Here is a 144,179-nt window from a genome sequence, read left to right on the forward strand (position 1 = left end):
GCTAGGCCTACCCACACAAATGATGTACCATTTTCATCAAGAAACTTGGGGGAACGCTGGGTGGAAGGAAATTTGTGGCTCGTCTCAGATTCCAGAACTTTCTGTCACCGAAATGAGAGGAAAAAGTGTTTTTTTGGCCAAATTTTGAGGTTGCAAAGGATTCTGGGTAACAGAACCTGATCAGTCACCCCATCTTGGATTCCCCTAGGTGTCTAGTTTTCAAAGCTGTGCAGGTTTGCTCGGTTTCCCCAGGTGCCGGCTGAGCTAGAGGCCAAAATCCACATGTAGACACTTTGTAAAAAACACCTCTGTTTTCTGTGAAAAAATGTGATGTGTCCACATTGTGTTTTGGGCAATTTCCTTTCGTGGGCGCTAGGGCTACCCACACAAGTGAGGTACCATTTATATTGGGAGACTTAGGGGAATGCTGGGTGGAAGGAAATTTGTGGCTCCTTTCAGATTCCAGAACTTTCTGTCACCGAAATGAGAGGAAAAAGTGTTTTTTTGAACAAATTTTGAGTTTTGCACAGGATTCTGGGTAATAGAACCTGGTCAGAGCCCCACAAGTCACCCCATCTTGGATTCACCTAGGTGTCTAGTTTTCAAAAATGGACTGGTTTGCTAGGTTTCCCAAGGTGCCGGCTGAGCTAGAGGCCAAAATCCACATATAGGCACTTTGTAAAAAACACCTCTGTTTTCTGTGAAAAAATTTGATGTGTCCACGTTGTGTTTTGGGCCATTTCCTTTCGTGGGCGCTAGGCCTACCCACACAAATGACGTACCATTTTTATCAAGAGACTTGGGGGAACGCTGGGTGGAAGGAAATTTGTGGCTCGTCTCAGATTCCAGAACTTTCTGTCACCGAAATGAGAGGAAAAAGTGTTTTTTTGGCCAAACTTTGAGGTTTGCAAAGGATTCTGTATAACAGAACCTGGTCAGTCATCCCATCTTGGATTCCCCTGGGTGTCTAGTTTTCAAAACTGCGCAGGTTTGCTAGGTTTCCCCAGGTGCCGGCTGAGCTAGAGGCCAAAATCCACAGGTAGGCACTTTGTAAAAAACACCTCTGTTTTCTGTGAAAAAATGTGATGTGTCCACGTTGTGTTTTGGGCCATTTCCTTTCGTGGACACTAGGCCTACCCACACAAGTGAGGTACCATTTTTACTGGGAGACTTGGGGGAATACTGGATGGGAGGAAATTTGTGGCTCCTCTCTGATGCCAGAACTTTCAGTCACCGAAATGAGAGGAAAAAGTGTTTTTTGGGCCAAATTTTGAGGTTTGCAAAGGATTCTGGGTAACAGAACCTGGTCAGAGCCCCACAAGTCACCCCATCTTGGATTCCCCTAGGTGTCTAGTTTTCAAAAATGGACTGGTTTGCTAGGTTTCCCCAGGTGCCGGCTGAGCTAGAGGCCAAAATCCACAGGTAGGCACTTTGTAAAAAACACCTCTGTTTTCTGTGAAAAAATGTGATGTGTCCAAGTTGTGTTGTGGGCGATTTCCTTTCGTGGGTGTTAGGCCTACCCACACAAATGAGGTACCATTTTTATCGAGAGACTTGGGGGAATACTGGGTGGGTGGAAATATGTGGCTCCTCTCAGATGCCACAACTTTCTGTCACCGAAATGAGAGGAAAAAGTGTTTTTTTGGCCAAACTTTGAGGTTTGCAAAGGATTCTGTGTAACAGAACCTGGTCAGTCATCCCATCTTGGATTCCCCTGGGTGCCTAGTTTTCAAAACTGTACAGGTTTGCTAGGTTTTCCCAGGTGCCGGCTGAGCTAGAGGCCAAAATCCACAGGTAGGCACTTTGTAAAAAACACCTCTGTTTTCTGTGAAAAAATGTGATGTGTGCACGTTGTGTTTTGGGCCATTTCCTTTCGTGGGCGCTAGGCCTACCCACACAAGTAAGGTACCATTTTTATTGGGGGACTTGGGGGAATACTGGGTGGGTGGAAATATGTGGCTCCTCTCAGATGCCACAACTTTCTGTCACTGAAATGAGAGGAAAAAGTGTTTTTTTGGCCAAACTTTGAGGTTTGCAAAGGATTCTGTGTAACAGAACCTGGTCAGTCATCCCATCTTGGATTCCCCTGGGTGTCTAGTTTTCAAAACTGCGCAGGTTTGCTAGGTTTCCCCAGGTGCCGGCTGAGCTAGAGGCCAAAATACACAGGTAGGCACTTTGTAAAAAACACCTCTGTTTTCTGTGAAAAAATGTGATGTGTCCACGTTGTGTTTTGGGCCATTTCCTTTCGTGGGCGCTAGGCCTACCCACACAAGTGAGGTTCCATTTTCATTGGGAGATTTGGGGGAACACTGGGTGGGAGGAAATTTGTGGCTCCTATCAGATTCCAGAACTTTCTGTCACCGAAATGAGAGGAAAAAGTATTTGTTTGGCCAAATTTTGAGGTTTGCACAGGATTCTGGGTAACAGAACATAGTCAGAGCCCCACAAGTCAGCCATCTTGGATTCCCCTAGGTGTCTAGTTTTCAAAACTGCGCAGGTTTGCTAGGTTTTCCCAGGTGCCAGTCGAGCTAGAGGCCAAAATCAACAGGTAGGCACTTTTTAAAAAACACCTCTGTTTTCTGTGAAAAAATGTGATGTGTGCACGTTATGTTTTGGGCCATTTCCTTTCGTGGGTGTTAGGCCTGGCCACACAAATGAGGTACCATTTTTATCGAGAGACTTGGGGGAACGCTGGGTGGAAGGAAATTTGTGGTTCGTCTCAGATTCCAGAACTTTCTGTCACCGAAATGAGAGGAAAAAGTGTTTTTTTGTGCCAAATTTTAAGGTTGCAAAGGATTCTGGGTAACAGAACCTGATCAGTCACCCCATCTTGGATTCCCCTACGTGTCCAGTTTTCAAAGCTGTGCAGGTTTGCTCGGTTTCCCCAGGTGCCAGCTGAGCTTGAGGACAAAATCCACATGTATACACTTTGTAAATAACACCTCTGTTTTCTGTGAAAAAATGTGATGTGTCCACGTTGTGTTTTGTGCAATTTCCTTTTGTGGGCGCTAGGGCTACGCACACAAGTGAGGTACCATTTATATTGGGAGACTTGGGGGAATGCTGGGTGGAAGGAAATTTGTGGCTCCTCTCAGATTCCAGAACTTTCTGTCACCGAAATGAGAGGAAAAAGTGTTTATTTGGCCAAATTTTGAGTTTTGCACAGGATTCTGGGTAATAGAACATGATCAGAGCCCCACAAGTCACCCCATCTTGGATTCACCTAGGTGTCTAGTTTTCGAAAATGGACTGGTTTGCTAGGTTTCCCCAGGTGCCGGCTGAGCTAGAGGCCAAAATCCACATGTAGGCACTTTGTAAAAAACACCTCTGTTTTCTGTGAAAAAAGTGATGTGTCCACGTTGTGTTTTGGGCCATTTCCTTTCGTGGGCGCTAGGCCTACCCAAACAAATGAGGTACCATTTTTATCAAGAGACTTGGGGGAAGGCTGGGTGGAAGGAATTTTGTGGCTCGTCTCAGATTCCAGAACTTTCTGTCACCGAAATGAGAGGAAAAACTGTTTTTTTGGTCAGATTTTGAGGTTTGCAAAGGATTCTGGGTAACAGAACCTGGTCAGTCACCCCATCTTGGATTCCCCTAGGTGTCTAGTTTAAAAAACTGCACAGGTTTGCTAAGTTTCCCCAGATGCCGGCTGAGCTAGAGGGCAAAATCTACAGGTAGGCACTTTGTAAAAAACACCTCTGTGTTCTGTGAAAAAATGTGATGTGTCCACGTTGTGTTTTGGGCCATTTCCTTTCCTGGGCGCTAGGCCTACCTACACAAGTGAGGTACCATTTTCATTGGGAGACTTGGGGGAACACTGGGTGGGAGGAAATTTGTGGCTCCTCTCAGATTCCAGAACTTTCTGTCTCCAAAATGAGAGGAAAAAGTATTTGTTTGGCCAACTTTTGAGGTTTGCAATGGATTCTGGGTAACAGAACCTGGTCAGAGCCCCACAAGTCACCCGATCTTGGATTCCCCTAGGTGTCTAATTTTCAAAACTGCACAGGTTTGCTAGGTTGTCCCAGGTGCCGGCCGAGCAAGAGGCCAAAATCCACAGGTAGGCACTTTTTAAAAAACACCTCTGTTTTCTGTGAAAAAATGTGATGTGTCCTCGTTGTGTTTTGGTCCATTTCCTTTCGTGGGTGTTAGGCCTACCCACACAAATGACATACCATTTTTATCGAGAGACATGGGGGAACGCTGGGTGGGAGGAAATGTGTGGCTCCTCTCAGATTCCAGAACTTTCTGTCACCGAAATGAGAGGAAAAAGTGTTTTTTTGGCCACATTTTGAGGTTGCAAAGGATTCTGGGTAACAGAACCTGATCAGTCACCCCATCTTGGATTCCCCTAGGTGTCTAGTTTTCAAAACTGTGCAGGTTTGCTAGGTTTCCCCAGGTGCCGGCTGAGCTAGAGGCCAAAATCCACAGGTAGGCACTTTGTAAAAAACACCTCTGTTTTCTGTGAAAAAATGTGATGTGTCCACGTTGTGTTTTGGGCCATTTCCTTTCCTGGGCGCTAGGCCTACCTACACAAGTGAGGTACCATTTTTATTGGGAGACTTGGGGGAACACTGGGTGGGAGGAAATGTGTGGCTCCTCTCAGATTCCAGAACTTTCTGTATCCAAAATGAGAGGAAAAAGTATTTGTTTGGCCAAATTTTGAGGTTTGCAAAGGATTCTGGGTAACAGAACCTGGTCAGAGCCCCACAAGTCACCCGATCTTGTATTTCCTTAGGTGTCTAATTTTCAAAACTGTGCAGGTTTGCTAGGTTTCCCCTGGTCCCGGCTGAGCGAGAGGCCAAAATCCACAGGTAGGCACTTTTTAAATACACCTCTGTTTTCTGTGAAAAAATTTGATGTGTCCACGTTGTGTTTTGGGTAATTTCCTTTCATGGGCGCTAGGCCTACCCACACAAATGAGGTACCATTTTTATCGAGAGACTTGGGGTGATGCTGGGTGGAAGGAAATTTGTGGCTAGTCTCAGATTCCAGAACTTTCTGTCACTGAAATGAGAGGAAAAAGTGTTTTTTTGGCCAAATTTTGAGGTTTGCAAAAGGATTCTGGGTAACAGAACCTGGTCAGTCACCCCATCTTGGATTCCCCTAGGTGTCTAATTTCAAAACTGTGCAGGTTTGCTAGGTTTCCCCAGGTGCCGGCTGAGCTAGAGGCCAAAATCCACAGGTAGGCACTTTGTGAAAAACACCTCTGTTTTCTGTGAAAACATGTGATGTGTCCACGTTGTGTTTTGGGCCATTTCCTTTCCTGGGCGCTAGGCCTACCCACACAAGTGAGGTACCATTTTCATTGGGAGACTTGGGGGAACACTGGGTGGGAGGAAATTTGTGGCTCCTCTCAGATTCCAGAACTTTCTGTCTCCGAAATGAGAGGAAAAAGTATTTGTTTGGCCAAATTTTGAGTTTTGCACAGGATTCTGGGTAATAGAACCTGGTCAGAGCCCCACAAGTCACCCCATCCTGGATTCACCTAGGTGTCTAGTTTTCGAAAATGCACTGGTTTGCTAAGCTTCCCCTGGTCCCGGCTGAGCGAGAGGCCAAAATCCACAGGTAGGCACTTTTTAAATACACCTCTGTTTTCTGTGAAAAAATGTGATGTGTCCAAGTTGTGTTTTGGGCCATTTCCTTTTGTGGGCGCTAGGCCTACCCACACAAATGAGGTACTATTTTCATCGAGAGACTTGGGGGAATGCTGGGTGGAAGGAAATTTGTGGCTCGTCTCTGATTCCAGAACTTTCTGTCACTGAAATGAGAGGAAAAAGTGTTTTTTTGGCCAAATTTTGAGGTTTGCAAAGGATTCTGGGTAACAGAACCTGGTCAATCACCCCATCTTGGATTCCCATAGGTGTCTAATTTCAAAACTGTGCAGGTTTGCTAGGTTTCCCCAGGTGCCGGCTGAGCTTAAGGCCAAAATCCACAGGTAGGCACTTTGTAAAAAACACCTCTGTTTTCTGTGAAAAAAAGGGATGTGTCCACGTTGTGTTTTGGGCCATTTCCCTTCGTGGGCGCTAGGCCTACCCACACAAGTGAGATGGCATTTTTATCGGGAGACGAGGAGGAACTCTGGGTGGAAGGAAATTTGTGGCTTCTCTCAGATTCCAGAACTTTTTGTCACCGAAATGAGATTAAAAAGTGTTTTTTGGCCAAATTTGGACTTTTGCACAGGATTCTGGGTAATAGAACCTGGTCAGAGCCCCACAAGTCACCCCATCTTGGATTCACCTAGGTGTCTAGTTTTCGAAAATGGACTGGTTTGCTAGGTTTCCCCAGGTGCCGGCTGAGCTAGAGGCCAAAATCTACAGTTAGGCACTTTGTAAAAAACACCTCTGTGTTCTGTGAAAAAATGTGATGTGTCCACGTTGTGTTTTGGGCCATTTCCTTTCCTGGGCGCTAGGCCTACCTACACAAGTGAGGTACCGTTTTCATAGGGAGACTTGGGGGAACACTAGGTGGGAGGAAATTTGTGGCTCCGCTCAGATTCCAGAACTTTCTGTCTCCAAAATGAGAGGAAAAAGTATTTGTTTGGCCAAATTTTGAGGTTTGCAAAGGATTCTGGGTAACAGAACCTGGTCAGAGCCCCACAAGTCACCCGATCTTGGATTCCCCTAGGTGTCTAATTTTCAAAACTGCGCAGGTTTGCCAGGTTGTCCCAGGTGACGGCCGAGCTAGAGGCCAAAATCCACAGGTAGGCACTTTTTAAAAAACACCTCTGTTTTCTGTGAAAAAATGTGATGTGTGCACGTTATGTTTTGGGCCATTTCCTTTCGTGGGTGTTAGGCCTGGCCACACAAATGAGGTACCATTTTTATCGAGAGACTTGGGGGAACGCTGGGTGGAAGGAAATTTGTGGTTCGTCTCAGATTCCAGAACTTTCTGTCACCGAAATGAGAGGAAAAAGTGTTTTTTTGTGCCAAATTTTAAGGTTGCAAAGGATTCTGGGTAACAGAACCTGATCAGTCACCCCATCTTGGATTCCCCTACGTGTCCAGTTTTCAAAGCTGTGCAGGTTTGCTCGGTTTCCCCAGGTGCCAGCTGAGCTTGAGGACAAAATCCACATGTATACACTTTGTAAATAACACCTCTGTTTTCTGTGAAAAAATGTGATGTGTCCACGTTGTGTTTTGTGCAATTTCCTTTTGTGGGCGCTAGGGCTACGCACACAAGTGAGGTACCATTTATATTGGGAGACTTGGGGGAATGCTGGGTGGAAGGAAATTTGTGGCTCCTCTCAGATTCCAGAACTTTCTGTCACCGAAATGAGAGGAAAAAGTGTTTATTTGGCCAAATTTTGAGTTTTGCACAGGATTCTGGGTAATAGAACATGATCAGAGCCCCACAAGTCACCCCATCTTGGATTCACCTAGGTGTCTAGTTTTCGAAAATGGACTGGTTTGCTAGGTTTCCCCAGGTGCCGGCTGAGCTAGAGGCCAAAATCCACATGTAGGCACTTTGTAAAAAACACCTCTGTTTTCTGTGAAAAAAGTGATGTGTCCACGTTGTGTTTTGGGCCATTTCCTTTCGTGGGCGCTAGGCCTACCCAAACAAATGAGGTACCATTTTTATCAAGAGACTTGGGGGAAGGCTGGGTGGAAGGAATTTTGTGGCTCGTCTCAGATTCCAGAACTTTCTGTCACCGAAATGAGAGGAAAAACTGTTTTTTTGGTCAGATTTTGAGGTTTGCAAAGGATTCTGGGTAACAGAACCTGGTCAGTCACCCCATCTTGGATTCCCCTAGGTGTCTAGTTTAAAAAACTGCACAGGTTTGCTAAGTTTCCCCAGATGCCGGCTGAGCTAGAGGGCAAAATCTACAGGTAGGCACTTTGTAAAAAACACCTCTGTGTTCTGTGAAAAAATGTGATGTGTCCACGTTGTGTTTTGGGCCATTTCCTTTCCTGGGCGCTAGGCCTACCTACACAAGTGAGGTACCATTTTCATTGGGAGACTTGGGGGAACACTGGGTGGGAGGAAATTTGTGGCTCCTCTCAGATTCCAGAACTTTCTGTCTCCAAAATGAGAGGAAAAAGTATTTGTTTGGCCAAATTTTGAGGTTTGCAATGGATTCTGGGTAACAGAACCTGGTCAGAGCCCCACAAGTCACCCGATCTTGGATTCCCCTAGGTGTCTAATTTTCAAAACTGCACAGGTTTGCTAGGTTGTCCCAGGTGCCGGCCGAGCAAGAGGCCAAAATCCACAGGTAGGCACTTTTTAAAAAACACCTCTGTTTTCTGTGAAAAAATGTGATGTGTCCTCGTTGTGTTTTGGTCCATTTCCTTTCGTGGGTGTTAGGCCTACCCACACAAATGACGTACCATTTTTATCGAGAGACATGGGGGAACGCTGGGTGGGACGAAATGTGTGGCTCCTCTCAGATTCCAGAACTTTCTGTCACCGAAATGAGAGGAAAAAGTGTTTTTTTGGCCACATTTTGAGGTTGCAAAGGATTCTGGGTAACAGAACCTGATCAGTCACCCCATCTTGGATTCCCCTAGGTGTCTAGTTTTCAAAACTGTGCAGGTTTGCTAGGTTTCCCCAGGTGCCGGCTGAGCTAGAGGCCAAAATCCACAGGTAGGCACTTTGTAAAAAACACCTCTGTTTTCTGTGAAAAAATGTGATGTGTCCACGTTGTGTTTTGGGCCATTTCCTTTCCTGGGCGCTAGGCCTACCTACACAAGTGAGGTACCATTTTTATTGGGAGACTTGGGGGAACACTGGGTGGGAGGAAATGTGTGGCTCCTCTCAGATTCCAGAACTTTCTGTATCCAAAATGAGAGGAAAAAGTATTTGTTTGGCCAAATTTTGAGGTTTGCAAAGGATTCTGGGTAACAGAACCTGGTCAGAGCCCCACAAGTCACCCGATCTTGGATTTCCTTAGGTGTCTAATTTTCAAAACTGTGCAGGTTTGCTAGGTTTCCCCTGGTCCCGGCTGAGCGAGAGGCCAAAATCCACAGGTAGGCACTTTTTAAATACACCTCTGTTTTCTGTGAAAAAATGTGATGTGTCCACGTTGTGTTTTGGGTAATTTCCTTTCATGGGCGCTAGGCCTACCCACACAAATGAGGTACCATTTTTATCGAGAGACTTGGGGTGATGCTGGGTGGAAGGAAATTTGTGGCTAGTCTCAGATTCCAGAACTTTCTGTCACTGAAATGAGAGGAAAAAGTGTTTTTTTGGCCAAATTTTGAGGTTTGCAAAAGGATTCTGGGTAACAGAACCTGGTCAGTCACCCCATCTTGGATTCCCCTAGGTGTCTAATTTCAAAACTGTGCAGGTTTGCTAGGTTTCCCCAGGTGCCGGCTGAGCTAGAGGCCAAAATCCACAGGTAGGCACTTTGTGAAAAACACCTCTGTTTTCTGTGAAAACATGTGATGTGTCCACGTTGTGTTTTGGGCCATTTCCTTTCCTGGGCGCTAGGCCTACCCACACAAGTGAGGTACCATTTTCATTGGGAGACTTGGGGGAACACTGGGTGGGAGGAAATTTGTGGCTCCTCTCAGATTCCAGAACTTTCTGTCTCCGAAATGAGAGGAAAAAGTATTTGTTTGGCCAAATTTTGAGTTTTGCACAGGATTCTGGGTAATAGAACCTGGTCAGAGCCCCACAAGTCACCCCATCCTGGATTCACCTAGGTGTCTAGTTTTCGAAAATGCACTGGTTTGCTAAGCTTCCCCTGGTCCCGGCTGAGCGAGAGGCCAAAATCCACAGGTAGGCACTTTTTAAATACACCTCTGTTTTCTGTGAAAAAATGTGATGTGTCCAAGTTGTGTTTTGGGCCATTTCCTTTTGTGGGCGCTAGGCCTACCCACACAAATGAGGTACTATTTTCATCGAGAGACTTGGGGGAATGCTGGGTGGAAGGAAATTTGTGGCTCGTCTCTGATTCCAGAACTTTCTGTCACTGAAATGAGAGGAAAAAGTGTTTTTTTGGCCAAATTTTGAGGTTTGCAAAGGATTCTGGGTAACAGAACCTGGTCAATCACCCCATCTTGGATTCCCATAGGTGTCTAATTTCAAAACTGTGCAGGTTTGCTAGGTTTCCCCAGGTGCCGGCTGAGCTTAAGGCCAAAATCCACAGGTAGGCACTTTGTAAAAAACACCTCTGTTTTCTGTGAAAAAAAGGGATGTGTCCACGTTGTGTTTTGGGCCATTTCCCTTCGTGGGCGCTAGGCCTACCCACACAAGTGAGATGGCATTTTTATCGGGAGACGAGGAGGAACTCTGGGTGGAAGGAAATTTGTGGCTTCTCTCAGATTCCAGAACTTTTTGTCACCGAAATGAGATTAAAAAGTGTTTTTAGGCCAAATTTGGACTTTTGCACAGGATTCTGGGTAATAGAACCTGGTCAGAGCCCCACAAGTCACCCCATCTTGGATTCACCTAGGTGTCTAGTTTTCGAAAATTGACTGGTTTGCTAGGTTTCCCCAGGTGCCGGCTGAGCTAGAGGCCAAAATCTACAGTTAGGCACTTTGTAAAAAACACCTCTGTGTTCTGTGAAAAAATGTGATGTGTCCACGTTGTGTTTTGGGCCATTTCCTTTCCTGGGCGCTAGGCCTACCTACACAAGTGAGGTACCGTTTTCATAGGGAGACTTGGGGGAACACTAGGTGGGAGGAAATTTGTGGCTCCGCTCAGATTCCAGAACTTTCTGTCTCCAAAATGAGAGGAAAAAGTATTTGTTTGGCCAAATTTTGAGGTTGCAAAGGATTCTGGGTAACAGAACCTGGTCAGAGCCCCACAAGTCACCCGATCTTGGATTCCCCTAGGTGTCTAATTTTCAAAACTGCGCAGGTTTGCCAGGTTGTCCCAGGTGACGGCCGAGCTAGAGGCCAAAATCCACAGGTAGGAACTTTTTAAAAAACACCTCTGTTTTCTGTGAAAAAATGTGATGTGTCCTTGTTGTGTTTTGGTCCATTTCCTTTCGTGGGTGTTAGGCCTACCCACACAAATGAGGTACCATTTTTATCGAGAGACTTGGGGGAACGCTGGGTGGAAGGAAATGTGTGGCTCGTCTCAGATTCCAGAACTTTCTGTCACCGAAATGAGAGGAAAAAGTGTTTTTTTGGCCAAATTTTGAGGTTGCAAAGGATTCTGGGTAACAGAACCTGATCAGTCACCCCATCTTGGATTCCCCTAGGTGTCTAGTTTTCAAAACTGTGCAGGTTTGCTAGGTTTCCCCAGGTGCCGGCTGAGCTAGAGGCCAAAATCCACAGGTAGGCACTTTGTAAAAAACACCTCTGTTTTCTGTGAAAAAATTTGATGTGTCCACGTTGTGTTTTGGGCCATTTCTTTCCTGGGCGCTAGGCCTACCCACACAAGTGAGGTACCATTTATATTGGGAGACTTGGGGGAATGCTGGGTGGAAGGAAATTTGTGGCTCCTCTCAGATTCCCGAACTTTCTGTCACCGAAATGAGAGGAAAACGTTTTTTTTTGGCCAAATTTTGAGTTTTGCACAGGATTCTGGGTAATAGAACTTGGTCAGAGCCCCACAAGTCACCCCATCTTGGATTCACCTAGGTGTCTATTTTTCGAAAATGGACTGGTTTGCTAGGTTTCCCCAGTTGCCGGCTGAGCTAGACGCCAAAATCCACAGGTAGGCACTTTGTAAAAAACACCTCTGTTTTCTGTGAAAAAAGTGATGTGTCCACGTTGTGTTTTGGGCCATTTCCTTTCGTGGGCGCTAGGCATACCCACACAAATGAGGTAACATTTTTATCAAGAGACTTGGGGGAACACTGGGTGGCAGGAAATTTGTGGCTCGTCTCGGATTCCAGAACTTTCTGTCACCGAAATGAGAGAAAAAAGTGTTTTTTTGGCCAAATTTTGAGGTTTGCAAAGGATTCTGGGTAACAGAACCTGGTCAGTCACCCCATCTTGGATTCCCATAGGTGTCTAATTTCAAAACTGTGCAGGTTTGCTAGGTTTCCCCAGGTGCCGGCTGAGCTAGAGGCCAAAATCCACAGGTAGGCACTTTGTAAAAAACACCTCTGTTTTCTGTGAAATAATGTGATGTGACCACGTTGTGTTTTGGGCCATTTCCTTTCCTGGGCGCTAGGCCTACCCACACAAGTGAGGTACCATTTTCATTGGGAGACTTGGGGGAACACTGGGTGGGAGGAAATTTGTGGCTCCTCTCAGATTCCAGAACTTTCTGTCTCCGAAATGAGAGGGAAAAGTATTTGTTTGGCCAAATTTTGAGTTTTGCACAGGATTCTGGGTAATAGAACCTGGTCAGAGCCCCACAAGTCACCCCATCTTGGATTCACCTAGGTGTCTAGTTTTCGAAAATGCACTGGTTTGCTAGGTTTCCCCTGGTCCCGGCTGAGCGAGAGGCCAAAATCCACAGGTAGGCACATTTTAAATACACCTCTGTTTTCTGTGAAAAAATGTGATGTGTCCACAATGTGTTTTGGGCCATTTCCTTTCGTGGGCGCTAGGCCTACCCACACAAATGAGGTACCATTTTTATCGAGAGACTTGGGGGAATGCTGGGTGGAAGGAAATTGGTGGCTCGTCTCAGATTCCAGAACTTTCTGTCACTGAAATGAGAGGAAAAAGTGTTTTTTTGGCCAAATTTTGAGATTTGCAAAGGATTCTGGGTAACAGAACCTGGTCAGTCACCCCATCTTGGATTCCCCTAGGTGTCTAATTTGAAAACTGTGCAGGTTTGCTAGGTTTCCCCAGGTGCCGGCTGAGCTAGAGGCCAAAATCCACAGGTAGGCACTTTGTAAAAAACACCTCTGTTTTCTGTGAAAAAAAGGGATGTGTCCACGTTGTGTTTTGGGCCATTTCTTTTCGTGGGCGCTAGGCCTACACACACAAGTGAGATGGCATTTTTATCGGGAGACGTGGGGAAACGCTGAGTGGAAGGAAATTTGTGGCTTCTCTCCGATTCCAGAACTTTTTGTCACCGAAATGAGATTAAAAAGTGTTTTTTTGGCCAAATTTGGAGTTTTGCAAAGGATTCTGGGTAATAGAACCTGGTCAGAGCCCCACAAGTCACCCCATCTTGGATTCACCTAGGTGTCTAGTTTTCGAAAATGCACAGGTTTGCTGGGTTTCCCCAGGTGCTGGCAGAGCTAGAGGCCAAAATCCACAGGTAGGCACTTTTGTAAAAAACACCTCTGTTTTCTCTGAATAAATGTGATGTGTCCACGTTGTGTTTTGGGCCATTTCCTTTCGTGGGCGATAGGCCTACCCACACAAATGAGGTACAATTTTTATCGAGAGACTTGGGGGAACGCTGGGTGGAAGGAAATTTGTGGCTCGTCTCAGATTCCAGAACTTTCTGTCACCAAAATGAGAGGAAAAAGTGTTTTTTTGGCCAAATTTTGAGGTTTGCAAAGGATTCTGTGTAACAGAACCTGGTCAGTCATCCCATCTTGGATTCCCCTGGGTGTCTAGTTTTCAAAACTGTACAGGTTTGCTAGGTTTTCCCAGGTGCCGGCTGAGCTAGAGGCCAAAATCCACAGGTAGGCACTTTGGAAAAAACACCTCTGTTTTCTGTGAAAAAATGTGATGTGTCCACGTTGTGTTTTGGGCCATTTCCTTTCCTGGGCGCTAGGCCTACCCACACAAGTGAGGTACCATTTTCATTGGGAGACTTGGGGGAACAATGGGTGGGAGGAAATTTGTGGCTCCTATCAGATTCCAGAACTTTCTGTCACCGAAATGAGAGGAAAAATTATTTGTTTGGCCAAATTTTGAGGTTTGCAAAGGATTCTGGGTAACAGAACCTGGTCAGAGCCCCACCAGTCACCCCATCTTGGATTCCCCTAGGTGTCTAGTTTTCAAAACTGCGCAGGTTTGCTAGGTTTTCCCAGGTGCCAGCCGAGCTAGAGGCCAAAATCCACAGATAGGCACTTTTTAAAAAACACCTCTGTTTCTGTGAAAAAATGTGATGTGTCCACGTTGTGTTTTGGGCCATTTCCTTTCGTGGGTGTTAGGCCTGCCCACACAAATGAGGTACCATTTTTATCGAGAGACTTGGGGGAACGCTGGGTGGAAGGAAATTTGTTGTTCGTCTCAGATTCCAGAACTTTCTGTCACCGAAATGAGAGTAAAAAGTGTTTTTTTGTGCCAAATTTTGAGGTTGCAAAGGATTCTGGGTAACAGAACCTGATCAGTCACCCCAACTTGGATTCCCCTAGGTGTCTAGTTTTCAAAGCTGTGCAGGTTTGCTCGGTTTCCCCAGGTGCCGGCTGAGCTAGAGGCCAAAATCCACATGTAGACACTTTGTAAAAAACACCTCTGTTTTCTGTGAAAAAATGTGATGTGTCCACGTTGTGTTTTGTGCAATTTCCTTTTGTGGGCGCTAGGGCTATGCACACAAGTGAGGTACCATTTATATTGGGACACTTGGGGGAATGCTGGGTGGAAGGAAATTTGTGGCTCCTCTCAGATTCCAGAACTTTCTGTCACCGAAATGAGAGGGAAAAAATGTTTTTTTGGCCAAATTTTGAGGTTGCAAAGGATTCTGGGTAACAGAACCTGATCAGTCACCCCAACTTGGATTCCCCTAGGTGTCTAGTTTTTAAAGCTGTGCAGGTTTGCTCGGTTTCCCCAGGTGCCGGCTGAGCGAGAGGCCAAAATCCACATGTAGACACTTTGTAAAAAACACCTCTGTTTTCTGTGAAAAAATGTGACGTGTCCACGTTGTGTTTTGTGCAATTTCCTTTTGTGGGCGCTAGGGCTACGCACACAAGTGAGGTACCATTTATATTGGGAGACTTGGGGGAATGCTGGGTGGAAGGAAATTTGTGGCTCCTCTCAGATTCCAGAACTTTCTGTCACCGAAATGAGAGGGAAAAAATGTTTTTTTGGCCAAATTTTGAGTTTTGCACAGGATTCTGGGTAATAGAACCTGGTCAGAGCCCCACAAGTCACCCCATCTTGGATTCACCTAGGTATCTAGTTTTCGAAAATGCACTGGTTTGCTAGGTTTCCCCAGGTGCCGGCTGAGCTAGAGGCCAAAATCCACAGGTAGGCACTTTGTAAAAAACACCTCTGTTTTCTGTGAATAAAGTGATGTGTCCACGTTGTGTTTTGGGCCATTTCCTTTCGTGGGCTCTAGGCCTACCCACACAAATGAGGTACCATTTTTATCAATAGACTTGGGGGATGGCTGGGTGGAAGGAAATTTGTGGCTCGTCTCAGATTCCAGAACTTTCTGTCACCGAAATGAGAGGAAAAAGTGTTTTTTTGGCCAAATTTTGAGGTTTGCAAAAGATTCTGGGTCACTGATCCTGGTCAGTCACCCCATCTTGGATTCCCCTAGGTGTCTAGATTTCAAAACTGCACAGGTTTGCTAGGTTTCCCCAGATGCCGGCTGAGCTAGAGGCCAAAATCTACAGGTAGGAACTTTGTAAAAAACACCTCTGTGTTCTGTGAAAAAATGTGATGTGTCCACGTTGTGTTTTGGGCCATTTCCTTTCCTGGGCGCTAGGCCTACCTACACAAGTGAGGTACCATTTTCATTGGGAGACTTTGGGGAACACTGGGTGGGAGGAAATTTGTGGCTCCTCTCAGATTCCAGAACTTTCTGTCTCCAAAATGAGAGGAAAAAGTATTTGTTAGGCCAAATTTTGAGGTTTGCAATGGATTCTGGGTAACAGAACCTGGTCAGAGCCCCACAAGTCACCCGATCTTGGATTCCCCTAGGTGTCTAATTTTCAAAACTGCACAGGTTTGCTAGGTTGTCCCAGGTGCCGGCCGAGCAAGAGGCCAAAATCCACAGGTAGGCACTTTTTAAAAAACACCTCTGTTTTCTGTGAAAAAATGTGATGTGTCCTCGTTGTGTTTTGGTCCATTTCCTTTCGTGGGTGTTAGGCCTACCCACACAAATGAGGTACCATTTTTATCGAGAGACTTGGGGGAGCGCTGGGTGGAAGGAAATTTGTGGCTCGTCTCAGATTCCAGAACTTTCTGTCACTGAAATGAGAGGAAAAAGTGTTTTTTTGGCCAAATTTTGAGGTTGCAAAGGATTCTGGGTAACAGAACCTGATCAGTCACCCCATCTTGGATTCCCCTAGGTGTCTAGTTTTCAAAACTGTGCAGGTTTGCTAGGTTTCCCCAGGTGCCGGCTGAGCTAGAGGCCAAAATCCACAGGTAGGCACTTTGTAAAAAACACCTCTGTTTTCTGTGAAAAAATGTGATGTGTCCACGTTGTGTTTTGGGCCATTTCTTTCCTGGGCGCTAGGCCTACCCACACAAGTGAGGTACCATTTATATTGGGAGACTTGGGGGAATGCTGGGTGGAAGGAAATTTGTGGCTCCTCTCAGATTCCAGAACTTTCTGTCACCGAAATGAGAGGAAAATGTGTTTTTTTGGCCAAATTTTGAGTTTTGCACAGGATTCTGGGTAATAGAACATGGTCAGAGCCCCACAAGTCACCCTATCTTCGATTCACATAGGTGTCTAGTTTTCGAAAATGGACTGGTTAGCTAGGTTTCCCCAGTTGCCGGCTGAGCTAGAGGCCAAAATCCACAGGTAGGCACTTTGTAAAAAACACCTCTGTTTTCTGTGAAAAAAGTGATGTGTCCACGTTGTGTTTTGGGCCATTTCCTTTCGTGGGCGCTAGGCCTACCCACACAAATGAGGTACCATTTTTATCAAGAGACTTGGGGGAACACTGGGTGGAAGGAAATTTGTGGCTCGTCTCGGATTACCAGAACTTTCTGTCACCGAAATGAGAGGAAAAAGTGTTTTTTTGGCCAAATTTTGAGGTTTGCAAAGGATTCTGGGTAACAGAACCTGGTCAGTTACCCCATCTTGGATTCCCCTAGGTGTCTAATTTCATAACTGTGCAGGTTTGCTAGGTTTCCCCAGGTGCCGGCTTAGCTAGAGGCCAAAATCCACAGGTAGGCACTTTGTAAAAAACACCTCTGTTTTCTGTGAAAAAATGTGATGTGTCCACGCTGTATTTTGGGCCATTTCCTTTCCTGGGCGCTAGGCCTACCCACACAAGTGAGGTACCAATTTCATTGGGAGACTTGGGGGAACACTGGGTGGGAGGAAATTTGTGGCTCTTCTCAGATTCCAGAACTTTCTGTCTCCGAAATGAGAGGAAAAAGTATTTGTTTGGCCAAATTTTTAGTTTTGCACATTATTCTGGGTAATAGAACCTGGTCAGAGCCCCACAAGTCATCCCATCTTGGATTCACCTAGGTGTCTAGTTTTCGAAAATGCACTGGTTTGCTAGTCTTCCCCTGGTCCCGGCTGAGCGAGAGACCAAAATCCACAGGTAGGCACTTTTTAAATACACCTCTGTTTTCTGTGAAAAAATGTGATGTGTCCACGTTGTGTTTTGGGCCATTTCCTTTCGTGGGCGCTAGGCCTACCCACACAAATGAGGTACTATTTTTATCGAGAGACTTGGGGGAATGCTGGGTGGAAGGAAATTTGTGGCTCGTCTCAGATTCCAGAACTTTCTGTCACTGAAATGAGAGGAAAAAGTGTTTTTTTGGCCAAATGTTGAGGTTTTCAAAGGATTCTGGGTAACAGAACCTGGTCAGTCACCCCATCTTGGATTCCCCTAGGTGTCTAATTTCAAAACTGTGCAGGTTTGCTAGGTTTCCCCAGGTGCCGGCTGAGCTAGAGGCCAAAATCCACAGGTAGGCACTTTGTAAAAAACACCTCTGTTTTCTGTGAAAAAAAAGGGATGTGTCCACGTTGTGTTTTTGGCCATTTCTTTTCGTGAGCGCTAGGCCTACCCACACAAGTGAGATGGCATTTTTATCGGGAGACGTGGGGGAACTCTGGGTGGAAGGAAATTTGTGGCTTCTCTCAGATTCCAGAACTTTTTGTCACCGAAATGAGATTAAAAAGTGTTTTTTTGGCCAAATTTGGAGTTTTGCAAAGGATTCTGGGTAATAGAACCTGGTCAGAGCCCCACAAGTCACCCCATCTTGGATTCACCTAGGTGTCTAGTTTTAAAAAATGCACAGGTTTGCTGGGTTTCCCCAGGTGCTGGCTGAGCTAGAGGCCAAAATCCACAGGTAGGCACTTTTGTAAAAAACACCTCTGTTTTCTCTGAAAAAATGTGATGTGTCCACGTTGTGTTTTGGGCCATTTCCTTTCGTGGGCGCTAGGCCTACCCACACAAATGAGGTACCATTTTTATCGAGAGACTTGGGGGAACGCTGGGTGGAAGGAAATTTGTGACTCGTCTCAGATTCCAGAACTTTCTGTCACCGAAATAAGAGGAAAAAGTGTTTTTTTTGCCAAATTTTGAGGTTTGCAAAGGATTCTGTGTAACAGAACCTGGTCAGTCATCCCATCTTGGATTCCCCTGGGTGTCTAGTTTTCAAAACCGTACAGGTTTGCTAGGTTTTCCCAGGTGCCGGCTGAGCTAGAGGCCAAAATCCACAGGTAGGCACTTTGTAAAAAACACCTCTGTGTTCTGTGAAAAAATGTGATGTGTCCACGTTGTGTTTTGGGCCATTTCCTTTCCTGGGCGCTAGGCCTACCTACACAAGTGAGGTACCATTTTCATTGGGAGACTTTGGGGAACACTGGGTGGGAGGAAATTTGTGGCTCCTCTCAGATTCCAGAACTTTCTGTCTCCAAAATGAGAGGAAAAAGTATTTGTTTGGCCAAATTTTGAGGTTTGCAATGGATCCTGGGTAACAGAACCTGGTCAGAGCCCCACAAGTCACCCGATCTTGGATTCCCCTGGGTGTCTAATTTTCAAAACTGCACAGGTTTGCTAGGTTGTCCCAGGTGCCGGCCGAGCAAGAGGCCAAAATCCACAGGTAGGCACTTTTTAAAAAACACCTCTGTTTTCTGTGATAAAATGTGATGTGTCCTCGTTGTGTTTTGGTCCATTTCCTTTCGTGGGTGTTAGGCCTACCCACACAAATGAGGTACCATTTTTATCGAGAGACTTGGGGGAACGCTGGGTGGAAGGAAATTTGTGGCTCGTCTCAATTTCCAGAACTTTCTGTCACCGAAATGAGAGGAAAAAGTGTTTTTTTGGCCAAATTTTGAGGTTGCAAAGGATTCTGGGTAACAGAAACTGATCAGTCACCCCATCTTGGATTCCCCTAGGTGTCTAGTTTTCAAAACTGTGCAGGTTTGCTAGGTTTCCCCAGGTGCCGGCTGAGCTAGAGGCCAAAATCCACAGGTAGGCACTTTGTAAAAAACACCTCTGTTTTCTGTGAAAAAATGTGATGTGTCCACGTTGTGTTTTGGGCCATTTCTCTCCTGGGCGCTAGGCCTACCCACACAAGTGAGGTACCATTTATATTGGGAGACTTGGGGGAATGCTGGGTGGAAGGAAATTTGTGGCTCCTCTCAGATTCCAGAACTTTCTGTCACCGAAATGAGAGGAAAAAGTGTTTTTTTGGCCAAATTTTGAGGTTTGCAAAGGATTCTGTGTAACAGAACCTAGTCAGTCATCCCATCTTGGATTCCCCTGGGTGTCTAGTTTTCAAAACTGTACAGGTTTGCTAGGTTTTCCCAGGTGACGGCCGAGCAAGAGGCCAAAATCCACAGGTAGGCACTTTTTAAAAAACACCTCTGTTTTCTGTGATAAAATGTGATGTGTCCTCGTTGTGTTTTGGTCCATTTCCTTTCGTGGGTGTTAGGCCTACCCACACAAATGAGGTACCATTTTTATCGAGAGACTTGGGGGAACGCTGGGTGGAAGTAAATTTGTGGTTCGTCTCAGATTCCAGAACTTTCTGTCACCGAAATGAGAGGAAAAATAATTTGTTTGGCCAAATTTTGAGGTTTGCAAAGGATTCTGGGTAACAGAACCTGGTCAGAGCCCCACAAGTTACCCCATCTTGGATTCCCCTAGGTGTCTAGTTTTCAAAACTGTGCAGGTTTGCTAGGTTTTCTGAGGTGCCGGCCGAACTAAAGGCCAAAATCCACAGGTAGGCACTGTTTAAAAAACACCTCGGTTTTCTGTGAAAAAATGTGATGTGTCCACGTTGTGTTTTGGTCCATTTCATTTCGTGGGTGTTAGGCCTACCCACACAAATGAGGTACCATTTTTATCGAGAGACTTGGGGGAACGCTGGGTGGAAGGAAATTTGTGGCTCCTCTCAGATTCCAGAACTTTCTGTCACCGAAATGAGAGGAAAAAGTGTTTTTTTGGCCAAATTTTGAGTTTTGAACAGGATTCTGGGTAATAGAACCTGGTCAGAGCCCCACAAGTCACCCCATCTTGGATTCACCTAGGTGTCTAGTTTTCCAAAATACACTGGTTTGCTAGGTTTCCCCTGGTCCCGGCTGAGCGAGAGGCCAAAATCCACAGGTAGGCACTTTTTAAATACACCTCTGTTTTCTGTGAAAAAATGTGATGTGTACACGTTGTGTTTTGAGCCATTTCCTTTCGTGGGCGCTAGGCCTACCCACACAAATGAGGTACCATTTTTATCGAGAAACTTGGGGGAATGCTGGGTGGAAGGAAATTTGTGGCTCGTCTCAGATTTCAGAACTTTCTGTCACCGAAATCAGAGGAAAAAGAGTTTTTTTGGCCAAATTTTGAGATTTGCAATGGATTCTGGGTAACAGAACCTGGTCAGTCACCCCATCTTAGATTCCACTAGGTCTCTAGTTTTCAAAACTGCGCAGGTTTGCTAGGTTTCCCCAGGTGCCGGCTGAGCTAGAGGCCAAAATCCACAGGTAGGCACTTTTTCTAAAAAACACCTCTGTTTTCTGTGAAAAAATGTAATGTGTCCACGTTATGTTTTGGGCCATTTCTTTTCGTGGGCGCTAAGCCTACTCACACAAGTGAGGTACCATTCATAATGGGAGACATGGGGGAATGCTGAGTGGAAGGAAATTTGTGGCTCCTCTCAGATTCCAGAACTTTCTGTCTCCGAAATGAGAGGAAAAAGTGTTTTTTTGGCCAAATTTTGAGGTTTGCAAAGGATTCTGGGTAACAGAACCTGGTCAGAGCCCCACAAGTCACCCCATCTTCGATTCCCCTAGGTGTCTAGTTTTCAATAATGCGCTGGTTTGCTAGGTTTCCCCAGGTGCCGGCTGAGCTAGAGGCCAAAATCCACAGATAGGCACTTAGTAAAAATACCTCTGTTTTCTGTGAAAAAAAGTGATGTGTCCATGTTGTGTTTTTAGCCATTTCCTTTCGTGGGCGCTAGGCCTACCCACAGAAATGAGATGCCATTTTTATCGGGAGACGTGGGGGAACGCTGGGTGGAAGGAAATTCGTGGCTTCCCTCAGATTCCAGAACTTTCTGTCACCGAAATGAGAGGAAAAAGTGTTTTTTTGGCCTCATTTTGAGGTTTGCAAAGGATTCTGTGTAACAGAACCTGGTCAGAGCCCCACACGTCACCCCATCTTGGATTCCCCTAGGTGTCTAGTTTTCAAAAATGGACTGGTTTGCTAGGTTTCCCCAGGTGCCGGCTGAGCTAGAGGCCAAAATCCACAGATAGGCACTTAGTAAAAATACCTCTGTTTTCTGTGAAAAAAAGTGATGTGTCCATGTTGTGTTTTGAGCCATTTCCTTTCGTGGGCGCTAGGCCAACCCACAGAACTGAGATGCCATTTTTATCGGGAGACGTGGGGGAACGCTGGGTGGAAGGAAATTTGTGGTTTCCCTGAGATTCCAGAACTTTCTGCCACCGAAATGAGAGGAAAAAGTGTTTTTTGGCCAAATTTTGAGGTTTGCAAAGGATTCTGGGTAACAGAACCTGGTCAGTCACCCCATCTTGGATTCCCCTAGGTGTCTAGTTTTCGAAACTGTGCAGGTTTGCTAGGTTTCCCCAGGTGCCGGCTGAGCTAGAGGCCAAAATCCACATGCAAGCACTTTGTAAAAAACACCTCTGTTTTCTGTGAAAAAATGTGATGTGTCCACATTGTGTTTTGGGCCATTTCCTTTTGTGGGCGCTAGGCCTACCCACACAAATGACGTACAATTTTTATTGAGAGACTGGGGGAACGCTGGGTGGAAGGAAATTTGTGGCTCGTTTCAGATTCCAGAACTTTCTATCACCGAAATGAGAGGAAATTTTTTTTTTGGGCCAAACTTTGAGGTTTGCAAAGGATTCTGGGTAACAGAACCTGGTCAGTCATCCCATCTTGGATTCCCCTGGGTGTCTAGTTTTCAAAACTGTGCAGGTTTGCTAGGTTTCCCCAGGTGCCGGCTGAGCTAGAGGCCAAAATCCACAGGTAGGCATTTTGTAAAAAACACTTCTGTTTTCTGTGAAAAAATGTGATGTGTCCACGTTGTGTTTTGGGCCATTTCCTTTCGTAGGCGCTAGGCCTACCCACACAAGCGAGGTACCATTTTTATTGGGAGACTTGGGGGAATACTGGGTGGGAGGAAATTTGTGGCTCCTCTCAGATGCCAGAACTTTCTGTCACCGAAATGAGAGGAAAAAGGGTTTTTTGGGTCACATTTTGAGGTTTGCAAAGGATTCTGGGTAACAGAACCTGGTCAGAGCCCCACAAGTCACCCCATCTTGGATTCCCCTTGGGTGTCTAGTTTTCAAAAATTGACTGAGTTGCTAGGTTTCCCCATGTGCCGGCTGAGCTAGAGGCCAAAATGCACAGGTAGGCACTTTTTAAAAAACACCTCTGTTTTCTGTGAAAAAAGTGATGTGTCCACGTTGTGTTTTGGGCCATTTCCTTTTGTGGGCGCTAAGCCTACCCACACAAATGAGGTACCATTTTTATCTAGAGATTTGGGGGAACGCTGGGTGGAAGGAAATTTGTGACTCGTCTCAGATTCCAGAACTTTCTGTCACCGAAATGAGAGGAAAACGTGTTTTTTTGGCCAAATTTTGAGTTTTGCAAAGGATTCTGGGTAACAGAACCTGGTCAGTCACCCCATCTTGGATTCCACTAGGTGTCTAGTTTTCAAAACTGTGCAGCTTTGCTAGATTTCCCCAGGTGCCGGCTGAGCTAGAGGCCAAAATCCACAGGTAGGCACTTTGTAAAAAACACCTCTGTTTTCTGTGAAAAAATGTTATGTGTCCACGTTGTGTTTTGGTCCATTTTCTTTCGTGGGTGTTAGGCCTACCCACACAAATGAGGTACCATTTTAATCGAGAGACTTGGGGGAACGCTGGGTGGAAGTAAATTTGTGGTTCGTCTCAGATTCCAGAACTTTCTGTCACCAAAATGAGAGGAAAAATAATTTGTTTGGCCAAATTTTGAGGTTTGCAAAGGATTCTGGGTAACAGAACCTGGTCAGAGCCCCACAAGTTACCCCATCTTGGATTCCCCTAGGTGTCGAAGTTTTCAAAACTGTGCAGGTTTGCTAGGTTTTCTGAGGTGCCGGCCGAACTAAAGGCCAAAATCCACAGGTAGGCACTGTTTAAAAAACACCTCTGTTTTCTGTGAAAAAATGTGATGTGTCCACGTTGTGTTTTGGGCCATTTCTTTCCTGGGCGCTAGGCCTACCCACACAAGTGAGGTACCATTTATATTGGGAGACTTGGGGGAATGCTGGGTGGAAGGAAATTTGTGGCTCCTCTCAGATTCCAGAACTTTCTGTCACCGAAATGAGAGGAAAAAGTGTTTTCTTGGCCAAATTTTGAGTTTTGCACAGGATTCTGGGTAATAGAACCTGGTCAGAGCCCCACAAGTCACCTCATCTTCGATTCACCTAGGTGTCTAGTTTTCGAAAATGGACTGGTTTGCTAGGTTTCCCCAGTTGCCGGCTGAGCTAGAGGCCAAAATCCACAGGTAGGCACTTTGTAAAAAACACCTCTGTTTTCTGTGAAAAAAAGTGATGTGTCCACGTTGAGTTTTGGGCCATTTCCTTTCGTGGGTTTTAGGCCTACCCACACAAATGAGGTACCATTTTTATCGAGAGACTTGGGGGAACGCTGGGTGGAAGGAAATTTGTGACTCGTCTCAGATTCCAGAACTTTCTGTCACCGAAATGAGGGGAAAAAGTGTTTTTTGGGCCAAATTTTGAGGTTGCAAAGGATTCTGGGTAACAGAACCTTATCAGTCACCCCATGTTGGATTCCCCTAGGTGTCTAGTTTTCAAAACTGTATAGGTTTGCTAGGTATTCCCAGGTGCCGGCTGAGCTAGAGGCCAAAATCCACATGTAGGCACTTTGTAAAAAACACCTCTGTTTTCTGTGAAAAAATTTGATGTGTCCACGTTGTGTTTTGGGCCATTTCCTTTCCTGGGCGCTAGGCCTACCCACACAAGTGAGGTACCATTTTCATTGGGAGACTTGGGGGAACACTGGGTGGGAGGAAATTTGTGGCTCCTATCAGATTCCAGAACTTTCTGTCACCGAAATGAGAGGAAAAATAATTTGTTTGGCCAAATTTTGAGGTTTGCAAAGGATTCTGGGTAACAGAACCTGGTCAGAGCCCCACAAGTTACCCCATCTTGGATTCACCTAGGTGTCTAGTTTTCAAAAATGCACTGGTTTGCTAGGTTTACCCAGGTCCCGGCTGAGCGAGAGGCCAAAATCCACAGGTAGGCACTTTGTAAAAAACACCTCTGTTTTCTGTGAAAAAAAGTGATGTGTCCACGTTGAGTTTTGGGCCATTTCCTTTCGTGGGTGTTAGGCCTACCCACACAAATGAGGTACCATTTTTATCGAGAGACTTGGGGGAACGCTGGGTGGAAGGAAATTTGTGACTCGTCTCAGATTCCAGAACTTTCTGTCACCGAAATGAGTGGAAAAAGTGTTTTTTTGGCCAAATTTTGAGGTTGCAAAGGATTCTAGGTAACAGAACCTGGTCAGTCACCCCATCTTGGATTCCCCTGGGTGTCTAGTTTTCAAAACTGTACAGGTTTGCTAGGTTTTCCCAGGTGCCGGCTGAGCTAGAGGCCAAAATCCACAGGTAGGCACTTTGTAAAAAACACCTCTGTTTTCTGTGAAAAAATTTGATGTGTCCACGTTGTGTTTTGGGCCATTTCCTTTCCTGGGCGCTAGGCCTACCCACACAAGTGAGGTACCATTTTCATTGGGAGACTTGGGGGAACACTGGGTGGGAGGAAATTTGTGGCTCCTATCAGATTCCAGAACTTTCTGTCACCGAAATGAGAGGAAAAATAATTTGTTTGGCCAAATTTTGAGGTTTGCAAAGGATTCTGGGTAACAGAACCTGGTCAGAGCCCCACAAGTTACCCCATCTTGGATTCACCTAGGTGTCTAGTTTTCAAAAATGCACTGGTTTGCTAGGTTTACCCAGGTCCCGGCTGAGCGAGAGGCCAAAATCCACAGGTAGGCACTTTGTAAAAAACACCTCTGTTTTCTGTGAAAAAAAGTGATGTGTCCATGTTGAGTTTTGGGCCATTTCCTTTCGTGGGTGTTAGGCCTACCCACACAAATGAGGTACCATTTTTATCGAGAGACTTGGCGGAACGCTGGGTGGAAGGAAATTTGTGACTCGTCTCAGATTCCAGAACTTTCTGTCACCGAAATGAGGGGAAAAAGTGTTTTTTTGGCCAAATTTTGAGTTTTGCAAAGGATTCTGGGTATCAGAACCTGGTCAGTCACCCCATCTTGGATTCCACTAGGTGTCTAGTTTTCAAAACTGTGCAGCTTTGCTAGATTTCCCCAGGTGCCGGCTGAGCTAGAGGCCAAAATCCACAGGTAGGCACTTTGTAAAAAACACCTCTGTTTTCTGTGAAAAAATGTGATGTGTCCACGTTGTGTTTTGGGCCATTTCCTTTCGTGGGCGCTAGGCCTACCCACACAAATGACGTACTATTTTTATCAAGAGACTTGGGGGAACGCTGGGTGGAAGGACATTTTTGGCTCGTCTCAGATTCCAGAACTTTCTGTCACCGAAATGAGAGGAAAAAGAGTTTTTTTGGCCAAATTTTGAGGTTGCAAAGGATTTTGGGTAACAGAACGTGATCAGTCACCCCATCTTGGATTCCCCTAGGTGTCTAGTTTTCAAAGCTGTGCAGGTTTGCAAGGTTTCCCCAGGTGCCGGCTGAGCTAGAGGCCAAAATCCACATGTAGACACTTTGTAAAAAACACCTCTGTTTTCTGTGAAAAAATGTGATGTGTCCACGTTGTGTTTTGGCCAATTTCCTTTCGTGGGCGCTAGGGCTACCCACACAAGTGAGGTACCATTTATATTGGGAGACTTGGGGGAATGCTGGGTGGAAGGAAATTTGTGGCTCCTCTCAGATTCCAGAACTTTCTGTCACCGGAATGAGAGGAAAAAGTGGTTTTTTGGCCAAATTTTGAGTTTTGCACAGGATTCTGTGTAATAGAACCTGGTCAGAGCCCCACAAGTCACCCCATCTTGGATTCACCTAGGTGTCTAGTTTTCGAAAATGGACTGGTTTGCTAGGTTTCCCCAGGTGCCGGCTGAGCTAGAGGCCAAAATCCACAGGTAGGCACTTTGTAAAAAACAACTCTGTTTTCTGTGAAAAAAGTGATGTGTCCAAGTTGTGTTTTGGGCCATTTCCTTTCGTGGGCGCTAGGCCTTCCCACACAAATGAGGTACCATTTTTATCAAGAGACTTGGGGGAATGCTGGGTGGAAGGAAATTTGTGGCTCGTCTCAGATTCCAGAACTTTCTGTCACCGAAATGAGAGGAAAAAGTGTTTTTATGGCCAAATTTTGAGGTTTGCAAAGGATTCTGGGTAACAGAACCTGGTCAGTCACCCCATCTTGGATTCCCCTAGGTGTCTAGTTTTCAAAACTGCACAGGTTTGCTAGGTTTCCCCAGGTGCCGGCTGAGCTAGAGGCCAAAATCCACAGGTAGGCACTTTGTAAAAAACACCTCTGTTTTCTGTGAAAAAATGTGATGTGTCCACGTTGTGTTTTGCGCCATTTCCTTTCGTGGGTGTTAGGCCTACCCACACAAGTGAGGTACCATTTTCATTGGGAGACTTGGGGGAACACTGGGTGGGAGGAAATTTGTGGCTCCTCTCAGATTCCAGAACTTTCTGTCTCCGAAATGAGAGGAAAAAGTATTTGTTTGGCCAAATTTTGAGGTTTGCACAGGATTCTGGGTAACAGAACCTGGTCAGAGCCCCACAAGTCACCCCATCTTGGATTCCCCTAGGTGTCTAGTTTTCAAAACTGTGCAGGTTTGCTAGGTTGTCCCAGGTGCCGGCCGAGCTAGAGGCCAAAATCCACAGGTAGGCACTTTTTAAAAAACACCTCTGTTTTCTGTGAAAAAATGTGATGTGTCCACGTTGTGTTTTGGTCCATTTCATTTCGTGGGTGTTAGGCCTACCCACACAAATGAGGTACCATTTTTATCGAGAGACTTGGGGGAACGCTGGGTGGAAGGACATTTGTGGCTCCTCTCAGATTCCAGAACTTTCTGTCACCGAAATGAGAGGAAAAAGTGTTTTTTTGGCCAAATTTTGAGTTTTGCACAGGATTCTGGGTAATAGAACCTGGTCAGAGCCCCACAAGTCACCCCATCTTGGATTCACCTAGGTGTCTAGTTTTCCAAAATACACTGGTTTGCTAGGTTTCCCCTGGTCCCGGCTGAGCGAGAGGCCAAAATCCACAGGTAGGCACTTTTTAAATACACCTCTGTTTTCTGTGAAAAAATGTGATGTGTCCACGTTGTGTTTTGAGCCATTTCCTTTCGTGGGCGCTAGGCCTACCCACACAAATGAGGTACCATTTTTATTGAGAAACTTGGGGGAATGCTGGGTGGAAGGAAATTTGTGGCTCGTCTCAGATTTCAGAACTTTCTGTCACCGAAATGAGAGGAAAAAGAGTTTTTTTGGCCAAATTTTGAGATTTGCAATGGATTCTGGGTAACAGAACCTGGTCAGTCACCCCATCTTGGATTCCACTAGGTCTCTAGTTTTCAAAACTGCGCAGGTTTGCTAGGTTTCCCCAGGTGCCGGCTGAGCTAGAGGCCAAAATCCACAGGTAGGCACTTTTTCTAAAAAACACCTCTGTTTTCTGTGAAAAAATGTAATGTGTCCACGTTATGTTTTGGGCCATTTCTTTTCGTGGGCGCTAAGCCTACTCACACAAGTGAGGTACCATTCATAATGGGAGACATGGGGGAATGCTGAGTGGAAGGAAATTTGTGGCTCCTCTCAGATTCCAGAACTTTCTGTCTCCGAAATGAGAGGAAAAAGTGTTTTTTTGGCCAAATTTTGAGGTTTGCAAAGGATTCTGGGTAACAGAACCTGGTCAGAGCCCCACAAGTCACCCCATCTTCGATTCCCCTAGGTGTCTAGTTTTCAATAATGCGCTGGTTTGCTAGGTTTCCCCAGGTGCCGTCTGAGCTAGAGGCCAAAATCCACAGATAGGCACTTAGTAAAAATACCTCTGTTTTCTGTGAAAAAAAGTGATGTGTCCATGTTGTGTTTTTAGCCATTTCCTTTCGTGGGCGCTAGGCCTACCCACAGAAATGAGATGCCATTTTTATCGGGAGACGTGGGGGAACGCTGGGTGGAAGGAAATTCGTGGCTTCCCTCAGATTCCAGAACTTTCTGTCACCGAAATGAGAGGAAAAAGTGTTTTTTTGGCCTCATTTTGAGGTTTGCAAAGGATTCTGTGTAACAGAACCTGATCAGAGCCCCACACGTCACCCCATCTTGGATTCCCCTAGGTGTCTAGTTTTCAAAAATGGACTGGTTTGCTAGGTTTCCCCAGGTGCCGGCTGAGCTAGAGGCCAAAATCCACAGATAAGCACTGTTAGACCTGACAGCCTTAGGGTAGTCACCCCTAACTTTTTGCCTGCCTCCCTCCACTTTGTGGATACTGTTTTTGCTGGTTTTTAGACTCTGCGCACTTTACCACTGCTAACCAGTGCTAAAGTGCATATGCTCTCTCTCTGTAAACATGGTAACTTTGGATCATACCTGATTGAACTATTTAATCTACTTATAAGTCCCCAGTAATGTGCACTCCAGGTGCCTAGGGCCTATAGATTAAATGCTACTAGTGGACCTGCAGCACGGATTGTGCCACCCACTTAAGTAGCCCCTTTTCCTTGTCTCAGGCCTACCATTGCTAGGCCTGTGTGGGCAGTTTCACTGCCACCTCGACTTGGCATTTAAAAGTACCTGCCAAGCATAGAGCTCCCCTTTTTCTACATATAAGTCACCCTTAATGTGTGCCCTGGGTATCCCCTAGAGCAGGGTGCTGTGTAGGTAAAAGGCAGGACATGTACCTGTGTAGTTATATGTCCTGGTAGTGTAAAAAACCCTCAATGCGTTTTTGCACTGCTGTGAGACCTGCTCCCTTCATAGGCTAACATTGGGGCTGCCCTCATACACTGTTGAAGTGGCAGCTGCTGATCTGAAAGGAGCAGGGAGGTCATATTTAGTATGGCCAGAATGGTAATACAAAATCCTACTGACTGGTGAAGTCGGATTTAATATTACTATTCTAGAAATGCCACTTTTAGAAAGTGAGCATTTCTTTGCACTTAAATCCTTCTGTGCCTTACAATCCACGTCTGGCTAGGTTTAGTTGACAGCTCCTTGTGCATTCACTCAGACACACCCCAAACACAGGGTACTCAGCCTCACTTGCATACATCTGCATTTTGAATGGGTCTTCCTGGGCTGGGAGGGTGGAGGGCCTACCCTCACACAAAGGACTGCCACACCCCCTACTGGGACCCTGGCAGACAGGATTGAACTGAAAGGGGACCTGGTGCACTTCTTAGCCACTCTTTGAAGTCTCCCCCACTTCAAAGGCACATTTGGGTATAAAACAGGGCCTCTGCCCTACCTCATCAGACACTTGCTGGAAAAGAAACCTGAACCAGAACTACACCCTGCCAAGAAGAACTGCCTGGCTGCTCAAAGGACTCACCTGTCTGCTTTCTACAAAGGACTGCTGCCTTGCTGTTGCCCTGCTGCCTTGCTGAACTCCTCTCTGGCTGTGAAAGTGCTCTCCAAGGGCTTGGATAGAGCTTGCCTCCTGTTCCCTGAAGTCTCAGGACCAAAAAGACTTCCCTCTTTCCTTTGGACGCTCCGTGCGTTGAAAATTTCGACACACAGCTTGTTCGGCGGCAAGAAAAACGCCGCACACCGACGCTGATCAACGCGACGCTCTGGGGAGATCGTAACTTCGACGCGCAGCCCCGCAGATCGACATCCCGAGGAGAAATCGACGCGACGCCTGCCGCGAGATCGTATTTCCGACGCGCAGCCCCGCAGATCGACATCTAGAGGAGAAATCGACGCGACGCCTGCCGCGAGATCGTAATTCCGACGCGCAGCCCCGCAGGTCGACATCCAGAGGAGAAATCGACGCGACGCCTGCCGCGAGATCGTAATTCCGACGCGCAGCCCCGCAGGTCGACATCCAGAGGAGAAATCGACGCGACGCCTGCCGCGAGATCGTAATTCCGACGCCCAGCCCCACAGATCGACGCGCAGCCGGAGAACAAGCAGGAAAATCCACGCACAGACCCGGGACATCTGGTAATCCCCGCGATCCACAAAGAGAGACTCTTCGCGCGCCGGGAAAACGACGCACGACTTCCCCGCGTGGAAAATAACGACCCGAGTCCGTGTGTGCTGAGGAGAAATCGACGCGCACACCCTTTTTCCACGCACTTCTTCTTTTGTGGCCCTCTGAGGAGATTTTTCCACGAGAAACCAGGTACTTGTGCTTGAAAGAGACTTTGTTTATATTCTAAAGACTTAAGACACTTTATATCACTTTTCAGTGATATCTTTACAAATTCATATTGCAACTTTATTCTCTTATGACCTATAAATATCCTGATAAATATTCTATATTTTTCTAAACACTGAGTGGTGTATTTTTGTGGTGCTATATGGTGGTATTGTATAATTTATTGCACAAATACTTTACACATTGCCTTCTAAGTTAAGCCTGACTGCTCGTGCCAAGCTACCAGAGGGTGGGCACAGGATAATCTTGGATTGTGTGTGACTTACCCTGACTAGAGTGAGGGCTTTTGCTTGGACAGGGGGTAACCTGACTGCCAACCAGAAACCCCATTTCTAACAGGCACTTAGTAAAAATACCTCTGTTTTCTGTGAAAAAAAGTGATGTGTCCATGTTGTGTTTTGAGCCATTTCCTTTCGTGGGCGCTAGGCCTACCCACAGAACTGAGATGCCATTTTTATCGGGAGACGTGGGGGAACGCTGGGTGGAAGGAAATTTGTGGCTTCCCTGAGATTCCAGAACTTTCTGTCACCGAAATGAGAGGAAAAAGTGTTTTTTGGCCAAATTTTGAGGTTTGCAAAGGATTCTGGGTAACAGAACCTGGTCAGTCACCCCATCTTGGATTCCCCTGGGTGTCTAGTTTTCAAAACTGCGCAGGTTTGCTAGGTTTCCCCAGGTGCCGGCTGAGCTAGAGGCCAAAATCCACAGATAGGCACTTAGTAAAAACACCTCTGTTTTCTGTGAAAAAATGTGATGTGTCTACGTTGTGTTTTGGGCCATTTCCTTTCGTGGGCGCTAGGCCTACCCACACAAGCGAGGTACCATTTTTATTAGGAGACTTGGGGGAATACTGGGTGGGAGGAAATTTGTGGCTCCTCTCAGATGCCAGAACTTTCTGTCACCGAAATGAGAGGAAAAAGGGTTTTTTGGGCCAAATTTTGAGGTTTGCAAAGGATTCTGGGTAACAGAACCTGGTCAGAGCCCCACAAGTCACCCCATCTTGGATTCCCCTAGGTGTCTAGTTTTCAAAAATGGACTGGTTTGCTAGGTTTCCCCAGGTGCCGGCTGAGCTAGAGGCCAAAATCCACAGGTAGGCACTTTGTAAAAAACACCTCTGTTTTCTGTGAAAAAATGTGATGAGTCCACGTTGTGTTTTGGGCCATTTCCTTTCGTTGGTGCTAGGCCTACCCACACAAATGAGGTACCATTTTCATTGGGAGACTTGGGGGAACACTGGGTGAGAGGAAATTTGTGGCTCCTCTCAGATTCCAGAACTTTCTGTCTCTGAAATGAGTGGAAAAAGTATTTGTTTGGCCAAATTTTGAGGTTTGCAAACGATTATGGTTAACAGAACCCGGTCAGAGCCCCACAAGTCACCCCATCTTGGATTCCCCTAGGTGTCTGGTTTTCAAAACTGTGCAGGTTTGCTAGGTTTTCCCAGGTGCCGGCCGAGTTAGAGGCCAAAATCCACAGGTAGGCACTGTTTAAAAAACACCTCTGTTTTCTGTGAAAAAATGTGATGTGTCCACGTTGTGTTTTGGGCAATTTCCTTTTGTGGGCGCTAGGCCTACCCACACAAGTGAGGTACCATTTATATTGGGAGACTTGGGGGAATGCTGGGTGGAAGGAAATTTGTGGCTCCTCTCAGATTCCAGAACTTTCTGTCACCGAAATGAGAGGAAAAGGTTTTTTTTTGGCCAAATTTTGAGTATTGCTCAGGATTCTGGGTAATAGAACCTGGTCAGAGCCCCACAAGTCACCCCATCTTGGATTCACCTAGGTGTTTAGTTTTCAAAAATGCACTGGTTTGCTAGGTTTCCCCTGGTCCCGGCTGAGCGAGAGGCCAAAATCCACAGGTAGGCACTTTGTAAAAAACACCTCTGTTTTCTGTGAAAAAAAGTGATGTGTCCACGTTGTGTTTTGGGCCATTTCCTTTCGTGGGTGTTAGGCCTACCCACAAAAATGAGGTACCATTTTTATCAAGAGACTTGGGGGAACGCTGGGTGGACTGAAATTTGTGGCTCGTCTCAGATTCCAGAACTTTCCGTCACCGAAATGAGAGGAAAAAGTGTTTTTTTGGCCAAATTTTGAGGTTGCAAAGGATTCTGGGTAACAGAACCTGATCAGTCACCCCATGTTGGATTCCCCTAGGTGTCTAGTTTTCAAAACTGTATAGGTTTTCTAGGTTTTCCCAGGTGCCGGCTGAGCTAGAGGCCAAAATCCACATGTAGGCACTTTGTAAAAAACACCTCTGTTTTCTGTGAAAAAATGTGATGTTTCCATGTTGTGTTTTCGGCCATTTCCTTTCGTGGGCGCTAGGCCTACCCACACAAATGACGTACTATTTTTATCAAGAGACTTGAGGGAACGCTGGGTGGAAGGAAATTTGTGGCTCGTCTCAGATTCCAGAACTTTCTGTCACCAAAATGAGAGGAAAAAGTGTTTTTTTTGGCCAAACTTTGAGGTTTGCAAAGGATTCTGTGTAACAGAACCTGGTCAGTCATCCCATCTTGGATTCCCCTGGGTGTCTAGTTTTCAAAACTGCGCAGGTTTGCTAGGTTTCCCCAGGTGCCAGCTGAGCTAGAGGCCAAAATCCACAGGTAGGAACTTTTTCTAAAAAACACTTCTGTTTTCTGTGAAAAAATGTGATGTGTCCACGTTGTGTTTTGGGCCATTTCCTTTTCGTGGGCGCTAGGCCTACCCACACAAGTGAGGTACCATTTTTATCAGGAGACTTGGGGGAATACTGGGTGGGAGGAAATTTGTGGCTCCTCTCAGATGCCAGAACTTTCTGTCACCGAAATTAGAGGAAAAAGTGTTTTTTGGGCCAAATTTTGAGGTTTGCAAAGGATTCTGGGTAACAGAACCTGGTCAGAGCCCCACAAGTCACCCCATCTTGGATTCCCCTAGGTGTCTAGCTTTCAAAAATGGACTGGTTTGCTAGGTTTCCCCAGGTGCCGGCTGAGCTAGAGGCCAAAATCCACAGATAGGCACTTAGTAAAAATACCTCTGTTTTCTGTGAAAAAAAGTGATGTGTCCATGTTGTGTTTTGAGCCATTTCCTTTCGTGGGCGCTAGGCCTACCCACAGAAATGAGATGCCATTTTTATCGGGAGACGTGGGGGAACGCTGGGTGGAAGGAAATTCGTGGCTTCCCTCAGATTCCAGAACTTTCTGTCACCGAAATGAGAGGAAAAAGTGTTTTTTTGGCCTCATTTTGAGGTTTGCAAAGGATTCTGTGTAACAGAACCTGGTCAGAGCCCCACACGTCACCCCATCTTGGATTCCCCTAGGTGTCTAGTTTTCAAAAATGGACTGGTTTGCTAGGTTTCCCCAGGTGCCGGCTGAGCTAGAGGCCAAAATCCACAGATAGGCACTTAGTAAAAATACCTCTGTTTTCTGTGAAAAAAAGTGATGTGTCCATGTTGTGTTTTGAGCCATTTCCTTTCGTGGGCGCTAGGCCTACCCACAGAACTGAGATGCCATTTTTATCGGGAGACGTGGGGGAACGCTGGGTGGAAGGAAATTTGTGGCTTCCCTGAGATTCCAGAACTTTCTGTCACCGAAATGAGAGGAAAAAGTGTTTTTTGGCCAAATTTTGAGGTTTGCAAAGGATTCTGGGTAACAGAACCTGGTCAGTCACCCCATCTTGGATTCCCCTGGGTGTCTAGTTATCAAAACTGCGCAGGTTTGCTAGGTTTCCCCAGGTGCCGGCTGAGCTAGAGGCCAAAATCCACAGATAGGCACTTAGTAAAAACACCTCTGTTTTCTGTGAAAAAATGTGATGTGTCTACGTTGTGTTTTGGGCCATTTCCTTTCGTGGGCGCTAGGCCTACCCACACAAGCGAGCTACCATTTTTATTAGGAGACTTGGGGGAATACTGGGTGGGAGGAAATTTGTGGCTCCTCTCAGATGCCAGAACTTTCTGTCACCGAAATGAGAGGAAAAAGGGTTTTTTGGGCCAAATTTTGAGGTTTGCAAAGGATTCTGGGTAACAGAACCTGGTCAGAGCCCCACAAGTCACCCCATCTTGGATTCCCCTAGGTGTCTAGTTTTCAAAAATGGACTGGTTTGCTAGGTTTCCCCAGGTGCCGGCTGAGCTAGAGGCCAAAATCCACAGGTAGGCACTTTGTAAAAAACACCTCTGTTTTCTGTGAAAAAATGTGATGAGTCCACGTTGTGTTTTGGGCCATATCCTTTCGTGGGCGCTAGGCCTACCCACACAAATGAGGTACCATTTTTATCGAGAGACTTGGGGGAACGCTGGGTGGAAGGAAATTTGTGGCTCGTCTCAGATTCCAGAACTTTCTGTCACCAAAATGAGAGGAAAAAGTGTTTTTTTGGCCAAACTTTGAGGTTTGCAAAGGATTCTGTGTAACAGAACCTGGTCAGTCATCCCATCTTGGATTTCCCTGGGTGTCTAGTTTTCAAAACTGCGCAGGTTTGCTAGGTTTCCCCAGGTGCCAGCTGAGCTAGAGGCCAAAATCCACAGGTAGGAACTTTTTCTAAAAAACACTTCTGTTTTCTGTGAAAAAATGTGATGTGTCCACGTTGTGTTTTGGGCCATTTCCTTTTCGTGGGCGCTAGGCCTACCCACACAAGTGAGGTACCATTTTTATCAGGAGACTTGGGGGAATACTGGGTGGGAGGAAATTTGTGGCTCCTCTCAGATGCCAGAACTTTCTGTCGCCGAAATTAGAGGAAAAAGTGTTTTTTGGGCCAAATTTTGAGGTTTGCAAAGGATTCTGGGTAACAGAACCTGGTCAGAGCCCCACAAGTCACCCCATCTTGGATTCCCCTAGGTGTCTAGCTTTCAAAAATGGACTGGTTTGCTAGGTTTCCCCAGGTGCCGGCTGAGCTAGAGGCCAAAATCCACAGGTAGGCACTTTGTAAAAAACACCTCTGTTTTCTTTGAAAAAAGTGATGTGTCCACGTTGTGTTTTGGGCCATATCCTTTCGTGGGCGCTAGGCCTACCCACACAAATGAGGTACCATTTTTATCGAGAGACTTGGGGGAACGCTGGGTGGAAGGAAATTTGTGGCTCGTCTCAGATTCCAGAACTTTCTGTCACCGATATGAGAGGAAAAAGTGTTTTTTTGTGCCAAATTTTGAGGTTTGCAAAGGATTCTGGGTAACAGAACCTGGTCAGTCACCCCATTTTGGATTCCCGTAGGTGTCTAGTTTTCAAAACTGCACAGGTTTGCTAGGTTTCCCCAGGTGCCGGCTGAGCTAGAGCCCAAAATCCATAGGTAGGCACTTTGTAAAAAACACCTCTGTTTTCTGTGAAAAAATGTGATGTGTTCACGTTGTGTTTTGGGCCATTTCCTTTCCTGGGCGCTAGGCCTACCCACACAAGTGAGGTCCCATTTTCATTGGGAGACTTGGGGGAACACTGGGTGGGAGGAAATTTGTGGCTCCTCTCAGATTCCAGAACTTTCTGTCACCGAAATGAGAGGAAAAAGTATTTGTTTGGCCAAATTTTGAGGTTTGCAAAGGATTCTGGGTAACAGAACCTGGTCAGAGCCCCACAAGTCACCCCATCTTGGATTCCCCTAGGTGTCTAGTTTTCAAAACTGCACAGGTTTGCTAGGTTTTCCCAGGTGCCGGCCGAGCTAGAGGCCAAAATCTACAGGTAGTCACTTTTTAAAAAACACCTCTGTTTTCTGTGAAAAAATGTGATGTGTTCACGTTGTGTTTTGGTCCATTTCCTTTCGTGGGTGTTAGGCCTACCCACACAAATGAGGTACCATTTTAATCGAGAGACTTGGGGGAACGCTGGGTGGAAGGAAATTTGTGCTTCGTCTCAGATTCCAGAACTTTCTTACACCGAAATGAGAGGAAAAAGTGTTTTTTTGGCCAAATTTTGAGGTTGCAAAGGATTCTGGGTAACAGTACCTGATCAGTCACCCCATCTTGGATTCCCCTAGGTGTCTAGTTTTCAAAGCTGTGCAGGTTTGCAAGGTTTCCCCAGGTGCCGGCTGAGCTAGAGGCCAAAATCCACATGTAGACACTTTGTAAAAAGCACCTCTGTTTTCTGTGAAAAAATGTGATGTGTTCACGTTGTGTTTTGGTCCATTTCCTTTCGTGGGCGCTAGGCCTACCCACACAAATTACATACCATTTTTATTGAGAGACTTGGGGGAACGCTGGGTGGAAGGAAATTTGTGGCTCGTCTCAGATTCCAGAAATTTCTGTCACCGAATTGAGAGGAAAAAGTGTTTTTTTGGCCAAACTTTGAGGTTTGCAAAGGATTCTGGGTAACAGAACCTGGTCAGTCATCCCATCTTGGATTCCCCTAGGTGTCTAGTTTTCGAAACTGTGCAGGTTTGCTAGGTTTCCCCAGGTGCCGGCTGAGCTAGAGGCCAAAATCCACATGCAAGCACTTTGTAAAAAACACCTCTGTTTTCTGTGAAAAAATGTGATGTGTCCACGTTGTGTTTTGGGCCATTTCAGTTCGTGGGCGCTAGGCCTACCCACACAAATTACGTACCATTTTTATCGAGAGGCTTGGGGGAATGCTGGGTGGAAGGAAATTTGTGGCTCGTCTCAGATTCCAGAACTTTCTGTCACCGAAATGAGAGGAAAAAGTGTTTTTTTGGCCAAATTTTGAGGTTTGCAAAGGATTCTGGGTAACAGAACCTGATCAGTCACCCCATCTTGGATTCCCCTAGGTGTCTAGTTTTCGAAACTGTGCAGGTTTGCTAGGTTTCCCCAGATGCCGGCTGAGCTAGAGGCCAAAATCCACATGCAAGCACTTTGTAAAAAACACCTCTGTTTTCTGTGAAAAAATGTGATGTGTCCACATTGTGTTTTGGGCCATTTCCTTTTGTGGGCGCTAGGCCTACCCACACAAATGACGTACAATTTTTATTGAGAGACTGGGGGAACGCTGGGTGGAAGGAAATTTGTGGCTCGTTTCAGATTCCAGAACTTTCTATCACCGAAATGAGAGGAATTTTTTTTTTTTTGGCCAAACTTTGAGGTTTGCAAAGGATTCTGGGTAACAGAACCTGGTCAGTCATCCCATCTTGGATTCCCCTGGGTGTCTAGTTTTCAAAACTGTGCAGGTTTGCTAGGTTTCCCCAGGTGCCGGCTGAGCTAGAGGCCAAAATCCACAGGTAGGCATTTTGTAAAAAACACTTCTGTTTTCTGTGAAAAAATGTGATGTGTCCACGTTGTGTTTTGGGCCATTTCCTTTCGTAGGCGCTAGGCCTACCCACACAAGCGAGGTACCATTTTTATTGGGAGACTTGGGGGAATACTGGGTGGGAGGAAATTTGTGGCTCCTCTCAGATGCCAGAACTTTCTGTCACCGAAATGAGAGGAAAAAGGGTTTTTTGGGTCACATTTTGAGGTTTGCAAAGGATTCTGGGTAACAGAACCTGGTCAGAGCCCCACAAGTCACCCCATCTTGGATTCCCCTTGGGTGTCTAGTTTTCAAAAATGGACTGAGTTGCTTGGTTTCCCCATGTGCCGGCTGAGCTAGAGGCCAAAATGCACAGGTAGGCACTTTTTAAAAAACACCTCTGTTTTCTGTGAAAAAAGTGATGTGTCCACGTTGTGTTTTGGGCCATTTCCTTTTGTGGGCGCTAAGCCTACCCACACAAATGAGGTACCATTTTTATCGAGAGACTTGGGGGAACGCTGGGTGGAAGGAAATTTGTGACTCGTCTCAGATTCCAGAACTTTCTGTCACCGAAATGAGAGGAAAACGTGTTTTTTTGGCCAAATTTTGAGTTTTGCAAAGGATTCTGGGTAACAGAACCTGGTCAGTCACCCCATCTTGGATTCCACTAGGTGTCTAGTTTTCAAAACTGTGCAGCTTTGCTAGATTTCCCCAGGTGCCGGCTGAGCTAGAGGCCAAAATCCACAGGTAGGCACTTTGTAAAAAACACCTCTGTTTTCTGTGAAAAAATGTTATGTGTCCACGTTGTGTTTTGGTCCATTTTCTTTCGTGGGTGTTAGGCCTACCCACACAAATGAGGTACCATTTTAATCGAGAGACTTGGGGGAACGCTGGGTGGAAGTAAATTTGTGGTTCGTCTCAGATTCCAGAACTTTCTGTCACCGAAATGAGAGGAAAAATAATTTGTTTGGCCAAATTTTGAGGTTTGCAAAGGATTCTGGGTAACAGAACCTGGTCAGAGCCCCACAAGTTACCCCATCTTGGATTCCCCTAGGTGTCTAGTTTTCAAAACTGTGCAGGTTTGCTAGGTTTTCTGAGGTGCCGGCCGAACTAAAGGCCAAAATCCACAGGTAGGCACTGTTTAAAAAACACCTCTGTTTTCTGTGAAAAAATGTGATGTGTCCACGTTGTGTTTTGGGCAATTTCATTTTGTGGGCGCTAGGCCTACCCACACAAGTGAGGAACCATTTATATTGGGAGACTTGGGGGAATGCTGGGTGGAAGGAAATTTGTGACTCCTATCAGATTCCAGAACGTTCTGTCACCGAAATGAGAGGAAAAATAATTTGTTTGGCCAAATTTTGAGGTTTGCAAAGGATTCTGGGTAACAGAACCTGGTCAGAGCCCCACAAGTTACCCCATCTTGGATTCACCTAGGTGTCTAGTTTTCAAAAATGCACTGGTTTGCTAGGTTTACCCAGGTCCCGGCTGAGCGAGAGGCCAAAATCCACAGGTAGGCACTTTGTAAAAAACACCTCTGTTTTCTGTGAAAAAAAGTGATGTGTCCACGTTGAGTTTTGGGCCATTTCCTTTCGTGGGTGTTAGGCCTACCCACACAAATGAGGTACCATTTTTATCGAGAGACTTGGGGGAACGCTGGGTGGAAGGAAATTTGTGACTCGTCTCAGATTCCAGAACTTTCTGTCACCGAAATGAGGGGAAAAAGTATTTTTTTGGCCAAATTTTGAGGTTGCAAAGGATTCTGGGTAACAGAACCTTATCAGTCACCCCATGTTGGATTCCCCTAGGTGTCTAGTTTTCAAAACTGTATAGGTTTGCTTGGTATTCCCAGGTGCCGGCTGAGCTAGAGGCCAAAATCCACATCTAGGCACTTTGTAAAAAACACCTCTGTTTTCTGTGAAAAAATGTGATGTGTCCACGTTGTGTTTTGGGCCATTTCCTTTCCTGGGCGCTAGGCCTACCCACACAAGTGAGGTACCATTTTCATTGGGAGACTTGGGGGAACACTGGGTGGGAGGAAATTTGTGGCTCCTATCAGATTCCAGAACTTTCTGTCACCGAAATGAGAGGAAAAATAATTTGTTTGGCCAAATTTTGAGGTTTGCAAAGGATTCTGGGTAACAGAACCTGGTCAGAGCCCCACAAGTTACCCCATCTTGGATTCACCTAGGTGTCTAGTTTTCAAAAATGCACTGGTTTGCTAGGTTTACCCAGGTCCCGGCTGAGCGAGAGGCCAAAATCCACAGGTAGGCACTTTGTAAAAAACACCTCTGTTTTCTGTGAAAAAAAGTGATGTGTCCACGTTGAGTTTTGGGCCATTTCCTTTCGTGGGTGTTAGGCCTACCCACACAAATGAGGTACCATTTTTATCGAGAGACTTGGGGGAACGCTGGGTGGAAGGAAATTTGTGACTCGTCTCAGATTCCAGAACTTTCTGTCACCGAAATGAGGGGAAAAAGTGTTTTTTTGGCCAAATTTTGAGGTTGCAAAGGATTCTGGGTAACACAACCTGGTCAGTCACCCCATCTTGGATTCCCCTGGGTGTCTAGTTTTCAAAACTGTACAGGTTTGCTAGGTTTTCCCAGGTGCCGGCTGAGCTAGAGGCCAAAATCCACAGGTAGGCACTTTGTAAAAAACACCTCTGTTTTCTGTGAAAAAATTTGATGTGTCCACGTTGTGTTTTGGGCCATTTCCATTCCTGGGCGCTAGGCCTACCCACACAAGTGAGGTACCATTTTCATTGGGAGACTTGGGGGAACACTGGGTGGGAGGAAATTTGTGGCTCCTATCAGATTCCAGAACTTTCTGTCACCGAAATGAGAGGAAAAATAATTTGTTTGGCCAAATTTTGAGGTTTGCAAAGGATTCTGGGTAACAGAACCTGGTTAGAGCCCCACAAGTTACCCCATCTTGGATTCACCTAGGTGTCTAGTTTTCAAAAATGCACTGGTTTGCTAGGTTTACCCAGGTCCCGGCTGAGCGAGAGGCCAAAATCCACAGGTAGGCACTTTGTAAAAAACACCTCTGTTTTCTGTGAAAAAAAGTGATGTGTCCATGTTGAGTTTTGGGCCATTTCCTTTCGTGGGTGTTAGGCCTACCCACACAAATGAGGTACCATTTTTATCGAGAGACTTGGGGGAACGCTGGGTGGAAGGAAATTTGTGACTCGTCTCAGATTCCAGAACTTTATGTCACCGAAATGAGGGGAAAAAGTGTTTTTTTGGCCACATTTTGAGTTTTGCAAAGGATTCTGGGTAACAGAACCTGGTCAGTCACGCCATCTTGGATTCCACTAGGTGTCTAGTTTTCAAAACTGTGCAGCTTTGCTAGATTTCCCCAGGTGCCGGCTGAGCTAGAGGCCAAAATCCACAGGTAGGCACTTTGTAAAAAACACCTCTGTTTTCTGTGAAAAAATGTGATGTGTCCACGTTGTGTTTTGGGCCATTTCCTTTCGTGGGCGCTAGGCCTACCCACACAAATGAGGTACTATTTTTATCAAGAGACTTGGGGGAACGCTGGGTGGAAGGAAATTTGTGGCTCGTCTCAGATTCCAGAACTTTCTGTCACCGAAATGAGAGGAAAAATAGTTTTTTTGGCCAAATTTTGAGGTTGCAAAGGATTTTGGGTAACAGAACCTGATCAGTCACCCCATCTTGGATTCCCCTAGGTGTCTAGTTTTCAAAGCTGTGCAGGTTTGCAAGGTTTCCCCAGGTGCCGGCTGAGCTAGAGGCCAAAATCCACATGTAGACACTTTGTAAAAAACACCTCTGTTTTCTGGGAAAAAATGTGATGTGTCCACGTTGTGTTTTGGCCAATTTCCTTTCGTGGGCGCTAGGGCTACCCACACAAGTGAGGTACCATTTATATTGGGAGACTTGGGGGAATGCTGGGTGGAAGGAAATTTGTGGCTCCTCTCAGATTCCAGAACTTTCTGTCACCGGAATGAGAGGAAAAAGTGGTTTTTTGGCCAAATTTTGAGTTTTGCACAGGATTCTGTGTAATAGAACCTGGTCAGAGCCCCACAAGTCACCCCATCTTGGATTCACCTAGGTGTCTAGTTTTCGAAAATGGACTGGTTTGCTAGGTTTCCCCAGGTGCCGGCTGAGCTAGAGGCCAAAATCCACAGGTAGGCACTTTGTAAAAAACAACTCTGTTTTCTGTGAAAAAAGTGATGTGTCCAAGTTGTGTTTTGGGCCATTTCCTTTCGTGGGCGCTAGGCCTTCCCACACAAATGAGGTACCATTTTTATCAAGAGACTTGGGGGAATGCTGGGTGGAAGGAAATTTGTGGCTCGTCTCAGATTCCAGAACTTTCTGTCACCGAAATGAGAGGAAAAAGTGTTTTTATGGCCAAATTTTGAGGTTTGCAAAGGATTCTGGGTAACAGAACCTGGTCAGTCACCCCATCTTGGATTCCCCTAGGTGTCTAGTTTTCAAAACTGCACAGGTTTGCTAGGTTTCCCCAGGTACCGGCTGAGCTAGAGGCCAAAATCCACAGGTAGGCACTTTGTAAAAAACACCTCTGTTTTCTGTGAAAAAATGTGATGTGTCCACGTTGTGTTTTGCGCCATTTCCTTTCGTGGGTGTTAGGCCTACCCACACAAGTGAGGTACCATTTTCATTGGGAGACTTGGGGGAACACTGGGTGGGAGGAAATTTGTGGCTCCTCTCAGATTCCAGAACTTTCTGTCTCCAAAATGAGAGGAAAAAGTATTTGTTTGGCCAAATTTTGAGGTTTGCACAGGATTCTGGGTAACAGAACCTGGTCAGAGCCCCACAAGTCACCCCATCTTGGATTCCCCTAGGTGTCTAGTTTTCAAAACTGTGCAGGTTTGCTAGGTTGTCCCAGGTGCCGGCCGAGCTAGAGGCCAAAATCCACAGGTAGGCACTTTTTAAAAAACACCTCTGTTTTCTGTGAAAAAATGTGATGTGTCCACGTTGTGTTTTGGTCCATTTCATTTCGTGGGTGTTAGGCCTACCCACACAAATGAGGTACCATTTTTATCGAGAGACATGGGGGAACGCTGGGTGGAAGGAAATTTGTGGCTCCTCTCAGATTCCAGAACTTTCTGTCACCGAAATGAGAGGAAAAAGTGTTTTTTTGGCCAAATTTTGAGTTTTGCACAGGATTCTGGGTAATAGAACCTGGTCAGAGCCCCACAAGTCACCCCATCTTGGATTCACCTAGGTGTCTAGTTTTCCAAAATACACTGGTTTGCTAGGTTTCCCCTGGTCCCGGCTGAGCGAGAGGCCAAAATCCACAGGTAGGCACTTTTTAAATACACCTCTGTTTTCTGTGAAAAAATGTGATGTGTACACGTTGTGTTTTGAGCCATTTCCTTTCGTGGGCGCTAGGCCTACCCACACAAATGAGGTACCATTTTTATCGAGAAACTTGGGGGAATGCTGGGTGGAAGGAAATTTGTGGCTCGTCTCAGATTTCAGAACTTTCTGTCACCGAAATGAGAGGAAAAAGAGTTTTTTTGGCCAAATTTTGAGATTTGCAATGGATTCTGGGTAACAGAACCTGGTCAGTCACCCCATCTTAGATTCCACTAGGTCTCTAGTTTTCAAAACTGCGCAGGTTTGCTAGGTTTCCCCAGGTGCCGGCTGAGCTAGAGGCCAAAATCCACAGGTAGGCACTTTTTCTAAAAAACACCTCTGTTTTCTGTGAAAAAATGTAATGTGTCCACGTTATGTTTTGGGCCATTTCTTTTCGTGGGCGCTAAGCCTACTCACACAAGTGAGGTACCATTCATAATGGGAGACATGGGGGAATGCTGAGTGGAAGGAAATTTGTGGCTCCTCTCAGATTCCAGAACTTTCTGTCTCCGAAATGAGAGGAAAAAGTGTTTTTTTGGCCAAATTTTGAGGTTTGCAAAGGATTCTGGGTAACAGAACCTGGTCAGAGCCCCACAAGTCACCCCATCTTCGATTCCCCTAGGTGTCTAGTTTTCAATAATGCGCTGGTTTGCTAGGTTTCCCCAGGTGCCGGCTGAGCTAGAGGCCAAAATCCACAGATAGGCACTTAGTAAAAATACCTCTGTTTTCTGTGAAAAAAAGTGATGTGTCCATGTTGTGTTTTTAGCCATTTCCTTTCGTGGGCGCTAGGCCTACCCACAGAAATGAGATGCCATTTTTATCGGGAGACGTGGGGGAACGCTGGGTGGAAGGAAATTCGTGGCTTCCCTCAGATTCCAGAACTTTCTGTCACCGAAATGAGAGGAAAAAGTGTTTTTTTGGCCTCATTTTGAGGTTTGCAAAGGATTCTGTGTAACAGAACCTGGTCAGAGCCCCACACGTCACCCCATCTTGGATTCCCCTAGGTGTCTAGTTTTCAAAAATGGACTGGTTTGCTAGGTTTCCCCAGGTGCCGGCTGAGCTAGAGGCCAAAATCCACAGATAGGCACTTAGTAAAAATACCTCTGTTTTCTGTGAAAAAAAGTGATGTGTCCATGTTGTGTTTTGAGCCATTTCCTTTCGTGGGCGCTAGGCCTACCCACAGAACTGAGATGCCATTTTTATCGGGAGACGTGGGGGAACGCTGGGTGGAAGGACATTTGTGGCTTCCCTGAGATTCCAGAACTTTCTGTCACCGAAATGAGAGGAAAAAGTGTTTTTTGGCCAAATTTTGAGGTTTGCAAAGGATTCTGGGTAACAGAACCTGGTCAGTCACCCCATCTTGGATTCCCCTAGGTGTCTAGTTTTCGAAACTGTGCAGGTTTGCTAGGTTTCCCCAGGTGCCGGCTGAGCTAGAGGCCAAAATCCACATGCAAGCACTTTGTAAAAAACACCTCTGTTTTCTGTGAAAAAATGTGATGTGTCCACATTGTGTTTTGGGCCATTTCCTTTTGTGGGCGCTAGGCCTACCCACACAAATGACGTACAATTTTTATTGAGAGACTGGGGGAACGCTAGGTGGAAGGAAATTTGTGGCTCGTTTCAGATTCCAGAACTTTCTATCACCGAAATGAGAGGAATTTTTTTTTTTTGGGCCAAACTTTGAGGTTTGCAATTGATTCTGGGTAACAGAACCTGGTCAGTCATCCCATCTTGGATTCCCCTGGGTGTCTAGTTTTCAAAACTGTGCAGGTTTGCTAGATTTCCCCAGGTGCCGGCTGAGCTAGAGGCCAAAATCCACAGGTAGGCATTTTGTAAAAAACACTTCTGTTTTCTGTGAAAAAATGTGATGTGTCCACGTTGTGTTTTGGGCCATTTCCTTTCGTAGGCGCTAGGCCTACCCACACAAGCGAGGTACCATTTTTATTGGGAGACTTGGGGGAATACTGGGTGGGAGGAAATTTGTGGCTCCTCTCAGATGCCAGAACTTTCTGTCACCGAAATGAGAGGAAAAAGGGTTTTTTGGGTCACATTTAGAGGTTTGCAAAGGATTCTGGGTAACAGAACCTGGTCAGAGCCCCACAAGTCACCCCATCTTGGATTCCCCTTGGGTGTCTAGTTTTCAAAAATTGACTGAGTTGCTAGGTTTCCCCATGTGCCGGCTGAGCTAGAGGCCAAAATGCACAGGTAGGCACTTTTTAAAAAACACCTCTGTTTTCTGTGAAAAAAGTGATGTGTCCACGTTGTGTTTTGGGCCATTTCCTTTTGTGGGCGCTAAGCCTACCCACACAAATGAGGTACCATTTTTATCGAGAGACTTGGGGGAACGCTGGGTGGAAGGAAATTTGTGACTCGTCTCAGATTCCAGAACTTTCTGTCACCGAAATGAGAGGAAAACGTGTTTTTTTGGCCAAATTTTGAGTTTTGCAAAGGATTCTGGGTAACAGAACCTGGTCAGTCACCCCATCTTGGATTCCACTAGGTGTCTAGTTTTCAAAACTGTGCAGCTTTGCTAGATTTCCCCAGGTGCCGGCTGAGCTAGAGGCCAAAATCCACAGGTAGGCACTTTGTAAAAAACACCTCTGTTTTCTGTGAAAAAATGTTATGTGTCCACGTTGTGTTTTGGTCCATTTTCTTTCGTGGGTGTTAGGCCTACCCACACAAATGAGGTACCATTTTAATCGAGAGACTTGGGGGAACGCTGGGTGGAAGTAAATTTGTGGTTCGTCTCAGATTCCAGAACTTTCTGTCACCGAAATGAGAGGAAAAATAATTTGTTTGGCCAAATTTTGAGGTTTGCAAAGGATTCTGGGTAACAGAACCTGGTCAGAGCCCCACAAGTTACCCCATCTTGGATTCCCCTAGGTGTCTAGTTTTCAAAACTGTGCAGGTTTGCTAGGTTTTCTGAGGTGCCGGCCGAACTAAAGGCCAAAATCCACAGGTAGGCACTGTTTAAAAAACACCTCGGTTTTCTGTGAAAAAATGTGATGTGTCCACGTTGTGTTTTGGTCCATTTCATTTCGTGGGTGTTAGGCCTACCCACACAAATGAGGTACCATTTTTATCGAGAGACTTGGGGGAACGCTGGGGGGGAAGGAAATTTGTGGCTCCTCTCAGATTCCAGAACTTTCTGTCACCGAAATGAGAGGAAAAAGTGTTTTTTTGGCCAAATTTTGAGTTTTGAACAGGATTCTGGGTAATAGAACCTGGTCAGAGCCCCACAAGTCACCCCATCTTGGATTCACCTAGGTGTCTAGTTTTCCAAAATACACTGGTTTGCTAGGTTTCCCCTGGTCCCGGCTGAGCGAGAGGCCAAAATCCACAGGTAGGCACTTTTTAAATACACCTCTGTTTTCTGTGAAAAAATGTGATGTGTACACGTTGTGTTTTGAGCCATTTCCTTTCGTGGGCGCTAGGCCTACCCACACAAATGAGGTACCATTTTTATCGAGAAACTTGGGGGAATGCTGGGTGGAAGGAAATTTGTGGCTCGTCTCAGATTTCAGAACTTTCTGTCACCGAAATCAGAGGAAAAAGAGTTTTTTTGGCCAAATTTTGAGATTTGCAATGGATTCTGGGTAACAGAACCTGGTCAGTCACCCCATCTTAGATTCCACTAGGTCTCTAGTTTTCAAAACTGCGCAGGTTTGCTAGGTTTCCCCAGGTGCCGGCTGAGCTAGAGGCCAAAATCCACAGGTAGGCACTTTTTCTAAAAAACACCTCTGTTTTCTGTGAAAAAATGTAATGTGTCCACGTTATGTTTTGGGCCATTTCTTTTCGTGGGCGCTAAGCCTACTCACACAAGTGAGGTACCATTCATAATGGGAGACATGGGGGAATGCTGAGTGGAAGGAAATTTGTGGCTCCTCTCAGATTCCAGAACTTTCTGTCTCCGAAATGAGAGGAAAAAGTGTTTTTTTGGCCAAATTTTGAGGTTTGCAAAGGATTCTGGGTAACAGAACCTGGTCAGAGCCCCACAAGTCACCCCATCTTCGATTCCCCTAGGTGTCTAGTTTTCAATAATGCGCTGGTTTGCTAGGTTTCCCCAGGTGCCGGCTGAGCTAGAGGCCAAAATCCACAGATAGGCACTTAGTAAAAATACCTCTGTTTTCTGTGAAAAAAAGTGATGTGTCCATGTTGTGTTTTTAGCCATTTCCTTTCGTGGGCGCTAGGCCTACCCACAGAAATGAGATGCCATTTTTATCGGGAGACGTGGGGGAACGCTGGGTGGAAGGAAATTCGTGGCTTCCCTCAGATTCCAGAACTTTCTGTCACCGAAATGAGAGGAAAAGGTGTTTTTTTGGCCTCATTTTGAGGTTTGCAAAGGATTCTGTGTAACAGAACCTGGTCAGAGCCCCACACGTCACCCCATCTTGGATTCCCCTAGGTGTCTAGTTTTCAAAAATGGACTGGTTTGCTAGGTTTCCCCAGGTGCCGGCTGAGCTAGAGGCCAAAATCCACAGATAGGCACTTAGTAAAAATACCTCTGTTTTCTGTGAAAAAAAGTGATGTGTCCATGTTGTGTTTTGAGCCATTTCCTTTCGTGGGCGCTAGGCCAACCCACAGAACTGAGATGCCATTTTTATCGGGAGACGTGGGGGAACGCTGGGTGGAAGGAAATTTGTGGCTTCCCTGAGATTCCAGAACTTTCTGCCACCGAAATGAGAGGAAAAAGTGTTTTTTGGCCAAATTTTGAGGTTTGCAAAGGATTCTGGGTAACAGAACCTGGTCAGTCACCCCATCTTGGATTCCCCTAGGTGTCTAGTTTTCGAAACTGTGCAGGTTTGCTAGGTTTCCCCAGGTGCCGGCTGAGCTAGAGGCCAAAATCCACATGCAAGCACTTTGTAAAAAACACCTCTGTTTTCTGTGAAAAAATGTGATGTGTCCACATTGTGTTTTGGGCCATTTCCTTTTGTGGGCGCTAGGCCTACCCACACAAATGACGTACAATTTTTATTGAGAGACTGGGGGAACGCTGGGTGGAAGGAAATTTGTGGCTCGATTCAGATTCCAGAACTTTCTATCACCGAAATGAGAGGAAAATTTTTTTTTGGGCCAAACTTTGAGGTTTGCAAAGGATTCTGGGTAACAGAACCTGGTCAGTCATCCCATCTTGGATTCCCCTGGGTGTCTAGTTTTCAAAACTGTGCAGGTTTGCTAGATTTCCCCAGGTGCCGGCTGAGCTAGAGGCCAAAATCCACAGGTAGGCATTTTGTAAAAAACACTTCTGTTTTCTGTGAAAAAATGTGATGTGTCCACGTTGTGTTTTGGGCCATTTCCTTTCGTAGGCGCTAGGCCTACCCACACAAGCGAGGTACCATTTTTATTGGGAGACTTGGGGGAATACTGGGTGGGAGGAAATTTGTGGCTCCTCTCAGATGCCAGAACTTTCTGTCACCGAAATGAGAGGAAAAAGGGTTTTTTGGGTCACATTTTGAGGTTTGCAAAGGATTCTGGGTAACAGAACCTGGTCAGAGCCCCACAAGTCACCCCATCTTGGATTCCCCTTGGGTGTCTAGTTTTCAAAAATTGACTGAGTTGCTAGGTTTCCCCATGTGCCGGCTGAGCTAGAGGCCAAAATGCACAGGTAGGCACTTTTTAAAAAACACCTCTGTTTTCTGTGAAAAAAGTGATGTGTCCACGTTGTGTTTTGGGCCATTTCCTTTTGTGGGCGCTAAGCCTACCCACACAAATGAGGTACCATTTTTATCGAGAGACTTGGGGGAACGCTGGGTGGAAGGAAATTTGTGACTCGTCTCAGATTCCAGAACTTTCTGTCACCGAAATGAGAGGAAAACGTGTTTTTTTGGCCAAATTTTGAGTTTTGCAAAGGATTCTGGGTAACAGAACCTGGTCAGTCACCCCATCTTGGATTCCACTAGGTGTCTAGTTTTCAAAACTGTGCAGCTTTGCTAGATTTCCCCAGGTGCCGGCTGAGCTAGAGGCCAAAATCCACAGGTAGGCACTTTGTAAAAAACACCTCTGTTTTCTGTGAAAAAATGTTATGTGTCCACGTTGTGTTTTGGTCCATTTTCTTTCGTGGGTGTTAGGCCTACCCACACAAATGAGGTACCATTTTAATCGAGAGACTTGGGGGAACGCTGGGTGGAAGTAAATTTGTGGTTCGTCTCAGATTCCAGAACTTTCTGTCACCGAAATGAGAGGAAAAATAATTTGTTTGGCCAAATTTTGAGGTTTGCAAAGGATTCTGGGTAACAGAACCTGGTCAGAGCCCCACAAGTTACCCCATCTTGGATTCCCCTAGGTGTCTAGTTTTCAAAACTGTGCAGGTTTGCTAGGTTTTCTGAGGTGCCGGCCGAACTAAAGGCCAAAATCCACAGGTAGGCACTGTTTAAAAAACACCTCGGTTTTCTGTGAAAAAATGTGATGTGTCCACGTTGTGTTTTGGTCCATTTCATTTCGTGGGTGTTAGGCCTACCCACACAAATGAGGTACCATTTTTATCGAGAGACTTGGGGGAACGCTGGGGGGGAAGGAAATTTGTGGCTCCTCTCAGATTCCAGAACTTTCTGTCACCGAAATGAGAGGAAAAAGTGTTTTTTTGGCCAAATTTTGAGTTTTGAACAGGATTCTGGGTAATAGAACCTGGTCAGAGCCCCACAAGTCACCCCATCTTGGATTCACCTAGGTGTCTAGTTTTCCAAAATACACTGGTTTGCTAGGTTTCCCCTGGTCCCGGCTGAGCGAGAGGCCAAAATCCACAGGTAGGCACTTTTTAAATACACCTCTGTTTTCTGTGAAAAAATGTGATGTGTACACGTTGTGTTTTGAGCCATTTCCTTTCGTGGGCGCTAGGCCTACCCACACAAATGAGGTACCATTTTTATCGAGAAACTTGGGGGAATGCTGGGTGGAAGGAAATTTGTGGCTCGTCTCAGATTTCAGAACTTTCTGTCACCGAAATCAGAGGAAAAAGAGTTTTTTTGGCCAAATTTTGAGATTTGCAATGGATTCTGGGTAACAGAACCTGGTCAGTCACCCCATCTTAGATTCCACTAGGTCTCTAGTTTTCAAAACTGCGCAGGTTTGCTAGGTTTCCCCAGGTGCCGGCTGAGCTAGAGGCCAAAATCCACAGGTAGGCACTTTTTCTAAAAAACACCTCTGTTTTCTGTGAAAAAATGTAATGTGTCCACGTTATGTTTTGGGCCATTTCTTTTCGTGGGCGCTAAGCCTACTCACACAAGTGAGGTACCATTCATAATGGGAGACATGGGGGAATGCTGAGTGGAAGGAAATTTGTGGCTCCTCTCAGATTCCAGAACTTTCTGTCTCCGAAATGAGAGGAAAAAGTGTTTTTTTGGCCAAATTTTGAGGTTTGCAAAGGATTCTGGGTAACAGAACCTGGTCAGAGCCCCACAAGTCACCCCATCTTCGATTCCCCTAGGTGTCTAGTTTTCAATAATGCGCTGGTTTGCTAGGTTTCCCCAGGTGCCGGCTGAGCTAGAGGCCAAAATCCACAGATAGGCACTTAGTAAAAATACCTCTGTTTTCTGTGAAAAAAAGTGATGTGTCCATGTTGTGTTTTTAGCCATTTCCTTTCGTGGGCGCTAGGCCTACCCACAGAAATGAGATGCCATTTTTATCGGGAGACGTGGGGGAACGCTGGGTGGAAGGAAATTCGTGGCTTCCCTCAGATTCCAGAACTTTCTGTCACCGAAATGAGAGGAAAAAGTGTTTTTTTGGCCTCATTTTGAGGTTTGCAAAGGATTCTGTGTAACAGAACCTGGTCAGAGCCCCACACGTCACCCCATCTTGGATTCCCCTAGGTGTCTAGTTTTCAAAAATGGACTGGTTTGCTAGGTTTCCCCAGGTGCCGGCTGAGCTAGAGGCCAAAATCCACAGATAGGCACTTAGTAAAAATACCTCTGTTTTCTGTGAAAAAAAGTGATGTGTCCATGTTGTGTTTTGAGCCATTTCCTTTCGTGGGCGCTAGGCCAACCCACAGAACTGAGATGCCATTTTTATCGGGAGACGTGGGGGAACGCTGGGTGGAAGGAAATTTGTGGCTTCCCTGAGATTCCAGAACTTTCTGCCACCGAAATGAGAGGAAAAAGTGTTTTTTGGCCAAATTTTGAGGTTTGCAAAGGATTCTGGGTAACAGAACCTGGTCAGTCACCCCATCTTGGATTCCCCTAGGTGTCTAGTTTTCGAAACTGTGCAGGTTTGCTAGGTTTCCCCAGGTGCCGGCTGAGCTAGAGGCCAAAATCCACATGCAAGCACTTTGTAAAAAACACCTCTGTTTTCTGTGAAAAAATGTGATGTGTCCACATTGTGTTTTGGGCCATTTCCTTTTGTGGGCGCTAGGCCTACCCACACAAATGACGTACAATTTTTATTGAGAGACTGGGGGAACGCTGGGTGGAAGGAAATTTGTGGCTCGATTCAGATTCCAGAACTTTCTATCACCGAAATGAGAGGAACATTTTTTTTTGGGCCAAACTTTGAGGTTTGCAAAGGATTCTGGGTAACAGAACCTGGTCAGTCATCCCATCTTGGATTCCCCTGGGTGTCTAGTTTTCAAAACTGTGCAGGTTTGCTAGATTTCCCCAGGTGCCGGCTGAGCTAGAGGCCAAAATCCACAGGTAGGCATTTTGTAAAAAACACTTCTGTTTTCTGTGAAAAAATGTGATGTGTCCACGTTGTGTTTTGGGCCATTTCCTTTCGTAGGCGCTAGGCCTACCCACACAAGCGAGGTACCATTTTTATTGGGAGACTTGGGGGAATACTGGGTGGGAGGAAATTTGTGGCTCCTCTCAGATGCCAGAACTTTCTGTCACCGAAATGAGAGGAAAAAGGGTTTTTTGGGTCACATTTTGAGGTTTGCAAAGGATTCTGGGTAACAGAACCTGGTCAGAGCCCCACAAGTCACCCCATCTTGGATTCCCCTTGGGTGTCTAGTTTTCAAAAATTGACTGAGTTGCTAGGTTTCCCCATGTGCCGGCTGAGCTAGAGGCCAAAATGCACAGGTAGGCACTTTTTAAAAAACACCTGTTTTCTGTGAAAAAAGTGATGTGTCCACGTTGTGTTTTGGGCCATTTCCTTTTGTGGGCGCTAAGCCTACCCACACAAATGAGGTACCATTTTTATCTAGAGATTTGGGGGAACGCTGGGTGGAAGGAAATTTGTGACTCGTCTCAGATTCCAGAACTTTCTGTCACCGAAATGAGAGGAAAACGTGTTTTTTTGGCCAAATTTTGAGTTTTGCAAAGGATTCTGGGTAACAGAACCTGGTCAGTCACCCCATCTTGGATTCCACTAGGTGTCTAGTTTTCAAAACTGTGCAGCTTTGCTAGATTTCCCCAGGTGCCGGCTGAGCTAGAGGCCAAAATCCACAGGTAGGCACTTTGTAAAAAACACCTCTGTTTTCTGTGAAAAAATGTTATGTGTCCACGTTGTGTTTTGGTCCATTTTCTTTCGTGGGTGTTAGGCCTACCCACACAAATGAGGTACCATTTTAATCGAGAGACTTGGGGGAACGCTGGGTGGAAGTAAATTTGTGGCTCGTCTCAGATTCCAGAACTTTCTGTCACCAAAATGAGAGGAAAAATAATTTGTTTGGCCAAATTTTGAGGTTTGCAAAGGATTCTGGGTAACAGAACCTGGTCAGAGCCCCACAAGTTACCCCATCTTGGATTCCCCTAGGTGTCTAGTTTTCAAAACTGTGCAGGTTTGCTAGGTTTTCTGAGGTGCCGGCCGAACTAAAGGCCAAAATCCACAGGTAGGCACTGTTTAAAAAACACCTCTGTTTTCTGTGAAAAAATGTGATGTGTCCACGTTGTGTTTTGGGCAATTTCATTTCGTGGGCGCTAGGCCTACCCACACAAGTGAGGTACCATTTATATTGGGAGACTTGGGGGAATGCTGGGTGGAAGGAAATTTGTGACTCCTATCAGATTCCAGAACTTTCTGTCACCGAAATGAGAGGAAAAATAATTTGTTTGGCCAAATTTTGAGGTTTGCAAAGGATTCTGGGTAACAGAACCTGGTCAGAGCCCCACAAGTTACCCCATCTTGGATTCACCTAGGTGTCTAGTTTTCAAAAATGCACTGGTTTGCTAGGTTTACCCAGGTCCCGGCTGAGCGAGAGGCCAAAATCCACAGGTAGGCACTTTGTAAAAAACACCTCTGTTTTCTGTGAAAAAAAGTGATGTGTCCACGTTGAGTTTTGGGCCATTTCCTTTCGTGGGTGTTAGGCCTACCCACACAAATGAGGTACCATTTTTATCAGGAGACTTGGGGGAATACTGGGTGGGAGGAAATTTGTGACTCGTCTCAGATTCCAGAACTTTCTGTCACCGAAATGAGGGGAAAAAGTGTTTTTTGGGCCAAATTTTGAGGTTGCAAAGGATTCTGGGTAACAGAACCTTATCAGTCACCCCATGTTGGATTCCCCTAGGTGTCTAGTTTTCAAAACTGTATAGGTTTGCTAGGTATTCCCAGGTGCCGGCTGAGCTAGAGGCCAAAATCCACATGTAGGCACTTTGTAAAAAACACCTCTGTTTTCTGTGAAAAAATTTGATGTGTCCACGTTGTGTTTTGGGCCATTTCCTTTCCTGGGCGCTAGGCCTACCCACACAAGTGAGGTACCATTTTCATTGGGAGACTTGGGGGAACACTGGGTGGGAGGAAATTTGTGGCTCCTATCAGATTCCAGAACTTTCTGTCACCGAAATGAGAGGAAAAATAATTTGTTTGGCCAAATTTTGAGGTTTGCAAAGGATTCTGGGTAACAGAACCTGGTCAGAGCCCCACAAGTTACCCCATCTTGGATTCACCTAGGTGTCTAGTTTTCAAAAATGCACTGGTTTGCTAGGTTTACCCAGGTCCCGGCTGAGCGAGAGGCCAAAATCCACAGGTAGGCACTTTGTAAAAAACACCTCTGTTTTCTGTGAAAAAAAATGATGTGTCCACGTTGAGTTTTGGGCCATTTCCTTTCGTGGGTGTTAGGCCTACCCACACAAATGAGGTACCATTTTTATCGAGAGACTTGGGGGAACGCTGGGTGGAAGGAAATTTGTGACTCGTCTCAGATTCCAGAACTTTCTGTCACCGAAATGAGTGGAAAAAGTGTTTTTTTGGCCAAATTTTGAGGTTGCAAAGGATTCTGGGTAACAGAACCTGGTCAGTCACCCCATCTTGGATTCCCCTGGGTGTCTAGTTTTCAAAACTGTACAGGTTTGCTAGGTTTTCCCAGGTGCCGGCTGAGCTAGAGGCCAAAATCCACAGGTAGGCACTTTGTAAAAAACACCTCTGTTTTCTGTGAAAAAATTTGATGTGTCCACGTTGTGTTTTGGGCCATTTCCTTTCCTGGGCGCTAGGCCTACCCACACAAGTGAGGTACCATTTTCATTGGGAGACTTGGGGGAACACTGGGTGGGAGGAAATTTGTGGCTCCTATCAGATTCCAGAACTTTCTGTCACCGAAATGAGAGGAAAAATAATTTGTTTGGCCAAATTTTGAGGTTTGCAAAGGATTCTGGGTAACAGAACCTGGTCAGAGCCCCACAAGTTACCCCATCTTGGATTCACCTAGGTGTCTAGTTTTCAAAAATGCACTGGTTTGCTAGGTTTACCCAGGTCCCGGCTGAGCGAGAGGCCAAAATCCACAGGTAGGCACTTTGTAAAAAACACCTCTGTTTTCTGTGAAAAAAAGTGATGTGTCCATGTTGAGTTTTGGGCCATTTCCTTTCGTGGGTGTTAGGCCTACCCACACAAATGAGGTACCATTTTTATCGAGATACTTGGCGGAACGCTGGGTGGAAGGAAATTTGTGACTCGTCTCAGATTCCAGAACTTTCTGTCACCGAAATGAGGGGAAAAAGTGTTTTTTTGGCCAAATTTTGAGTTTTGCAAAGGATTCTGGGTAACAGAACCTGGTCAGTCACCCCATCTTGGATTCCACTAGGTGTCTAGTTTTCAAAACTGTGCAGCTTTGCTAGATTTCCCCAGGTGCCGGCTGAGCTAGAGGCCAAAATCCACAGGTAGGCACTTTGTAAAAAAAACCTCTGTTTTCTGTGAAAAAATGTGATGTGTCCACGTTGTGTTTTGGGCCATTTCCTTTTGTGGGCGCTAGGCCTACCCACACAAATGACGTACTATTTTTATCAAGAGACTTGGGGGAACGCTGGGTGGAAGGAAATTTGTGGCTCGTCTCAGATTCCAGAACTTTCTGTCACCGAAATGAGAGGAAAAAGAGTTTTTTTGGCCAAATTTTGAGGTTGCAAAGGATTTTGGGTAACAGAACCTGATCAGTCACCCCATCTTGGATTCCCCTAGGTGTCTAGTTTTCAAAGCTGTGCAGGTTTGCAAGGTTTCCCCAGGTGCCGGCTGAGCTAGAGGCCAAAATCCACATGTAGACACTTTGTAAAAAACACCTCTGTTTTCTGTGAAAAAATGTGATGTGTCCACGTTGTGTTTTGGCCAATTTCCTTTCGTGGGCGCTAGGGCTACCCACACAAGTGAGGTACCATTTATATTGGGAGACTTGGGGGAATGCTGGGTGGAAGGAAATTTGTGGCTCCTCTCAGATTCCAGAACTTTCTGTCACCGGAATGAGAGGAAAAAGTGGTTTTTTGGCCAAATTTTGAGTTTTGCACAGGATTCTGTGTAATAGAACCTGGTCAGAGCCCCACAAGTCACCCCATCTTGGATTCACCTAGGTGTCTAGTTTTCGAAAATGGACTGGTTTGCTAGGTTTCCCCAGGTGCCGGCTGAGCTAGAGGCCAAAATCCACAGGTAGGCACTTTGTAAAAAACAACTCTGTTTTCTGTGAAAAAAGTGATGTGTCCAAGTTGTGTTTTGGGCCATTTCCTTTCGTGGGCGCTAGGCCTTCCCACACAAATGAGGTACCATTTTTATCAAGAGACTTGGGGGAATGCTGGGTGGAAGGAAATTTGTGGCTCGTCTCAGATTCCAGAACTTTCTGTCACCGAAATGAGAGGAAAAAGTGTTTTTATGGCCAAATTTTGAGGTTTGCAAAGGATTCTGGGTAACAGAACCTGGTCAGTCACCCCATCTTGGATTCCCCTAGGTGTCTAGTTTTCAAAACTGCACAGGTTTGCTAGGTTTCCCCAGGTGCCGGCTGAGCTAGAGGCCAAAATCCACAGGTAGGCACTTTGTAAAAAACACCTCTGTTTTCTGTGAAAAAATGTGATGTGTCCACGTTGTGTTTTGCGCCATTTCCTTTCGTGGGTGTTAGGCCTACCCACACAAGTGAGGTACCATTTTCATTGGGAGACTTGGGGGAACACTGGGTGGGAGGAAATTTGTGGCTCCTCTCAGATTCCAGAACTTTCTGTCTCCGAAATGAGAGGAAAAAGTATTTGTTTGGCCAAATTTTGAGGTTTGCACAGGATTCTGGGTAACAGAACCTGGTCAGAGCCCCACAAGTCACCCCATCTTGGATTCCCCTAGGTGTCTAGTTTTCAAAACTGTGCAGGTTTGCTAGGTTGTCCCAGGTGCCGGCCGAGCTAGAGGCCAAAATCCACAGGTAGGCACTTTTTAAAAAACACCTCTGTTTTCTGTGAAAAAATGTGATGTGTCCACGTTGTGTTTTGGTCCATTTCATTTCGTGGGTGTTAGGCCTACCCACACAAATGAGGTACCATTTTTATCGAGAGACTTGGGGGAACGCTGGGTGGAAGGAAATTTGTGGCTCCTCTCAGATTCCAGAACTTTCTGTCACCGAAATGAGAGGAAAAAGTGTTTTTTTTGGCCAAATATTGAGTTTTGCACAGGATTCTGGGTAATAGAACCTGGTCAGAGCCCCACAAGTCACCCCATCTTGGATTCACCTAGGTGTCTAGTTTTCCAAAATACACTGGTTTGCTAGGTTTCCCCTGGTCCCGGCTGAGCGAGAGGCCAAAATCCACAGGTAGGCACTTTTTAAATACACCTCTGTTTTCTGTGAAAAAATGTGATGTGTCCACGTTGTGTTTTGAGCCATTTCCTTTCGTGGGCGCTAGGCCTACCCACACAAATGAGGTACCATTTTTATTGAGAAACTTGGGGGAATGCTGGGTGGAAGGAAATTTGTGGCTCGTCTCAGATTTCAGAACTTTCTGTCACCGAAATGAGAGGAAAAATAGTTTTTTTGGCCAAATTTTGAGATTTGCAATGGATTCTGGGTAACAGAACCTGGTCAGTCACCCCATCTTGGATTCCACTAGGTCTCTAGTTTTCAAAACTGCGCAGGTTTGCTAGGTTTCCCCAGGTGCCGGCTGAGCTAGAGGCCAAAATCCACAGGTAGGCACTTTTTCTAAAAAACACCTCTGTTTTCTGTGAAAAAATGTAATGTGTCCACGTTATGTTTTGGGCCATTTCTTTTCGTGGGCGCTAAGCCTACTCACACAAGTGAGGTACCATTCATAATGGGAGACATGGGGGAATGCTGAGTGGAAGGAAATTTGTGGCTCCTCTCAGATTCCAGAACTTTCTGTCTCCGAAATGAGAGGAAAAAGTGTTTTTTTGGCCAAATTTTGAGGTTTGCAAAGGATTCTGGGTAACAGAACCTGGTCAGAGCCCCACAAGTCACCCCATCTTCGATTCCCCTAGGTGTCTAGTTTTCAATAATGCGCTGGTTTGCTAGGTTTCCCCAGGTGCCGTCTGAGCTAGAGGCCAAAATCCACAGATAGGCACTTAGTAAAAATACCTCTGTTTTCTGTGAAAAAAAGTGATGTGTCCATGTTGTGTTTTTAGCCATTTCCTTTCGTGGGCGCTAGGCCTACCCACAGAAATGAGATGCCATTTTTATCGGGAGACGTGGGGGAACGCTGGGTGGAAGGAAATTCGTGGCTTCCCTCAGATTCCAGAACTTTCTGTCACCGAAATGAGAGGACAAAGTGTTTTTTTGGCCTCATTTTGAGGTTTGCAAAGGATTCTGTGTAACAGAACCTGATCAGAGCCCCACACGTCACCCCATCTTGGATTCCCCTAGGTGTCTAGTTTTCAAAAATGGACTGGTTTGCTAGGTTTCCCCAGGTGCCGGCTGAGCTAGAGGCCAAAATCCACAGATAGGCACTGTTAGACCTGACAGCCTTAGGGTAGTCACCCCTAACTTTTTGCCTGCCTCCCTCCACTTTGTGGATACTGTTTTTGCTGGTTTTTAGACTCTGCGCACTTTACCACTGCTAACCAGTGCTAAAGTGCATATGCTCTCTCTCTGTAAACATGGTAACTTTGGATCATACCTGATTGAACTATTTAATCTACTTATAAGTCCCCAGTAATGTGCACTCCAGGTGCCTAGGGCCTATAGATTAAATGCTACTAGTGGACCTGCAGCACGGATTGTGCCACCCACTTAAGTAGCCCCTTTTCCTTGTCTCAGGCCTACCATTGCTAGGCCTGTGTGGGCAGTTTCACTGCCACCTCGACTTGGCATTTAAAAGTACCTGCCAAGCATAGAGCTCCCCTTTTTCTACATATAAGTCACCCTTAATGTGTGCCCTGGGTATCCCCTAGAGCAGGGTGCTGTGTAGGTAAAAGGCAGGACATGTACCTGTGTAGTTATATGTCCTGGTAGTGTAAAAAACCCTCAATGCGTTTTTGCACTGCTGTGAGACCTGCTCCCTTCATAGGCTAACATTGGGGCTGCCCTCATACACTGTTGAAGTGGCAGCTGCTGATCTGAAAGGAGCAGGGAGGTCATATTTAGTATGGCCAGAATGGTAATACAAAATCCTACTGACTGGTGAAGTCGGATTTAATATTACTATTCTAGAAATGCCACTTTTAGAAAGTGAGCATTTCTTTGCACTTAAATCCTTCTGTGCCTTACAATCCACGTCTGGCTAGGTTTAGTTGACAGCTCCTTGTGCATTCACTCAGACACACCCCAAACACAGGGTACTCAGCCTCACTTGCATACATCTGCATTTTGAATGGGTCTTCCTGGGCTGGGAGGGTGGAGGGCCTACCCTCACACAAAGGACTGCCACACCCCCTACTGGGACCCTGGCAGACAGGATTGAACTGAAAGGGGACCTGGTGCACTTCTTAGCCACTCTTTGAAGTCTCCTCCACTTCAAAGGCACATTTGGGTATAAAACAGGGCCTCTGCCCTACCTCATCAGACACTTGCTGGAAAAGAAACCTGAACCAGAACTACACCCTGCCAAGAAGAACTGCCTGGCTGCTCAAAGGACTCACCTGTCTGCTTTCTACAAAGGACTGCTGACTTGCTGTTGCCCTGCTGCCTTGCTGAACTCCTCTCTGGCTGTGAAAGTGCTCTCCAAGGGCTTGGATAGAGCTTGCCTCCTGTTCCCTGAAGTCTCAGGACCAAAAAGACTTCCCTCTTTCCTTTGGACGCTCCGTGCGTTGAAAATTTCGACACACAGCTTGTTCGGCGGCAAGAAAAACGCCGCACACCGACGCTGATCAACGCGACGCTCTGGGGAGATCGTAACTTCGACGCGCAGCCCCGCAGATCGACATCCCGAGGAGAAATCGACGCGACGCCTGCCGCGAGATCGTATTTCCGACGCGCAGCCCCGCAGATCGACATCTAGAGGAGAAATCGACGCGACGCCTGCCGCGAGATCGTAATTCCGACGCGCAGCCCCGCAGGTCGACATCCAGAGGAGAAATCGACGCGACGCCTGCCGCGAGATCGTAATTCCGACGCGCAGCCCCGCAGGTCGACATCCAGAGGAGAAATCGACGCGACGCCTGCCGCGAGATCGTAATTCCGACGCCCAGCCCCACAGATCGACGCGCAGCCGGAGAACAAGCAGGAAAATCCACGCACAGACCCGGGACATCTGGTAATCCCCGCGATCCACAAAGAGAGACTCTTCGCGCGCCGGGAAAACGACGCACGACTTCCCCGCGTGGAAAATAACGACGCGAGTCCGTGTGTGCTGAGGAGAAATCGACGCGCACACCCTTTTTCCACGCACTTCTTCTTTTGTGGCCCTCTGAGGAGATTTTTCCACGAGAAACCAGGTACTTGTGCTTGAAAGAGACTTTGTTTATATTCTAAAGACTTAAGACACTTTATATCACTTTTCAGTGATATCTTTACAAATTCATATTGCAACTTTATTCTCTTATGACCTACAAATATCCTGATAAATATTCTATATTTTTCTAAACACTGAGTGGTGTATTTTTGTGGTGCTATATGGTGGTATTGTATAATTTATTGCACAAATACTTTACACATTGCCTTCTAAGTTAAGCCTGACTGCTCGTGCCAAGCTACCAGAGGGTGGGCACAGGATAATCTTGGATTGTGTGTGACTTACCCTCACTAGAGTGAGGGCTTTTGCTTGGACAGGGGGTAACCTGACTGCCAACCAGAAACCCCATTTCTAACAGGCACTTAGTAAAAATACCTCTGTTTTCTGTGAAAAAAAGTGATGTGTCCATGTTGTGTTTTGAGCCATTTCCTTTCGTGGGCGCTAGGCCTACCCACAGAACTGAGATGCCATTTTTATCGGGAGACGTGGGGGAACGCTGGGTGGAAGGAAATTTGTGGCTTCCCTGAGATTCCAGAACTTTCTGTCACCGAAATGAGAGGAAAAAGTGTTTTTTGGCCAAATTTTGAGGTTTGCAAAGGATTCTGGGTAACAGAACCTGGTCAGTCACCCCATCTTGGATTCCCCTGGGTGTCTAGTTTTCAAAACTGCGCAGGTTTGCTAGGTTTCCCCAGGTGCCGGCTGAGCTAGAGGCCAAAATCCACAGATAGGCACTTAGTAAAAACACCTCTGTTTTCTGTGAAAAAATGTGATGTGTCTACGTTGTGTTTTGGGCCATTTCCTTTCGTGGGCGCTAGGCCTACCCACACAAGCGAGGTACCATTTTTATTAGGAGACTTGGGGGAATACTGGGTGGGAGGAAATTTGTGGCTCCTCTCAGATGCCAGAACTTTCTGTCACCGAAATGAGAGGAAAAAGGGTTTTTTGGGCCAAATTTTGAGGTTTGCAAAGGATTCTGGGTAACAGAACCTGGTCAGAGCCCCACAAGTCACCCCATCTTGGATTCCCCTAGGTGTCTAGTTTTCAAAAATGGACTGGTTTGCTAGGTTTCCCCAGGTGCCGGCTGAGCTAGAGGCCAAAATCCACAGGTAGGCACTTTGTAAAAAAAAACTCTGTTTTCTGTGAAAAAATTTGATGAGTCCACGTTGTGTTTTGGGCCATTTCCTTTCGTTGGTGCTAGGCCTACCCACACAAATGAGGTACCATTTTCATTGGGAGACTTGGGGGAACACTGGGTGAGAGGAAATTTGTGGCTCCTCTCAGATTCCAGAACTTTCTGTCTCTGAAATGAGAGGAAAAAGTATTTGTTTGGCCAAATTTTGAGGTTTGCAAACGATTATGGTTAACAGAACCCGGTCAGAGCCCCACAAGTCACCCCATCTTGGATTCCCCTAGGTGTCTGGTTTTCAAAACTGTGCAGGTTTGCTAGGTTTTCCCAGGTGCCGGCCGAGTTAGAGGCCAAAATCCACAGGTAGGCACTGTTTAAAAAACACCTCTGTTTTCTGTGAAAAAATGTGATGTGTCCACGTTGTGTTTTGGGCAATTTCCTTTTGTGGGCGCTAGGCCTACCCACACAAGTGAGGTACCATTTATATTGGGAGACTTGGGGGAATGCTGGGTGGAAGGAAATTTGTGGCTCCTCTCAGATTCCAGAACTTTCTGTCACCGAAATGAGAGGAAAAGGTTTTTTTTTGGCCAAATTTTGAGTATTGCTCAGGATTCTGGGTAATAGAACCTGGTCAGAGCCCCACAAGTCACCCCATCTTGGATTCACCTAGGTGTTTAGTTTTCAAAAATGCACTGGTTTGCTAGGTTTCCCCTGGTCCCGGCTGAGCGAGAGGCCAAAATCCACAGGTAGGCACTTTGTAAAAAACACCTCTGTTTTCTGTGAAAAAAAGTGATGTGTCCACGTTGTGTTTTGGGCCATTTCCTTTCGTGGGTGTTAGGCCTACCCACAAAAATGAGGTACCATTTTTATCAAGAGACTTGGGGGAACGCTGGGTGGACTGAAATTTGTGGCTCGTCTCAGATTCCAGAACTTTCCGTCACCGAAATGAGAGGAAAAAGTGTTTTTTTGGCCAAATTTTGAGGTTGCAAAGGATTCTGGGTAACAGAACCTGATCAGTCACCCCATGTTGGATTCCCCTAGGTGTCTAGTTTTCAAAACTGTATAGGTTTTCTAGGTTTTCCCAGGTGCCGGCTGAGCTAGAGGCCAAAATCCACATGTAGGCACTTTGTAAAAAACACCTCTGTTTTCTGTGAAAAAATGTGATGTTTCCATGTTGTGTTTTCGGCCATTTCCTTTCGTGGGCGCTAGGCCTACCCACACAAATGACGTACTATTTTTATCAAGAGACTTGAGGGAACGCTGGGTGGAAGGAAATTTGTGGCTCGTCTCAGATTCCAGAACTTTCTGTCACCAAAATGAGAGGAAAAAGTGTTTTTTTGGCCAAACTTTGAGGTTTGCAAAGGATTCTGTGTAACAGAACCTGGTCAGTCATCCCATCTTGGATTCCCCTGGGTGTCTAGTTTTCAAAACTGCGCAGGTTTGCTAGGTTTCCCCAGGTGCCAGCTGAGCTAGAGGCCAAAATCCACAGATAGGCACTTAGTAAAAATACCTCTGTTTTCTGTGAAAAAAAGTGATGTGTCCATGTTGTGTTTTGAGCCATTTCCTTTCGTGGGCGCTAGGCCTACCCACACAAGCGAGCTACCATTTTTATTAGGAGACTTGGGGGAATACTGGGTGGGAGGAAATTTGTGGCTCCTCTCAGATGCCAGAACTTTCTGTCACCGAAATGAGAGGAAAAAGGGTTTTTTGGGCCAAATTTTGAGGTTTGCAAAGGATTCTGGGTAACAGAACCTGGTCAGAGCCCCACAAGTCACCTCATCTTGGATTCCCCTAGGTGTCTAGTTTTCAAAAATGGACTGGTTTGCTAGGTTTCCCCAGGTGCCGGCTGAGCTAGAGGCCAAAATCCACAGGTAGGCACTTTGTAAAAAACACCTCTGTTTTCTGTGAAAAAATTTGATGAGTCCACGTTGTGTTTTGGGCCATATCCTTTCGTGGGCGCTAGGCCTACCCACACAAATGAGGTACCATTTTTATCGAGAGACTTGGGGGAACGCTGGGTGGAAGGACATTTGTGGCTCGTCTCAGATTCCAGAACTTTCTGTCACCAAAATGAGAGGAAAAAGTGTTTTTTTGGCCAAACTTTGAGGTTTGCAAAGGATTCTGTGTAACAGAACCTGGTCAGTCATCCCATCTTGGATTTCCCTGGGTGTCTAGTTTTCAAAACTGCGCAGGTTTGCTAGGTTTCCCCAGGTGCCAGCTTAGCTAGAGGCCAAAATCCACAGGTAGGAACTTTTTCTAAAAAACACTTCTGTTTTCTGTGAAAAAATGTGATGTGTCCACGTTGTGTTTTGGGCCATTTCCTTTTCGTGGGCGCTAGGCCTACCCACACAAGTGAGGTACCATTTATATCAGGAGACTTGGGGGAATACTGGGTGGGAGGAAATTTGTGGCTCCTCTCAGATGCCAGAACTTTCTGTCGCCGAAATTAGAGGAAAAAGTGTTTTTTGGGCCAAATTTTGAGGTTTGCAAAGGATTCTGGGTAACAGAACCTGGTCAGAGCCCCACAAGTCACCCCATCTTGGATTCCCCTAGGTGTCTAGCTTTCAAAAATGGACTGGTTTGCTAGGTTTCCCCAGGTGCCGGCTGAGCTAGAGGCCAAAATCCACAGGTAGGCACTTTGTAAAAAACACCTCTGTTTTCTTTGAAAAAAGTGATGTGTCCACGTTGTGTTTTGGGCCATATCCTTTCGTGGGCGCTAGGCCTACCCACACAAATGAGGTACCATTTTTATCGAGAGACTTGGGGGAACGCTGGGTGGAAGGAAATTTGTGGCTCGTCTCAGATTCCAGAACTTTCTGTCACCGATATGAGAGGAAAAAGTGTTTTTTTGTGCCAAATTTTGAGGTTTGCAAAGGATTCTGGGTAACAGAACCTGGTCAGTCACCCCATTTTGGATTCCCCTAGGTGTCTAGTTTTCAAAACTGCACAGGTTTGCTAGGTTTCCCCAGGTGCCGGCTGAGCTAGAGCCCAAAATCCATAGGTAGGCACTTTGTAAAAAACACCTCTGTTTTCTGTGAAAAAATGTGATGTGTTCACGTTGTGTTTTGGGCCATTTCCTTTCCTGGGCTCTAGGCCTTCCCACACAAGTGAGGTCCCATTTTCATTGGGAGACTTGGGGGAACACTGGGTGGGAGGAAATTTGTGGCTCCTCTCAGATTCCAGAACTTTCTGTCACCGAAATGAGAGGAAAAAGTATTTGTTTGGCCAAATTTTGAGGTTTGCAAAGGATTCTGGGTAACAGAACCTGGTCAGAGCCCCACAAGTCACCCCATCTTGGATTCCCCTAGGTGTCTAGTTTTCAAAACTGCACAGGTTTGCTAGGTTTTCCCAGGTGCCGGCCGAGCTAGAGGCCAAAATCTACAGGTAGTCACTTTTTAAAAAACACCTCTGTTTTCTGTGAAAAAATGTGATGTGTTCACGTTGTGTTTTGGTCCATTTCCTTTCGTGGGTGTTAGGCCTACCCACACAAATGAGGTACCATTTTAATCGAGAGACTTGGGGGAACGCTGGGTGGAAGGAAATTTGTGCTTCGTCTCAGATTCCAGAACTTTCTTACACCGAAATGAGAGGAAAAAGTGTTTTTTTGGCCAAATTTTGAGGTTGCAAAGGATTCTGGGTAACAGTACCTGATCAGTCACCCCATCTTGGATTCCCCTAGGTGTCTAGTTTTCAAAGCTGTGCAGGTTTGCAAGGTTTCCCCAGGTGCCGGCTGAGCTAGAGGCCAAAATCCACATGTAGACACTTTGTAAAAAACACCTCTGTTTTCTGTGAAAAAATTTGATGTGTCCACGTTGTGTTTTGGGCAATTTCCTTTCGTGGGCGCTAGGGCTACCCACACAAGTGAGGTACCATTAATATTGGGAGACTTGGGGGAATGCTGGGTGGAAGGAAATTTGTGGCTCCTCTCAGATTCCAGAACTTTCTGTCACCGAAATGAGAGGAAAAAGGGTTTTTTGGGCCAAATTTTGAGTTTTGCAAAGGATTCTGGGTAACAGAACCTGGTCAGAGCCCCACAAGTCACCCCATCTTGGATTCCCCTAGGTGTCTAGTTTTCAAAACTGCGCAGGTTTGCTAGGTTTCCCCAGGTGCCGGCTGAGCTAGAGGCCAAAATCCACAGATAGGCACTTAGTAAAAACACCTCTGTTTTCTGTGAAAAAATGTGATGTGTCTACGTTGTGTTTTGGGCCATTTCCTTTCGTGGGCGCTAGGCCTACCCACACAAGCGAGCTACCATTTTTATTAGGAGACTTGGGGGAATACTGGGTGGGAGGAAATTTGTGGCTCCTCTCAGATGCCAGAACTTTCTGTCACCGAAATGAGAGGAAAAAGGGTTTTTTGGGCCAAATTTTGAGGTTTGCAAAGGATTCTGGGTAACAGAACCTGGTCAGAGCCCCACAAGTCACCCCATCTTGGATTCCCCTAGGTGTCTAGTTTTCAAAAATGGACTGGTTTGCTAGGTTTCCCCAGGTGCCGGCTGAGCTAGAGGCCAAAATCCACAGGTAGGCACTTTGTAAAAAACACCTCTGTTTTCTGTGAAAAAATGTGATGAGTCCACGTTGTGTTTTGGGCCATATCCTTTCGTGGGCGCTAGGCCTACCCACACAAATGAGGTACCATTTTTATCGAGAGACTTGGGGGAACGCTGGGTGGAAGGAAATTTGTGGCTCGTCTCAGATTCCAGAACTTTCTGTCACCAAAATGAGAGGAAAAAGTGTTTTTTTGGCAAAACTTTGAGGTTTGCAAAGGATTCTGTGTAACAGAACCTGGTCAGTCATCCCATCTTGGATTTCCCTGGGTGTCTAGTTTTCAAAACTGCGCAGGTTTGCTAGGTTTCCCCAGGTGCCAGCTTAGCTAGAGGCCAAAATCCACAGGTAGGAACTTTTTCTAAAAAACACTTCTGTTTTCTGTGAAAAAATGTGATGTGTCCACGTTGTGTTTTGGGCCATTTCCTTTTCGTGGGCGCTAGGCCTACCCACACAAGTGAGGTACCATTTTTATCAGGAGACTTGGGGGAATACTGGGTGGGAGGAAATTTGTGGCTCCTCTCAGATGCCAGAACTTTCTGTCGCCGAAATTAGAGGAAAAAGTGTTTTTTGGGCCAAATTTTGAGGTTTGCAAAGGATTCTGGGTAACAGAACCTGGTCAGAGCCCCACAAGTCACCCCATCTTGGATTCCCCTAGGTGTCTAGCTTTCAAAAATGGACTGGTTTGCTAGGTTTCCCCAGGTGCCGGCTGAGCTAGAGGCCAAAATCCACAGGTAGGCACTTTGTAAAAAACACCTCTGTTTTCTTTGAAAAAAGTGATGTGTCCACGTTGTGTTTTGGGCCATATCCTTTCGTGGGCGCTAGGCCTACCCACACAAATGAGGTACCATTTTTATCGAGAGACTTGGGGGAACGCTGGGTGGAAGGAAATTTGTGGCTCGTCTCAGATTCCAGAACTTTCTGTCACCGATATGAGAGGAAAAAGTGTTTTTTTGTGCCAAATTTTGAGGTTTGCAAAGGATTCTGGGTAACAGAACCTGGTCAGTCACCCCATTTTGGATTCCCCTAGGTGTCTAGTTTTCAAAACTGCACAGGTTTGCTAGGTTTCCCCAGGTGCCGGCTGAGCTAGAGCCCAAAATCCATAGGTAGGCACTTTGTAAAAAACACCTCTGTTTTCTGTGAAAAAATGTGATGTGTTCACGTTGTGTTTTGGGCCATTTCCTTTCCTGGGCGCTAGGCCTACCCACACAAGTGAGGTCCCATTTTCATTGGGAGACTTGGGGGAACACTGGGTGGGAGGAAATTTGTGGCTCCTCTCAGATTCCAGAACTTTCTGTCACCGAAATGAGAGGAAAAAGTATTTGTTTGGCCAAATTTTGAGGTTTGCAAAGGATTCTGGGTAACAGAACCTGGTCAGAGCCCCACAAGTCACCCCATCTTGGATTCCCCTAGGTGTCTAGTTTTCAAAACTGCACAGGTTTGCTAGGTTTTCCCAGGTGCCGGCCGAGCTAGAGGCCAAAATCTACAGGTAGTCACTTTTTAAAAAACACCTCTGTTTTCTGTGAAAAAATGTGATGTGTTCACGTTGTGTTTTGGTCCATTTCCTTTCGTGGGTGTTAGGCCTACCCACACAAATGAGGTACCATTTTAATCGAGAGACTTGGGGGAACGCTGGGTGGAAGGAAATTTGTGCTTCGTCTCAGATTCCAGAACTTTCTTACACCGAAATGAGAGGAAAAAGTGTTTTTTTGGCCAAATTTTGAGGTTGCAAAGGATTCTGGGTAACAGTACCTGATCAGTCACCCCATCTTGGATTCCCCTAGGTGTCTAGTTTTCAAAGCTGTGCAGGTTTGCAAGGTTTCCCCAGGTGCCAGCTGAGCTAGAGGCCAAAATCCACATGTAGACACTTTGTAAAAAACACCTCTGTTTTCTGTGAAAAAATTTGATGTGTCCACGTTGTGTTTTGGGCAATTTCCTTTCGTGGGCGCTATGGCTACCCACACAAGTGAGGTACCATTAATATTGGGAGACTTGGGGGAATGCTGGGTGGAAGGAAATTTGTGGCTCCTCTCAGATTCCAGAACTTTCTGTCACTGAAATGAGAGGAAAAAGTGTTTTTTTGGCCAAATTTTTAAGTTTTGCACAGGATTCTGTGTAATAGAACCTTGTCAGAGCCCCACAAGTCACCCTATCTTGGATTCACCTAGGTGTCTAGTTTTCGAAAATGGACTGGTTTGCTAGGTTTCCCTAGGTGCCGGCTGAGCTAGAGGCCAAAATCCACAGGTAGGCACTTTGTAAAAAACAACTCTGTTTTCTGTGAAAAAAGTGATGTGTCCACGTTGTGTTTTGGGCCATTTCCTTTCATGGGCGCTAGGCCTACCCACACAAATGAGGTACCATTTTTATCAAGAGACTTGGGGGAACGCTGGGTGGAAGGAAATTTGTGGCTCGTCTCAGATTCCAGAACTTTCTGTCTCTGAAATGAGAGGAAAAAGTGTTTTTTTGGCCAAATTTTGAGGTTTGCAAAGGATTCTGGGTAAAAGAACCTGGTCTGTCACCCGATCTTGGATTCCCCTAGGTGTCTAGTTTTCAAAACTGCACAGGTTTGCTAGGTTTCCCCAGGTGCCGGCTGAGCTAGAGGCCAAAATCCACAGGTAGGCACTTTGTAAAAAACACCTCTGTTTTCTGTGAAAAAATGTGATGTATCCACGTTGTGTTTTCGTTCATTTCATTTCGTGGGTGTTAGGCCTACCCACACAAATGAGGTACCATTTTTATCGAGAGACTTGGGGGAACGCTGGGTGGAAGGAAATTTGTGGCTCGTCTCAGATTCCAGAACTTTCTGTCACCGAAATGAGAGGAAAAAGTGTTTTTTTGGCCAAATTTTGAGGTTGCAAAAGATTCTGGGTAACAGAACCTGATCAGTCACCCCATCTTGGATTCCCCTAGGTGTCTAGTTTTCAAAACTGTGCAGGTTTGCTAGGTTTCCCCAGGTTCCGGCTGATCTAGAGGCCAAAATCCACATGTAGACACTTTGTAAAAAACACCTCTGTTTTCTGTGAAAAAATGTGATGTGTCCACGTTGTGTTTTGGGCAATTTCCTTTCGTGGGTGCTAGGGCTACCCACACAAGTGAGGCACCATTTATATTGGGAGTCTTGGGGGAATGCTGGGTGGAAGGAAATTTGTGGCTCCTCTCAGATTCCAGAACTTTCTGTCACCGAAATGAGAGGAAAAAGTGTTTTTTATAAACAAATTTTGAGGTTTGCAAAGGATTCTGGGTAACAGAACCTGGTCAGAGCCCCACAAGTCACCCCATCTTCGATTCCCCTAGGTGTCTAGTTTTCAATAATGCGCTGGTTTGCTAGGTTTCCCCAGGTGCCGGCTGAGCTAGAGGCCAAAATCCACATGTAGACACTTTGTAAAAAACACCTCTGTTTTCTGTGAAAAAATGTGATGTGTCCACGTTGTGTTTTGGGCAATTTCCTTTCGTGGGTGCTAGGGCTACCCACACAAGTGAGGTTCATTTATATTGGGAGTCTTGGGGGAATGCTGGGTGGAAGGAAATTTGTGGCTCCTCTCAGATTCCAGAACTTTCTGGCACCGAAATGAGAGGAAAAAGTGTTTTTTTGGCCAAAGTTTGAGTTTTGCACAGGATTCTGGGTAATAGATCCTGGTCAGAGCCCCACAAGTCACCCCATCTTGGATTCAACTAGGTGTCTAGTTTTCCAAAATGCACTGGTTTGCTAAGTTTCCCCTGGTCCCGGCTGAGCGAGAGGCCAAAATCCACAGGTAGGCACTTTTTAAATACACCTCTGTTTTCTGTGAAAAAATGTGATGTGTCCACGTTGTGTTTTGGGCCATTTCCTTTCGTGGGCGCTAGGCCTACCCACACAAATGAGGTACCATTTTTATCGAGAAACTTGGGGGAATGCTGGGTGGAAGGATATTTGTGGCTCGTCACAGATTCCAGATCTTTCTGTCACCGAAATGAGAGGAAAAAGAGTTTTTTTGGCCAAATTTTGAGATTTGCAAAGGATTCTGGGTAACAGAACCTGGTCAGTCACCCCATCTTGGATTCCACTAGGTCTCTAGTTTTCAAAACTGCACAGGTTTGCTAGGTTTCCCCAGGTGCCGGTTGAGCTAGAGGCCAAAATCCACAGGTAGGCACTTAGTAAAAACACCTCTGTTTTCTGTGAAAAAAAGTGATGTGTCCATGTTGTGTTTTGAGCCATTTCCTTTCGTGGGCGCTAGGCCTACCCACACAAATGAGGTACCATTTTTATCGAGAAACTTGGGGGAATGCTGGGTGGAAGGAAATTTGTGGCTCCTCTCAGATTCCAGAACTTTCTGTCACCGAAATGAGAGGAAAAAATGTTTTTTTGGCCAGATTTTGAGGTTTGCAAAGGATTCTAGGTAACAGAACCTGTTCAGAGCCCCACAAGTCACCCCATCTTCGATTCCCCTAGGTGTCTAGTTTTCAATAATGCGCTGGTTTGCTAGGTTTCCCCAGGTGCCGGCCGAGCGAGAGGCCAAAATCCACAGGTAGGCACTTTTTAAATACACCTCTGTTTTCTGTGAAAAAATGTAATGTGTCCACGTTATGTTTTGGGCCATTTCCTTTTGTGGGCGCTAGGCCTACCCACACAAGTGAGGTACCATTTTTATCGAGAGACTTGGGGGAATGCTGGGTGGAAGGAAATTTGTGGCTCCTCTCAGATTCCAGAACTTTCTGTCACCGAAATGAGAGGAAAAAATGTTTTTTTGGCCAGATTTTGAGGTTTGCAAAGGATTCTGGGTAACAGAACCTGTTCAGAGCCCCACAAGTCACCCCATCTTCGATTCCCCTAGGTGTCTAGTTTTCAATAATGCGCTGGTTTGCTAGGTTTCCCCAGGTGCCGGCTGAGCTAGAGGCCAAAATCCACAGATAGGCACTTAGTAAAAACACCTCTGTTTTCTGTGAAAAAAAGTGATGTGTCCATGTTGTGTTTTGAGCCATTTCCTTTCGTGGGCCCTAGGCTACCCACAGAAATGAGATGCCATTTTTATCGGGAGACGTGAGGGAACGCTGGGTGGAAGGAAATTTGTGGCTTCCCTCAGATTCCAGAACTTTCTGTCAAAGAAATGAGAGGAAAAAGTGTTTTTTAGGCCAAATTTTGAGGTTTGGAAAGGATTCTGAGTAACAGAACCTGGTCAGTCACCCCATCTTGGATTCCCCTAGGTGTCTAGTTTTCAAAACTGCACATGTTTGCTAGGTTTCCTCAGGCGCCGGCTGAACTAGAGGCTAAAATCCACAGGTAGGCACTTTGTAAAAAACACCTCTGTTTTCTGTGAAAAAATGTGATGTGTTCACGTTGTGTTTTGGGCCATTTCCTTTCCTGGGCGCTAGGCCTACCCACACAAGTGAGGTCCCATTTTCATTGGGAGACTTGGGGGAACACTGGGTGGGAGGATATTTGTGGCTCCTCTCAGATTACAGCACTTTCTGTCTCCGAAATGAGAGGAAAAAGTATTTGTTTGGCCAAATTTTGAGGTTTGCAAAGGATTCTGGGTAACAGAACCTGGTCAGAGCCCCACAAGTCACCCCATCTTGGATTCCCCTAGGTGTCTAGTTTTCAAAACTGCGCAGGTTTGCTAGGTTTTCCCAGGTGCCGGCCGAGCTAGAGGCCAAAATCCACAGGTAGTCACTTTTTAAAAAACACCTCTGTTTTCTGTGAAAAAATGTGATGTGTCCACGTTGTGTTTTGGGCCATTTCCTTTCGTGGGTGTTAGGCCTACCCACACAAATGAGGTACCATTTTAATCGAGAGACTTGGGGGAACGCTGGGTGGAAGGAAATTTGTGGCTCTTCTCAGATTCCAGAACTTTCTGTCACTGAAAGTGAGAGGAAAAAGTGTTTATTTGGCCATATTTTGAGGTTGCAAAGGATTCTGGGTAACAGAACCTGATCAGTCACCCCATCTTGGATTCCCCTAGGTGTCTAGTTTTCAAAACTGTACAGGTTTGCTAGGTTTCGCCAGGTGCCGGCTGAGCTAGAGGCCAAAATCCACATGTAGACACTTTGTAAAAAACACCTCTGTTTTCTGTGAAAAAATGTGATGTGTCCACGTTGTGTTTTGGGCAATTTCCTTTTGTGGGTGCTAGGGCTACCCACACAAGTGAGGTTCATTTATATTGGGAGTCTTGGGGAATGCTGGGTGGAAGGAAATTTGTGGCTCCTCTCAGATTCCAGAACTTTCTGTCACCGAAATGAGAGGAAAAAGTGTTTTTTTGGCCAAATTTTGAGTTTTGCACAGGATTCTGGGTAATAGAACCTCGTTAGAGCCCCACAAGTCACCCCATCTTGGATTCACCTAGGTGTCTAGTTTTCGAAAATGCACTGGTTTGCTAGGTTTCCCCTTGTCCCGGCTGAGCGAGAGGCCAAAATCCACAGGTAGGCACTTTTTAGATACACCTCTGTTTTCTGTGAAAAATTGTGATGTGTCCACGTTGTGTTTTGGGCCATTTCCTTTCGTGGGCGCTAGGCCTACCCACACAAATGAGGTACCATTTTTATCGATAAACTTGGGGGAATGCTGGGTGGATAGAAATTTGTGGCTCGTCTCAGATTCCAGAACTTTCTGTCACCGAAATGAGAGGAAAAAGTGTTTTTTTGGCCAAATTTTGAGATTTGCAAAGGATTCTGGGTAACAGAACCTGGTCAGTCACCCCATCTTGGATTCCACTAGGTCTCTAGTTTTCAAAACTGCGCAGGTTTGCTAGGTTTCCCAGGTGCCGGCTGAGCTAGAGGCCAAAATCCACAGGTAGGCACTTAGTAAAAACACCTCTGGTTTCTGTGAAAAAAAGTGATGTGTCCATGTTGTGTTTTGGGCCATTTCCTTTCGTGGGCGCTAAACCTACCCACAGAAATGAGATGCCATTTTTATCGGGAGACGTGGGGGAACGCAGGGTGGAAGGAAATTTGTGGCTTCCCTCAGATTCCAGAACTTTCTGTCACCGAAATAAGAGGAAAACGTGTTTTTTTGACCAAATTTTGAGGTTTCCAAGGATTCTGGGTAACAGAACCTGGTCAGAGCCCCACAAGTCACCCCTTCCTGGATTCCCCTAGGTGTCTAGTTTTCTACAATGCACAGGTTTGCTAGGTTTCCCCAGGTGCCGGCTGAACTAGAGGCCAAAATCCACAGGTAGGCACTTTGTAAAAAACACCTCTGTTTTGTGTGAAAAAATGTGATGTGTCCACGTTGTGTTTTGGGGCAATTCCTTTCCGGGGCGCTAGGCCTACCCACACAAGTGAGGTACCATTTTCATTGGGAGACTTGGGGGAACACTGGGTGGGAGGTAATTTGTGGCTCCTCTCAGATTCCAGAACTTTCTGTCTCCGAAATGAGAGGAAAAAGTATTTGTTTGGCCAAACTTTGAGGTTTGCAAAGGATTCTGGGTAACAGAACCTGGTCAGAGCCCCACAAGTCACCCCATCTTGGATTCCCCTAGGTGTCTAGTTTTCAAAACTTCGCAGGTTTGCTAGGTTGTCCCAGGTGCCGGCCGAGCTAGAGGCCAAAATCCACATGTTGGCACTTTTTAAAAAACACCTCTGTTTTCTGTGAAAAAATGTGATGTGTCCACGTTGTGTTTTGGTCCATTTCCTTTCGTGGGTGTTAGGCCTACCCACACAAATGAGGTACCATTTATATTGGGAGACTTGGGGGAATGCTGGGTGGAAGGAAATTTGTGGTTCGTCTCAGATTCCAGAACTTTCTGTCACCGAAATGAGAGGAAAAAGTGTTTTTTGGCCACATTTTGAAATTGCAAAGGATTCTGGGTAACAGAACCTGATCAGTCACCCCATCTTGGATTCCCCTAGGTGTCTAGTTTTCAAAACTGTGCAGGTTTGCTAGGTTTTTGCCCAGGTGCCGGCTGAGCTAGAGGCCAAAATCCACATGTAGACACATTGTAAAAAACACCTCTGTTTTCTGTGAAGAAAAGTGATGTGTCCTTGTTGTGTTTTGAGCCATATCCTTTCGTGGGCGCTAGGCCTACCCACAGAAGTGAGATGCCATTTTTATCGGGAGACATGGGGGAACGCTGCGTTTAAGCAAATTTTGGCTTCTCTCAGATTCCAGAACTTTCTGTCACCGAAATGAGAGGAAAAAGTGTTTTTTTGGCCAAATTTTGAGGTTTACAAAGGATTCTGGGTAACAGAACCTGGTCAGAGCACCACAAGTCACCCCTTCCTGGATTCCCCTAGGTATCTAGTTTTCAACAATGCACATGTTTGCTCGGTTTTCCCAGGTGCCGGCTGAGCTAGAGGCCATAATCCACAGGAAGGCACTTTGTAAAAAACACCTCTGTTTTCTGTGAAAAAAATTTGATGTGTCCACGTTGTGTTTTGGGCCAATTCCTTTCGTGGGCGCTAGGCCTACCCACACAAATGAGGTACAATTTTTATCGAGAGACTTGGGAGAACACTGGGTGGAAGGAAATCTGTGGCTCCTCTCAGATTCCAGAACTCTCTGTCACCGAAATGGGAGGAAAAAGTATTTTTTGGGCCAAATTTTGAGGTTTGCAAAGAATTCTGGGTAACAGAACCTGGTCAGAGCCCCACAAGTCACCCCATCTTGGATTCCCCTAGGTGTCTAGTTTTTAAAACTCCACAGGTTTGCTAGGTTTTCCCAGGTGCCGGCTGAGCTAGAGGCCAAAAGCCACATGTAGGCACTTTGTAAAAAACACCTCTGTTTTCTGTGAAAAAATGTGATGTGTCCACGATGTGTTTTGGGCCATTTCCTTTCGTGGGCGCTAGTCCTACCCACACAAATGAGGTACCATTTTTATCGAGAGACTTGGGGGAATGCTGGGTGGAAGGAAATTTGTGGCTCGTCTCAGATTCCAGAACTTTCTGTCACCGAAATGAGAGTAAAAAGTGTTTTTTTGGCCATATTTTGAGGTTTGCAAAGGATTCTGGGTAACAGAACCTGGTCAGAGCCCCACAAGTCACCCCATCTTCGATTCCTCTAGGTGTCTAGTTTTCAATAATGCGCTGGTTTGCTAGGTTTCCCCAGGTGCCGGCTGAGCTAGAGGCCAAAATCCACAGGTAGGCACTAGGTAAAAACACCTCTGTTTTCTGTGAAAAAAAGTGATGTGTCCATGTTGTGTTTTGAGCCATTTCCTTTCGTGGGCGCTAGGCCTACCCACAGAAGTGAGGTACCATTTTTATTCGGAGACTTGGGGGAACACTGGGTGGGAGGACATTTGTGGCTCCTCTCAGATTCCAGAACTTTCGATCACCGAAATGAGGGGAAAAAGTATTTTTTGGGCCAAATTTTGAGTTTTGCACAGGATTCTGGGTAATAGAACCTGGTCAGACCCCCACAAGTCACCCCATCTTGGATTCACCTAGGTGTCTAGTTTTCGATAATGGACTGGTTTGCTAGGTTTCCCCAGGTGCCGGCTGAGCTAGAGGCCAAAATCCACAGGTAGGCACTTTGTAAAAAACACCTCAGTTTTCTGTGAAAAAAGTGATGTGTCCACGTTGTGTTTTGGGCCATTTCCTTTCGTGGGCGCTAGGCCTACCCACACAAATGAGGTACCATTTTTATCAAGAGACTTGGGGGAACGCTGGGTGGAAGGAAATTTGTGGTTCGTCTCAGATTCCAGAACTTTCTGTCACCGAAATGAGAGGAAAAAGTGTTTTTTTGGCCAAATTTTGAGGTTTGCAAAGGATTCTGGGTAACAGAACCTGGTCAGTCACCCCATCTTGGATTCCACTAGGTGTCTAGTTTTCAAAACTGCACAGGTTTGCTAGGTTTCCCCAGGTGCCGGCTGAGCTAGAGGCCAAAATCCACAGGTAGGCACTTTGTAAAACACACATCTGTTTTCTGTGAAAAAATGTGATGTGTCCACGTTGTGTTTTGGGCAATTTCCTTTCCAGGGCGCTAAGCCTACCCACACAAGTGAGGTACCATTTTCATTGGGAGACTTGGGGGAACACTGGGTGGGAGGAAATTTGTGGCTCCTCTCAGATTCCAGAACTTTCTGTCTCCGAAATGAGAGGAAAAAATATTTGTTTGGCCAAATTTTGAGATTTGCAACGGATTCTGGGTAACTGAACCTTGTCAGTCACCCCATCTTGGATTCCACTAGGTGTCTAGTTTTCAAAACTGCGCAGGTTTGCTAGGTTTCCCCAGGTGCCGGCTGAGCTAGAGGCCAAAATCCACAGGTAGGCACTTTTTAAAAAACACCTCTGTTTTATGTGAAAAAATGTGATGTGTCCACGTTATGTTTTGGGCCATTTCTTTTCGTGGGTGCTAGAGCTACCCACACAAGTGAGGTACCATTTATATTGGGAGACTTGGGGGAATGCTGGGTGGAAGGAAATTTGTGGCTCCTCTCAGATTCCAGAACTTTCTGTCACCGAAATGAGAGGAAAAAGTGTTTTTTGGGCCAAATTTTGAGATTTGCAAAGGATTCTGGGTAACAGAACCTTGTCAGTCACCCCATCTTGGATTCCACTAGGTGTCTAGTTTTCAAGACTGCGCAGGTTTGCTAGGTTTCCCCAGGTGCCGGCTGAGCTAGATGCCAAAATCCACAGGTAGGCACTTTGTAAAAAACACCTCTGTTTTCTGTGAAAAAATGTGATGTGTCCACGTTATGTTTTGGGCCATTTCTTTTCGTGGGCGCTAGGCCTACCCACACAAGTGAGGTACCATTTATATTGGGAGACTTGGGGGAATGCTGAGGAGAAGGAAATTTGTGGCTCCTCTCAGATTCCAGAACTTTCTGTCACCGAAATGAGAGGAAAAAGGGTTTTTTTGGCCAAATTTTGAGGTTTGCAAAGGATTCTGAGTAACAGAACCTGGTCAGAGCCCCACAAGTCACCCCATCTTCGATTCCTCTAGGTGTCTAGTTTTCAATAATGCGCTGGTTTGCTAGGTTTCCCCAGGTGCCGGCTGAGCTAGAGGCCAAAATCCACAGGTAGGCACTTTGTAAAAAACACATCTGTTTTCTGTGAAAAAATGTGATGTGTCCACCTTGTGTTTTGGGCCATTTCCTTTCGTGGGCGCTAGGCCTACCCACACAAGTGAGGTACCATTTGTATTGGGAGACTTGGGGGAGTACTGGGTGGGAGGAAATTTGTGGCTCCTCTCAGATGCCAGAACTTTCTGTCACTGAAATGAGAGGAAAAAGTGTTTTTTTGGCCAAATTTTGAGGTTTCCAAATGATTCTGGGTAACAGAACCTGGTCAGAGCCCCACAACTCAACCCTTCCTGGATTCCCCTAGGTGTCTAGTTTTCTACAATGCACAGGTTTGCTAGGTTTCCCCAGGTGCCGGCTGAGCTAGAGGCCAAAATCCACAGGTAGGCACTTTGTTAAAAACACTTCTGTTTTCAGTGAAAAAATGTGATGTGTCCAAGTTGTGTTTTGGGCCATTTCCTTTCCTGGGCGCTAGGCCTACCCACACAAGTGAGGTACCATTTTCATTGGGAGACTTGGGGGAACACTGGGTGGGAGGAAATTTGTGGCTCCTCTCAGTTTCCAGAACTTTCTGTCTCCAAAATGAGAGGAAAAAGTATTTGTTTGGCCAAATTTTGAGGTTTGCAAAGGATTCTGGGTAACAGAACCTGGTCAGAGCCGCACAAGTCACCCCATCTTGGATTCCCCTAGGTGTCTAGTTTTCAAATCTGCGCAGGTTTGCTAGGTTGTCCCAGGTGCCGGCAGAGCTAGAGGCCAAAATCCACAGGTAGGCACTTTTTAAAAAACACCTCTGTTTTCTGTGAAAAAATGTGATGTGTCCACGTTGTGTTTAGGTCCATTTCCTTTCGTGGGTGTTAGGCCTACCCACACAAATGAGGTATCATTTATATTGGGAGACTTGGGGGAATGCTGGGTGGAAGGAAATTTGTGGTTCGTCTCAGATTCCAGAACTTTCTGTAACCGAAATGAGAGGAAAAAGTGTTTTTTGGCCAAATTTTGAGGTTGCAAAGGATTCTGGGTAACAGAACCTGATCAGTCACCCCATCTTGGATTCCCCTAGGTGTCTAGTTTTCAAAACTGTGCAGCTTTGCTAGGTTTTTGCCCAGGTGCCGGCTGAGCTAGAGGCCAAAATCCACATGTAGACACATTGTAAAAAACACCTCTGTTTTCTGTGAAGAAAAGTGATGTGTCCATGTTGTGTTTTGAGCCATTTCCTTTTGTGGGCGCTAGGCCTGCCCACAGAAGTGAGATGCCATTTTTATCAGGAGACATGGGGGAACGCTGGGTTTAAGCAAATTTGTGGCTTCTCTCAGATTCCAGAAATTTCTGTCACCGAAATGAGAGGAAAGAGTGTTTTTTTGGCCACATTTTGAGGTTTACAAAGGATTCTGGGTAACAGAACCTGGTCAGAGCCCCACAAGTCACCCCTTCATGGATTTCCCTAGGTATCTAGTTTTGAACAATGCACAGGTTTGCTAGGTTTCCCCATGTGCCGGCTGAGCTAGAGGCCAAAATCCACAGGTAGGCACTTTGTAAAAAACACCTCTGTTTTTGGTGAAAAAAATTTGATGTGTCCACGTTGTGTTTTGGGCCAATTCCTTTTGTGGGCTCTAGGCCTACCCACACAAATGAGGTACAATTTTTATCGAGAGACTTGGGAGAACACTCGGTGGAAGGAAATCTGTGGCTCCTCTCAGATTCCAGAACTTTCTGTCACCGAAATGGGAGGAAAAAGTATTTTTTTGGCCAAATTTTGAGGTTTGCAAAGGATTCTGGGTAACAGAACCTGGTCAGAGCCGCACAAGTCACCCCATCTTGGATTCCCCTAGGTGTCTAGTTTTCAAAACTGCGCAGGGTTTGCTATGTTTCCCCAGGTGCTGGCTGAGCTAGAGGCCAAAATCCACAGGTAGGCACTTTGTAAAAAACACCTCTGTTTTCTGTGAAAAAATTTGATGTGTCCACGTTGTGTTTTGGACCATTTACTTTCGTGGGCGCTAGGCCTACCCACACAAATGAGGTACCATTTTTATCGAGAGACTTGGGGGAATGCTGGGTGGAAAGAAATTTGTGGCTCGTCTCAGATTCCAGAACTTTCTGTCACCGAAATGAGAGGAAAAAGTGTTTTTTTGGCCAAATTTTGAGGTTTGCAAAGGATTCTGGGTAAAAGAACCTGGTCAGAGCCTCACAAGTCACCCCATCTTCGATTCCCCTAGGTGTCTAGTTTTCAATAATGCGCTGGTTTGCTAGGTTTCCCCAGGTGCCGGCTGAGCTAGAGGCCAAAATCCACAGGTAGGCACTAGGTAAAAACACCTCTGTTTTCTGTGAAAAAAAGTGATGTGTCCATGTTGTGTTTTGAGCCATTTCCTTTTGTGGGCGCTAGGCCTACCCAAGAAGTGAGGTACCATTTTTATTGGGAGACTTGGGGGATTGTGTGGCTCCTCTCAGATTCCAGAACTTTCGGTCACCGAAATGAGGGGAAAAAGTATTTTTTGGGCTAAATTTTGAGGTTTGCATAGGATTCTGGGTAATAGAACCTGGTCAGAGCCCCACAAGTCACCCCATCTTGGATTCACCTAGGTGTCTAGTTTTCAACAATGCACAGGTTTGCTGGGTTTCCCCAGGTGCCGGCTGAGCTAGAGGCCAAAATCCACAGGCAGGCACTTTGTAAAAAACACCTATGTTTTCTGTGAAAAAATTTGATGTGTCCACGTTGTGTTTTGGGCCAATTCCTTTCGTGGGCGCTAGGCCTACCCACACAAATGAGGTACCATTTTTATCAAGAGACTTGGAGGAACGCTGGGTGGAAGGAAATTTGTGGTTCGTCTCAGATTCCAGAACTTTCTGTCACCGAAATGAGAGGAAAAAGTGTTTTTTTGGCCAACTTTTGAGGTTTGCAAAGGATTCTGGGTAACAGAACCTGGTCAGTCACCCCATCTTGGATTCCCCTAGGTGTCTAGTTTTCAAAACTGCACAGGTTTGCTAGGTTTCCCCAGGTGCCGGCTGAGCTAGAGGCCAAAATCCACAGGTAGGCACTTTGTAAAACACACATCTGTTTTCTGTGAAAAAATGTGATGTGTCCACATTGTGTTTTGCGCCATTTCCTTTCCAGGGCGCTAGGCCTACCCAAACAAGTGAGGTACCATTTTCATTGGGAGACGTGGGGGAACACTGGGCAAGAGGAAATTTGTGGCTCCTCTCAGATTCCAGAACTTTCTGTCTCCGAAATGAGAGGAAAAAGTATTTGTTTGGCCAAATTTTGAGGTTTGCAAAGGATTCTGGGTAACAGAACCTGGTCAGTCACCCCATCTTGGATTGCCCTAGGTGTCTAGTTTTCAAAACTGCACAGGTTTGCTAGGTTTCCCCAGGTGCCGGCTGAGCTAGAGGCCAAAATCCACAGGTAGGCACTTTGTAAAAAACACCTCTGTTTTCTGTGAAAAAAATTTGATGTGTCTACGTTGTGTTTTGGGCCAATTCCTTTCGTGGGCGCTAGGCCTACCCACACAAATTAGGTACCATTTTTATCGAGAGACTTGGGAGAACACTGGGTGGAAGGAAATCTGTGGCTCCTCTTAGATTCCAGAACTTTCTGTCACTGAAATGGGAGGAAAAAGTATTTTTTTGGCCAAATTTTGAGGTTTGCAAAGGATTCTGGGTAACAGAACCTGGTCAGTCATCCCATCTTGGATTCCCCTGGGTGTCTAGTTTTCAAAACTGCACAGGTTTGCTAGGTTTCCCCAGGTGCCGGCTGAGCTAGAGGCCAAAATCCACATGTAGGCACTTTGTAAAATACACCTCTGTTTTCTGTGAAAAAATGTGATGTGTACACGTTGTGTTTTGGGAGATTTCCTTTCGTGGGCGCTAGGCCTACCCACACAAATGAGGTACCATTTTTATCGAGAGACTTGGGGGAATGCTGGGTGGAGGGAAATTTGTGGCTCGTCTCAGATTCCAGAACTTTCTGTCACCGAAATGAGAGGAAAAAGTATTTTTTTGGCCAAACCTTGAGGTTTGCAAAGGATTCTGGGTAACAGAACCTGGTCAGTCATCCCATCTTGGATTCCCCTGGGTGTCTAGTTTTCAAAACTGCGCAGGTTTGCTAGGTTTCCCCAGGTGCCGGCTGAGATAGAGGCCAAAATCCACAGGTAGGCACTTTGTAAAAAACACATCTGTTTTCTGTGAAAAAATGTGATGTGTCCACCTTGTGTTTTGGGCCATTTCCTTTCGTGGGCGCTAGGCCTACCCACACAAGTGAGGTACCATTTTTATTGGGAGACTTGGGGGAGTACTGGGTGGGAGGAAATTTGTGGCTCCTCTCAGATGCCAGAACTTTCTGTCACCGAAATGAGAGGAAAAAGTGTTTTTTTGGCCAAATTTTGAGGTTTGCAAACGATTCTGGGTAACAGAACCTGCTCAGAGCCCCACAAGTCACACCATCTTGGATTCCCCTAGGTGTCTTGTTTTAAAAAATGGACTGGTTTGCTAGATTTTCCCAGGTGCCGGCTGAGCTAGAGGCCAAAATCCACAGGTAGGCACTTTGTAAAAAACACCTCTGTTTTCTGTGAAAAAAGTGATGTGTCCACGTTGTGTTTTGGGCCATTTTCTTTTGTGGGCGCTAGGCCTACCCACACAAATGAGGTACCATTTTTATCGAGGTACTTGGGGGAACGCTGGGTGGAAGGAAATTTGTGGTTCGTCTCAGATTCCAGAACTTTCTGTCACCGAAATGAGAGGAAAAAGTGTTTTTTTGGCCAAATTTTGAGGTTTGCAAAGGATTCTGGGTAACAGAACCTGGTGAGTCACCCTATCTTGGATTCCCCTAGGTGTCTAGTTTTCAAAACTGCGCAAGTTTGCTAGGTTTCCCCAGGTGCCGTCTGAGCTTGAGGCCAAAATCCACAGGTAGGCAGTTTGTAAAAAACACGTCTGTTTTCTGTGAAAAAATGTGTTGTGTCCACGTTGTGTTTTGGGAGATTTCCTTTCGTGGGCGCTAGGCCTACCCACACAAATGAGGTACCATTTTTATCGAGAGACTTGGGGGAATGCTGGGTGGAGGGAAATTTGTGGCTCGTCTCAGATTCCAGAACTTTCTGTCACCGAAATGAGAGGAAAAAGTATTTTTTTGGCCAAACCTTGAGGTTTGCAAAGGATTCTGGGTAACAGAACCTGGTCAGTCATCCCATCTTGGATTCCCCTGGGTGTCTAGTTTTCAAAACTGCGCATGTTTGCTAGGTTTCCCCAGGTGCCGGCTGAGATAGAGGCCAAAATCCACAGGTAGGCACTTTGTAAAAAACACATCTGTTTTCTGTGAAAAAATGTGATGTGTCCACCTTGTGTTTTGGGCCATTTCCTTTCGTGGGCGCTAGGCCTACCCACACAAGTGAGGTACCATTTTTATTGGGAGACTTGGGGGAGTACTGGGTGGGAGGAAATTTGTGGCTCCTCTCAGATGCCAGAACTTTCTGTCACCGAAATGAGAGGAAAAAGTGTTTTTTTGGCCAAATTTTGAGGTTTGCAAACGATTCTGGGTAACAGAACCTGCTCAGAGCCCCACAAGTCACACCATCTTGGATTCCCCTAGGTGTCTTGTTTTAAAAAATGGACTGGTTTGCTAGATTTTCCCAGGTGCCGGCTGAGCTAGAGGCCAAAATCCACAGGTAGGCACTTTGTAAAAAACACCTCTGTTTTCTGTGAAAAAAGTGATGTGTCCACGTTGTGTTTTGGGCCATTTTCTTTCGTGGGCGCTAGGCCTACCCACACAAATGAGGTACCATTTTTATCGAGGTACTTGGGGGAACGCTGGGTGGAAGGAAATTTGTGGTTCGTCTCAGATTCCAGAACTTTCTGTCACCGAAATGAGAGGAAAAAGTGTTTTTTTGGCCAAATTTTGAGGTTTGCAAAGGATTCTGGGTAACAGAACATGGTGAGTCACCCCATCTTGGATTCCCCTAGGTGTCTAGTTTTCAAAACTGCGCAAGTTTGCTAGGTTTCCCCAGGTGCCGTCTGAGCTTGAGGCCAAAATCCACAGGTAGGCACTTTGTAAAAACACCTCTGTTTTCTGTGACAAAAGTGATGTGTCCACGTTGTGTTTTGTGCCATTTCCTTTCGGGGGTGATAGGCCTACCCACTCAAGTGAGATTGCATTTTTATCGGGAGACGTGGGGGAACACTGGGTGGAAGGAAATTTGTGGCTTCTCTCAGATTCCAGAACTTTCTGTCACCGAAATGAGAGGAAAAAGTGTTTTTTTGGCCACATTTGGAGTTTTGCAAAGGATTCTGGGTAATAGAACCTGGTCAGAGCCGCACAAGTCACCCGTCTTGGATTCACCTAGGTGTCTAGTTTTCAAAAATGCACTGGTTTGCTAGGTTTTCCGAGGTGCCGGCCGAGCTAGAGGCCAAAATCCACAGATAGGCACTTTGTGAAAAAAACCTGTGTTTTCTGTGAAAAAATGTGATGTGTCCACGTTGTGTTTTGGGCCATTTCCTTTCGTGGGTGCTAGGCCTACCAACACAAATGAGGTAGCATTTTTATCGAGAGACTTGGGGGAACGCTGGATGGAAGGAAACTTGTGGCTCGTCTCAGATTCCAGAACTTTGTGTCACCGAAATGAGAGGAAAAAGTGTTTTTTTGGCCAAATTTTGAGGTTGCAAAGGATTCTGGGTAACAGAACCTGCTCAGAGCCCCACAAGTCACACCATCTTGGATTCCCCTAGGTGTCTTGTTTTAAAAAATGGACTGGTTTGCTAGATTTTCCCAGGTGCCGGCTGAGCTAGAGGCCAAAATCCACAGGTAGGCACTTTGTAAAAAACACCTCTGTTTTCTGTGAAAAAAGTGATGTGTCCACGTTGTGTTTTGGGCCATTTTCTTTCGTGGGCGCTAGGCCTACCCACACAAATGAGGTACCATTTTTATCGAGGTACTTGGGGGAACGCTGGGTGGAAGGAAATTTGTGGTTCGTCTCAGATTCCAGAACTTTCTGTCACCGAAATGAGAGGAAAAAGTGTTTTTTTGGCCAAATTTTGAGGTTTGCAAAGGATTCTGGGTAACAGAACCTGGTGAGTCACCCCATCTTGGATTCCCCTAGGTGTCTAGTTTTCAAAACTGCGCAAGTTTGCTAGGTTTCCCCAGGTGCCGTCTGAGCTTGAGGCCAAAATCCACAGGTAGGCAGTTTGTAAAAAACACGTCTGTTTTCTGTGAAAAAATGTGATGTGTCCACGTTGTGTTTTGGGCCATTTCCTTTCGTGGGCGCTAGGCCTACCCACACAAGTGAGGTACCATTTTCATTGGGAGACTTGGGGGAACACTGGGTGGGAGGAAATTTGTGGCTCCTCTCAGATTCCAGAACTTTCTGTCTCCTAAAGTAGAGGAAAAAGTATTTTTTTGGCCAAATTTTGAGGTTTGCAAAGGATTCTGGGTAACAGAACCTGGTCAGAGCCCCACAAGTCACCACATCTTAGATTCCCCTATTTGTCTAGTTTTCAAAACTGTGCTGGTTTGCTAGGTTTCCCAGGTGCCGGCTGAGCTAGAGGCCAAAATCCACAGGTAGGCACTTTGTAAAAACACCTCTGTTTTCTGTGAAAAAAAGTGATGTGTCCACGTTGTGTTTTGGGCCATTTCCTTTCGTGGGCGCTAGGTCTACCCACACAAATGAGGTACCATTTTTACCAAGAGACTTGGGGAACGCTGGGTTTAAGCAAATTTGTGGCTTCTCTCAGATTCCAGAACTTTCTGTCACCGAAATGAGAGGAAAAAGTGTTTTTTTGGCCAAATTTTGAGGTTGCAAAGGATTCTGGGTAACATAACCTGATCAGTCACCCCATCTTGGATTCCCCTAGGTGTCTAATTTCAAAACTGTGCAGGTTTGCTAGGTTTCCCCAGGTGCCGGCTGAGCTAGATTCCAAAATCCACAGGTAGGCACTTTGTAAAAACACCTCTGTTTTCTGTGACAAAAGTGATGTGTCCACGTTGTGTTTTGTGCCATTTCCTTTCGGGGGTGATAGGCCTACCCACTCAAGTGAGATTGCATTTTTATCGGGAGACGTGGGGGAACACTGGGTGGAAGGAAATTTGTGGCTTCTCTCAGATTCCAGAACTTTCTGTCACCGAAATGAGAGGAAAAAGTGTTTTTTTGGCCACATTTGGAGTTTTGCAAAGGATTCTGGGTAATAGAACCTGGTCAGAGCCGCACAAGTCACCCGTCTTGGATTCACCTAGGTGTCTAGTTTTCAAAAATGCACTGGTTTGCTAGGTTTTCCGAGGTGCCGGCCGAGCTAGAGGCCAAAATCCACAGATAGGCACTTTGTGAAAAAAACCTGTGTTTTCTGTGAAAAAATGTGATGTGTCCACGTTGTGTTTTGGGCCATTTCCTTTCGTGGGTGCTAGGCCTACCAACACAAATGAGGTAGCATTTTTATCGAGAGACTTGGGGGAACGCTGGATGGAAGGAAACTTGTGGCTCGTCTCAGATTCCAGAACTTTGTGTCACCGAAATGAGAGGAAAAAGTGTTTTTTTGGCCAAATTTTGAGGTTGCAAAGGATTCTGGGTAACATAACCTGATCAGTCACCCCATCTTGGATTCCCCTAGGTGTCTTGTTTTCAAAACTGCGCAGGTTTGCTAGGTTTCCCCAGGTGCCGGCTGAGCTAGAGGCCAAAATCCACATGTAGGCACTTTGTAAAAAACACCTCAGTTTTCTGTGAAAAAATGTGATGTGTCCACGTTGCGTTTTGGGCCATTTTCTTTCATGGGCGCTAGTGCTACCCACACAAGTGAGGTACCATTTTTATTGGGAGACTTGGGGGAACACTGGGTGGAAGGAAATTTGTGGCTCCTCTCAGATTCCAGAACTTTCTGTCACCGAAATGAGAGGAAAAAGTATTTGTTTGGCCAAATTTTGAGGTTTGCAAAGGGTTCTGGGTAACAGAACCTGGTAAGAGCCCCACAAGTTACCCCATCTTCGATTCACCTAGTTGTCTAGTTTTCAAAAATGCGCTGGTTTGCTAGGTTTCCCCAGGTGCCGGCTGAGCTAGAGGCCAAAATCCACAGGTAGGCACTTTATAAAAACACCTCTGTTTTCTTTGAAAAAAGTGATGTGTCCATGTTGTGTTTTGTGCTATTTCCTTTCGTGGGCGCCAGGCCTACCCTCATAAATGAGGTACCATTTTTATCAAGAGACTTGGGGGAACGCTGGGTGGAAGGAAATTTGTTGCTTCTCTCAGATTCCAGAACTTTCTGTCACCGAAATGAGAGGAAAAAGTATTTTGTGGGCCAAATTTTGAGTTTTGCAAAGGATTCAGGGTAACAGAACCTGGTCAGTCACCCCATCTTGGATTCCACTAGGTGTCTAGTTTTCAAAACTGCGCAGCTTTGCTAGATTTCCCCAGGTGCTGGCTGAGCTAGAGGCCAAAATCCACAGGTTGGCACTTTGTAAAAAACACCTCTGTTTTCTGTGAAAAAATGTGATGTGTCCACGTTGTGTTTTGGGCCATTTCCTTTCGTGGGCGCTAGGCCTACCCACAGAAATGAGGTACCATTTTTATCGAGAGACATTGGGGAACGCTGGGTGGAAGGAAATTTGTTGCTCGTCTTAGATTCCAGAACTTTCTGTCACCGAAATGGGATGAAAAAGTGTTTTTTTGGACAAATTTTGAGGTTTGCAAAGGATTCTTGGTAACAGAACCTGGTCAGTTACCCCATCTTGGATTCCCCTAGGTGTCTAGTTTTCAAAACTGCGCAGGCTTGCTAGGTTTCCCCAGGTGCCAGCTGAGCTAGAGGCCAAAATCCACAAGTAGGCACTTTGTAAAAATCACCTCTGTTTTCCGTGAAAAAATGTGATGTGTCCACCTTGTGTTTTGGGCCATTTCCTTTCGTGGGCGCTAGGCCTACCCACACAAGTGAGGTACCATTTTTATTGGGAGACTTGGGGGAGTACTGAGTGGGAGGAAATTTGTGGCTCCTCTCAGATGCCAGAACTTTCTGTCACCGAAATGAGAGGAAAAAGTGTTTTTTTGGCCAAATTTTGAGGTTTCCAAATGATTCTGGGTAACAGAACCTGGTCAGAGCCCCACAACTCACCCCTTCCTGGATTCCCCTAGGTGTCTAGTTTTCTACAATGCACAGGTTTGCTAGGTTTCCCCAGGTGCCGGCTGAGCTAGAGGCCAAAATCCACAGGTAGGCACTTTGTTAAAAACACTTCTGTTTTCAGTGAAAAAATGTGATGTGTCCACGTTGTGTTTTGGGCCATTTCCTTTCCTGGGCGCTAGGCCTACCCACACAAGTGAGGTACCATTTTCATTGGGAGACTTGGGGGAACACTGGGTGGGAGGAAATTTGTGGCTCCTCTCAGTTTCCAGAACTTTCTGTCTCCAAAATGAGAGGAAAAAGTATTTGTTTGGCCAAATTTTGAGGTTTGCAAAGGATTCTGGGTAACAGAACCTGGTCAGAGCCGCACAAGTCACCCCATCTTGGATTCCCCTAGGTGTCTAGTTTTCAAATCTGCGCAGGTTTGCTAGGTTGTCCCAGGTGCCGGCAGAGCTAGAGGCCAAAATCCACAGGTAGGCACTTTTTAAAAAACACCTCTGTTTTCTGTGAAAAAATGTGATGTGTCCACGTTGTGTTTAGGTCCATTTCCTTTCGTGGGTGTTAGGCCTACCCACACAAATGAGGTATCATTTATATTGGGAGACTTGGGGGAATGTTGGGTGGAAGGAAATTTGTGGTTCGTCTCAGATTCCAGAACTTTCTGTAACCGAAATGAGAGGAAAAAGTGTTTTTTGGCCAAATTTTGAGGTTGCAAAGGATTCTGGGTAACAGAACCTGATCAGTCACCCCATCTTGGATTCCCCTAGGTGTCTAGTTTTCAAAACTGTGCAGCTTTGCTAGGTTTTTGCCCAGGTGCCGGCTGAGCTAGAGGCCAAAATCCACATGTAGACACATTGTAAAAAACACCTTTGTTTTCTGTGAAGAAAAGTGATGTGTCCATGTTGTGTTTTGAGCCATTTCCTTTTGTGGGCGCTAGGCCTGCCCACAGAAGTGAGATGCCATTTTTATCAGGAGACATGGGGGAATGCTGGGTTTAAGCAAATTTGTGGCTTCTCTCAGATTCCAGAAATTTCTGTCACCGAAATGAGAGGAAAAAGTGTTTTTTTGGCCACATTTTGAGGTTTACAAAGGATTCTGGGTAACAGAACCTGGTCAGAGCCCCACAAGTTACCCCTTCATGGATTTCCCTAGGTATCTAGTTTTGAACAATGCACAGGTTTGCTAGGTTTCCCCATGTGCCGGCTGAGCTAGAGGCCAAAATCCACAGGTAGGCACTTTGTAAAAAACACCTCTGTTTTCGGTGAAAAAAATTTGATGTGTCCACGTTGTGTTTTGGGCCAATTCCTTTCGTGGGCTCTAGGCCTACCCACACAAATGAGGTACAATTTTTATCGAGAGACTTGGGAGAACACTGGGTGGAAGGAAATCTGTGGTTCCTCTCAGATTCCAGAACTTTCTGTCACCGAAATGGGAGGAAAAAGTATTTTTTTGGCCAAATTTTGAGGTTTGCAAAGGATTCTGGGTAACAGAACCTGGTCAGAGCCGCACAAGTCACCCCATCTTGGATTCCCCTAGGTGTCTAGTTTTCAAAACTGCGCAGGTTTGCTAGGTTGTCCCAGGTGCCGGCAGAGCTTGAGGCCAAAATCCACAGGTAGGCACTTTGTAAAAAACACCTCTGTTTTCTGTGAAAAAATGTGATGTGTCCACGTTCTGTTTTGGACCATTTCCTTTCGTGGGCGCTAGGCCTACCCACACAAATGAGGTACCATTTTTATCGAGAGACTTGGGGGAATGCTGGGTGGAAAGAAATTTGTGGCTCGTCTCAGATTCCAGAACTTTCTGTCACCGAAATGAGAGGAAAAAGTGTTTTTTTGGCCAAATTTTGAGGTTTGCAAAGGATTCTGGGTAAAAGAACCTGGTCAGAGCCCCACAAGTCACCCCATCTTCGATTCCCCTAGGTGTCTAGTTTTCAATAATGCGCTGGTTTGCTAGGTTTCCCCAGGTGCCGGCTGAGCTAGAGGCCAAAATCCACAGGTAGGCACTAGGTAAAAACACCTCTGTTTTCTGTGAAAAAAAGTGATGTGTCCATGTTGTGTTTTGAGCCATTTCCTTTTGTGGGCGCTAGGCCTACCCAAGAAGTGAGGTACCATTTTTATTGGGAGACTTGGGGGATTGTGTGGCTCCTCTCAGATTCCAGAACTTTCGGTCACCGAAATGAGGGGAAAAAGTATTTTTTGGGCTAAATTTTGAGGTTTGCACAGGATTCTGGGTAATAGAACCTGGTCAGAGCCCCACAAGTCACCCCATCTTGGATTCACCTAGGTGTCTAGTTTTCAACAATGCACAGGTTTGCTGGGTTTCCCCAGGTGCCGGCTGAGCTAGAGGCCAAAATCCACAGGCAGGCACTTTGTAAAAAACACCTATGTTTTCTGTGAAAAAATTTGATGTGTCCACGTTGTGTTTTGGGCCAATTCCTTTCGTGGGCGCTAGGCCTACCCACACAAATGAGGTACCATTTTTATCAAGAGACTTGGAGGAACGCTGGGTGGAAGGAAATTTGTGGTTCGTCTCAGATTCCAGAACTTTCTGTCACCGAAATGAGAGGAAAAAGTGTTTTTTTGGCCAACTTTTGAGGTTTGCAAAGGATTCTGGGTAACAGAACCTGGTCAGTCACCCCATCTTGGATTCCCCTAGGTGTCTAGTTTTCAAAACTGCACAGGTTTGCTAGGTTTCCCCAGGTGGCGGCTGAGCTAGAGGCCAAAATCCACAGGTAGGCACTTTGTAAAACACACATCTGTTTTCTGTGAAAAAATGTGATGTGTCCACGTTGTGTTTTGCGCCATTTCCTTTCCAGGGCGCTAGGCCTACCCAAACAAGTGAGGTACCATTTTCATTGGGAGACGTGGGGGAACACTGGGCAAGAGGAAATTTGTGGCTCCTCTCAGATTCAAGAACTTTCTGTCTCCGAAATGAGAGGAAAAAGTATTTGTTTGGCCAAATTTTGAGGTTTGCAAAGGATTCTGGGTAACAGAACCTGGTCAGTCACCCCATCTTGGATTCCCCTAGGTGTCTAGTTTTCAAAACTGCACAGGTTTGCTAGGTTTCCCCAGGTGCCGGCTGAGCTAGAGGCCAAAATCCACAGGTAGGCAGTTTGTAAAAAACACCTCTGTTTTCTGTGAAAAAAATTTGATGTGTCTACGTTGTGTTTTGGGCCAATTCCTTTCGTGGGCGCTGGGCCAATTCCTTTCGTGGGCGCTAGGCCTACCCACACAAATGAGGTACCATTTTTATCGAGAGACTTGGGAGAACACTGGGTGGAAGGAAATCTGTGGCTCCTCTTAGATTCCAGAACTTTCTGTCACTGAAATGGGAGGGAAAAGTATTTTTTTGGCCAAATTTTGAGGTTTGCAAAGGATTCTGGGTAACAGAACCTGGTCAGTCATCCCATCTTGGATTCCCCTGGGTGTCTAGTTTTCAAAACTGCACAGGTTTACTAGGTTTCCCCAGGTGCCGGCTGAGCTAGAGGCCAAAATCCACATGTAGGCACTTTGTAAAATACACCTCTGTTTTCTGTGAAAAAATGTGATGTGTACACGTTGTGTTTTGGGAGATTTCCTTTCGTGGGCGCTAGGCCTACCCACACAAATGAGGTACCATTTTTATCGAGAGACTTGGGGGAATGCTGGGTGGAGGGAAATTTGTGGCTCGTCTCAGATTCCAGAACTTTCTGTCACCGAAATGAGAGGAAAAAGTATTTTTTTGGCCAAACCTTGAGGTTTGCAAAGGATTCTGGGTAACAGAACCTGGTCAGTCATCCCATCTTGGATTCCCCTGGGTGTCTAGTTTTCAAAACTGCGCAGGTTTGCTAGGTTTCCCCAGGTGCCGGCTGAGATAGAGGCCAAAATCCACAGGTAGGCACTTTGTAAAAAAGACATCTGTTTTCTGTGAAAAAATGTGATGTGTCCACCTTGTGTTTTGGGCCATTTCGTTTCGTGGGCGCTAGGCCTACCCACACAAGTGAGGTACCATTTTTATTGGGAGACTTGGGGGAGTACTGGGTGGGAGGAAATTTGTGGCTCCTCTCAGATGCCAGAACTTTCTGTCACCGAAATGAGAGGAAAAAGTGTTTTTTTGGCCAAATTTTGAGGTTTGCAAACGATTCTGGGTAACAGAACCTGCTCAGAGCCCCACAAGTCACACCATCTTGGATTCCCCTAGGTGTCTTGTTTTTAAAAATGGACTGGTTTGCTAGATTTTCCCAGGTGCCGGCTGAGCTAGAGGCCAAAATCCACAGGTAGGCACTTTGTAAAAAACACCTCTGTTTTCTGTGAAAAAAGTGATGTGTCCACGTTGTGTTTTGGGCCATTTTCTTTCGTGGGCGCTAGGCCTACCCACACAAATGAGGTACCATTTTTATCGAGGTACTTGGGGGAACGCTGGGTGGAAGGAAATTTGTTGTTCGTCTCAGATTCCAGAACTTTCTGTCACCGAAATGAGAGGAAAAAGTGTTTTTTTGGCCAAATTTTGAGGTTTGCAAAGGATTCTGGGTAACAGAACCTGGTGAGTCACCCCATCTTGGATTCCCCTAGGTGTCTAGTTTTCAAAACTGCGCAAGTTTGCTAGGTTTCCCCAGGTGCCGTCTGAGCTTGAGGCCAAAATCCACAGGTAGGCAGTTTGTAAAAAACACGTCTGTTTTCTGTGAAAAAATGTGATGTGTCCACGTTGTGTTTTGGGAGATTTCCTTTCGTGGGCGCTAGGCCTACCCACACAAATGAGGTACCATTTTTATCGAGAGACTTGGGGGAATGCTGGGTGGAGGGAAATTTGTGGCTCGTCTCAGATTCCAGAACTTTCTGTCACCGAAATGAGAGGAAAAAGTATTTTTTTGGCCAAACCTTGAGGTTTGCAAAGGATTCTGGGTAACAGAACCTGGTCAGTCATCCCATCTTGGATTCCCCTGGGTGTCTAGTTTTCAAAACTGCGCAGGTTTGCTAGGTTTCCCCAGGTGCCGGCTGAGATAGAGGCCAAAATCCACAGGTAGGCACTTTGTAAAAAACACATCTGTTTTCTGTGAAAAAATGTGATGTGTCCACCTTGTGTTTTGGGCCATTTCCTTTCGTGGGCGCTAGGCCTACCCACACAAGTGAGGTACCATTTTTATTGGGAGACTTGGGGGAGTACTGGGTGGGAGGAAATTTGTGGCTCCTCTCAGATGCCAGAACTTTCTGTCACCGAAATGAGAGGAAAAAGTGTTTTTTTGGCCAAATTTTGAGGTTTGCAAACGATTCTGGGTAACAGAACCTGCTCAGAGCCCCACAAGTCACACCATCTTGGATTCCCCTAGGTGTCTTGTTTTAAAAAATGGACTGGTTTGCTAGGTTTCCCCAGGTGCCGGCTGAGCTAGAGGCCAAAATCCACAGGTAGGCACTTTGTTAAAAACACTTCTGTTTTCAGTGAAAAAATGTGATGTGTCCACGTTGTGTTTTGGGCCATTTCCTTTCCTGGGCGCTAGGCCTACCCACACAAGTGAGGTACCATTTTCATTGGGAGACTTGGGGGAACACTGGGTGGGAGGAAATTTGTGGCTCCTCTCAGTTTCCAGAACTTTCTGTCTCCAAAATGAGAGGAAAAAGTATTTGTTTGGCCAAATTTTGAGGTTTGCAAAGGATTCTGGGTAACATAACCTGATCAGTCACCCCATCTTGGATTCCCCTAGGTGTCTTGTTTTCAAAACTGCGCAGGTTTGATAGGTTTCCCCAGGTGCCGGCTGAGCTAGAGGCCAAAATCCACTTGTAGGCACTTTGTAAAAAACACCTCTGTTTTCAGTGAAAAAATGTGATGTGTCCACGTTGTGTTTTGGGACATTTCCTTTCCTGGGCGCTAGGCCTACCCACACAAGTGAGGTACCATTTTCATTGGGAGACTTGGGGGAACACTGGGTGGGAGGAAATTTGTGGCTCCTCTCAGTTTCCAGAACTTTCTGTCTCCAAAATGAGAGGAAAAAGTATTTGTTTGGCCAAATTTTGAGGTTTGCAAAGGATTCTGGGTAACAGAACCTGGTCAGAGCCGCACAAGTCACCCCATCTTGGATTCCCCTAGGTGTCTAGTTTTCAAATCTGCGCAGGTTTGCTAGGTTGTCCCAGGTGCCGGCAGAGCTAGAGGCCAAAATCCACAGGTAGGCACTTTTTAAAAAACACCTCTGTTTTCTGTGAAAAAATGTGATGTGTCCACGTTGTGTTTAGGTCCATTTCCTTTTGTGGGTGTTAGGCCTACCCACACAAATGAGGTATCATTTATATTGGGAGACTTGGGGGAATGCTGGGTGGAAGGAAATTTGTGGTTCGTCTCAGATTCCAGAACTTTCTGTAACCGAAATGAGAGGAAAAAGTGTTTTTTGGCCAAATTTTGAGGTTGCAAAGGATTCTGGGTAACAGAACCTGATCAGTCACCACATCTTGGATTCCCCTAGGTGTCTAGTTTTCAAAACTGTGCAGCTTTGCTAGGTTTTTGCCCAGGTGCCGGCTGAGCTAGAGGCCAAAATCCACATGTAGACACATTGTAAAAAACACCTCTGTTTTCTGTGAAGAAAAGTGATGTGTCCATGTTGTGTTTTGAGCCATTTCCTTTTGTGGGCGCTAGGCCTGCCCACAGAAGTGAGATGCCATTTTTATCAGGAGACATGGGGGAACGCTGGGTTTAAGCAAATTTGTGGCTTCTCTCAGATTCCAGAAATTTCTGTCACCGAAATGAGAGGAAAAAGTATTTTTTTGGCCACATTTTGAGGTTTACAAAGGATTCTGGGTAACAGAACCTGGTCAGAGCCCCACAAGTCACCCCTTCATGGATTTCCCTAGGTATCTAGTTTTGAACAATGCACAGGTTTGCTAGGTTTCCCCATGTGCCGGCTGAGCTAGAGGCCAAAATCCACAGGTAGGCACTTTGTAAAAAACACCTCTGTTTTCGGTGAAAAAAATTTGATGTGTCCACGTTGTGTTTTGGGCCAATTCCTTTCGTGGGCTCTAGGCCTACCCACACAAATGAGGTACAATTTTTATCGAGAGACTTGGGAGAACACTGGGTGGAAGGAAATCTGTGGCTCCTCTCAGATTCCAGAACTTTCTGTCACCGAAATGGGAGGAAAAAGTATTTTTTTGGCCAAATTTTGAGGTTTGCAAAGGATTCTGGGTAACAGAACCTGGTCAGAGCCGCACAAGTCACCCCATCTTGGATTCCCCTAGGTGTCTAGTTTTCAAAACTGCGCAGGTTTGCTAGGTTGTCCCAGGTGCCGGCAGAGCTAGAGGCCAAAATCCACAGGTAGGCACTTTGTAAAAAACACCTCTGTTTTCTGTGAAAAAATGTGATGTGTCCACGTTGTGTTTTGGACCATTTCCTTTCGTGGGCGCTAGGCCTACCCACACAAATGAGGTACCATTTTTATCGAGAGACTTGGGGGAATGCTGGGTGGAAAGAAATTTGTGGCTCGTCTCAGATTCCAGAACTTTCTGTCACCGAAATGAGAGGAAAAAGTGTTTTTTTGGCCAAATTTTGAGGTTTGCAAAGGATTCTGGGTAAAAGAACCTGGTCAGAGCCCCACAAGTCACCCCATCTTCGATTCCCCTAGGTGTCTAGTTTTCAATAATGCGCTGGTTTGCTAGGTTTCCCCAGGTGCCGGCTGAGCTAGAGGCCAAAATCCACAGGTAGGCACTAGGTAAAAACACCTCTGTTTTCTGTGAAAAAAAGTGATGTGTCCATGTTGTGTTTTGAGCCATTTCCTTTTGTGGGCGCTAGGCCTAACCAAGAAGTGAGGTACCATTTTTATTGGGAGACTTGGGGGATTGTGTGGCTCCTCTCAGATTCCAGAACTTTCGGTCACCGAAATGAGGGGAAAAAGTATTTTTTGGGCTAAATTTTGAGGTTTGCACAGGATTCTGGGTAATAGAACCTGGTCAGAGCCCCACAAGTCACCCCTTCTTGGATTCACCTAGGTGTCTAGTTTTCAACAATGCACAGGTTTGCTGGGTTTCCCCAGGTGCCGGCTGAGCTAGAGGCCAAAATCCACAGGCAGGCACTTTGTAAAAAACACCTATGTTTTCTGTGAAAAAATTTGATGTGTCCACGTTGTGTTTTGGGCCAATTCCTTTCGTGGGCGCTAGGCCTACCCACTCAAATGAGGTACCATTTTTATCAAGAGACTTGGAGGAACGCTGGGTGGAAGGAAATTTGTGGTTCGTCTCAGATTCCAGAACTTTCTGTCACCGAAATGAGAGGAAAAAGTGTTTTTTTGGCCAACTTTTGAGGTTTGCAAAGGATTCTGGGTAACAGAACCTGGTCAGTCACCCCATCTTGGATTCCCCTAGGTGTCTAGTTTTCAAAACTGCACAGGTTTGCTAAGTTTCCCCAGGTGCCGGCTGAGCTAGAGGCCAAAATCCACAGGTAGGCACTTTGTAAAACACACATCTGTTTTCTGTGAAAAAATGTGATGTGTCCACGTTGTGTTTTGCGCCATTTCCTTTCCAGGGCGCTAGGCCTACCCAAACAAGTGAGGTACCATTTTCATTGGGAGACGTGGGGGAACACTGGGCAAGAGGAAATTTGTGGCTCCTCTCAGATTCAAGAACTTTCTGTCTCCGAAATGAGAGGAAAAAGTATTTGTTTGGCCAAATTTTGAGGTTTGCAAAGGATTCTGGGTAACAGAACCTGGTCAGTCACCCCATCTTGGATTCCCCTAGGTGTCTAGTTTTCAAAACTGCACAGGTTTGCTAGGTTTCCCCAGGTGCCGGCTGAGCTAGAGGCCAAAATCCACAGGTAGGCACTTTGTAAAAAACACCTCTGTTTTCTGTGAAAAAAATTTGATGTGTCTACGTTGTGTTTTGGGCCAATTCCTTTCGTGGGCGCTAGGCCTACCCACACAAATGAGGTACCATTTTTATCGAGAGACTTGGGAGAACACTGGGTGGAAGGAAATCTGTGGCTCCTCTTAGATTCCAGAACTTTCTGTCACTGAAATGGGAGGAAAAAGTATTTTTTTGGCCAAATTTTGAGGTTTGCAAAGGATTCTGGGTAACAGAACCTGGTCAGTCATCCCATCTTGGATTCCCCTGGGTGTCTAGTTTTCAAAACTGCACGTTTGCTAGGTTTCCCCAGGTGCCGGCTGAGCTAGAGGCCAAAATCCACATGTAGGCACTTTGTAAAATACACCTCTGTTTTCTGTGAAAAAATGTGATGTGTACACGTTGTGTTTTGGGAGATTTCCTTTCGTGGGCGCTAGGCCTACCCACACAAATGAGGTACCATTTTTATCGAGAGACTTGGGGGAATGCTGGGTGGAGGGAACTTTGTGGCTCGTCTCAGATTCCAGAACTTTCTGTCACCGAAATGAGAGGAAAAAGTATTTTTTTGGCCAAACCTTGAGGTTTGCAAAGGATTCTGGGTAACAGAACCTGGTCAGTCATCCCATCTTGGATTCCCCTGGGTGTCTAGTTTTCAAAACTGCGCAGCTTTGCTAGGTTTCCCCAGGTGCCGGCTGAGCTAGAGGCCAAAATCCACAGGTAGGCACTTTGTAAAAAACACATCTGTTTTCTGTGAAAAAATGTGATGTGTCCACCTTGTGTTTTGGGCCATTTCCTTTCGTGGGCGCTAGGCCTACCCACACAAGTGAGGTACCATTTTTATTGGGAGACTTGGGGGAGTACTGGGTGGGAGGAAATTTGTGGCTCCTCTCAGATGCCAGAACTTTCTGTCACCGAAATGAGAGGAAAAAGTGTTTTTTTGGCCAAATTTTGAGGTTTGCAAAGGATTCTGGGTAACAGAACCTGCTCAGAGCCCCACAAGTCACACCATCTTGGATTCCCCTAGGTGTCTTGTTTTAAAAAATGGACTGGTTTGCTAGATTTTCCCAGGTGCCGGCTGAGCTAGAGGCCAAAATCCACAGGTAGGCACTTTGTAAAAAACATCTCTGTTTTCTGTGAAAAAAGTGATGTGTCCACGTTGTGTTTTGGGCCATTTTCTTTCGTGGGCGCTAGGCCTACCCACACAAATGAGGTACCATTTTTATCGAGGTACTTGGGGGAACGCTGGGTGGAAGGAAATTTGTGGTTCGTCTCAGATTCCAGAACTTTCTGTCACCGAAATGAGAGGAAAAAGTGTTTTTTGGCCAAATTTTGAGGTTTGCAAAGGATTCTGGGTAACAGAACCTGGTGAGTCACCCCATCTTGGATTCCCCTAGGTTTCTAGTTTTCAAAACTGCGCAAGTTTGCTAGGTTTCCCCAGGTGCCGTCTGAGCTTGAGGCCAAAATCCACAGGTAGGCAGTTTGTAAAAAACACGTCTGTTTTCTGTGAAAAAATGTGATGTGTCCACGTTGTGTTTTGGGCCATTTCCTTTCGTGGGCGCTAGGCCTACCCACACAAGTGAGGTACCATTTTCATTGGGAGACTTGGGGGAACACTGGGTGGGAGGAAATTTGTGGCTCCTCTCAGATTCCAGAACTTTCTGTCTCCTAAAGTAGAGGAAAAAGTATTTTTTTGGCCAAATTTTGAGGTTTGCAAAGGATTCTGGGTAACAGAACCTGGTCAGAGCCCCACAAGTCACCACATCTTAGATTCCCCTATTTGTCTAGTTTTCAAAACTGTGCTGGTTTGCTAGGTTTCCCAGGTGCCGGCTGAGCTAGAGGCCAAAATCCACAGGTAGGCACTTTGTAAAAACACCTCTGTTTTCTGTGAAAAAAGTGATGTGTCCACGTTGTGTTTTGGGCCATTTCCTTTCGTGGGCGCTAGGTCTACCCACACAAATGAGGTACCATTTTTACCAAGAGACTTGGGGAACGCTGGGTTTAAGCAAATTTGTGGCTTCTCTCAGATTCCAGAACTTTCTGTCACCGAAATGAGAGGAAAAAGTGTTTGTTTGGCCAAATTTTGAGGTTGCAAAGGATTCTGGGTAACATAACCTGATCAGTCACCCCATCTTGGATTCCCCTAGGTGTCTTGTTTTCAAAACTGCGCAGGTTTGCTAGGCTTCCCCTGGTCCCGGCTGAGCGAGAGGCCAAAATCCACAGGTAGACACTTTTTAAATACACCTCTGTTTTCTGTGAAAAAATGTGATGTGTCCATGTTGTGTTTTGGGCCATTTTCTTTTGTGGGCGCTAGTCCTACCCACACAAGTGAGGTACTATTTTTATTGGGAGACTTGGGGGAACACTGGGTGGGAGGAAATTTGTGGCTCCTCTCAGATTCCAGAACTTTCTGCCACCGAAATGAGAGGAAAAAGTGTTTTTTTGGCCAAATTTTGAGGTTTGCAAAGGATTCTGGGTAACAGAACCTGGTCAGTCACCCCATCTTGGATTCCCCTAGGTTTCTAATTTCAAAACTGTGCAGGTTTGCTAGGTTTCCCCAGGTGCCGGCTGAGCTAGATTCCAAAATCCACAGGTAGGCACTTTGTAAAAACACCTCTGTTTTCTGTGACAAAAGTGATGTGTCCATGTTGTGTTTTGTGCCATTTCCTTTCGTGGGTGATAGGCCTACCCACTCAAGTGAGATTGCATTTTTATCGGGAGACGTGGGGGAACACTGGGTGGAAGGAAATTTGTGGCTTCTCTCAGATTCCAGAACTTTCTGTCACTGAAATGAGAGAAAAAAGTGTTTTTTTGGCCACATTTGGAGTTTTGCAAAGGATTCTGGGTAATAGAACCTGGTCAGAGCCGCACAAGTCACCCGACTTGGATTCACCTAGGTGTCTAGTTTTCAAAAATGCACTGGTTTGCTAGGTTTTCCGAGGTGCCGGCCGAGCTAGAGGCCAAAATCCACAGATAGGCACTTTGTGAAAAAAACCTGTGTTTTCTGTGAAAAAATGTGATGTGTCCACGTTGTGTTTTGGGCCATTTCCTTTCGTGGGTGCTAGGCCTACCAACACAAATGAGGTAGCATTTTTATCGAGAGACTTGGGGGAACGCTGGATGGAAGGAAACTTGTGGCTCGTCTCAGATTCCAGAACTTTGTGTCACCGAAATGAGAGGAAAAAGTGTTTTTTTGGCCAAATTTTGAGGTTGCAAAGGATTCTGGGTAACATAACCTGATCAGTCACCCCATCTTGGATTTCCCTAGGTGTCTTGTTTTCAAAACTGCGCAGGTTTGCTAGGTTTCCCCAGGTGCCGGCTGAGCTAGAGGCCAAAATCCACTTGTAGGCACTTTGTAAAAAACACCTCTGTTTTCTGTGAAAAAATGTGATGTGTCCACGTTGCGTTTTGGGCCATTTTCTTTCATGGGCGCTAGTGCTACCCACACAAGTGAGGTACCATTTTTATTGGGAGACTTGGGGGAACACTGGGTGGAAGGAAATTTGTGGCTCCTCTCAGATTCCAGAACTTTCTGTCACCGAAATGAGAGGAAAAAGTATTTGTTTGGCCAAATTTTGAGGTTTGCAAAGGGTTCTGGGTAACAGAAACTGGTAAGAGCCCCACAAGTTACCCCATCTTCGATTCACCTAGTTGTCTAGTTTTCAAAAATGCGCTGGTTTGCTAGGTTTCCCCAGGTGCCGGCTGAGCTAGAGGCCAAAATCCACAGGTAGGCACTTTATAAAAACACCTCTGTTTTCTTTGAAAAAAGTGATGTGTCCATGTTGTGTTTTGGGCTATTTCCTTTTCTGGGCGCCAGGCCTACCCTCATAAATGAGGTACCATTTTTATCAAGAGACTTGGGGGAACGCTGGGTGGAAGGAAATTTGTTGCTTCTCTCAGATTCCAGAACTTTCTGTCACCGAAATGAGAGGAAAAAGTATTTTGTGGGCCAAATTTTGAGTTTTGCAAAGGATTCTGGGTAACAGAACCTGGTCAGTCACCCCATCTTGGATTCCACTAGGTGTCTAGTTTTCAAAACTGCGCAGCTTTGCTAGATTTCCCCAGGTGCTGGCTGAGCTAGAGGCCAAAATCCACAGGTAGGCACTTTGTAAAAAACACCTCTGTTTTCTGTGAAAAAATGTGATGTGTCCACGTTGTGTTTTGGGCCATTTCCTTTCGTGGGCGCTAGGCCTACCCACAGAAATGAGGTACCATTTTTATCGAGAGACTTGGGGGAACGCTGGGTGGAAGGAAATTTGTGGCTCGTCTTAGATTCCAGAACTTTCTGTCACCGAAATGGGATGAAAAAGTGTTTTTTTGGACAAATTTTGAGGTTTGCAAAGGATTCTTGGTAACAGAACCTGGTCAGTTACCCCATCTTGGATTCCCCTAGGTGTCTAGTTTTCAAAACTGCGCAGGTTTGCTAGGTTTCCCCAGGTGCCAGCTGAGCTAGAGGCCAAAATCCACAAGTAGGCACTTTGTAAAAAACACCTCTGTTTTCCGTGAAAAAATGTGATGTGTCCACGTTGTGTTTTGGGCCATTTCCTTTTGTGGGCGCTAGGCCTACCCACACAAGTGAGGTACCATTTGTATTGGGAGACTTGGGGGAACACTGGGTGGGAGGAAATTTGTGGCTTCTCTCAGATTCCAGAACTTTCGGTCACCGAAATGAGAGGAAAAAGTATTTTTTTGGCCAAATTTTGAGGTTTGCAAAGGATTCTGGGTAACAGAACCTGGTCAGAGCCCCACAAGCCACCCCATCCTGGATTCCCCTGGGTGTCTAGTTTTCAAAACCGCGCAGATTTGCTAGGTTTTTCCAGGTGCCGGCTGAGCTAGAGGCCAAAATCCACAGGTAGACACTTTGTAAAAAACACCTCTGTTTTCTGTGAAAAAATGTGATGTGTCCACGTTGTGTTTTGGGCAATTTCCTTTCGTGGGCGCTAGGCCTACCCACACAAGTGAGGTACCATTTATATTGGGAGACTTGTGGGAATGCTGAGTGGAAGGAATTTTGTGGCTCCTCTCAGATTCCAGAACTTTCTGTCACCGAAATGAGATGAAAAAGTGTTTTTTTGGCCAAATTTTGAGGTTTGCAAAGGATTCTGGGTAACAGAACCTGGTCAGAGCCCCACAAGTCACCTCATCTTCGATTCCCCTAGGAGACTAGTTTTCAATAATGCGCTGGTTTGCTAGATTTCCCCAGGTGCCGGCTGAGCTAGAGGCCAAAATCTACAGGTAGGCCCTTTGTAAAAACACCTCTGTTTTTTTAAAAAGAAAGTGATGTGTCCATGTTGTGTTTTGGGCTATTTCCTTTCGTGGGCGCTAGGCCTACCCACAGAAGTGAGATGCCATTTTTATCGGGAGACGTGGAGGAACGCTGGGTGGAAGGAAATTTGTGGCTTCTCTGAGATTCCAGAACTTTCTGTCACCGAAATGAGAGGAAAAAGTGTTTTTTTGGCCAAATTTTGAGGATTGCAAAGGATTCTGGGTAACAGAACCTGTTCAGAGCCCCACAAGTCATCCCTTCCTGGATTCCCCTAGGTGTCTAGTTTTCAACAATGCACAGGTTTGCTAGGTTTCCCCAGGTGCCGGCTGAGCTAGAGGCCAAAATCCACAGGTAGGCACTTTGTAAAAAACACCTCTGTTTTCTGTGAAAAAATGTGATGTGTCCACGTTGTGTTTTGGGCCAATTCCTTTCGTGGGCGCTAGGCCTACCCACACAAATGAGGTACCATTTTTATCAAGAGACTTGGGAGAATACTGGGTGGAAGGAAATTTGTGGCTCGTCTCAGATTCCAGAACTTTCTGTGACCAAAATGAGAGGAAAAAGTGTTTTTTGGGCCAAATTTTGTGGTTTGCAAAGAATTCTGGGTAACAGAATCTGGTCAGAGCCCCACAAGTCATCCCTTCCTGGATTCCCCTAGGTGTCTAGTTTTCAACAATGCACAGGTTTGCTAGAGGCCAAAATCCACAGGTAGGCACTTTGTAAAAAACACCTCTGTTTTCTTTGAAAAAATGTGATGTGTCCACGTTGTGTTTTGGGCAATTTCCTTTTGTGGGCGCTAGGTCTACCCAAACAATTGAGGTACCATTTATATTGGCAGACTTGGGGGAACACTGGGTGGAAGAACATTTGGGGCTCCTCTCAGATTCCAGAACTTTCTGTCACCGAAATGAGAGGAAAAAGTGTATTTTGAGTTTTGCAAAGGATTCTGGGTAGCAGAACCTGGTCAGAGCCCCCATGTCACCCCAGCTTGGATTCCACTAGGTGTCTAGTTTTCAAAACTGGGCGGGTTTGCTAGGTTTCCCTAGGTGCCGGCTGAGGTACAGGCCAAAATCCACAGCTGGGTACTTTGCAAAAAACAGCTCTATTTTCTTTGTGAAAATGTAACGTGTCAACGTTTTGTTTTGGGGCAGTTCCTGTCGTGGGCGCTAGGCCTATCCACGCAAGTGAGGTACCATTTTTATCGGGAGACATGGGGGAACCCAGAATAGCAAAACAAGTGTTATTGTCCCTTGTCTTTCTCCACATTTTTTCCTTCCAAATGTAAGACAGTGTGTAAAAAAACGTCTATTTGAGAAATGCCCTGTAATTCACATGCTAGTATGGGCACCCCGAAATTCATAGATGTGCAAATAACCACTGCTTCTCAACACCTTGTCTTGTGGCTATTTTGGAAATACAAAGGTTTTCTTGATACCTATTTTTTGCTTTTAATATTTCAGCAAATGAATTGCTGAATACTCGGTCTAGAATGAAAACCCATTGCAAGGTGCAGTTCTTTTATTGGCTCTGGGTACCTTGGGTTCTTGATGAACCTACAAGCTCTATATATCCGTGCAACCAGAAGAGTCCAGCTGACGTAATGGTATATTGCTTTCAAAAATCTTACATCACAGGAAAAAGTTACAGAGTAAAACGTGGAGAAAAATTGCTGTTTTTTTACCTCAATTTCAAAATGTGTTTATTTCAGCTGTTATTTTCTATAGGAAACACTTGTAGGATCTACACAAATGACCCCTTGCTGAATCCAGTATTTTGTCTACTTTTCAGAAATGTTTAGCTTTCTGGGATCCAACATTGTTTTCTTACCCATTTCGGTCACTAATTGGAAGGAGGCTGAAAGCACAAAACATAGTTAAAATTGTGTTGAAAAATTGAGTTTTCTAATTCATGTCTGCCTGTCCTGAAAGCTGGGAAGATGGTGATCTTACCCCAGCAAACCCTTTGTTGATGCCATTTTCAGGGAAAAAACCACGAGCATTCTTCTTCAGCCCTTTTTTCCCATTTTTTGAAATAAAAACAAAATGTTCACTGTATTTTGGCTAATTTCTGGGTCTCCTTTCAGGGGAACCCACAAAGTCTGGATACCCCTAGAATCCCTAGGATGTTGAAAAAAAAGGATACAAATTTGGCGTGGGTAGCTTATGAGGGCCTAAGCGCGAACTGCCCCAAATAGCCAAAAAAAGGCTCAGCACAGGAGGGGAAAAGGCCTGGCAGCGAAGGGGTTAAAAATCACAAAATACACAATTGAATATTTAACTTATAACTACAGACTAAATATTTAAATGTATAAACACCTTATAGAATAATAATAATAATTCATAATTTGTGCAACTCCGCTCAATTCTCCTATAAACACAAGAACCCGAGGCTAAAATATAAATAAGTAATAATAAAACTAAGAAAAAATAAATGACACAGTGAAAAATCACAACTTATCTATAAGTACTTAAAATAACAATGAATCAATTAAATACTTTGCATAATAGATACTATTTAAATATTTAATTACCATAACATAATCTTAAATAAAAACAATAGTTTACCATTTAAAAGCCTTCCCACATTCTTCATCTACAAACTCAACAACCTGTTGATAATGATAAAATACTAATTAAGGCCCATATTTATACTTTTTGACGCAAAACTGTGCTAACGCAGTTTTGCGTCAAAAAAATTAGCGCCGGCTAACGCCATTCTGAAGCACCATGCGGGCGCCGTATTTATTGAATGATGTTAGCCGGCGTTAGCCGGCGGCGCCGTCTGGTGTGCGTTAAAAAAAACGACGTACACCAGGCAGCGCCGGCGTAGGGGGATATGGGGCTTGGGCGTCAAGAAATGGTGCAAGTCAGGTTAAGGCAATTTTTTCGCCTCAACCCGATTTGCGCCATTTTTTTTCACTCCCAACCCCCATAGAAATGACTCCTGTCTTAGCAAAGACAGGAGTCATGCCCCCTTGCCCAAGTCCCCTGGGCATGGTCATTGGGCATAGTGGCATGTAGGGGGGCACAAATCAGGCCCCCCTATGCCACAAAAAAAATATATATATATACTTACCGGAACTTACCTTAATGTCCCTGGGATGGGTCCCTCCAGCCTTGGGTGTCCTCCTGGGGTGGGCAAGGGTGACAGGGGGTGTCCCTGGGGGCATGGGAGGGCACCTCTGGGCTCCTTCAGAGCCCACAGGTCCCTTAACGCCTGCCTTTTGCAGGTGCTAAAAAACAGCGCAAAAGCGGCCGTACGTCATTTTTTTTGACCCGCCCACTCCCGGGCGTGAATTTTGCCCGGGAGTATAAATCCGACGCACATGCCTCGGAGTCGATTTTTTAGACGGGAACGCCTACCTTGCATATTATTAACGCAAAGTAGGTGTCCACGCTAAAAAATGACGCTAACTCCATGGACTTTGGCGCTAGACGCGTCTAACGCGGAGCCAATGTCTTTTAACTGATGAATTAATAAAGAGTTGATTTGAATAAAGATTGAACTAACAGATGACCTAGAATTGTAAGCAATAGGGAATAAAACTTGTTAACCCTTTTCATGAGTAGTAGTTATTCTTGAGTATTATGGTTTAAAGTTGTTTTCCACAGAATGATCTCTGATTATTGATGTTATCTGCCATTTCAGTGGTCACCGCATGACTAGGATACTCCATGAGATTTAAAAGGTTGATCGTCCTATACGCGTCCCATTGTAAGTTTGCTTACTAAGGACCGGGCGCACTAGCAGTGGCCTTGTGTGGAGGTCTAGCTACTGCACCAGGGTAGAAGACCAACGTCCTCTCCTGGTCAATGCCACTCTTTCATCATGGAAGGATGAGTATCCTCTGCTGCTGCGCAAGCCGGGGCTTTGTCCTCAAGAAGAATGCCAGATGCACAAATGTAGAGTGTTGCAGTAGGCATCCACCGGTGTCCCCCACTTAAGGAAGAGTCATAGTGCAGAGGTAACTATTCATTCCCCCCGGCAACAGGCCAGTGCACTCCCTCAGGGCCCAGTGTCTGATTTCAGAATTGCACTGCACTATGCAGGGCTCACAGCCCCCACAGCACTAGTGCATCCTTTAGCCTTGGTCTTTATGGTGGGGCTTGACTCCTGGCATCACTAGCCCCCTACCCTCAGGCTTCATCTGAGGCAGCAGGGGCAGTAGTCAGCAGGGGACCCTTTCAGTCTGCAGTCTGCTGGGGCACCAAGCACTTACTTTGCAGCCGAGCAGCCAGGGGCTTCTGCTGCCAGATCACAGACGCTCCACTCTGAGTGGTCTATAACCAGTGCAGTCCCTCCGGCACCACTGCAAGTTTAGTCCAGGAGCCGTTTTGTACAGAGGGACCTCTGCTTCTGGCCTCTCCCATGGAGATACTGTGCTCGGGCCCAGGCTTTCTTGCCCTTCGGCTTTGATGGTTTAGCTTCGCTATAAGAAGAGGGAGGGAGCAACAGTTTTTGCATTCACTGCCGCTGGTTACCACCAGCCAGGTCCTGATTATTCACACAGTACTGCAGGTTTCTGTTGGGGCCTGCTTGTGGTCACTCTACACGGCCCATCCGCCACCCTTGTAAAAGTGTATTCCTTTGTTGCGCGCAGCTCGGTCCAGCCGGCCTTGCTGATTTTTCAACTGCCTCTCAGAATGAACTGGCCCTCCTCAAGCCATCCACGTAGTGTTGCCATTCGGAGCACACTTCAAGGAGCTTATGTTGGCATGCAGAGGATGGAGATTTGAGTGGATGGCAAGGTCAGATCGGCATCTACATAGCTCAGCAAGTGCATGGCCATCTTAGGCCAGAAACGCCTCCCTCAAAAACATTTTTTCAAAAGTATTGCTGTGCAACAATATTGAGTCAAAAGTATTATCAAGTGAAAAATAATAAGGAAGAGAATACAGAGGGTAAGAATTTTTTCTGTATATACTAACACTTTCTAAATATTGCTGTATATATCATTTACTTTACTATAGTTTTCTTATGTATGTTATATTTACTTTAATATGTATTAGTTGTTTTATTATTTGTAGCTATTATTCTTATTCTTATTATAATATTTGTTTTGTTAATTATAGTTTGCAAAGCTTAACAAGTAATTACTTATTTATACACTTAGGGGCATATTTATACTCCGTTTGCGCCGGAATTGCGTCGTTTTTTTTGACGCAATTTCGACGCAAAACTAACTCCATATTTATACTTTGGCGTTAGACGGAAAAAGTATAAATATGGAGTTAGTTTTGCGTCGAAATTGCGTCAAAAAAAACGACGCAATTCCGGCGCAAACGGAGTATAAATATGCCCCTAAGTGTATAAATAAGTAATTACTTGTTAAGCTTTGCAAACTATAATTAACAAAACAAATATTATAATAAGAATAAGAATAATAGCTACAAATAATAAAACAACTAATACATATTAAAGTAAATATAACATACATAAGAAAACTATAGTAAAGTAAATGATATATACAGCAATATTTAGAAAGTGTTAGTATATACAGAAAAAATTCTTACCCTCTGTATTCTCTTCCTTATTATTTTTCACTTGATAATACTTTTGACTCAATATTGTTGCACAGCAATACTTTTGAAAAAATGTTTTTGAGGGAGGCGTTTCTGGCCTAAGATGGCCATGCACTTGCTGAGCTATGTAGATGCCGATCTGACCTTGCCATCCACTCAAATCTCCATCCTCTGCATGCCAACATAAGCTCCTTGAAGTGTGCTCCGAATGGCAACACTACGTGGATGGCTTGAGGAGGGCCAGTTCATTCTGAGAGGCAGTTGAAAAATCAGCAAGGCCGGCTGGACCGAGCTGCGCGCAACAAAGGAATACACTTTTACAAGGGTGGCGGATGGGCCGTGTAGAGTGACCACAAGCAGGCCCCAACAGAAACCTGCAGTACTGTGTGAATAATCAGGACCTGGCTGGTGGTAACCAGCGGCAGTGAATGCAAAAACTGTTGCTCCCTCCCTCTTCTTATAGCGAAGCTAAACCATCAAAGCCGAAGGGCAAGAAAGCCTGGGCCCGAGCACAGTATCTCCATGGGAGAGGCCAGAAGCAGAGGTCCCTCTGTACAAAACGGCTCCTGGACTAAACTTGCAGTGGTGCCGGAGGGACTGCACTGGTTATAGACCACTCAGAGTGGAGCGTCTGTGATCTGGCAGCAGAAGCCCCTGGCTGCTCGGCTGCAAAGTAAGTGCTTGGTGCCCCAGCAGACTGCAGACTGAAAGGGTCCCCTGCTGACTACTGCCCCTGCTGCCTCAGATGAAGCCTGAGGGTAGGGGGCTAGTGATGCCAGGAGTCAAGCCCCACCATAAAGACCAAGGCTAAAGGATGCACTAGTGCTGTGGGGGCTGTGAGCCCTGCATAGTGCAGTGCAATTCTGAAATCAGACACTGGGCCCTGAGGGAGTGCACTGGCCTGTTGCCGGGGGGAATGAATAGTTACCTCTGCACTATGACTCTTCCTTAAGTGGGGGACACCGGTGGATGCCTACTGCAACACTCTACATTTGTGCATCTGGCATTCTTCTTGAGGACAAAGCCCCGGCTTGCGCAGCAGCAGAGGATACTCATCCTTCCATGATGAAAGAGTGGCATTGACCAGGAGAGGACGTTGGTCTTCTACCCTGGTGCAGTAGCTAGACCTCCACACAAGGCCACTGCTAGTGCGCCCGGTCCTTAGTAAGCAAACTTACAATGGGACGCGTATAGGACGATCAACCTTTTAAATCTCATGGAGTATCCTAGTCATGCGGTGACCACTGAAATGGCAGATAACATCAATAATCAGAGATCATTCTGTGGAAAACAACTTTAAACCATAATACTCAAGAATAACTACTACTCATGAAAAGGGTTAACAAGTTTTATTCCCTATTGCTTACAATTCTAGGTCATCTGTTAGTTCAATCTTTATTCAAATCAACTCTTTATTAATTCATCAGTTAAAAGACATTGGCCCTCTTTACAACCTTGGCGGGTGGTGGAGGCAGCCCGCCAAGGTTTAACCGCTGAGCGGCCGCCAATGTGGCCGCAATGACGCCGGCCACATTATGAGATCCCCTCTGGGCCGGCGGGTGGAAACAGAGTTTCTGCCCGCCGGCCCAACTGGGATGTCGGACATAACATGGCAGCCAGCTCCTAATGGAGCCAGCGGTGTTGCGGCAGTACGACGGGTTCAGCTGCACCCTTCGCGCTTTTCACTGTCTGCTGTGCAGACAGTGAAAAGCAGGGTGGGACTGTGCCTAGGGGCCCCACAACTCCCCTTCCCGCAAGCCTTTCCATGGCGGTCTCTACCGCCGCGGTCGTAATTTGCCTGATTGTGCCGCCAGCCTGTTGGCGGTACAATCGCCGAAAGGTTGTAATGAGGCACATTATCTCTTAAAGAAAACATATGTGATAAAGCAACAACATAAGCTATGAATACCAGCATTAATAATGTAATTCAGCAAATAAGTTTGTCAGTAATTTGCCAATGTCACCCCTAAAAGCCTACCTAACCAAGATTAGCATGTGGGACTTCATGCGAAAACAATTTAGGCAAAAACATTAATTTGGAAAAATCTACCTAAGAGTAAATCTCTATAAAGCAGCACAGTTGGTACCTAGAAGAAAAGGCACAAAATTGTCAGTCACATTTTCATAGCTACCTATCCAGGATGGATCAGCAACAAGTCAGTTTTCGTCTACAGGTCATCAATAGTCAGCTACAGATCAGGCTCACAGAGTATGACCTCAATATCAGCACCTCGGACAGTGTCTCTTGACGTCATCAACTTTCTCCTCACAATTCTGAATCCTCACCCTTTGTCATGACTTTTTATTGAGGTCTTCCAGTCCATCCCACTAATTGCTAATTGGTCAGTCTATCGAAGTTATGACTCTAACCTATAGTTTTTGTTTACCAAATCTTTGAGTTTGCATATGTCTTGTGTCCCATAAAACTGTTTGGTTCTTCTTGTGATGAGAACATAATCCGTCTCTTCAGGTAACTAAATTGTTGCATAGGAGTCTTCAGTCAGTGTCCATATTGCTCAAGTCCTGGGAAAGGACATTTAGCCTACACTACACATGATTGTATCAAAGTTGGTACATTGCATAATGTTCCAGCTAAGCCGTCTGAACTCTGAGTGGTTCAAGGTCTCTTTCTCCAACTACCAGTCCTTTGCAAGGCATTCGAAGTCTCCATGTTCAGAGCAAGCGAGGCCCAGTGAAACCAGTCCCTTAGTCCGGCTAATTTAAGAATATGAATTAATATAAAACATAGGTTATACATTTCATTATGACATATTAGTGCATTTTTCTTATGTGTTTTTCATTATTTTACATCTTTTAGTCCTTTTAGTACAAATGGTGATCACTCCCCGAGGGCACATTTTGAAAACGTGCACATTATTTTTCTACGATTAATTTCTCTATGCATTTTTCTCATTAATAAACACACACATAAGTAATTAGAAATTTCTTAATTGACATATCTGCTCCATCACCACTGAGGTACAGACGGCTCTCCCAAATGCGACAAAGCCCTCCCTCCAGGAGAAAAGAGCCGCCTTTTGAGACTCAAAAGGCACCATCGAACTAAAACTGGATGCTGTGATAATCGATGTTACACTCCTGAGGGCCAGCCTAAAGAAAATATTGGTGAAGCTCTCCACCACTGAAACTAACATTAACACCCTGCAGTCTATTACCAGGAGGCTGGAAGAGCAAGTACAATTCCTCACCAAGCAAAATGCCATGGTGACTGCTAAAATGGAAGATCAGATAGGGAGGGCAGACAGGAAAGACTCAGGGTTGTGGGGGTCCGTGAGGGGGTCGAGGGTCCCAGTGTCAATCTATTCCTGGAAGATCTCATAGTTAGCACCCTCAAACCCAAACTCAAACCAATGTCTTTTTCACAATTGTGAGGGCTCACAAGGCAACGGTGTCTTCACCTCAACTGGGGCCCCTCCACGAACAATCTTTGCCAGGTGTTCAACTATCATGACAGGGATGCTATCCTGCAGGTAATTCACTCCTTTGGTGACCTACACTATGAAAATGTCATAGTGCGTTTCTTCCCAAACTTCATCTTGAATTTCCGAACACCACAGATTTGATTACGTTAAAAAAATCCATATGAATGAAGGAACTTAAATACATGAAGATATACCCAGCACGTTGCGAGTAGTGGCGGAGGGCAGATCCTGGCACTTCACTTCACTGGAGGAGGCGTTGGCTTGGCTGGAGGGCTTGCATACAGGCTGGTGGTGAACGAGGGCAGTGCTGCTTGCAGCGCTTGCCCTGGCATATCAGGATCCTCGTCACTGCCAGACCACCGCAATCCAAGATCCAGGTGGAGCTGGCAGTTCCCTGACGGTTGGACCTCCAGGGATGTTACGGGGCACCACGCTTGTAATGAGGGTCTATGTTTTTAACCACCACATTCATGATAGTCAGTTTAGAAAAGCTTGCAGCATTTCAGATCACTTCCCAGTGAAAGTGCCCCTGACTGGACCTACTGGTATGTCCACGATGCCCCATGTATCGACCCATGGTTCTTCAGAGAATAAACCTTCAGGGATAAAATCAGAGAAAGGATGGACCAGTACTTCTTACAAAATAATGGTACAATAGAATCTGCTTGCATCCTGTAAGAAGCCTTTAAGGCAGTGACCTGCAGGCAGGTCCAAGCTCTGGTGGTGGGAAAAGAAGGAACAACAGCTACACATTAAGGTGTTAGAATGTGAGATTCTTGCTATTGCTGTCTTTATTCTGCAAGGGGGGACAAGTAACCCTCAACAATATTACAGGCTCTGACTCAAACAACATGAGCATAGGGAATTAGCTAAGAACAGGGCCCAAGCTTATGCGCTCGTGACTCAACACTGCCTGTGCGATGTGGGTAATAAAGCTGGCAAATTGATTGCCTGGCTGGACAAAAGAGACTGCCTTTCTGAAAGACATTTCCCTCCCAAAACATGCAAATACAGATGGGAAGACATTAGACCAAGGCCTGATGATTGAAGAAATCCAGAGGGCCCTTTTAGAATTTCAAACTGGAAGGCAGCTGAGACTAACGGCCTGTCAGTGAAACTATACAAATGCATAGCTGACAAAGTAGCCAGGCCTATGTTGGACATGTTTCGGGTGGCAAGGGAGAAGGACAGTCTACCTGAAGATCAAACAATGTGCACTATAGTGGTTCTTCCTAAGAAAGGTAAGCCATCCTAGTTCTGTGGGTCATATCAGCCTATATAATTTCTAAACCTAGAGATGAAGGTGCTAGCGAAAACCTTTGTGACCCATCTCCAGAAGGTAATCACCACAATAATACACCCAGATCAATCTAGCTTCATGCCAGGCAAGGGGAAACAATTGAACCTACGGCACTTGTATGGGGTGCTACATTTATCTGCAGTCCCTCAGGCTAAGCGCTCTGTGTTACTCTTGTTGAATGCCAAATTGGTATTTCATAGTATTGAATGAACCTACTTATTTGCAGGACTCACTTGATTGGGATTCAGCCCACAATTCTGCACGTGGGTCAGATTACTTTACCAGGCCCCACTAGCCAGAGCACAAGTTAATAAACCCTTGTTATGGCCATTTGCTCTTTATCAGGGCATGAGGCAAATTTGCACATTGTCCCTGATGCTCTTCATGCTCGCATTGGAGCCACTTGTGGCATGGGTCCGGCAGGACCCTTTCATTTGGTGGTATCCAGGGGAGCAGGTACTGGGGAGAACAGATTTCTTTCTATGCAAACAACATCCTACTATATGCCATGCAGCCTCACCTCATGGTGAACAGGCTAATGCATATCTTCCACATCTTCAGAGACTATTAAGGGTAGTCCCTTGTCTTTCCTCTGGCTTGAGATGCTCCTCACCTGCCATTGAAGTACATAGCCCTGGTAGTGTGGGCTGGATTTTATTACCTGGGCATTCATGTTATGCAGGATGCTGCAGATGTCCTGGAAGAAATCTTTTTCCCCATCTGGACCACCTCCACAGTGATATCACCCACTGGAGGACTCTCCCAGTGTCCCTGATGGGTAGGGCTATCCTCTTCAGATAATGACCCACCCCTACCAACCGTATGTCTTGTAAAATGCGCCCTACAAAATTCCCTCAGATTTCTTTAGTGGGGTGGATCATGAGCCCCGCCAGCGCCAGTGGGTTGTGGATATAACCAGAATAGAGCTGGTTAAACTGTAGAAAGGGGTTTACAAAGGTGAACTGGCAGTCCCTGACACACGCAAATACTATTGGGTGTCCCAATTGATGGTTGTGAATGACTGGGTGCTCACTGATCATAAAGAGCCGGCATACAGTGTGACCTTGAGGCCATGGGGGGTAAGGACTACACACCTCTGCCCTACAGGAGGTTGTGAGAGAATGCCTTACTGACCCACACACAGGCAGTGGCACAAATATGCAGGGAAGCCACCAAATTCCTCAGACGGAAGGGCAGGTTGACAGAATGGACTTCATTATGGGATAATGAACTCTTGAGGGACGTAGGAGGACTTGAAGGGTTTTCCAAATGGGAACTTATCAGGATTGAGGGACCAAACATTTGTGGCATTTAAGGTGCTGCAGCAGGAATATGAGAAGGGAGTGAGTGAGTGCTTTAGTCACCTGCAATTGGGGCATGCATTGTTGCAACATATTCGGGGGTAGTTGTCTGAAGTCTTGCCACTAGAGGACCGTCTTTTCTCAGATCCTATGCTGGAGAGAGCTGTCTCTCTGACATTTAGGAAACTGAGGAATAATTCTCGAGATCACCTTGGTGCATTGCAGGAGACTTAGGAGAGGGATCTTGGTCTCACTGAAGATGACGACTGGTTGGAGGTGGTGCAGAGCCCTCCAAAGGTGGCCATCCAGTCTTGGTTCTGGTTGGTCCAGTTGAGGATATTACACAGGTCATATTACTCAATAATGTGCATACTTGGTAGGTGCAAGCCAGATCTGTGTGCCAGGGGTGTGGCTAAGTGGATCTTTATTCCAAGTACTGTGGGACTGCCCCACTATTCAAGAATACTGGAGCAAAATAACACAAATAATGTCACAGGTTACTGGTCTCACTGTCCCACTAGAGGAAGGATGACATCTACTGCAAATACCTGGCAAGGAGGTGTGGTCTCAGTATCAGAAGATCTGGCTAGTATTGGTGGTGTTGTACCTAAGTGCAATATAGCAAGGGCATGGGGAGCAATCAGACCCCCTGGGTCATTGCATGGGAATCTGCTCTGGACTAGTGCCAACGGGGGGTAAATGTGGTGTACCAGAGTAGAGACTGCCCTAAGAACTGGGAGAGGGTATGGAATAATTTGCGAGCCTAGAGGAGATAAAGCAGGAGAGGGTGGGGGTCAGTCGCCTGCGATAGGGAAGCGCATGTTGACCCCGTTTGTCATAGAAATGTGGTTTCATCACATGTATGTAAATGTTTTTATATATCATGTGGCCAACTGTTCTGCTTGTACCAGGACCTGTGGCCGAGTGATGTCTCTTTCACAGTAGATTTATTATCAGTATGTACTGTTCATGGAGCAATTGTTTAATAAAAAGATTCCAAAATGTGTTATTGTCATTCACTGATTTGTTTGACCACTAAATAGCAAATAGGTTTCTAATGTTCCTGCTATTTTTATGTATGCCACCATTAAAACCAAACTCATCAGTGAGTATGCTGTAGTCAATAATTGCCGATCACCTAGTGATGTTGATGTCACATCCCATCTGGAAAATGACCCTGACCTCATTCTTGTGTCTCTTATAGTAAGTTGCAAAATCCTGGCTCAGAGCATTTACCAAATGTAGGTCTAGTCCCTATAAGTTGGTTGTAAATGGACAAAATATAATTTGTTGGAGGAACTCCCACAATATATAAATACTCCCAGCCCTCATAAGAAATAATCCTCAACTTCACATATGATGGTGCTGATATTTTGGAAGACATTGACACAGTAATGAAAACTATTAACATCTGCCTATCTCAACAAGTCAAAAACATGGCTCTGAAGTCAAAACATACCTTTTATTGTTGATTTAATGGGGAATACCTGACACAAACAATGGTCTACATAAGGCCTTCAGAGAGCAGATGTTCATGCAGCAGTGAGAGTTGGTCTCCAAGTATGGTGATTAACCAGTAAGTACGTCAAGAAAAACAGGGGACATGTTTGGGGGCATGGAGAGATCTAAGGGCATCTGCAAAAGAAATGGATGCTAAGAATTTTAGTCTCAGGTTTTGTGCAATTTAAAAAATAATTTCTTTGCCTAATCACTTGTGTTGTTGGTTTAGAAGTGGGGATTGGTATTAAAATAGGCTTTAGCCTATTAATTCAGGAACAAGTCATGGGAACTATGGAATTATAGAAACCAGAATAGGCTCCGGTATTGAGGGTGCCCCAAATGGACCTGTAGAAATTGTACCCTTTGGGATGATACCAGTCTTGTTGATGGCCTTTTATGCTCTTCTAGTCTATGACAAATACCCCTGTCATGGTGTGCAATTTCTATAAATGAACAAGAAATATTTATTGGATCACAATATCATCCCACCTAAATGATTGATACCAAATAATATCCAATAAACTTATTCAGTTGGTGGATGACTACAACCACATTTCACCAGACCATGCAGGTCAAATTTGAATTTGACAATAGTGGTCTTGTGTGGTGCTTTGCTAGCTTTGTGGCATGGATGATAGGCAGACTAAAGGTCTTTTCCAAATGAATTAAGTCCACATTCACATGAGCCAGAGAGGCATAGACAACATAGTTCTTTTCACATTGCACCTAAATGATCTACCTAGAACAGTCAGCACAATCAAAGAAAATGTTCTGTGAATATGCCCTCAGCCTCTACAACCACTGCTATTTGCTGACAGTGCTACACAGCCTTCAAATTTGAAAACTGGAGAATGTAATTTAGTTCTATTTCAGAAGGCAATTCTATGAGCAAAATCATATCCATATATGTGGCCAAAGACAGGTTTATGTCAAAATGCTGAAAGATAAAGATACATTTGAGAATTACTTCAAAAGAGCCAAATTAGATGTAGTTTCCATTACGATCATCTGTAAAATACGTTTGCTTTCTCAAAATGCCCTAAATATAATGGGCTAATCCATAAAATGGTACAACCGCTCAATTGCACCCCTAAATGTAAAATATCATGTGTGTGTTGCGAGGGTGAACCTTTTAAATACTGCCTAGTTTAAGGCCTTAACATGTAGCAAGAACAATTTGATTTGGAAACTACTACGTCCAGCCCCAGCGCTTTTAGATCCCCCTGCAGATAGTATTGTCTGTAAAATTAAATGTGGCTTCAAAAGTTGAATGGTGTGTGTTGTCTTCCATGTTTTTTTTTTAAACAAAGTTATGTTTTACACAGTTGTGATGTAGCTTCTGGCCATGCAGAATAAACTGATCCTGCTCAAACACAATGGGATTACAGAAGAAAGATTCTACTTCAGTATTAAGCTCCTTTTTTCAGCAGGCACTTGTAGAAATGAAAACTGCAAAGATAGTTGAAATATATTTTGAAGGCATCCATCCACCTGACTTAAGATATTTTATAACATGCACAGACTAGGTACCTTACCATTTGTTTCAAAATTAGCCACTCAATGCTAGAAAATTTAACTATTTTGCAATAAAGAGGGCATTACCCAAGTAACAGTACCCCTCTTCCTGATATTATAACCCTTTAATTCTTTGAAGCCAAGACTGTTAAGGATGCTTGTTTGAGATTTCACAACTTGCATAATAGGTTTGATTTTTTTATGTTGCTCAATGCCTTTCAGAGAGCTTGCGGTTCAAGGAAGAAGGCTTGTGTAATATCATAAACTGCCTTTTAATCTTCATTGTCTGCCTCATCCATGATTATAACTACCTTTATTGTAGATGATTGCCGTCCATTTGTGTTATATGATTTTTCCTAATTCCCTTTTTTCTTTTGATTTATTTTGGTATTTGATTATTTTCTATGTTATAGTAGCCATGCTTAAAATAAATGATTTGATGAAGATGCTTACCCAAATACCATTTTGAAGAGCAACCATATTTTTCGAAGGTCACTTCAGTGACAACTGCTCATGGAGCCATATTTAAAGCGGAACCCATGTCTTGTGAACTGAGGGGTAGGTTTATAAAAATGCCATGCAACGCCGCACAGCAAGACATCTTTCCTTTCTTCTACTTGTGCTGGCACACTAAGGGGGTCATTACGAGTGTGGCGGTCTTTAGACCGCCACACAAGTGGTGGCAATCTGGACCGTCACCAATATGGCAGTCCGACCGGCACAATTAACCTCTGGTGATTGGACCAAAAGGGAACCTTCAGCGTCTGGAGGTGGCAGATATTCTCATCTGCCAGGGCAGTGCTGCAAGAAGCGCTGCCCTGGGGATTACGACCTTGTTCTCCGCCAGCGTTTTCATGGCGGTTACACCACCATGGAAAGGCTGGCAGAGAACAGGGGTAGGTGGCCACAGGGGAGCACCTGCACTGCCCATGCTCTTGGCATGGGCAGTGCAGCACCCCCCACCCAGCACCATCACAATGTTCACTCTCTGTTTTGCAGAGAGTGAACATTGCGAGGGTGCTCGTGCACCCTGCGGGCTACAGCATTGCTGCTGGCTCTATTATGAGCCACTGACAATGCTGAAGCCTGTTTCTCGCTATGCTTGCGGGCGGAAATGGAGGTTTCAGCCCGTCAGGCTAGCAGGAAACTCTTAATGGGGATGGCGGGGAGATAACCTGCGTGGCCTCAACCACCCCGTTGGAAGAGAGGCAGACAGTGAAAAACGTCCGCCGAACTCGTAATGACCCCCTATGTGCTGCACAGAGCCAATGCAGGCAGGATTGTTTTTGGAACACCTTCCTGCACAAAACAACTCTTTGAGGCTCCTTTCTCTTTCTACATGTGCTAGGGAATGCAGCACACATAGAAAAAAAAACATTTTAGGGAGAAATAAAGGAATTTCATCTTGTTACACCTCCCCTTGGAACGCGTAGCATTTTGACACATTCCCAAGTCAACCACTCATGGTGAAATCTAAGAATCCTCCAGAATCCATGGGTGTATGCACAGGAACACCCACGTTCCACCCTTGGAATGCCTCTCTAGGACAGAGTAGTGCAGGGCAGTGACTTTCACTGGCTTGTGTTTCTCCTGATTTACCAAGCTATGCAGAGCCACGCAAGGTGGCCTTTAGTGGCTTGGTAAATCTCATTCTAGGTTTTGTGTCGCCTTGTGTCTCTTTGCGTGGCGCAATGGAGACGCAAAACATTTTGATAACTATGCCCCTGTGTCTGCTAAACCGCTCTCCCCAACCACAAATAATTATATAAATTGACATTGAATCTCCAATCTTAGTTATTCTGCATACTTTCATTGATATAATCTTGGTTATTTGGCATAATTTCAATACTTAAACATTTAACACCAGTGATTTGTCTTCAATGAACTTCCGCAAATACCAAATCTCCTTAGGAACTTTGGGCCAGATGTAGCAAGGGTTTTGCGAGTCGCAAACGGCGAAAAACGCCGTTTGCGACTCGCAAAAGCCACTTTGCTATGTTGAAATGCATTTTGCGAGTCGGATCCGACTCGCAAAATGCATTTCCGAATCGCAAATAGGAAGGGGTGTTCCCTTCCTATTTGCGATTCGCAATGGTATGCAATTCCATTTGTGACCGCGTATGCGGTCGCAAATGGAGTCGCAGTTACCATCCACTTGAAGTGGATGGTAACCCATTCGCAAACGGGAAGGGGTCCCCATGGGACCCCTTCCCCTTTGTGAATGGACCCCAAAACATTTTTTCAGGGCAGGGAGTGGTCCAAGGGACCACTCCCTGCCCTGAAAAAACCGAAACAAAAGGTTTCGGATTTTTTGAAATGCAGCTCGTTTTCCCTTAGAGAAAACGGGCTACATTTAAAAAAAAAAAAAAAACTGCTTTATTTAAAAGCAGGTCGCTAACATGGAGGCCTGCTGACTACAGCAGGCCTCCATGTTAGCGAGTGCCTATACTCGCAATGGGGTCGCAAACTGCGACCCACCTCATAAATATTTATGAGGTGGGTCTTTGCGACCCCATTGCGAGTTGCAGAAGGTGTCTGAGACACCTTTCTGCATAGCAAATTGCGACTTGCAATTTGCGAGTCGCACGGACTCGCAAATTGCAAGTCGCAATTTGCTTTCTTCCTGCATCTGGCCCTTTGTTTCCACTGGAAAAAAGTTAAAGTTTTCCCTCAGTATTACACTGTGAGGGAGAAAGCATGTGGTTTATGTCTCGTTAGAAAGAATCAACAAATAGAGTAAACATGCTAAGCCCAGTTTAGTTCCAGAACTCGGGATGCCACACGACAAAGTTTGGCATTCAACTTGCAAGTCGTGCTAACTTTAGAACCGATTTTAATAAAGTTTTATAAAAGTCACTCTGCCTGATAATCAGTAAGATGTGAAATGTGAAATGTGCATAATACGTTTTGAAGGTCCAGTGAACTATTTTACTTATCTTGTTAAATTAATATAACTTTGGATCATTGTAAAGCCTGCAATTTAAAACGGGACGATACTGATGTAAAAAAAATTTTTTAGCTCTAAAATTGATGGATGGTAATGACGCCAACGTTTCTTTGTTAACGTTAATTAGTCTGACATTAAAGAACAAGTTTAAAGTTCACTTTGATGTGCGCGTTGTTCTCTATATCCGTGGTAGTATAATGAGTCTCCCATAATATGACCTTGTCGGCACCTCATTATAATGTTTCCCAGAAGCTGTTCCTCGACATATACTCGCTCTTTTACTTTCTTTTGCCTCCCTTTTGCTTGACAAGAACAATCGACCATGTTCCTAAAACATGTCACTGTTAGAAAATGCTAGAGACATTTTCAACTGAAACGATAGTTTGAAGTTTCACAGGCCCTGAACTTGCAGTAGTTAATAATGTAGGCCTGGATTGTTGGAGTACAACTGAAGAATAATGTGCTCCACTATTGGATGTGTTGACATTTCAAGATAAAGAACAAGAGTTCCTTCTAAAACATTGAGATAAAATGGTGGTGCGCTGACATTTAAAAAAAGAACGAGGAAACATGTAAAAAAAATGTTTTACCAATCGAACATTTTCAAAAGAATATATACAGGCAGATAAAGAACTGTTGAAAGAACAGAACTCTTGTAATTTGGCAGTATAATTAACTGATTTGAAGTTTTCGACTAACCATTACCATCTTGACTGACAAATAATTATGAGGATATATTGCACTAGACATCTCTGAAGGAAAGTTGTGTAGACGACTAAAAATACTATAAACTATAGCCAGACCTGTGTATTTTGAAAGAGCACAGGAGACCATTATCTTTTAACACTGGGATTGAAACACATTTGCAATAAGTGCCCTAAGAAATGAAAAAAGAGTTGTTGCACTTGTAGTGAAAAAGGGATGCTAAGTCTATATCACCCAAATTACCAGTTAGTACATTAACTGGAGTTTAGTTTCTGTTTACAAGATGATGTACCCAAACCAAAGTGTTGGAAAATGGGTTATTGGTAAGGGCAGGTAAGTACCAACACTTAGCAATAGGCCACTAGCCTCCACTTAGGTCCAGTTAGGTCTTAGTAAATTAAACCCAGCTCAAACCTTGGTAGCTTGGCAACGAGCGACAAGGCTTAGTTTAGGAGTGTAAAGCATTCAAATATCACAAAACAGTAAATAAGTAAAACACAGGAAACAGTATAAAAATCCAAAACCAATTCATAAAAATCGATTATATTTTTATCTTTAAAATTACACAAAAACAAATAAAATCGGATAAGGGGAACCGGAGATATGAATTTTTAAAGAATTATTGTTTTCTAGCGCCTAGAAACAAAAAGCGCCAATCTGGTCATCTTGTCGCACCTCGACCGGGGCAAAGTCAAAGTTTAAGGACGACCGCGATGGAGCCCGGCTCGTCTACAGCCCGCGGGAGGTCTTGGTCAAAAGTTTACCTTCGGACTTAGTCATTTTTCTGAAGATTTTCTTCAGCAGGACGAACCTGACAGTCCTATCCGACATCCTGGAACACTTCTTCGGATACGCGTCGCGGTAACCCTCGCTGGAGAATTAGACCTTTGGACTTAGTCGTTTTTTGGAGGTGAAAATCCTTCGACCGGGGCAAACCTGGATCTTGATCCGACGTCCTTGGAGCCCTCCTCGGATACGCTGGCTGGGAGGTCCCGGTCAACTTCCTCTCTTTTTTGGAGATTTTCTTCAGCAGGACGAACCTGCAAGTCAGGCCGGGTCGCGGTTGAGGCAAGCCGGCTAGAGTTGCCGTGCCGGGTTGGTCCTTCTATGGAGCTTTTTTCCAAAAGTTCTCCAGAATTCTGGAGCTTCTCCCAGATGTTCTTTTAAGGTTCTTTTGGGGTCCACAGCTCACCCAAGGTTCCAGAAGTTCTGAGATGCTCCTTGGGTGTGTGGACACAACTCCCAGAATGCACCTGGCACAAACTCCTTTTTGGCCACTGGACAGTGGTCAGCTGGTTGGTTTCTTCAGGAGTTGGTGCAGGGGACTCTTGTTAGCAATTTTTCACCTGTAGCAAACAGGGAGTCCCTCCTTGAACCAGTTGAAGCCAGGCAAAGTCCTTCTTGTGGTGAAGCCCAAGTGTGCAGCTGGTGCAGTCCTTCAGAGTCCTAAACACACCCCTCTCCTGCCCTCTCCTAATCTAATCAAGGGGCACCTAGTTGTCTGGGTTTGCAGGATGTAGAGGTGTTGCTGGGTTGTTCCAAATGTCTTTCTCTGCCTTTCAAGACCAGTTTGGGTGCCCTTCTCCTTACTGCTTCACCACCAGCTGAGGGGAAATCTCTTCCCACCAGCACATCTCTTTGTGTGAAGCCAGGCCACTTCACACCTCATCAAGCCAGCCTGGCCAGGCTGTGATTGGCTGGCCAGTCAGAGCACAGCAGCAGTGGAGAAGTGTGGCACAATGGTTAGAGTGGCAGACCCTGATGCAGAGATCTGGCCCGGGACCAGGGTTCAAGCCCCGCCACGGCATGTCTTGGGCTCAATTCCCTTGGACCAGATAATTCTCGCCTTGGTGCCTAATCTAATTAATGGGTCCCACTCTGTAACTCTGGGCAATAGCTTGCTTAATCTCCCCAACGGCCCCAACAGTGCTAGGATGCCTGGCTTCACCCTGGGGGTGCCCAGAAGTGGGCACCTCACAGGGAAAAGCCAGGAGGGGTTCCATAGTGGTATGTGTACAGCACCTTGAGACCCTAGCGGGTGAGTAGTGCGCTATACAAGTGCAAAGTTTACAGCAAAAACACTGCAGGGCTGAAGTTGGCAACTTTTCAGGTAAAGTTTAAAACGCTTTACCTGAACATTTATATTAAATCCAACAACTAGAAGTTGGGGGATTTATTATAACAATTACTTTGATACCAAACTCTTGGTATGTGTCACTTAAGGGGACTTTTATAATTAAAATAAAGTCTCCCCATTCTAGCCTATGGAGGCCATTCACTACAATGAGGGAAAAACAGATTTGGCTGTTCTACCTCACCAGGGCTTATAAAACTATTTTTATAAGGTCCCTGTTTATAGTTACATGGCATCCAGCCCTAGGGGCACATAGAGCACACCTTAGGGGTGACATATGTAACAATAAGGTAGTTTAAGACTTTGGAACTACTTTTAATTCCAAAGTCCAATTTGCATGTAACTTTAATTTAAAAGCAGCCAGCAAGGCAGGCCTGCCTTTAAAATTACACTGGGCTCCTCAGCAGTGCACTTATTGGGGCACTACCTATGCTGGTGTCCCTAAACCTCCATGCCCGACCATATACTAGGGACTTATAGGTAGGTTACCTTTGTCAATTATAATTAGCTTAATTTGCATATCCACTTTACACAGATCACTAGCCCTGGGACTGGTAAGCAGTATCCAGGGCACAGCCAAGAGTCAGTAACCACCAGTACCTGTCCAAAAAGTGTGGGGGTGACCAGGGCAAAATGGAGGACTTTCCTACACAAAGAATGTATCTTGTCCTCATCTTTCAAGTATGAAACAAGAGACTCACTACATCTTTTTCCAGTTTTGCACCACAAATCTGATATAAACCAACACAAATTGTTTTAAATGTACAATGAATTAGCAAAACTTGTTTTGTACTGGAATGTTGCTTGAAAGTAATGTAAAGGAGCACTGCTTGGAATTACCTTGCATCAACGGGCCTTTCCATGGGTGGTACATAGGAGTACCCATACAACCACTCATGGTTTGTTTCACAAAACCCAATTTAATAATATTAATCAGCACGTTTTGCACCAAAATATAGTGGTTCTTTTATTTCTCCAAACTTTTCCAACTTTGCATATGTGCTGTACTGCAAAGCATATTTCCAAAATGGAAGGAGCTTTAAAATGTTTCTGGGCATAGTATTTTGTATTGGATGGATACCCATCCAGAACCTAAGCTAGACATTAAACAGATACCTTTACACTATGGTGCAAAGGGCACTTGAGTTTAAAATACCGGGCAAGAGAAATATTGGAAAAAAATATTGTTATTCAAAAATATTGTTAAGAACATCATTGTTTTGGTAAACAATATCGTTTTTAAGGATAATGTTATTTTTAATACTGCTTCCAGTAATATAGTTGTAAAGATATTATTGTTTTGTTTATTCTAAAGATTTTACTTAATATATTAATTTTATGTGCTGCTATGGTTTGTATAATTATTTTATAAATAGAGCGTGCGATTTTAAGTAATTTAAAATGTCTTATTTAATTCTTAATAGTAACTTGTAGTGTAATAGTGGTTTGTTTGGTTTGTAGGGGATGGGGAAGTTAATTAAGTAATAGTTAATTAACAATTAATTCATAATCTGTAATTATTGTGGAATTGATTATTATCTATGTAAATTGTTTAACAATAATTTATTTCAATAATATTTTAGTTGCGGGATGATGGGTTTGTAGGGGTATAGGGCGGGAAGTTCATTAAGTAATAATTAACAACTGATTGATAAACATGTATTTAATTCATTTTTAATTATTTTAATTGTTTAATATTGATGTATTTTAGTTATATTTTAGGTGTGGCTTCTTTTTTGTAGGATTAAAGGGTGGAAAGAGAGTTAGGTAATAATTATTTAAAAGTGAATTGTTAATTCATTATTTAATTGTTTTTAATCATGTAAATTATTTAATACTGATTTATTTTTAGATAATAATTTACTATTATTTATTCATTGTTAATTAATTATTCATGTATTAATAATTATGCAAATTGTGTGATATTGATCTATTTTAGCTATATTTTCTGTACAGGCTGCTGAATTAATAGGGGTTTAGGGTATGAAGTTACGTAAAATTAATTGTAATTTAATCTGCATTTTTTACAATATCTGTTGATTATTATGCAAAGTAAAAGTGTAATTGTTCTATTGTTTAATTGTTTTTTCTGTACATTTTATTATTTACATGCGCTTTAAACAGGTATTTTTATATGTTGTGTTTTACATTTTTTCGATGAGTTGACTGGGAAGTAAATGAATACATTTTTGCTAATGATTGATATTTATATGTAGTTTAATAATTGGTAAGTAATTATATATATTTTAACAATTTATAATTTTTTGACCATTTTTAATTGATTTTATGGTGTTTGTTAAAGTTTGTTGGTGATATGATATGTGCTCTTTGAATTGTTTTTTAAGTATTTTTTTAAATAAATATATTACTAATGATCATATCTTCTTTTTGGTATCTAGGGAAGGTGAATTTATAATAAGTAATTTAAGTTTTCCCGTTCTTTCTTCTTTATTTATATATTTTTATTTTGTATTTTTTTAATACATCAATATGTATATATTTTATATGTTTATTAATAACCTGTCTAATAAGAGTTGAATATTTTTCTACATTAATAGAGTTATTCACATATCTAATAATACATTTGAAGTGAAGTGCCTTCCCTTGTTGTGCTGACTGGAGTTAGGAAGTGACTTTAACCCCTCCAACGTCCAACACGTTCCCTAATGTTGCATTGTTTGAAATGGGAATAGCAAATCTGACCCATCGGAAGTCCAACACTTTCCTCACTGTTTCACTGTTTGGGATGGGAATACTAAATTTAAACCCTCCAAAGTCCAACAATGTCCCCACTGTTGGGCTCACTGGAGTAGGAATAGTAAGTTTAGTTCTTCTGAAGTCCAACAATTTCCTTACTGTTTCATTGATTATAGTAGGAGAATCAAATCAGAACGATCAGAAGTTTAACAATTACTTTGCTATTGCTCAGATTGGAGTTGGAATAGTTATTTGAACCCCTCCATAATCCAACACTTTCCCTACTGTTGCATGAACTGGAGTGGGAATAGTATATCTAATACTCCCAGATTCACATACTATTTATAATATTGGTAAGTATATTTTATAGTATTATTTGTTTATTTTCTGTAATATTTGCTTTTATAAACATTTTTTAATATTTCAGTTCTTTCAGCAGATATGTTTTGTAGGATTTTACATTAGTTATTTTTTATTGGCTAACATAAGTAATGTATTGTTTAAATTAATAGTTTATGTTTTATGCTTTTTATTTGCATGGACAAGTGTACGTGTGAGTGCATATACTTTTTATGGTAGTAAACTTAAAGCATAAAAAAAGAAGGTTGTTTTCAAACGATATGTATGTATACATGCATATTTTACATTATAAAAAAATGTATTATAATATTTAGGATTTACTAGTTTAAACTGTACATATATTAAAAAATCTATATTTTTGTATTTCTTTTGGATGATTTTTATGTTAATGAGTATTGTTTATTTACAATTATAAGTAAATGAATAAGATTTAGTGGCAAACAATTTTGTCAACAATATTTTTCACCACAGTATTGTGTCAGTGATTCAGTGGAAAAGTGTGAATATGGTGCTAGGCAGAATGACTGTGCACTAGTTCTAGGGAAACAGTAGCACAGTGCCATATCTTAGCAGTTATAGTGCTTTCCTGCTCTCTCCTGTCAATGTCATGCAATGGTTGTTACAGTGCATTTCATGACATCCCTGTAGCTCTCAGGCAACATGTGCTAATTATATTAATTTCAAAGTGCAGGTTTTTTAGGTAAAAGATCACCTTGTTGACAGTCAAGTGACAACTAAGGGCCAGATGAACTATACTTTTTGCACGTCGCAAACAGCAAATTTAGCTTTAAGGAAAACAAGCTGCATTACAAAAAAAAACAGCTTTATTTAAAAGCAGTCACAGATATGTTGGTCTGCTGTCTCCAGCAGGCCACCATCCCTGCGAGTGCTGTGAGTCTAAAGGGGGTCGCAAATTGCGATCCACCTCATGAATATACATGAGGTGGGCCTTTGCGACCCCCTTGCGAGTTGCAGATGGTGTCAGGGACACCATCCTACATTCCGATTTGCGACTCGCAAATTGCGAGTCGCTCTGACTCGCAATTTGCAAGTCGCAAATCGGAACCTACATCTAGCCCTAAGTCACAAAGCAACTATTGTGTCAGTTTGTTTGTCAGACCATATCTCCTAAAAGGAGTAACTATATTTTTGCCTATACAAATATACTAATAGTGGAAAAGGATCCCAGACATAATTTCAGACGTTTTCATCTATCTGATTTAGATATAAACTTGAAATGTCTACAATTTACGAAGTGGGTGTCACCTGATAAAGAAGTTATCTTATTATGTTTCTCATGACACTTTCAAATTTGACATATTCTTTCCTTAGTGTTTCCAACCACTAAATTACAAGCAGCAGAAATATGTATGTTTTATACCCAGTGGCTTGCACACCCTCTGGTCCAATCATTCCAAACATTCTTTATTATAGGTTTGGTTTAACCTGCTCAATCACCTTTCTTTTCACTTCATTCCAAGTTATCTGCAGTCTGAAACAGAAAATAAATTTGAAGTTGTTTGTTCCTGATACACGAGGTTAGATGTTTCCTTCCCCTTGATTTATAGTGCTTGAAATCTTATTTTGGAACTCACTGGAAGTAGAAAGGCAGTTTTAACTGGCGTTCATTAACTGTAAAACCTTATTACTTAACTGCCCCCTGTATCATGTTACATATCATCTTTGACTCTAGGTGGTTGTTCTTATTGATTTCACAGCAAACACCTGACAATGGTAGATATCCTTTGCCTGTGAAAATGCTGCACACTAAGGGGGTCATTCTGACCCTGGCGGTCGACCGCGGGAGCACCGCCAACAGGCTGGCGGTGCTCCCAAGGGCATTCTGACCGCGGCGGTCCCGCCGCAGTCAGAAATGGAAAACCGGCGGTCTCCTGCTGGTTTTCCGCTGCCCTGCGGAATCCTCCATGGCGGCGCAGCTTGCTGCGCCACCATGGGGATTCCGACCCCCTCACCGCCATCCTGTTCCTGGCGGTTGTGACCGCCAGGAACAGGATGGCGGTGAGGGGTGTCGTGGGGCCCCTGGGGGCCCCTGCAGTGCCCATGCCAATGGCATGGGCACTGCAGGGGCCCCCGTAAGAGGGCCCCTACAAGATTTTCAGTGTCTGCCATGCAGACACTGAAAATCGCGACGGGTGCTACTGCACCCGTCGCACCCTTCCCACTCCGCCGGCTCCGTTCGGAGCCGGCTTCCTCATGGGAAGGGGTTTCCCGCTGGGCTGGCGGGCGGCCTTCTGGCGGTCGCCCGCCAGCCCAGCGGGAAACACAGAATAACCGCAGCGGTCTTCTGACCGTGCAGCGGTATTCTGGCGGCTCCCGCCGGCACCGTGGTTACCGCGGCCGGCGGGAGTCAGAATGACCCCCTAAGGGCCTAATTACGAATTTAGTGGTCCTAGGACTGCCATGGCTTCAGTGACTGTCACCCCGCTACAATGTTGGCAGTCCGACCGCCGTATTATGATGCATGGGATAACATAAATGAAAGTTGCCGAGATCCACCCGACAACACCAGCAAATGTAGACTGCAGCATTGGCGAGGTAGGCCAAAGCGCTTGTTGGAGGGTGGACCATCAGTGCAACCACAATGTTGCTGCTTATGCTGCTAGATTATGCCTAAAGCCAACTCCATTGTGGGCACAACTGATGGTAAGCCAAACACTTACCTGTTACCAACAACTACACAGAAAATTGATGCCCACCATAGACCTGGCATGCGGTATGTGGTCCATGGGCCATACATATTGTGTGTGTCCCTGTTCGGAGTTGTACACAAGATATGATCCAATCGCAGCCCTATGATGCCCCCCTTGGACAGGTCATAACAGCAACACATCATTAATATCCCACCTAAGTGACACCCTTACATTATTCACATGCCATGTCCTATTGTGATATAAAAGATACATTTGTAGGGATGTATCATGAAACTGAATTCCACCTTCTCTGCTAAACCTCTTAAATGGATCTCCACATATTACCCACATTATAAGATAATGCAAGGTTAACGGGCTGCCAAATAATCAGTGTGAGAAACATTCAAAGGTCACAATGTAAAATATCCATCTAGAATAGGAATACTTCTACCAAGGGGACCCCCAGAAGAGTGGTGCCATGGGCCACAATCAAATTTAGACATCCCTCAAAACCACTATCTGCACAGTAACTGTGGCTTGGTGTATATCAGGAACAACCAATAGTTAATCCAAATGCCATGCTTATGTGAGAAATGTGCAAGTACAAGTCATGAAAGCAAGTTAAAGCAGGTGTAAGGTACACACATAAAAATGGACACATGCCTATTAAAAAGTATACAAAGATATGGCAGTTGACCACCCTCCATATGTGGACAAAATAATCTCTAGCTTGCACACATTAAACAAATGTCCAACCTACATTATTGGGAGAGAAAGGCAACCCAATTGATTGTGCCATTGGCCCAGCCAAGATGAAATACTTACCATATGAAATACCACCCTCTACAATTTCAGCCTCAGTACGATTACATCGCACATATTCATCCATTTTACATTTCCCCTTGTCCTGGGTGACTTCTGCACTGGTTCCCAGGTCAGGTCATGCCAACCACATTAAATGGATCATCAGTCAGGGTGAAACAAACACAATTGTAGCAATACATCACAAAGTATCCATGAACATCAAAATGGTAGAAAAGTAATGGCAGGACTAATATGCATAAAAATAGCAGCCTTTTTTTTATTTCTGAACAAATAAACACATAGGTAAAGTCAATTGCCAGTCAAACAGGGATATTGGTGCTCCAGCATACTGTTGTGGCACTTAACCTGCCATGGGACCCTCACAAGGAAGGGGCATCTAGTGGGCAGTCTAGGTACCTCAATCATGTCCTATGTGGGGTCTATTTTGGGATAAGTGTGCTCGGTTTTGGGAGTGGCAGGCCTGGATTTGGGAAGGGGTCCTTTTTTGGGGGTTTCTTATGGATATGGCTGGGCTCAGTGGGGGGGTCAGATGTCACACTGGAGGGCGTGGATGTGGAAGGCATAGTTTGGGGGGTGGAGGAGGTCCCATTGGCTTTGGGATGGTGTGGTTAACAGAGGTAAGGTCAAGGGCAAATATTAGACTTTCTTGTCAACACCAGAGCAGTACGCGCTCAATTGGCGACAAAAATGCAAAAACCCAGCATTCTCAAAGCAAAGTAATTTATGCATTGTGCTGAAATGTTGTGGTTAAACCTTTTGCATTGCAGAGTTCAATCCTGAAAACGTATTTTTATTTTTAATATACTTACAAATACTGTTCCTTTGCAATGTATTGCTGCAGGTTTTCAGAGTGTGTTAGGGTGTGGCCCCTTTCCAGGGCCTTCCAGAGACTTTCCCCGCAACATGCCTGGGCGTGGTTCTGGGCTGGGCCAAGACTCTATAAAAAAGAGCCAGCCCAACTCCCAGTGCTCACTATTCAGAGGTCCCGATGCAGAACAGCACCTTCTTCCTGAGCTCCTCTCCCGGCGGCCTATTTGGATCTTCCAGTCTTCTGCCCTAATCCTTCATTGGTGATCATTGTTCCAGGCGGTAAGACAGTGGTTGGACTGCTCCGACACCGTTATTTAGAATTTTCATATTCTTGGTTTAAATTCTTAAATGAGTAACAGATTACTTGCGCGCTACCATTTCTTGACATTTGTATGGTAGTTTACAAATAGGCAAGACGCGCAATTTATTTCATAAAGGTTTGACTTTGTTATTCATTGCGCGCTACCATTTCTTGACATTCACATGGTGGCTTAAGAATCGGCAAGACGCACGGTTCGTTTTATGGTGTTTAAACATTGTTGTCCATTGCGCGCTACTATTTCTTGACATTTACATGATGTTTTACGAATTGGCAAGACGCACAACTCGTTTCATGAACATTTAACTTTGTTGTTCATTGCGTGCTACCATTTCTTGACATTTTACATGGTGGCTTAAGAATCGGCAAAAGAAGAGCGATTCGTTTCATTGTACTTTGATCTTGTTATTTATTGTGAGCTGTTATTCCTTGACATTTACATTGTTTTTTACGAATCGGCAAGACGCTCGATTCGATTAATGATGATTTGACTTTGATATTCATTGCGTGCTACCATTTCTTGGTATTTTACATGATAACACTCGAATTGGCAAGACGCACGATTCTCTCCTCGAGTTTAATTCATGTTGTTTATTGTATGCTACTATTCTAAGATATTTATTATGTAATATTCAAGTTGACAAGTTATGTGATTTGTTTCCTGAATCCATATTGTGTTATTCATGGTGCACAATCTTTTTGTGGTGTTTACTATATATATATATATATATATATATATATATATATATATATTTATATATCTGTAATATGCGCAATTTGTCAATTTGTGTTGAAACATTTTAAGAGTACACAGAAGGCCAGAGTTTCTAGATGCAATATTTTATGGTCCTAGTATACATTCTCAAAACAGGATTTATATGACTGGTTTCAAATTTAGTCAGAATGCTTTTTCTGATTCTCATGTAAAGGAAAGTACTTGAATAAGAAAGTTTTCATTTAATTCATCTTGATTCCCGTACAGGTATCCGGCTATCTTGAAACTTAGTCATTTTAAACTTAACTCTTAGATTGTTCATGTTTTCAGAGTGTCTAGGCTTAGAATCATAGTCTAGTATTGATTTCAGGAGATATAATTTTCATATTGTGTGTTCTAACCTTTTTCTTACTACAGGTCTCCTTCCCAGCTGTTCCCTTCCTAGTCCCCTCTTCCCCTCTTGAACTCTCTCAGTCTCTGTGATTTATCTATTAGAGTCTTGGAGCTGTTCAGTGGTGGACGTGTTGGGAACGTGCACAGACCCCGAGGATCTGGTGACTCAGACAGAATAGTGAGCCCTCAAATTATTATCCTCCTGGCTTGTGTATGTTCTCAGCATGGCCACGCTAGACGAGTTAGTCAAGGCTATCACCCAGCTCCAAGCATAGGTGGTATCATCCAAAGAATTGCCAACTAGCTTAGCAGAGAGAGTGAGTGAGTTGCAAGATAAGGTAGAGAAGAAGGAACAAAGTCCCACAGGTGTGTCTTGGCCAGGTACTTCTTCTCAGGCTGGCCTGAAGAAAAACAAGCGGTCTTGTTTTACAAGGGACTCAAAGCGTAATTAAAAGATATCTTACCACAAATCGATCCACAACCTACGGACTGTCAAGAATTAATAAATCTTGCCTTGAGACTTGATCATCGTTTAGCAGAACGTAAAGGAATGCGCAAAAAGATTGAAAAATATTAATGGCGCATTCATGATAACAGAGACTCAAGAACTCCGAAAGAAAGAACGCCAGAACCGATGGAAATTGGAACCATCAGAAGACCTTTGACCAAAGATGAAAAGGACCTCAGCAGAAAAAATGGACAATGTCTTTATTGTGGGCGAAAAGGTCATTTTACCAAAGATTGTCCAATCAAACCAAAGAACTAAACAAGGTCCAGTTCAGAAGGTCGCAGCCAATGCACCAGTCGAATTGGAAAACTAAAACACCCGAGATGCAGAGAAGGGTTGATCTTGGGTGTCACCGTGGACCCTTCACAATCTAGACATCTTAAACTGGAAATAAGAGTTCAGGTCAAGAAAAAGATCTATTTGAAAAAAACTCTAGTCGATTCTGGGGCTACTGGGAATTTTGTTGATGTCCAATTGGTTCGTGCATGGGGGATCCCATGTATTGAAAAGAAGACCCCAGAAATCATCCAGGCAGTCGATGGAAAACTCTTGACTGGAGGTCCGGTAACTCTTCAGACTATCCCCTTGTGGATGATTTGTGAAGATAAGATTCAAAGAAAGAAACATAAAGAGAAAATCTTGACATGATCCATGCTCCCCAATATGGGATTATCATCGGCTTGCCATGGTTAACTCATCACAATCCAGAGATCAATTGGGCAGAACGAAAGATCGTGTTCTCATCTGTGCTATGTAACGAACAATGTCTCCAAAAGATTCAAGTACCAAAAGTTTGCAACTCCTACATAGCTACTGCCACAGAGAAAGAAATTCAGCTGCCCAAACAGTATTCATCTTACAAAGATGTATTTGATGAGAAAGGAGCAGAGACTCTACCTCCTCATAGATCTCATGACTGTCAAATTGATCTAGCCCCAGGTGCGATACTTCCCAACTATCGTGTATATGCCCTGTCAGAACATGAAAATCAACATTTACGAAAATACCTAGATACATTTTTGGAGAATGGCTTTATTCGCCCCTCTAAGTCTCCTGCAGCTTCGCTTTTGTTTTTTGTTCCAAAAACTAATGGAGAACTTTGAACTTGCATCGACTATAGGGGTTTGAACAAAGTCACAATCAAGAATAAATATCCTTTGCCCCTAATTATGGTCTTATTGGAACAAGTAAAGAAAGCAAAAATCTACACGATGCTTGACCTTTGAGGTGCTTATCATTTGGTCAGAATGAGAGAGGGTGACGAATGGAAAACAGCGTTCAAGACAAGATATGGCCTTTTTGAATCCACTGTCATGCCTTTTGGTCTGTGTAATGCTCCAGTAGCATTTAAATTTTTCTTGAATGACGTTCTTAGAGAGTACCTCAACATATTTGCCATAGTCTACATCGATGACATTTTGATCTACTCAGACAATGAAAACGAACATGTCCAACATGTCAAAAAAATTCTTGCAGCCCTTCGAAAACACCATTTATATTGCAAACTAACCAAGTGTGAGTTTCATGTTACCACAGTTGAGTTTTTAGGGGTTATTCTTACCCCTCAAGGTATGGTGATGGAAGAAAATAAAGTAAAAGCCGTATCTTATTAGCCCACCCCAAAGACTGTTCGTGATGTACAATGTTTCCTGGGGTTTGCAAATCTTTACCATTAGTTCATAAATCATTTCTCCCAGACAGTGGCTCCAATCACTAAGCTACTAAGAAAGAAAGAAAAGTTTGTATGGTCCCCAGAAGCTGATCAAGCCTTCTCGACTTTGAAGGAAGCTTTCTCCACTGCCCCAGTCTTGACTCATCCTGATGCGACTCAACCTTTCATAGTGGAAGCTGATGCTTCAGATGGAGCAATAGAAGCCGTCTTATCACAACGAAATAAAGACACTGGTCAACTTCATCCTGTAGCTTATATGTCTCGGAAGTCAAACGAACCCCAACAGAACTATTTCATTGCTGAAAAAGAGCTTTCTGGAGATTCGTGACGCCTTTAAAGAATGGAGACATCATTTGATGGGTGCCAAATACACTGTTACAGTATATACTGATCATCGTAATCTTCAATTCATGAGTTCTGCAAGATTTTTGACCCCTCGGCAATTACGCTGGATGCTTCTTTTTGCCGAATTTGATTTTGTAGTAACCTTCCGGCCTGGTAAAGATAATCGCAAGGCTGACGCCTTGTCCCGTTAAGAGTCTACCACGTTGCCTGCATTTCAAGCCTCCAGAGCTATCATTGCTCCTGACAAGGTTCTATGTATCATAAAAAACTGAAGATTTCTTTAAAGAAATTCGCAACTCTTTCACTGTTGAAAAATGGCAAACATGGGCCCAAGCAGATCCCAAAAGGTCAATCAAGCAAGGTTTACCCTTTAATGATGCTCATTTGTTCGTACCCACTACCAAACTTTGCAAGATAGTGTTTCATTGGTTGCATGTTATACCTATGGCAGGTCACCCAGGTACTCCTAAAACTCTTGAACTGATCCAATGCTATTTTTGGTGGCCTACCCTAACAAAAGATGTAAAAGCAATGGTAAACAACTGTGTAGTTTGTGCTCGCATTAAAACAAGTCATTCAAAACCAAAACGGTTGTTACATCCACTTCCAGCCCCAAGTCGTCCATGGGAGCAAATTTCTTTAGACTTTATTACTGGTCTGACAGTGGTTCAACAGCCTTCAGTAATTCTGGTGGTCTTAGATAGTATCACGAAATATGGACAGTTCATCGCCTTTTAAAAAATTGACCACTTCTATTGAATTGGCAACTATTTTACTGAACAGAGTGGTTCGTTATCATGGACTGCCAAAGGTTATCCTCTCCGATCGGGGTCACAATTTTCCTCCAATTTCTGGAAGACATGGTGTAAAACACTCCAAGTGACATCTACGCTATCTACTAGTCCCCTTCCTCAAACAGATGGTCAAACGGAGAGACTAAATCAGACTTTGAAACAATACCTACGTGCCTACGCTGAAAAGGCACTTCATTCATGGACATCTATGCTCTGGTTAGCTGAGTTAGCTTACAATAACTCATTCCACACTTCTATTGGTGTTACACCCTTTTTTGATTTATTTGGCTATCATCCTGACACCTTGCCCATCACAATTCCTTAAGAAAGTTCTCTTACTCCAGCTGTGTCAGAAAGCATTCAGCATTTACATCAAACCCAGAAACTGATTCAACAGCATTTAGAAAAAGCCAAACAAAAATATAAAAGGCATTATGACAAGAAACATTGTGAGGGGACCGCAATATCAACCAGGTGACAAAGTGTGGCTTTCCACAAAACATATAGACTTCAAGAAGAAGCACATGTTTAACCCTAAATTCATAGGTCCTTATACTGTCCTTCAGCAAATCAATCCGGTGACCTATAAACTACTATTGCCCAGATCCTTACGGATTCATCCAGTGTTCCACACTTCCCTCTTGAAAAAGGCAGTCCAAAAGGTCAACCCTCATCCAGTTCCTGTTCTAGTACAAGGGGAAGAAGAATACCAAGTCAAGAAAGTTTTGGATTCTAAACTGAGAGGGCGTAATCTATGGTACTTAATCTCATGGAAAGGTTATGGTCCTGAAAGTAACTCATGGGTTTCCGCATCTGATGTTCATGCTCCAGTACTTGTGAGATGCTTTCATCGTCTTAATCCAAGCAAACCAGGCCCTAGAGCGCGTCTGGGAGAGGGGAGTACTGTCAACACCAGAGCAGTACGCGCTCTATTGGCGACAAAAATGCAAAAACCCAGTATTCTCAAAACAAAGTAATTTATTCATTGTGCTGATATGTTGTGGTTTAACCTTTTGCATTGCAGAGTACAATCCTGAAAACTTATTTTTAATATACTTAGAAATACTGTTCCTTTGCAATGTATTGCTGCAGGTTTTCAGAGTGTGTTAGGGTGTGGCCCCTTTCCGGGGCCTTCCAGAGACTTTCCCTGCAACATGCCTGGGCGTGGTTCTGGCCTGGGTCAAGACTCTATAAAAGAGAGCCACCCCAACTCCCAGTGCTCACTATTCAGAGTTCCCGGTGCAGAGCAGCACCTTCTTCCTGAGCTCCTGTCCCGGCGGCCTATTTGGATCTTCCAGTCTTCTGCCCTAATCCTTCATTGGTGATCATTGTTCCAGGCGGTAAGACGGTGGTTGGACTGTTCCGACACTGTTATTTAGAATTTTCATATTCTTGGTTTAAATTCTTAAATGAGTAACAGATTACTTGCTCGCTACCATTTCTTGACATTTATATGGTAGTTTACAAATAGGCAAGACGCACAATTTATTTCATAAAGGTTTGACTTTGTTATTTATTGCGCGCTACCATTTCTTGACATTCACATGGTGGCTTAAGAATCAGCAAGACGCAAAACTCGTTTCATGAGCATTTAACTTTGTTGTTTATTGCGCGCTACCATTTCTTGACATTTTACATGGTGGCTTAAGAATTGGCAAAAGAACTGCGATTCGTTTCATTGTACTTTGATCTTGTTATTTATTGTGAGCTGTAATTCCTTGACATTTACATCATGTTTTACAAATCAGCAAGATGCTCGATTCGATTAATGATGATTTGACTTTGATATTCATTGCGTGCTACCATTTCTTGGTATTTTACATGGTAACACACGATTGGCAAGATGCACGATTCTCTCCTCGAGTTTAATTCATGTTGTTTATTGTATGCTACTATTCTAAGATATTTATTATGTAATATTCGAGTTGACAAGTTATGTGATTTGTTTCCTGAATCCATATTGTGTTACTCATGGTGCACAATCCTTTTATGGTGTTCACTATATATATATATACCTGCAATATGCGCAATCTGTGTTGAAACATTTTAAGAGTACACAGAAGGCCAGAGTTTCTAGATGCAGTATTGTATGGTCCTAGTATACATTCTCAAAACAGGATTTATATGACTGGTTTAAAATTTAGTCAGAATGTTTTTTCTGATTCTCATGCAAATGAAAGTACTTGAATAAGAAAGTTTTCATTTAATTCATCTTGATTCCCCTACAGGTATCCGGCTATCTTGAAACTTAGGGCCAGATGTAGCAAGATATGCTTTTGCGATTCTGAAATTGCCAGTCGGTGCGACTCGCAATTTCCGAGTCGCAAAAGCATATGCAGAATGGTGTCTCAGACACCTTCTGCGAATCGCTATGGGGTGACAAAGACCCACCTCATTAATATTAATGAGGTGGGTCGCATTTTGCGACCCCAAGGGCGATTCCCTGCACTCACAGGGATGGTGGCCTGCTGAAGACAGCAGACCTCCATGTCTGTGACTGCTTTTTAAATGAAGCAGTCATTTATTTTAAACGAGTTGCAAAATAAAAAAAATACCGAAACCATTTGGTTTCATTTTTTCAGTGTAGGCAGTGGTCCATTGGACCACTGCCTGCTCTGAAAAACCATTCTGGGCAACATTCACAAAGTGGAAGGGGTCCCATGGGGACCCCTTCCCTTTTGCGAATGGGTTACCACCAGTGTGACACTGGTGGTAACTGCGAATTGCTTTGCGACCGCATTCACAGTCACAAAGCAATTTAGCATAGCGATGCGAGTTGCAAATAGGAAGGGAACACCCCTTCCTATTTGCGAGTCGCATTCACAATTTGCGAGTCGGTACCGACTCGCAAATTGTGAATGTGCATCGCAAAAGGCATTTTGCATGGCGCAAACTGCGATTTTTGCAGTTTGCACCATGCAAAATGCTTTCTACATCTGTCCCTTAGTCGTTTTAAACTTAACTCTTAGATTGTTCATGTTTTCAGAGTGACTGGGCTTAGAATCATAGTCTAGTATTGATTTCAGGAGATATAATTTTCATATTGTGTGTTCTAACCTTTTTCTTACTACAGGTCTCCTTCCCAGCTGTTCCCTTCCTAATCCCCTCTTCCCCTTTTGAACTCTCTCAGTCTCTGTGATTTATCTATCAGAGTCTTGGAGCTGTTCAGTGGTGGACGTGTTGGGAACGTGAACAGACCCCGAGGATCTGGTGACTCTGACTTTTCTTTAGTAAAATAGGTATGGTCTCTAGGAAGGATCAGGGGTGGTGAAGTTGAGGAAGTGGATGGGTCAGGTTTGTGTATGTGTGTTGTTGGTACTGATGTCTCTGTGTCTGATGTTTGATGTTTGCGTTTTAATGGTGTCTTGTGTGTGTGAGTGTTTGCCTTTCGTTGTGGTGTGTGATGTCAATGTATTGGTTATGCTGGGAGTAGGGGATGTATCTATTGGTGTTTGTATGTTGTCTGGGGTATGGTAGGAGTGGTGGATGTGTCTGTTGGTACAGGTGTGATATCTGGAAGTATGGTGGGATGGGTGCCTGGGTCTGTTGGTGTGGATGTTGTGTCTAGGATAATGGTGGGGGTGGCGAATGGTTATGTGGGCGTGGCTGTGGTGTCTGAGGGTATGGTGGGATAGTGGTTGTTGGGAGTGGGGGGAGTGTCTGGCGAGTGGCTGCATGCTTGTGTGTTTTGTGTTGTTTTTCTTTACATGTACTGCTTAGGGCTGTTGAGTTATGTGTGTGCCTATGTGTGAGTGTGATTGGGACAGTTATCAGAATAGGGAAATTTAATGGGGAAGAGGCAGGTGGTTGGGTGATGGGTGGAAGTATGGGATGAGTGGAAGGCTGCTGTGAGGGATGAGGCCAGAGGCTGAAAAGATCTCTGTAGAGCAGACTGTGGCTTCCTTTCAGGTAGGTTACCATCTGTTACAGATGGCTGACCTCTTGGGTGAGCGGGTCCGGCCAACTGAATGGGGAGAAACAAGGAGCGTAGAGATAGCAGTCAGTTGGCAGACAAGGATGGTGCAGGAACTGATTGTGTTTGTCCCGCCTCCACTAGGGAGTGTCCACTGGAGTTGGAGTCGGCCATCAACGATATTGAGTGGGTCTGTTCTGTGGCACTCTTCTCACCCTCTGGATCCCTGGCCCCCTCTGTGTCTGTGGTGTCCCAACCGGAGGTACCATGACCAGCTGCTTCCCCACAGATGTCGGCCTGTCACCTCCACTTACCACTTACCTGGGATGATAGTGAAATGAAAAATACAAATATGTTTATTGTATGTGCCAGAGCACACTTGACCAACAGTAAGGATCACAGAACATTACTATAATGTACAATAGACCCACAGGGTCCACAAAAGAGGCCTCAGCATTTACAAGGCCACATGCATGCATGCTACATGAACTGAAATCACTTGCCCACTGTAAAGTCATAATCACAGACAACTTCAATTGTGTTAGTGAAGTTGTGCAATCACAATGCCCATGTATCAATTAATAAACATTGCCACTTTGAATGGTTTGGGTCTTGTAGCATACATCAGTATCCAATACTTATCAAATAGTATGGCAATGCAAAATGTACTCTTTATGATTCCACACAAGACCCTGGAAGGTGCAAATGTTTGTATACCTCACACCACATCATGGTAAAATGATGGTTTAGTAATACAGCTATGTTGCAGCAAGGTGTACAGTAGCTGGAACAAGGTGACATCGAAAAACCTAAGTCATACTGTAGACAATTTCCAACTGTATCTTCCTATGTCCATTGTCAAAATGGTTCCATGAATGAAGTACTAATGTAGATTTGTTACATAACATGTCTCACTGAAAAATACACTGGGGACAATCTGATCAAAATGTCTGGAAAATGTGCCTACAAATATCCACAGCACAATGAATCAGCTAGGCCTAGGCAAACACTAGTTGCCATTGGTACTGGTGAGAACTCCATTCTAAGATTGCATAACTAAAAGCCAATAATCCATTGAATGTTGTTAAGGCTCAGGGAAACTCCATTACCTGAAGGAGTGGCTTAATCTATTTCTCAATGAGAAGGTACATCACTGTACCTGATTTCCATGCAACCACAAATTCCAATGTATATCTAAGTGTAGTTACCCACACATATGATTCTCACATAGCTGCATGTCACTCCCTGATGCATGTCAACAGTCATTTAATGATCCTTTACCAATAAACATGTGCAAATCACAAAACATAATAATTTCACACCAATGGCATGGGAATAAGTACTGTAGGTCGTATTGTCATGCCCTTCATTGCTTCAGCAATTTGACAGGACAAATTACATTGAGTAATGGATTAAAGGAACGTGTGACGCACCAACCAATGTTGACACACTTATGTCTGTGTTAAAACATATACTGTATACCCTGCAAATACAAGTATTTTCCAAATAATTCTTGTGTGCACACATATATGATGAAATTAGACATCATCTCCTGAAATAGGTTGATCATGTGGGAAACAGTACTGTAAATCATACTTCAAAAGTGAAAGCTATACATGCCAACATGTAGGCATAAATACTGTTGGCAACAGTGATATTAGCCAACTCATGTAACTGTACATTTCCCACTTTCCAAGGGAATTTATTGCTCAGTGACTGCACACAAAGTGCACTATATTCCATGTCACATGAATGAGGGCCACTATCAAATGAGACACAGTAGCAAGGTACTTACGCCCATGACACACTAAAGACAAGTTGCCTGTTGGGTACAAATGTCACCCACAACATCAAACAAAATCAGCTGATTGATCATTGAACTCAGCCATGTGTCAGCTCAATAGAGCATATTGGTTATGGACTAGACTCATTTGGTCATTTGGACAATAGGCAAGGCACATCAGCATGCACCTACTACCAGAACTTCACAAACATCAACTTCTTCTGCATCCCACATGGACCACCTCCAATATTCATGGGGAGATGGCTGCTTCTAACACATTAAGGTGACAATGTAACATGTATGAAACTATCCAGGACTCACCCCCCCTTGAGCTGCTATGATTCCCTCAAACGCCCATCAAGCTCCAGGTAGGTCATTGTTAGAATGCGGGCCATAAAAGGGGTCAGGGTCTGGTGCATACCCCATCCACATTGTGAGTACAGCCCCAGCTAAACCTCTGTGATCTTCAGTCCCAGCTTGTTAGGTTCACCCACCTCTTCTGACAAAGGGCACTGCATCTACCATAGACCCCCAAGGGTCTGCACCTTCTGGGTGATGGCTCTGAAAATGGCTTGCTTCCGATGGGCATTGATCAGTATGGATACATTAGACAAATGAAGACATCATAATTCAATGATTTAGGATATCTGTTTGGTTAACACACATTTTGTAGACACCTAGCACAAGCATTTCTGATTTGTTAACGCACTACGGCCCAGATTCTGAAAGGTGTCACACGGCGCAGTGCAGAACCCAAAAAAGCTGCACTGTGCTGCATGACAAGGAGAGAGGAGAGTGCCATATTCACATAGATATGGCACTCTCTCCCCTCTCCCAAGCACTAGTACTGATTTCAGCTGCCATGTGCCACGCACATACTTAGCGCCATAGTGCTAGGGTGAGCTTGTGTGTGAGTCTAGCATAGAATTTGACAGAAATAATTCTCTTCCTGTACAAAATACTATGCCTAGACAAGTGGAAATACTTTTCCTATTTTGTATGTGTGCTGTACAGTGCAGCACATATACAAAGTCAGAAAAGCAGGGAGAAATAAAAGCATTTCTCCGCTTAGTGCCTGTTTTTCAAAGGTGTTAATTTTTGGCACTAAATCCTTCTTTTCTGATGTTTCAGAATAGGGTTTAGCATCAAAAAGATTGTTTTGGTAGCATGGGTACACCATATATCTCCCCCTTCATGCAAAGTAATACAAAGCTGTGTTTTGCACTGGTTTGCATTACTTTGTCCCATAAACCAATGCAAATACCTATGTTGGTTTGTGAGTGCCAAAAATAGTCTAGCGCCAGTTTAGTGTTACAAAAGCAGCAATAAACCAATGCTAAAGCTTTGAGAATCTGGGCCAACATGTGGAAATTGCACATGCTGATAAGCACAGGAACATATATACACAAATTTGTAGACATCTGCTGACTATTCACAACCTTTGTTATGGCCTACACTGACAAACCAAGCCCACTAACATCATGTGGTCCAGAGCCAACCAACGTGTACTGTGACGTGTGCAACAATGACAATGACACAAAACACACCATTGTGACCTTCTGAAGGGTAAACTACTTGTCATGACTGTGCAGACACCCTTACAACCAGGCACATTGACTTGTTGTCTATGTTACATACAGGCTACTACCATAATCAAGACTACACCCTAAGACTCAGGTCACAATGAAAGGGATGGCATGGGTCTCACTGAAAGCCTCCTCTCTGTCGATGTGTGGACATGTGGACTGATTGAATTGTTGTGGTTGGTACTGGTATCACAGTACACATCTTTACCGTATGTGGCACATTCAACATACCAAGGTATGATTGTTCTGATTGGTTCAATGTAACAAAGCTAGTGATTCACATGTCAGGATCTCCCAGAACTAGACAACGGTCTGCCCTGTATGTTTGTCACTTGTGCAAGAGGCCAGAACAGTGCAAACATGGCTTCAGGAAAAGTAACATACCTGTGGGAGTAATGGGTCTGTCAGTAGTAAATGTGACACGTTGATAATGTGGTTCAAAAGAAAGATGTAAGGGGCTTTCCTCAGTCACCATTTCAAATGTAGAAAATATAAAAAAATGCAGGCCTACTATTAGTTCCGAAGACACATTTTGGAAACATCCAAGGATCGGCAGATCTACAGGTAGTTTACGGTCTGGATCAGTTGCATTGCCACAGTAACTCTGCCCCAGCCTGGGCTATGGCCCCTAATGGGAATAGCTTTGACTGGTCTCGCTCTCTGCGGGCTGAGCATACAAAACCAACATGAACATCACATGTCCAGTACTTTAATGTATTACAGTATATCTTGTGGCCATCTTATATGTGAACTCAAGCTTGTGTGTCACCCTGAAGGGGTCATTGAGATTTAGCTAGCTCTCAGACAACAGTTTGCCAAGGCCTGATCTGATATGTGGGACTGTACACATTGCTAACATCCTCCTCAACTGTGTCTAACAGCATACATACACAACTCATGCTGTAGTGTAAATACATCTATTTTATAACTTGCCATCATATGATCATCATAAATCATTATTACCCTGAAAGATGTACTTGCACAATCATATGAATGCAATTAAAGTAGGAGCTAGGGCTTTTCACATATCACACAACAGTGGGTATTTGGAATACACAATGAACAGGGCTCCACAATCAAAAGTCATTCTATTTCTGGACCACAAAATATAACTACAGTCATCCAAAAAAATATCTGGGACTGAGAGGCACATTGTAGCCTATGTGAAAGGAAAGGATGGTGTTGAACATGGTCAAATATGTATGTGAGACAGCTACCTGTTATTCTGGTGATGATTTCAGCTGCTGTGAGCCACGCACATACTTTAGGATAGAAGTTCAGAAGACTCCTTTGGACTTGTTCCTAGTAGTGTGGTGGCCATGATCCATTATGTGCATCATCATGTGGTCAGTTCTCATGTAGTTGTAAGACACATCAATGTTAGCTTTACTTCACATTGGCAAAACACTCTTTTCGTTCAAACCGTATTTAACTGTGAATGTGTTTCATCATTGTAGGCCAAAGTGTCTGAGGCACATCACTGACATTTGTTTGTTTCATACCACCAGATGCAGAAGCACTGGATTTTAATGATGCTGTGATCAGGAACTGTCTATTGCCATTTGTCTAAATGTTAGTATATGTGAAGGTGGATTCATTTTGTGAGGTAGGTGTTATGGCTCCAGCTGATGACATCAACCAACTTCATTTTTGCCTATTCTATAGGGCAATGCCTGATATATCCCTTTCTTCTACATTCTGTAGGGCTGTACCTGTAATTTGATCACTTACACAGTACTATTTAATCATGTTTGATTTTCTATGTCTCTAACTTCTTGTCAGCCTAACATTTGCACATTGTAATAAAAATCTTCTTAGACAGGACACTTGTATGTATGTGTTGGTGTGGCATGGTTGCTCTCCTGAGCTAAACATAGTGTAAAAGCATCATATCTATGCCTATTCAAGTAGCTTGTTTTGCCATTGTTTAGTACATATCCACAGTGCTAAATGAGGAATTTACTACAACAGACAATGAGTTTGTGACTTGTGAATTTATTAAAGTGTTAAAGGTAAATACATACTTGATGCAAAAGCAAACATAAAAAAGTGAAGGAATCAGTCATTGTGAATGAAACCATAGATGTAGATGGTAAATCAACTGAATTCCAAAGTACAAATTACTCCCCCATTCAGGAATGGAAAAGTGTCCAGAATTAGTCCACAGAGTGACTGTGTGACACACAAATGAGGACATTAAGGTTGATGTTTCTTGCTGGCAGTGGTGGGTGTCTTACCATCCGCACCTCCTGGACACTTGCGTTGACGTCCCCTCTTGTGAAGGTAGGGGGGTTCAGCTACTACAGAGGCAGGGGTGTCTGACAGTGTTTCCTCCTCTGGTAGGGCCACCCTTCCTGTATCTGCCACAAAGTTAGATGGCCTTGATGTACTTGCACCCCGATAGAGGTAGATGGTGGTGGTAAAGCCCTGCTCATGGTTGTATGTATGTCCATCAGCCCCCCGCTGTTAGGGTGCCATGTTGGAATTAAGGGCCTCCAGCTGATGGAACATATCCCTCTGCAGCTGCTTAATTTTTAATAGTTCGGTTACTACCTGGCCCATCACACCTTGGGACTTGTGATAGATTCCCAAGACTAGGCCGATGGTGTTCTGATCGTTAGTGGCCCAGTGGCCTTACTTTGCTGGGACCCAGCATCCCTCCCATGGACCCTACCCCACGAGCCTGTGCCCTTGGCCCAAAGTGCCCTCGCCAACTTGGTCCTGGGCTCTCTGTGTCAGAGGTGGTGATTTGCACTTCAGCATCTAGGACTGGGGGCACAAGATTGTACTGACTGTGCTAATTGAACAGGTTGGGGGGTTTGTTGCTGGCTGAGTTGTTGTTGTTGATATGGGCAAAGTGCGACTCACTGTCTGACCGGGCTGACCAGATGTGCAAAGTCCATCATCAACGTCCACATGTCCAGAAGTGTCATCTTCCCTGACGACTTCATCCTAGGGTGGGTTGGGAGTCTGTTCAGTGGGCAATGTCTGCCCAGGTGTAGTGCCAGTTCAACATGTTGAGAAATAGAGTACATTGTTATTGGTAGAAGTGTAGAATCTACATCCAAATGGTTATTCTCACAGTAAATAGAGACCAAGGAAAATGTTATCAGGTAGGGTTTCCTATTGTGATACTTCCATGATATTGAAGTTGTTGACAAGACATTTGTGGTGGTTGCAAAACAATAGGATTGAGAAGATCATTAGATGTGCTGATAACTTGCATTTTGGAATAAGGAGTGAACATGACTTCTAACAAACAGTTAGGGTAAAACAGTGGAGAAGTTACATGTGTATTTGACCATTTCAAGGCCAAGTTTGTATATGATACAGACAGACACACAGCTTGGTTGTATATGTAGCAGTAGACATCATGTGAGCAGTGCAGAGTCAGTGGGTTACTTGCCACTTCCAATTGACTGAAGTAGCTTAGGGCCATATGTACGAACACTTTTTCCCATAGACACAGAATGGATAAAAACCTTTGCTACATCTGGCCCTTAGTGCCTTACTGCTACTTGATGTACACAGTTGGTAAGGTGTCATTCAATGCATCAGTAGTGTCATTTGGGGTTACCAGGCCAACATCAAGCTAGATAGGCATACACATCTCAGAGTTAAGCATGATGTGTAGATTTTGCAGTCCATGATAAGTACATATCAGTTGTGACATGGCTAACAAGTGTCTTTGGGTAAGTG

Source organism: Pleurodeles waltl, chromosome 3_1 (genome assembly GCF_031143425.1).
Source record: "Pleurodeles waltl isolate 20211129_DDA chromosome 3_1, aPleWal1.hap1.20221129, whole genome shotgun sequence".
NCBI lineage: Eukaryota > Metazoa > Chordata > Amphibia > Caudata > Salamandridae > Pleurodeles > Pleurodeles waltl.